A 137991-nucleotide genomic window follows, 5' to 3' on the forward strand; every position below is an offset into this window, starting at 1 on the left:
TTTATGATACACAGGGGTTTCTCAATATGAGCGCAGCCCCTCTAATCCACATGACAGGGGGCCCCATTATGAGTACACTGTCTCTGCTCAGGACACACAGAGGCTCCCCATTATATGAAGTACAGTGCCCCCACCCAAACACACACACCTCTACCCCCCCATGTTCCATCACTGTACTTACCTGTACACATATTCCATCACTGCACACATGTTACATTGCTGTACCCTCTCTACTGCACATGTTACATTGCTGTACTCCAGCTGCACACGTAAGTTTTCTGTACCTCTCTACTGCACACGTTACATTGCTGTACTCCAGCTTCACACATGTTACATTGCTGTACTCTCTCTACTACACACATTTTACATTGCTGTACTCCAGCTGTACACATGTTACATTGCTAGACTCTCTCTACTACACACGTTACATTGCTGTACTCTCTACTGCACACATGTTACATTGCTGTAAAAATAGCTTAGTATTGCAAAAGCTTTGAAATGATGATGCGACAAATTTCTGAATTATATTTCTGAGTCAGCTTGAATCAAAATGTGTGATTTATTTTCACACAAAAGTTACAAAAATGCTTTCAATAGTTGTACGTTCAAATACTGAATTAAGGCAGCTTAAAATATGATTAAAAATATGAGATAAAGTTTGTTTCAAAATAAAGTTCAAAACGTGCTTAAAAGATGGCTGCTGTTTCCTTTGTTCTGAGAGCAGTTGTATGTATGTTGCTTGCTGTATGTTGGAAGAAGTGTGTAAGAAATGGAGGAGCTGTGAAAGAGAGCTCCTCCAAAAAGCATCTCTCCTTATATCAAGTCTGTTTTCTTTGTCAAAATTCGCACCAAAAACCAAACACTCCCATTCCTCTCCCTTCTCCTCCCATCCAAGGGTGGGATTCAAGGATGTGTAAAATTTGACCATCATGTCTAATTAGCTCCGGACTCTTACACAGGAAGAGAGGGGGGTGGGAATCGACGCTTCACAGACTGAGTATACATATCATTTATCAAACATAAATATCCATGGGGCGTGGCCAGATGTGATCGTGGCGGGACATGTCTTCTTGGAGCTCCAGCTATCCTCCGGTAACTAATCCTGATTACAGCCAATTGACCGGCTCTCATCTGCACTGTTAGTGACACCACACTAGTGGAGTCAGCTAGGCACAGAGGGATGCCGTCCTCTGCGTCAAAAAAGCAGCAGGCACAGCAAATACAGCCGCCGCTAGATCAGAGACAACTCCGTTCCCAGGGAACCGCGGTGGCTAGCTCCGCCCACTCCATCTTGGTTCCCGTCTCCATTGTACAGCGCGCCAAACCTCCGAAAGTGAAGATGGTGCAGCAAGACAATACTATGCCACAGGGGCCAGAGGATTCCTCTCTCATACCGCAGGAGATTGAGGTGGACACAGCAGCCATAACAGGTCCGATCCTGAAAGCCATATGGGCATCAAAGTCGAAACTCATGGATCACATTGACCTCCTAGCGTCGGAATGCAATCTCATCCAGCATGATCTTGATAAGATCAGAGGCAGAATTACCACAGCGGAGGATCATATCTCGGAGGTGGAGGATGCCTCACATACCCAAGGCTCGCAACTGGCAGAACTTAGGATATGGTGAGATCCCTACAACACAGAGCGGATGACGCTGAGGACCGCCAGAGAAGAAATAATGTGAGGGTGGTAGGGTTGCCTGAGGGGGTTGAGGGGACTGCCACAACTAGATTTGCAGAGCAGTTTTTTAAATCTCTCGCTGCAGGCTTTAGGTGACCTCCCTCCCACATATGTCGCTGAAAGAGCGCACAGGGTTCCCACTGGAGCAAGGCCCGCAGGCGCCCCACCACGGCCATTACTGGTCAGGTTCCTTAATTACAGGGATTGCAACATGCTACTGGTGGAAGCACGGAAACATAAAGAGCTAAAGTTTAAGAATGCCCGTATTATGCTGTTCCCAGATTTCTAAGCGAAGACGCAGAGAAGACGTCTATCCTTCACAGATGTAAAAGAGAAGGCTCAGAGAGCGTGAGCTGAAATATAGCATGCTGTATCCCAGTCGTCTCCATGTGCAGTACAAAGACACTGTGAAATTCTTTGAAACCCCGCAAGATACTTGTGATTGGCTAGACCACAACCCGCAAGACACCAGGATCCCTCTGAGGGGGTTTTTGTGGTCTGTTTTATTGTTCTATGTTTTTTTCTCTTACTTTTTTCTGTTTCTCTGGACCATTTTTTCCTTTTCTTGTTTTGTTACCTACCCCTGGATGACCCCTTTTCTGTGTGTCCGGCGGACCGAGGTCTTTGTATCTACACTTTACTAGTTCCCTCCATACAACTAAGGAACTGCATCTGAGGAGTGCCTGCGCACGGTTGCTGGAGATGTTTGCTATTGGGTGCGCACTGCAACATGGTGAGTCGTTTAATTACCGTTATCTTCCGGGTATACGGCTGATTGGCTATACTTTTCCACTCATGGACTGAGCATGGAGTCTCGTGCAGAAGACACAAAATTTTCCAATGTCGAACTGTCGACACTTCAGGTTGAACTCTTTCAGGTTTTTTTTTACAGGGCTCAAGCTGCATACTGGACAATTTTTGGTTTTGTTTTTTTTGTTGGGTTAGTAGTTTCTGGTATAACAGCAGGGGAGAGGGGGATTTACCAAGGCCATATGCCATTTGCTAGTTGTAAACTAATGATACCTAGAGATTGCATGTCCTTGTGTGTGTTTTGTCCATCTGTTGCTTCATTACTACCAGGGGTAATCTGGTTGTCAGGTCTTTTCCACTATTATGATGGATAGCAGGATAAAGATATTGTCATGGAATGTTAGGGGTTAAACAACAAATTTAAGAGGGCAACAGTGTTCCAATACCTTAAACAGGTTAAGCCACATATCGTCTTCCTCCAGGAAACTCACCTGGAGGGAAGTAAAATTCTATCTCTACGCAAACCCTGGATTCAGAGGGCCTACCTCTGAATCCAGGGTTTGAATCCAGACCTACCTATTCCACATACACCAGAGGGGTCTCCATACTGATTAGCAAAGCATGGATGGAAGCAATATGGATGTATCCTATCATAAAATTTTGTTGGTGAACATATACTTACCCCCCCCCCTTTTCAGGTGAAATTACTGTATGATTTATTGGTAATATTGGCACCTTACCTGCAACTCCCTATGCATGGGGGATTATAATGCCACCTAAGACCCTGTGTTAGACTCATCCGACGTAGCTAGGCCAGCCTCAGTGTATTTGTGCTCATGGGCGATTTGGCATTTGGAAATGCTTCCATTTTAAAGAACTTCCATGAGTCATAGTACTTGGCTGGGGGAACCTCAGATCATAACCCGCTTCTCATCGCCCTGGCCTTCCCCTCAGGGGGTAAGAAGGGGGGGGTGGAGACTAGCTCCATGTTGGTTGCAAGAAGATCAAGTAACAGCTCAAGTTCAAAAGGCCATGGATACATTCTGGACAACTAATGTGGACTCGGTTGACCCACCCATAGCGTGGGATGCATTTAAGGCAGTGACAAGGGGCGAGTGTATATCTGCAATAAAGGCAGCCAGAAGAGAACACAATGAGGAGGGTGAGCTCCTACTAGCCAAAGAGCTGGAGAGTGCTAAAACTTACGCAGACTTTCCTTCGGAGGCTAACTATGTGTCCCTGCTAGAGAATAGGCGTTCAGTAGCATTGTATTTCACGAATTTAGCTCATACTGAGGTGAGGCAGAGGGCAGAAAATATTTTTGCTGAAGGGGACAAGAATGGCAAACTTTTGGCCAATCTGGCAGCTGACCAAAAAATACCAGTTAATATCCCGGTAGTGAGAAGAGGGGATGGAACTCTAGTCACTGATCCAGTTGGGGTTTTGGAGGAATTTGTACGTTTTTACACGTTCCTGTACTCACCTATCCCTTCTTATGATCCTATAGAGTTGGAGGAGCTATTACAGAGCCTTTCCATGCCAAGATTATCAGACACTGATGTTGCCCTTTTGGACGAAGGTATCTCTGTCCTAGAAATTGAGGCAGCCATACTTGCCTTCCCCCTCAGAAAGCTCCGGGTTCAGACGGATTTCCCATTGATTTTTATAAAGTATATATGTCACAATTGGCCCCCAGGCTAAACCTGCTTTTTGCACACTGTTGGGAACAGGGAGCCTTACCGGCCTCGATGATGGAAGCCTATATAGTGCTTCTTTTGAAGCCTGGCAAGGATCCACTGGAGTGCTCCTCGTATCGCTCTTTCACGTTACTCAATATGGATCTGAAGATCCTCACTAAGGTGCTGGCATCAAGGTTGGCCAGGGTTATCTCAGCCCTGGTGGACATTGACCAGACAGGGTTCATGCCCAACATGTCGACAGACACGAACCTAAGGAGATTATTCACGCATTTACAACTAGACATTGCAGAGTCTCGGTCATTGTCTCTATAGACATTGAAAAGGCCTTTGACTCTGTGGATTGGCAATACCTGAACAAGGTGCTGGAAGCCATGGGGTTCGGTCCTGGATTCCGTCGTTGGGTCACGTTCCTGTGCTCCAAGGACGACAATCTGGCTGGGAATCGCTGTTTCTGATTTCTTCACGATAGGACGGGGTACCAGGCAGGGGTGTCTGCTTTCCCCTGTTCTATTCGCCTTAATGATAGAACCCATGGCCAGGGCACTTAGACAATCTGAGGTGGTAGGAGCGATTCAGGTAGGGAACATTAAAGAGTGTTAAGCGCTATACGCCAATGACCTGCTCCTGTTCCTCAGAGATCCAGGGCCATCTCTTAGAGCAGCCCTACTGATCTTGGACAAGTTTGCCTCTTTCTCTGGCTTACGAGCGAATTGGAGCAAGTCATCAATCCTACCTCTGGGCCCTGAGGCACGAACCCTATTGGATGTCACACTGCCATTGCAGTGGGTCTCCTCAATTACCTTCCTCGGAGTTAAAATAACCGCCAATATTCAGGGCTACATGTCACTAAACCTCCTCCTGCTTGTGACTAGATTTAAACAAAAGACTCAGGCATGGCGGAGACTACCCCTCTCTTTATTGGGGTGGGTTAGCCTCATAAAAATAACCAACTGGAGAAAAAATCTTACGAGCCACAATAATCCAGTGCCAAAAAATAAAATATAGATATTAATACCCAGCAGCAGATGCAGACCACGTTTCATAACCGTGCAAATATGTGTAGAGAATTAAATGTATTGCGCTGAAGTAGATCAAATTAATATATAAACCACCTAAACGTGAGTATAAGTATAAATCAAAATTGTATCAAAAAATGATAAAACAAATTCATAAACCAACATGTGATATATTCATAAAAATCACATGAAAGTGTAATGTGCATAAAAAATATATATATGTGACAAATTCATGAAAATAACGTGACAAATACATTTAAAACCTACATAAAGTGCGATGTGCATGTACAGTTTCAACAAATCACAAAGTGCATGATCTAAATAGAAATAAAAAAGTGCCCAGTGATCAGCATAGATATAGTCATGTACATTTCTTATAAGGTATGAAGGAAAATTGGCAAAAAGTGCATATAATAATCAAGTTTGGTGTCATCCAGCATGCTCATTCAATGTCAGGTACTGCAAAAAACATGCTCCAGTGTGCTTCAGTGACCCCCCCAAAGTGATTGCGCTCACCTCAGAGCGTGTGACACAGTGACTAGCTGTGTCAAAACACGCTATGGAGCCACCCCCGGGCTCTATACTGATAGTTGGGTACCGATCTCCAGTCTGGATCAATGCAGCTCCATATCATAAACAAAAAGAAGGACTAGATAGTGTGATACCGTAAAAAATATATTTATTGATAAATAAACCCACTCCCCGCAATGGGGTACTCACATTTTACCGGTGCGTAAGTGCACCGCTCTGTACAAGCTTAAAAAAAAAACACCGGTCGGCGTGTGGTATGGTATGTGCTCTCATGATCAGGTTCCGTGCTGCTAACTCCGTCCTGGCCCCTTCCCTACGCGTGTTCGACACAGGGATTACGTGTCTTCATCAGGAGGATATGATTGGACGGATGCTCTACGGTTTACATATAGTAGTGGTGGCCATTTTGGCAAGGACCGCAGACATTCTAGCAATGGGCTACATCTTTCATCCACACGTCAGATGTCAATATCTACATGTGAAAGGCAGCTCATAGCAAGGCTTTATTAAAGGAGATGTCACATAGCCAAAGGCAAGTGACTAAAGGGCAAACAACCATGTTACATAGTTACATAGTTACATAGTAGGTGAGGTTGAAAAAAGACACAAGTCCATCAAGTCCAACCTATGTGTGTGATTATGTGTCAGTATTACATTACATATCCCTGTATATTGCGGTCATTCAGGTGATTATCTAATAGTTTCTTGAAGCTATCAATGCTCCCCGCTGAGACCACCGCCTGTGGAAGGGAATTCCACTTTCTTACCGCTCTTACAGTAAAGAACCCTCTACGTAGTTTAAGGTTAAACCTCTTTTCTTCTAATTGTAATGAGTGGCCACGAGTCTTATTAAACTCTCTTCTGCGAAAAAGTTTTATCCCTATTGTGGGGTCACCAGTACAGTATTTGTAAATTGAAATCATATCCCCTCTCAAGCGTCTCTTCTCCAGAGAGAATAAGTTCAGTGCTTGCAACCTTTCCTCAAAACTAAGATCCTCCAGACCCTTTATTAGCTTTGTTGCCCTTCTTTGTACTCGCTCCATTTCCAGTACGTCCCTCCTGAGGACTGGTGCCCAGAACTGGACAGCATACTCCAGGTGCGGCCGGACCAGAGTCTTGTAGAGCGGGAGAATTATCGTTTTATCTCTGCAGTTGATCCCCCTTTTAATGCATGCCAATATTCTGTTTGCTTTATTAGCAGCAGCTTGGCATTGCATGCCATTGCTGAGCCTATCATCCACTAGGACCCCCAGGTCCTTTTCCATCCTAGATTCCCCCAGAGGTTCTCCCCCCAGTGTATAGATTGCATTCATATTTTTGCCACCCAAATGCATTATTTTACATTTTTCTACATTGAACCTCATTTGCCATGTAGTCGCCCACCCCATTAATTTGTTTCATGTATATGAAAGAAATTTAAATACAGTAATCCAGGACGGAGCTTGGATGACCAATATACCATATCACACCTCAGTGGCGTGCATTACATAAAATACCTGTTATAACATAATCTAATGTAAATGTATAGCAATAAGAAAAAAAGCGAATGCCATATATTTTAATATATAATATTTTTTTATATATTTTTATTATATTTTTTTTTTTACATTGTTCGATTTAATATCCATGTGTTGTGATTGCTGGATATCATGTATAGGTTTTCTATGTCTGTTCAACCACTTAGGTAGAGGATATAGTAGTTTATATTATTGCAATAAACTATAATATTAGTCAGTATAGTTTATAGACATATGGCTATTTAGGATTAATATCGAGTCTTTTATAATTTATTTATTGGCATTCGCTTGTTTTCTTCTTATTGCTATACATTTACATTCGATTATTTTATAACAGGTATTTTATGTAATGCACGCCACTGAGGTGTGATATGGTATATTGGTCATCCAAGCTCCGTCCTGGATTATTTAAATTTCTTTCATATACATGGTTGTTGGCCCTTTAGTCACTTGCCTTTGGCTATGTGACATATCCTTTAATATAGCCTTGCATGTAGATATTGACATCTGACGTGTGGATGAAAGATGTAGCCCATTGCTAGAATGTCTGCGGTCCTTGCCAAAATGGCCGCCGCTACTATATTTAAACCGTAGAGCATCCGTCCAATCATATCTCCCTGATGAAGACACGTGATCCCTGTGTCGAACTCAGGGCTCCATAGCGTGTTTTGACACAGCTAGTCACTGTGTCACACGCTCTGAGGTGAGCGCAATCACTTTGGGGGGGGTCACTGAAGCACACTGGAGCATGTTTTTTGTAGCACCTGACATTGAATGAGCATGCTAGATGACACCAAACTTGATTATTATATGCACTTTTTGCCAATTTTCCTTCATACCTTATAAGAAATCTACATGACTATATCTATGCTGATCACTGGGCACTTTTTTATTTCTTTTTAGATCATGCACTTTGTGATTTGTTGAAACTGTCCATGCACATCGCACTTTATGTAGGTTTTAAATGTATTTGTCACATGTTATTTTTATGAATTTGTCACATATATATATTTTTTATGCACATTGCACTTTCTTGTGATTTTTATGAATATATCACATGTTAGTTTATGAATTTGTTTTATCATTTTTTGATACAATTTTGATTTATACTTATACTCACTTTTAGGTGGTTTATATATTAATTTGATCTACTTCAGCGCAACGCATTTAATTCTCTACTCATAAAAATGAAGTTTTTATCTGTAATATTGTACTTCCAGCTTCATTCTCCTCTATGGATCCCAAAAACTTCTTTTAAAACACTAAATGGCATAATAGGGTCTTTCATATGGTCCCCACAGTCACCTCGTATAGGTATCAAAGTTCTCCAGGAGCCATGGGGACGGGGGATTGGCATTACCTGACTGGCAGGAATACTATCTAGCAGGCCGATGGTGTTTGCTAGGCGTTGGCTGTTGGCGGATGACGGGGACTCTGCCACGGTTATGGAAGCGGCGCACTTGGGATCCTATGAGAGTTTGATACTGGCCCTCTACAGGGGTCCGAAATCTTGCCTGCCTTTAACGGACTTGATGAAAGCGACCATTAGGGCATGGGAAACTACCACCACTTTGATGTCCCCTAGTTATTTGGGAGTTACGCCCTCGGCCCCATCGCCCTTGGCCCCGTTATGGATGAACCCGATTCTCCCACTTTTCTACTCCCTCCCAGATCCCATGATATGGGCATGTGGGGATGTTAAGGTGTTGGGAGACATTACAAGAGAAGGAGAGCTTTGTACATTTGACCAGATGAAGGCCAGACATAATTTACCCAACTCCTTCTTCTTTCGCTATTTGCAGCTGCGTCACGCATTTCAGGCTCAGTTCAATGGCCAAAGAATTGAGTACCTGCCATCAGACTTAGAGACTCTCTTGACTGAAGAGGAATTAGTCAAACCACTGTCAACCATATACAGATCCATCTTCAAAAAAACTCCTCTGGGGCTATCCAAATGCAGGGAGCGGTGGGAGAGGGAAATTACTGATATGCAAGGGGAGGACTGGGAAGACATGTGGGATCACCCTTTTAAATATTTAGTGTCTGCCAGGGACCGGCTGATTCACTTTAAATTCTTCCATCGCATTTATTTTACACCTGCCAGGTTGTCCCCAGTCAATGCTGGAGATGCTCACACTCCCCAGCTGATTTGGAACATGTCTTCTGGAGTTGTTCGCAGATCCAAGTTTTCTGACCTGGTATTACTGGTTGCCTTTCAGAGGTACTCATCATCCCAGTCCCTATGACACCTAGATTCTGTCTAATAGGATTGGTGGAGGAGGTAGTTCCAACCCGGGTGCACAGCACGTTACTGAATATAGGGCTGTTTTATGGTAGGAAGGCTATACTGTTGAAATGGAAGAAACCAAATGCACCCACTCTGTTGTATTGGAAAGGACTGGTTAATTCGGTAATACATCTATACAGATCGACTTATAGGTCCAGAGGCTGTGAAAAAAAAGTTTAAAAAGGTCTGTCAGGCTTGGCTTGACTCTTCAGCTACGGTGAGCTCAACATGAAGTTGTGTATATATATATGCATATGAGGTTGGGCAGGACTTAGCGATTGTAAATTACTCTATTTAGTGAATAAACAAGATCCACCCCAAGAGGCACACAAAATCGTCCCCTATTGCATAGGCGTGTAGATACCGGTTACATAGGGGGCATGGTACGGATGTAACTAGTCCTAAGGTGCACATCTCTATGAATACATGACTATGGCAATTGGTAGGGTAGGGGTGTTGGGGGGGGAGGGGGAGTTAGATTGAACTATGTTAGTTCTTTTTTGATGGCCCTGCGTGGCCACTGCCAGGATGGCACGTTGCCTACCGGCTTTATGTTATAGATTGTATTGTATTGTACTGTGAAGAAAACTCAATAAACAGAATTTAAAAAAAACACAGATATCCATTACATAGAAATTCCTTCATGAAAATACAATCAGTTATATCATTCAAAAATAACCTGACAATTTCTTGAAATTGAGAACTCAAATGTCACCATCTGTAGATTGTTAGCTCAGAAAACTCACATTCGCACTATTTTTTACAGGGGGACTCCTCAGAGATATATTTTTTAAAACCAAATTAAATTTTGAATATTAAGAATATAACATTTCCCTCTGAAATATGAATAATTACCATATTTCATATCTAATCATCCATACGTCATTTATGTCACAAATACTCTGTCTTTTCCAGATGTATTTTCATTTGCAACTCCAAAACCCATTCTTCTTTTAAAGCGGAGGTTCACACAAAAATTGAACCTCCGCTTTTCGGAACCCTCCCCCCCTCCGGTGTCACATTTGGCACCTTTCAGGGGAGAGGGGGGTGCAGATACCTGTCTAAGACAGGCATTTGCACCAACTTCCGGCAGAGACTCCCACGGGAGTCTACGCCTCTTCCTATCCCCCCGCGCTGTCTGCCGGGACACACACGGGTCCCAGGAGATAGCGGGGACCAGTTAGGACGCGCAGCGACACTCGCGCATGTGCAGTAGGGAATCAGGAAGTAAAGCCGCAATGCTTCACTTCCTGATTCCCTCACAGAGAATGGCGGCGGCAGCTTCCGAGAACCGAGGGACGGTTCGGTCTCGGGTGCCAACATCGCTGGACCCTGGGACAGGTAAGTTTTCTTGCTTTAAAACTCAGCAGCTGCAGTATTTGTAGCTGCTGACTTAAAAAAAAAAAAAATTTGCGGGACTCCTGCTTTAAGCTTATTTTGCAATAAATCATCTCCTCTCCTGATTTCATTTCTAATTCGATAATATAATTTTTTCATTCTAAACATTAAACATAACACCAATTATTTCCTGAAAATTCTGACCATTGATGAGATGTTTCTTGTAAATGACCTTATTCATGTTTAAACAATATTTCTGCATTCTGAAGTTCCTTAGCTAAAGCTATCAATAAACCTTTATCCTTTTGAAGCACATACTCCAGCTGCACACACGTTACATTGCTGTACTCCAGCTGCACACACGTTACATTGCTGTACTCAAGCTGCACACGTTACATTGCTGTACTCAAGCTGCACACGTTACATTGCTGTACTCCAGCTGCACACACGTTACATTGATGTACTCCAGCTGCACACGTTATATTGCTGTACGCCAGCTGCACATGTTACACTGCCCTACTCTCTCTACTACACACGTTACATTCCTGTACCCTCTCTACTGCACACTTGTTACATTTCTGTACCCTCTCTAATGCACACGTTACCTGGCTGTACCCTAGCTGCACACGTTACATTGCTGTACCCTAGCTGCACACATGTTACATTGCTGTTTTCTCTCTACTGCACACATGTTACATTGCTGTACTCTCTCTACTGCACACATGTTACATTGCTGTACTCCAGCTGTACACGTTACATTGCTGTACTCTCTACTGCACACATGTTACATTGTTGTACTTTCTCTACTACACACATGTTACATTGCTGTACTCTCTACTGCACACATGTCACATTGCTGTACTCTCTCTACTGCACACATGTTACATTGCTGTACTCTCTCTACTGCACACATGTTACATTGCTGTACTCCAGCTGCACACATGTTACATTGTTGTACTCTCTCTACTGCACATTACATTGCTGTACTCTCTACTGCACACATGTTACATTGCTGTATTCTCTCTACTGCACACATGTTACATTGCTGTACTCTCTCTACTGCACACATGTTACATTGCTGTACTCTCTACTGCACACATGTTACATTGCTGTACTCCAGCTGCACACGATACATTGCTGTATTCTCTACTGCACATATTCAGTATTGATAGTAAACCGGGTTCAGTGTACAACTGTGACAAGAGGGGCACTGACTCTTCCCACCCTTGCTCCAGCACACATTTCATTCTCCAAGCTGCAAATTGTACTTCTCGCACAGCTTGGACTTGAAGAGAAGGCAGGTGCAGAGCTGAGTGACAGAGCAGCAGACCTTTTAGCTGCATTTAAGTAAAACAGCAGCCAGACCTTGTGATGGGAGGCAGAACTATGCAGATAGCAGTGTAGGAGAGTGTAACCACACCCCGAGTATGAAAGGGGTTAAAGTCGTTTAGGACATTCCATACCCAAACACAAAGGCAGCTACCGATCACTTCCATCAGCCGAACAAGGAACCCATACAAATAATTCTCCCCCAAATACGAGACGAGGCTCTGTCTTGAGGTTCAAGCAGGAATGAATCTTTATTCAAACACATGTTATACAGATTCCACTTTAAAACACTTCCCCCCCACCCTTGGAAAACAGGATGCGTTAAACTGTCCAATGACAATGGACACACAGGTCAGGTGTGTTTAACTTCTCATCAGTAAACCATCTTAACAGGGGGGCTGCTGGAGGAATCCCCCCCCCCCCTCTTTCCTCACAGCAAGACACTTAGACATCCCATATTATTTGAGGCAGACGGCCACAATAGACAATAGAATACAGTCACACCCCAAACAAGCACAGCAAATAGTACACATCATAATAAGACAGCACACATTATATATACATATATACAGCATTGAGTCTCACTAGCACAGATCATAGTGAGGTTTCCATTCACCCTGTGCCCCCATTAGTGACGCCCGTCACAATGACATATGCAGGGTCCCCAGAGTCTGTGTGTCTTGGGGGAAATGGACCTGAATCTAAAGTAACACCACCTCCAAGGTCCCCAGGCATACAGCTCACAACAAGCACCGTTCCCCCAAATGCCAGGGCCCATAATCGGTGGGCAAGAGGCTGGCAATCAGTCCCCTCCAAAAGCCTCTGTCCCGGCTAGGTCTGTCACATTTCTCTCCTTTCGGCAGGAGACTAACACAGGAGGAGACCCCAGACGGGTTGACTGCTCCGTCTAACTGTTGGGGAGGGAGGCCAACTGCCCTGGCTCCCTGGAACTCTGTAGTTGTTGCCGGTGCTGGGCAGAGGATGGTAGCACTCTGCCCAGTTGCCAGTGCTTCAGCTGGGTTGGTGTCATCATTCTGGGGTGCCGTCTGCTGTTGGAACTCCCTTTCACTGGTATTGTCTCCCAGGTGCATGAACCCTTGTTGGGGAGGGAAAATGGCTGCTTCTCCTCCCTGCATCTCTGAAATCCACTGAGAAGTGATTGCCACCTTCTCACCATGAGCCTCCGGAACTGCCACAGGTGTGGGGCAGAGGTCTTGGACCCTCTGTCCGGTGACCAGCACCTCAGCTGGGGAAGTTCCTTGCAACTCCACAGATACTGCTGTTGGTGCTGGCCAGAGCACACTGAAGTTTGGCCCTGATACAGCTCTTCTGCTGGAGGCTCATCAGGTTGTTCTTCCTCAGCAGAAAAGTCTATCAAATCCCCTGTCTCTGCAACTGGTGTCTGGGGATAGAAGTTCACAAGTTCATATCCGTGGAACCCAGAAGATGCTATCAGTGCTGGGCAGAGGTTAGCAGAACTCTGCCCTGTTTTCAGCACTTCAGCTTTGGGGATGGCAATCTCCAGATTTTTCACTGCTGATTCTTCAGCCAGGATTTCCGAGTTGTTAACTGGTATTTCCTGATAGTCCCAGCCTGCTGATGAGCAGAGTTTAGCAGCTGTCTGTAGGCCATCTCAAGCTCCCATTCCTGAACGGCCAGAAACTCCAAATCTTCCTGTGCCCAGTGCCCTTCCAAGACATTCAGTCTTCGCTCTCTGTGCTCCATTATTTCCTCCAAACGCCACTCCCAATCACTCCCAAAGTCAGGGTCCCTGGACAGCCTCCAATACAACAATCCCAAGCCATCATAGTCAAAGCCTTCCGTGGGGCTATCATCCACTGACCACGGGCACTCTTGGGCTACATATCACTGGAGGGCTCTGTAGCTCTCGTCCAACCGCATCTCTGCCCGGATCAGCCTGCTTAACTCAGCTGTCCACTCCTGCTTCAGTTGTTCCCCCAATAACTGCATTTGTACTTCATACTGCGACCAGTACCTTACATGGATGGAGGGGAGAACTTTTCTCTGGTGTCGCTGCTCATGGGCTAGCGCTTCCTTCCAGAGTTCGCATCAGATAGAATCAGACCATCCCACCAGGACCTGCTCTGATACTGGTCCTCTATGCTGTATCTGCCTCTCTCGCAACCTCCTTCTGAATTCCTCTTCCATGGAGGCTGGTATCTGTACCTCTCCTCTCCTTTCAGTTGTTGCTGCTGTGACTTCTGCTGCTGCAGCAACTCTTTGCTGTAGCCAATTTGCATCCACAGCCGCTATAACTAGGTCTATGATCTCCGCTGTAGGGTTAGGACCATAATGTGCCAGTCATATGTTAACAGCCCGATCAAAACTTGCCTCTTCAGGTGTCCTGTCTGTTACACTGGGCCTTTCAGTTATGTTGGGTCTTTTGGCTCTATCCATTTCGACTAGTTCTGCGATAATGTCCCTCTTCTTACGGTTGATGGCAGGCCCCGGTTCTCTAGTAAGTCCTTGAGGGAAGAGCGCTTTAGCCATTCATATTAGGGGTGCAACGGATCAAAAAACTCACGGTTTGGATCGTTCCTCGGATCAGCAGTCACGGTTCGGATCAACAAAAAAAATCTCCCCCACTGTAATATCCACGTCATCTCCCCCTGTAATATCCAGGTCATCTCCCCCACTGTAATATCCGCAATCTCCCCCACTGTAATGTCCGCAATCTCCCCCACTGTAATAATATATTAGCAGGGTATTGGCAGAGTATTGCAGAGTATTGGCAGGGTATTGGCAGGGTATTGGCAGAGTATTGGCAGGGTATTGCAGAGTATTGGCAGGGTATTGGCAGGGTATTGGCAGAGTATTGGCAGAGTATTGGCAGAGTATTGGCAGGGTATTGCAGAGTATTGGCAGAGTATTGGCAGGGTATTGGCAGGGTATTGGCAGAGTATTGGCAGAGTATTGGTGGGTATTGGCGGGTATTGGCAGAGTATTGGCAGAGTATTGCAGGGTATTGCAGGGTATTGGCAGAATATTGGCAGAGTATTGGCAGGGTATTGCAGAGTATGATAGAGTATTGGCAGGGTATTGGCAGGTATTGGCAGAGTATTGCAGAGTATTAGCAGGGTATTGCAGAGTATTGGCAGGGCATCGCAGAGTATTGGCAGGGCATCGCAGAGTATTGGCAGGGCATAGCAGAGTATTGGCAGGGCATAGCAGAGTATTGGCAGGGCATTGCAGAGTATTGGCAGGGCATTGCAGAGTATTGGCAGGGTATGGCAGAGTATTGGCACTGCTGCCATCTGATCTCTCCCCTCCACTGTACAGATCAGTACACAGAGGGGAGAGAGGAACCGGCGTCATGACATGACGCCGGTTTGTTTACAAGTGATCGCTCTGTCAATTGACGGAGCGATCACGTGGTAAATGGCCGCCGGGTGTACCAAGATGGCCGCCGCTCCGGAGCTAGGCCGAAGCCGCGGCCTTTCCTAAGGCTGAGGCGGCGGCGCGCTCCGCAGAGCGCATGTGTGCCGATCTGAACAGGCTGAACCATTCGGATCACGGATCGGTGATGATCCGTTGCACCCCTAACTCATACTGTGCTTCCATTGGCCTGTGTCCTCTAGTAGCTGTCCTTCTGGTTTGTGAGAATGATCCCGCTGCTTGCCACCAGTTGTAACAACACCCTGAGTATGAAAGGGGTTAAAGTCGTTTAGGAAGTTCCATACCCAAACACAAAGGCAGCTACCGACTACTTCCATCTGCCGAACAAGGAACCCATACAAATAATTCTCCTCCAAATACGAGACGAGGCTCTGTCTTGAGGTTCAAGCAGGAATGAATCTTTATTCAAACACATGTTATACAGATCCCACTTCAAAACACTTCCCCCCACCCTTGGAAAACAGGGCGGGTTAAACTGTCCAATGACAATGGACACACAGGTCAGGTGTGCTTAACTTCTCATCAGTAAACAGTCTTAACAGGGGGGCTGCTGGAGGAATCCCCCCTCCCTCTTTCCTCACAGCAAGACACTTAGACATCCCATATTATTTGAGGCAGACAGCCACAATAGACAATAGAATACAGTCACACCCCAAACTACCACAGCAAATACGGTAGTACACAAAATAATGAGACAGCACACATTATATATACATATATACAGCATAGGGTTGCCACCTTTTCTTCAAGCCGAACCCGAACATAGTTACATTGTAGGTGAGGTTGAAAAAAGACACAACTCCATCAAGTCCAACCTATGTGTGTGATTAAATGTCAGTATTATATTGTATATCCCTGTATGTTGCGGTCATTCAGGTGTTTATCTAATAGTTTCTTGAAACTATCAATGCCCCCCCGCTGAGACCACCACCTGTGGAAGGGAATTCCACATCCTTGCCGCTCTTACAGTAAAGAACCCTCTACGTAGTTTAAGGTTAAACCTCTTTTCTTCTAATTTTAATGAGTGGCCACGAGTCTTGTTAAACTCCCTTCCGTGAAAAAGTTTTATCCCTATTGTGGGGTCACCAGTACGGTATTTGTAGATTGAAATCATATCCCCTCTCAAGTGTCTCTTCTCCAGAGAGAATAAGTTCAGTGCTCGCAACCTTTCCTTATAACTAAGATCCTCCAGACCCTTTTTTAGCTTTGTTGCCCTTCTTTGTACTCGCTCCATTTCCAGTACATCCTTCCTGAAGATTGAAAACTTTAGCGGTGGCATTTTTTGGGGGGTATATACGCTATAAGATTGTAAGACCTGGGACACTTTTGGTGGCCTGAAAGAGAGTAGTAATGTGGCGCATAGCTTGCCGCAGCAAACAGTGCGCGTGGCTGAATTGTGAGTGTTCTGCACAAAATGCAGGGGTCAGATATGTCCTGGGGAGAGGGCTAGTGCTAGCAGGGGTGTGGGGAGAGTTAGCTATGTGCTGGGGGGCAGTGGCGGCTGGTGCTAAAACTAAAAACATCAATTGCAGCCTCACTGTGCCCCATAAAATGCAGCCACTGTGCCCCATCAAATGCAGCCACTGTGCCCCATCAAATGCAGCCACTGTGCCCCATCAAATGCAGCCACTGTGCCCCATCAAATGCAGCCACTGTGCCCCATCAAATGCAGCCACTGTGCCCCATCAAATGCAGCCTCTGTGCCCCATCAAATGCAGCCTCTGTGCCCATCATATGCAGCCTATGCCCATCATATGCAGCCTCTGTGCCCATCATATGCAGCCTGTGCCCATCATATGCAGCCTGTGTGCCCATCATATGCAGCCTCTGTGCCAATCATACAGCCTCAGTGCCCATCACATGCAGCCTGTGTCTATATGTGCTGGGGGCGCTTGGGGGGGTCAGATAAGTACTGGGGGGGGGGGGCGCTTTGTGAGAGAAGAGGGCCAGTGCAAGGGGGAGGGGTAGGGGGGTAGGATATGTGCTGGAGGGGTGCTTTGGGAAGGTAGAGAGATAGCACAAGGAGAGGTTGTCAGATTTAAAATCCAATCCACACTTCTAGCAAATCTTCCCCCTGCCAAAGCCCCTCCAACACATATCCTCCTAATCCCTCTATCACTTCACTTATTTTCTACCTTGTCCTCCTTTCCAGCCGCTCTCTCCCCCTCTCTCCTCCATCTACAGAGCATAATAAAAACTTTCTACAGACCTGATATCAGCGTGTCCCTCCTCCCCCCTCCTCCTCGTGTGTGTACAGAACGGCGAAGGAGGAGGAGGGGGAGGAGCTTTGATAAACTGACACTCTGCTCTGCTGAACCAAGCTGCTGTCAAGGAGAGGGGAGACATGTCACTCTCGGTGCACCCCGTGTGGATGATGTGTCCGGGTCGTGGGGTTAGAATTAAAGCCGAACACATCATTCAAAAAACGGACTGTCCGGGAGAAAACCGTACAGGTGGCAACCTTAGACGCAGCACACAGGGTAGTCAGGGGACGCAACACACAGGATGGTCAGGGGACACAGCACACAGGGTAGTCAGGGGACGCAACACACAGGATGGTCAGGGGACGTAGCTGTCAGAGTCTTGGATGTGAGGCCGGATTGCAGAGGGGGCGCCCCTTGCGGCTAAGTGCAGCGTAACCCTGGGAAGGAGACAGGGAGTACGGTGCCCAAAGGTGCACGGGTTGCCAGAGTGCTGTTTCTGAGTAGCTGATAGCAAGGAGCTGCTGGGGTGCGCTGGTAAGGTTCAAGGGCAACAGTGCAAGGAGAGATTCCAGGTATGGAGCCGTGGAGTAACCAGGAGCGGAGTCAGAGCCAGGCCAATGGTCATTCAGCACAGGAATCAGTCTGAGGTAAGGTACAGCAGGATAATCAGGAACGGAGAAGGTAGCCAAGCCAGGGGTCAAACATAAGAGGACGATCAAGGTACAGATGCAGAGCAGTAGAATAGTCAGGTCCAAGCCGGGGTCAATGCAGGTGGAACACCCGAGTAGTCAGGCAAGCCGAGTAGTAACAGGAAGCAGGTATCACGACAGGCACAAAGAACACAGGAAGCTGATGATAATCCAGCAACCAGCGTGTACCAGCAGCAGGCTTAAATAGGCAAAAGGGCGCCAATGATTACTGTGATGCGCGTGCATTAGCACGCACGTGTGCGCGCTCCTGCTGTTGCGCACCTGTGTGCGCCCGTCCTTGTGCGCCTACGTGCGCGCATGCACACAGAGATTCGCCTAGCACCACTATGATGGATACTGGCAGAATTACCCGTCCTACGGCTATCTTCCTGACAACAGCACACAGGGTAGTCAGGGGACGCAACACACAGGGTTAGTCAGGGGACGTAAAACACAGGATGGTCAGGGGACGCAACACACAGGATGGTCAGGGGACGCAACACACAGGATGGTCAGGGAACACAACACACAGGATGGTCAGGGGACGCAGCACACAGGGTAGTTAGGGGATGCAACACACAGGATGGTCAGGGCACGCAGCACACAGGGTAGTCAGGGGACGCAACACACAGGATGGTCAGGGGATGCAGCACACAAGATAGTTAGGGGACACAGCACACAGGATAGTCAGGGGACACAACATACAGGATAGTCGGGGCACGCAGCATACAGGATAGTCAGGGCACGCAGCACACAGGATAGTCAGGGGACGCAACACACAGGATAGTCAGGGGAAGCAGCACACAGGGTAGTCAGGGGACGCAACGCACAGGATAGTCAGAGGACGCAACACACAGGATGGTCAAGGGGTGCAGCACACAGGATGGTCAAGGGGTGCAGCACACAGGATAGTCAGGGGGTGCAGCACACGGGATAGTCAGGGGGCGCAGCACACGGGATAGTCAGGGGGCGCAGCACATGGGATAGTCAGGGGACGCAGCACACAGGGTAGTCAGGGGACGCGGCACACAGGATGGTCCATGAAGTCCGGTCGGTCGCTAATGCGCCAGCTCAAAAGCCTTGTGAGGTAGTGTGGAGCAGACTTGCCCAGTCACGGCATGCAGAAGGGGCGGCCTGATGTTACGCCGCGCTAGTTGGAACGCATTGGTGGAGTGCAGGGCCTACTCTTGCTAGACAGCCGACAAACAACACGAGGATGCTGTTTAGCCACTGGCACATCTAGAGCTCTGGTTAATCTGAGTCGGCTATATCTTGGCATATGCATTACTACATAACCGGTCTACGACACTCCACTATTGTGTGCTATATAACCCTGTGAGGCAATACACTCACTATATCATCATAGCTCTACATAATCTTTGCACAAGCCCTATCAATGGACATGCTAGTTGTAGAACACGGAACCACTGTTCATCAGAACATTAATCCTTATTTCATACTGGATTAGTGACCTTGAGCAGCACCAGTCCTTCCATAGTTGATTATGCATTTGTGTGTGTGGGGCCCTGGTTCTGGTGCCATATTGTGACAATGTTATCATTTTTTGTACGTGTTTTTACCTGGGTACATGGGGAGGATGATTCCACTTTTTTGGTGTCACTGTTACCACTAGTGGATAAATCATACTGTTTTTTCAATAAAGTTTTTCTATTTCTTATACACCGTGGCTGAATCTCCATTTTGCTATTTTTTTTGGAGACATCTTTGTCTTCCTATTGTTTTACACATATTGACTCTATATAGTGTTGGAGGTATCCTGTCCATACGGATGAATCGGTAATAACTAAATAAATAATCTACTATTTCCAGATATTGGAAAGTGGGTCCCATATCTGATTTTATTTTTATGTATTCAGGAGAAGATTTACAACCTACAAATCACTGAACTCTGCCTCACAGACTACATTTTAGGGCTTTTTAACACATACAAAATTGTGTGTTTTCCTGCACTGCACAAAATTGTTCTTTGTATTTGGTTTGAGAGCGTTTTGCAAAGCAAGCAACATTTTTTAAATAAACTTTGACTTGATATACAAGCGATGTCTTGATAAACAAGTAGCGTCATGTCACAACTGAGTATAAAAGAGAAGAGAGGTGCCTCTAATGCCGCGTACACACGATCGGAAATTCGGCCAGCAAAAGACCGATGAGAGCTTTTGGTCGCAAAATGCGACCGTGTGTATGCTCCATCGGACTTTTGCTGGCCGAATTTTAGCCAGCATAAGATTGAGAGCATGTTCTCTATTTTTCGGTCGGAAAAAGTTCCTATCTGAAAAAGCGATCGTCTGTATGCAATTCGGACGCGCAAAAAAATCACGCATGCTCGGAAACAATTTGACGCATGCTCGGAAGCATTGAACTTCATTTTCTCGGCTCGTCGTAGTGTTGTACGTCACCACGTTCTTGACGGTTGAAAGTTCAGAGAACTTTTGTGTGACCGTGTGTATGCAAGGCAAGCTTGAGCGGAATTCCGTTGGAAAAGCCATCATATCTTTTTCCGACCAAAATCCTGATCGTGTATATGCGGCATAAGTGTAGAAATATGGTTACATTTAATGAAGGTACAACATTTAGCAACACATTGCTACACTTAGAGGCGCCTCTCTTCTCTTTTATACTCTGTAGCTTCTGCTGGATTTTGCTTCTAATCCCCTTCTGGAGGCTTCCATTTGTGGATGGACATTTTATTGTTACACAACCTGGTCACATTGCTATAATCTTTTTGTATGGACTATAAACTGAAGGACTTATGAATAAACGGTTGTGGAACGAACCATTTGAGTTTACATTATTTTTTATGGGGAAATTTGCTTTGATATACAAGTGCTTTGGATTACAAGCATGTTTCTGGAACGAATTATGCTCGCAATCCAAGGTTTTAATGTGCCATGCTTTTTGGTGCAGCGCAATTTTAAAAATCATGCCTGCGCTGTTGTGCATGTTTCGCACGCATAGAGCAGCCCATTAAAAATGCAATTATTTTGAACATGCGAAAAAAAAATGCACATGCGCTCAGATGCACCTCCTGGGGCGAACGAGCCCTCAGACTGCTGTGCCCCAGGATTGTGTGCAATTCTAAAGGGTGCCTAGACTGAAAAAAGGTTGAACTTTAAGGCACAGCAAACCGAAGGGATAGTATTCAATATAGTAATACAATACATTTTATACAATATATAAATACATATACGTTGTGAAAAGGACATTAACAAAAACATATAAAAATCATCTATAATAAAATATAAATGATATGAGCCCCAATGCGTCCACCCGTTTCGTTATAAAAACTTCTTCAGGACACATTCAGGTTTCAATTATTGCAGAGAAAATGAGCGTCTTTGCTTCTTCTCAGGGGACCTGTATAATATTCAATTTAAAGCTCTATTAGTGTACTTACACACTTCCATCTGGGCCATTGAGCAGACATCTTATATGGGCTATTTTTTTAGCCCCCTTATGTTTTGTGGAGCTTTACCTTGGTGTGGATACTTATGCCTTTGGCTTGGTAGCAACTCTTGTGGTTCTCTCGCTAAGAATGCACCTATAGCTAGGATTTATATGACCACAGCTGACGGTTACTTACCTCCATTACAAGTCCCCTGCACCTACAGTGGAAATACACACCTTTATAATCAATTACTCAGGCTTACGGGAGCCTTTCTGCAAGATAGTGAGACCTTTCTCCTTTTCTCTGCAATAATTGAAACCTGAATGTGTCCCGAAGAAGTTTTTATAACGAAAAGCGTAGACGCATTGGGGCTCACATCATGTATATTTTTATATAGATGATTTTTATATGTTTTTATTAATGTCCTTTTCACAACGTATATGTATTTATATATTGCATAAAATGTATTATATTACTATATTGAATACTATCCCTTTGGTTTGCTGTGACTTAAAGTCCGACCGGGGGTTTCCTTGATAAACCCCTTCTTTTCTTTTAATAACCCAATAATACGGATGTAGCAATAAGAGTGTTTCTTTTTATTTTTTGTTCTGAAAAAAGGTTGAGAAATGCTCCTTTAAATATTCTTTGCTGACTGCAGTACAAGGAAGTTGCTGTAGATAGCAGAGACTGTCCTGATAAAATTAAAGTAAAAGCAAGTTAAGTCATCTCTCCCTGTCTGCCGTGAAACTCTCAGGGTGGGGTTCAGTCGATTCACATAGGGCCTCGATAGAAGGGTCTCAGCAAGATGTGTCCCGGAGAAAAGTCCCAGCGATGGACACCAATGATAGTTCTATTTCTAATCAGCTTTCCCGTCCTGTGCCATTCACAAACAGGTGAGTGTGTCTTGCATTGTCAAGGGAACTCTACAGAGCTGCCATATTCTTTGCAGTATTCCATGTTCTACAGTACATAACGGTAAGTTGGCATGACTTTATTAGCCTATCTTTGTGGGCATTTTGTGCGTCAGATCCCAGGAAGTACAGGCGCAACGTCCAGCCCTGCTGCCAACAGCCTGTCAAAATGTTTGACATACTGACATACGCAGCTGCTGGATGTGGTTGGACGCAGGACCGGTAGGCACTTGTGTTTAACTGCTTCAGCCCCGGAAGATTTTACCCCCTTCCTGACCAGACACTTTTTGCGATACGGCACTGCGTTGCTTTAACTGACAATTGCGCGGTCGTGGTACGTTGCACCCAAGCAAAATGACGTCCTTTTTTTTTCCACAAGTAGAGCTTTCTTTTGGTGGTATTTGATCACCTCTGCGTTTTTTTTCTGCGCTATAAACAAAAATAGAGCGACAATTTTCAAAAAAACGCATTCTTTTTTACTTTTTGTTATTGACTTGTTTAAATTTATAGATAGGCAACTCCTATCCTCATATTGATTAGTGGTTCCAAATTAATAATAACTACTGCAGTAGCGAATAGACACAAAAGATACGCTCAGCATCTTTCCAAATAACTGTTCTGCTTTATTATGATGCAATTGAAGGTTTTTATATACATGATTACGTAGGTATCACATTAACCACTTCGGCCCCGGAAGGATTTACCCCCTTCCTGACCAGAGCACTTTTTACAATTTGGCACTGCGTCGCTTTAACTGCTAATTGCGCGGTCATGCAATGCTGTACCCAAACAAAATTTGCGTCCTTTTCTTCCCACAAATGGAGCTTTCTTTTGATGGTATTTGATCACCTCTGCGGTTTTTATTTTTTGCGCTATAAACGGAAAAAGACCGAAAATTTTGGAAAAAAATTATGTTTTCTACTTTTTGTTATAAAAAAAATCCAATAAACTCAATTTTAGTCATACATTTAGGCCAAAATGTATTCGTCCACATGTCTTTGGTAAAAAAAATGTCAATAAGCGTATATTTATTGGTTTGCGCAAAAGTTATAGCGTCTACAAACTAGGGTACATTTTCTGGAATTTACACAGCTTTTAGTTTATGACTGCCTCAGCATCTCATTTCTTGAGGTGCTAAAATGGCAGGGCAGTACAAACCCCCCCCAAATGACCCCATTTTGGAAAGTAGACACCCCAAGGAAATTGCTGAGAGGCATGTTGAGCCCATTGAATATTAATTTTTTTTGTCCCAAGTGATTGAATAATGACAAAAAAAAAAATTACAAAAAGTTGTCACTAAATGATATATTGCTCACACAGGCCATGGGCATATGTGAAAATGCACCCCAAAATATATTCAGCTGCTTCTCCTGAGTACAGGGATACCACGTGTGTGGGACTTTTTGGGAGCCTAGCCGCGTACGGGGCCCCGAAAACCAATCACCGCCTTCAGGATTTCTAAGGGCGTACATTTTTGATTTCACTCCTTACTACCTATCACAGTTTTGAAGGCCATAAAATGCCCAGATGGCACAAAAAAACCCCAAATGACCCCATTTTGGAAAGTAGACACCCCAAGCTATTTGCTGAGAGGCATGTTGAGTCCATGGAATATTTTATATTTTGACACAAGTTGCAGGAAAGTGACAATTTTTTTTTTTTTTTTTGTACAAAGTTGTCACTAAATGATATATTGCTCACACAGGCCATGGGCATACGTGGAATTGCACCCCAAAATACATTTAGCTGCTTCTCCTGAGTACGGGGATACCACATGTGTGGGACTTTTTGGGAGCCTAGCCGCGTACGGGGCCCCGAAAACCAATCTCTGCCTTCAGGATTTCTAAGGGTGTAAATTTTTGATTTCACTCTTCACTGCCTATCACAGTTTCGGAGGCCATGGAATGCCCAGGTGGCACAACCCCCCCTCCAAATGACCCCATTTTGGAAAGTAGACACCCCAAGCTATTTGCTGAGAGGCATGATGAGTATTTTGCAGCTCTCATTTGCTTTTGAAAATGAAGAAAGACAAGAAAAAAACATTTTTTTTTTCTTTTTTTAATTTTCAAAACTTTGTGACAAAAAGTGAGGTCTGCAAAATACTCACTATACCTCTCAGCAAATAGCTTGGGGTGTCTACTTTCCAAAATGGGGTCATTTGGGGGAGTTTTGTGCCAGCTGGGCATTCCATGGCCTCCGAAACTGTGATAGGCAGTGAAGAGTGAAATCAAAAATTTACGCCCTTAGAAAGCCTGAAGGCGGTGCTTGGTTTTCGGGGTCCCGTACGCAGCTAGGCTCCCAAAATGTCCCACACATGTGGTATCGCCGTACTCAGGAGAAGCAACAGAATGTATTTTGGGGTGTAATTTCACATATTCCCATGGCATGTTTGAGCAATATAAAATATTTTTTTTGCAAGAAAATTACTTTATAATGACATTTAACATTATATATTTTTTTAAAGCAAATGCCCTATAGATTAAAATGGTGGGTGTTTCATTTTTTTTTTCACACAGTATTTGCGCAGCGATTTTTCAAATGCATTTTTTTGGGAAAAAACACACTTTTTAAAATTTAAATGCACTAAAACACACTATATTGCCCAAATTGTGCACAAACGTGCAGTGGCGACAAACTGAATACATTTTTAAAAGCCTTTAAAAGCCTTTACAGGTTACCACTTTAGATTTACAGAGGAGGTCTACTGCTAAACCTACTGCCCTCGATCTGACCTTCGCGGTGATACCTCACATGCATGGTGCAATTGCTGTTTACATTTGACGCCAGACCGACGCTTGCGTTCGCCTTAGCGCGAGAGCAGGGGGGGACAGGGGTGCTTTTTTTTTTTTTTTTCTTTATTATTTTTTTGCTTTTTTATCTTATTTTTAAACTGTTCCTTTCATTTTTTTTTTTTTTTTTTTATCATTTTTATTGTTATCTCAGGGAAAGTAAATATCCCCTATGATAGCAATAGGTAGTGACAGGTATTCTTTTTTGAAAAAATTGGAGTCTATTAGACTCTAGATCTCTCCTCTGCCCTCAAAGCATCTGACCACACCAAGATCGGTGTGATAAAATGCTTTCCCAATTTCCCAATGGCGCTGTTTACATCCGGCGAAATCTAAGTCATAAAATGCTCGTAGCTTCCGGTTTCTTAGGCCATAGAGATGTTTGGAGCCATTCTGGTCTCTGATCAGCTCTATGGTCAGCTGGCTGAATCACCGGCTGCATTCTCAGGTTCCCTGTTGAGACAGGAGAGCCAGAGAAAAACACGGAAGACGGTGGGGGGGGGGCATTCCCTCCCACTGCTTGTAAAAGCAGTCTAGAGGCTAATTAGCCGCTAGGATTGCTTTTACATGAAAGCCGACCGCTGGCTGAAAAGAATGATACCAAGATGATACCTAAACCTGCAGGCATCATTCTGGTATAACCACTCAAAGTCGTGAATGGCGTACCTGAAGACAAAAAAATGGTTAACAATAAAACACAGTAAACGGTAAAGTATAAAAAATTGCATACCTGAAAAGCAAACATGATAAAACATAATAACAATAAAACATTGCAGAATAGAATACAGTATAAAAAGAGCAGAACAATAGAGAGAATAGAGAGAGAGAGAACAATAAAACAACAACAATTTTTTTTTATTTTATATTTTTTTTGTGTTTTTTTTTTTTTACACTTTTTTTTGTAACTAACTTTTATAACTGTAACCGGTTCCAGGTTCGGGTCTCTCAAAATGCGATGGCATCTTGGGAGACCCTGTGAAAGTGTGTCCTAGTCTGTGCAATGCTGTACCCTGCGCTAATAACTAGTGCATGGTAGCGTTCAAAACATTCACCAATGCAAAGACCAGGATTGTCAGGACAGGAGGGACAATAATAGCGGGTGTCACGCCTATATCCGCGCTTGCTGTAGACACAACATCTTTTTTTGGGGGGTTCGTTGGGTAGGGGTACTCGGGAGGACATAAAGGATTGGCGAATGCAGCAGGAAGGGCACTATGGGCACGACAGCCTGTGTTTGTCTTTTTGGTGGCAGCGGGACACTACTTGTGCTTGCCACCTCACCAGCTTGAACTGCACTTATGGGACTCGCCACGTCCCCAAGTGTTACTGCAGTGCTGGTTTGACTACGACAGGGGTGTACTACGCCGCTGGTGCTTGCCAGTTCACCAAAACGCTACCAAAAAAACCGTTAGCGATCGCAGGGATCAGGCCTGACTCTACGAACGCTGCAGTTATGCGTTTAGTGTTTTGTAAATGACAGTGATCGATCGATACTGCACTTGGGTGGGGTGGGCCGGGCAGAGGGGCAAAACGCAGGTGCTAGTAGGTATCTGGGCTGATCCCGCTAACACTGCGTTTTTGGGAACCCTAAACTGCTGGGGACGCTAGTATAGATCTGATCGGATCAGATATCGATCCGTTCAGATACTATACCACTAAGGGAGGCGTATGGTGTGTGCGTGGGTGTTAGCGGTACTGGCGCTAATCTGACGCTGCCTGGGGCGACGCATATCACCGCCGGGCGATCAGGGGGCTAAACCTTTATTCGGTAATAAACGGCGGGTGCCCTGACACTATAAAAAATAAACGAACTAACCAGCGTCACCCGTAACGGTTATACGGTGATCACTGGTGAAAGGGTTAACTAGGGGCAATCAAGGGGTTAAAACCTTTATTAGGTAGTATATGGGGGTCCCTGTCGCTATAAAATGCTGACGGCGAACCTAAATATTTACCTCCCTAACTAGCGTCACCAGCGACACTAATACAGCGATCAGAAAAATGATTGCTTAGTGACACTGGCGACGGGGGGTGATCAAGGGGTTAAAACTTTATTAGGGGGGGTTAGGGGGGTACCCTAGACCTAAAGGGGGGCTAATACTAACTGCCCTACCACACTAAAAAAAAAATGTTTTTTTATATATTTTTTGGGGATATTTATTATAGCAAAATGTAAAAAATAATGCATTTTTTTCAAAATTGTCGCTTTTATTTTGTTTATAGCGCAAAAAATTAAAATCGCAGAGGCGATCAAATACCACCAACAGAAAGCTCTATTTGTGGGGAAAAAAGGACATCAATTTTGTTTGGGAGCAACGTTGCACGACCGCGCAATTGTCAGTTAAAGCGACGCAGTGCCGAATCGCAAAAAACGCTCTGGTCAGGAAGGGGGTAAAATCTTCTGGGGCTGAAGCGGTTAATGCATAGGATGCATTAGGGGGAAAAAACACGAAGATTTACAACCCCTTTAACCGGGCATTTTTACCCCCTTCCTGCCCAGGCCAATTTTCAGCTTTCAGCGCTGTCACTCTTTGAATGACAATTGCGCGGTCATGCTACACTGTACCCAAATTTTGATCATTTTTTTTCCACAAATAGAGCTTTCTTTTGGTGGTATTTGATCACCTCTGCGTTTTTTATTTTTTCTGCTATAAACAACAAAAAGACTGACAATTTTGAAAAAAACACAATATTTTTTACTTTTTGCTATAAAAAATATCCCAATTTAAAAAAAAAACAAATATTTTTTTTCCTCAGTTTAGGCCGATATGTATTCTTCTACATATTTTTGGTTAAAAAAATCACAATAAGCGTATATTGGGTAAATTGATTGGTTTGCGCAAAAGTTATAGCACCTACAAAATAGGGGATAAATTTATGCAACAACGGCGATCTGGGATTTTTGTCAGGACTGCGATATTGCGGTGGACAGATCGGACAGTTCTGACACTATTTTGGGACCGTTCACATTTATACAGCGATCAGTGCTATAAAAAAATGCACTGATTACTGTGTAAATGTCATGTCAATGGGGAAGGGGTTAACACTAGGGGGCGATCAAGGGGTTAAATGTGTTACCTAGGGAGTGATTCTAACTGTGGCGGGGAGAAGACTGACTGGGGGAGGAGACCGATCGGTGTCCCTCTGTACTGGGAACACACGATCGGTCTCCTCTCCCCTGTCAGGACGTGGACCTGTGTGTTTACACACACAGATCCACGTCCTGCTCTGTGACCAGCAATCGCGGGTGTCTGGCGGACATCGCGGCCGCCGGGTACGTGCATCGGCTCCGAAATGACTGATGCGGGGGGCGCACTAGTGCCCCCTAGCGGCCGGGAAGCTGGGGATGTCCTATGACGGCCGCGGAGGATAAGAGAGACACCTTTGCGGCCATCATTTGACTATACGAGGGATGGGAACAGGTTAAAGAGAAACGCACGGCTGCTGCCATTACCCCGGTATTTAGCGTCAAAGTACTGACATACGGGTACGGTGATTTGTGTGAAGTGGTTATAAGAGCAGAGGAGAGTTATTTCACCAAAACAGGAAACGGACACACCTAACTATTCCTGTCCTCCAGAAATAACTCCAAATGTATTGTAAGGCTTCATGTACACAGAACGATCGAAAACCTCTCCTGAACGCTGGAACTTGACAGCTAGCTTTAAAAACGTGCGCTTTGTCACTTTTATATGCTGTGTTTAGCGGCATTCTTGAGCGTTTGCGTTTAGAAGCATTTTTTTTTTTTACAGATCAGTTATACCCTCCCAAATGCCTACAGGAAGCAGGTACAAAGCTCCCTGGGATAAGCCGTTTCTCAGGCACCGATACCAAATCCAAATCTTGCAGCTGCAATGTTGATTTATAATTTTGCTCTAAAACCATACATCTTTGAAGCAGCATTGCAGCATTTTGGATACATGCTACAGATGCACCACTTTACAAGCAGAGTAACCCCTCCCCCTCCAAGGTAATAGCTTTAGGGCAAGTTTACTCTATAGAAACGCAGTCCAGATGCTTTTCTGCATGCGCATTTTTGATGCGTTCCTGTGCGTTTCTTTTTGCTTTTTACAGCGTTCCAGTACAGTCCAGTGCAGGAAAAATGCAGCATGTTCTACTTTATTTTCTGGAACTGGAAACGCACTGGAACTGCAAGCAATGGTGTGAACTATGGCATTGAAGGACATATAACCTGCTTTCCATGAGTTTTTGATGCAAATAAAACGCACTGGACTGCATGTGGTGTGAACTGGCCCTTAAGCAATTTTGCATATTTAAAGGCATTTCTCCTTGTTAAGTTTTTCGGGTTCTCCAAATTGTTGACATTTTATATATGTCCCTTAGGGTGGTACCTGGGCCCCCATACCCAATTTAAAGCGGAGTTCCACACAAAAATGGAACTTCCGCTTTTCGGAACCCTCCCCCCCTTCGGTGTCACATTTGGCACCTTTCAGGGGGGAGGGGGGTGCAGATACCTGTCTAAGACAGGTATTTGCACCCACTTCCGGCATAGACTCCCATGGGAGTCTATGCCTCTTCCCATCCCCACCGCGCCTCCTGGGAACACACAGCTCCCAGGAGAGAGCGGGGACCACTAGGGACGCGCAGCGTGACTCGCGCATGCGCAGTAGGGAACCGGGAAGTGAAGCCACAACGCTTCACTTCCTGATTCCCTCACCTAGGATGGCGGCGGCAGCTGCCGAGAACCGAGCGGGTTCTCGGCGTCCCCTGCCGACATCGCTGGACCCTGGGACAGGTAAGTGGCCATTTATTAAGGCCCCTTTCACACGGGACGGATCCGTGTTGATCCGCCCCATTTTTATCCGCTGCTCAGCGGGGATCGCTCTGCTTTCCCCAGCTGAGCAGGCAGATGACAGGGCGGGACCCGCACACTGTGCAGGGACCGCCCTGTCAGATCTCCGCTCTCCCCTATGGGGGATCGGAGGAACACGGACCGTCTGTCCGTGTTCCTCCGATCCGCTCTGCAGATGGATAGAAAAATAGGATTTTCTTCCGTCCGCAGAATCGGACGAGAGCGGAGGCAGACAACATCGGGTGTTAGCGGATGTACATCCGCTGACACCCGCTATCCCATAGGGATGCATGTATGTCCGTATTTCATCCAAAAACGGATGGATGAAATACGGACATACGGTCCGCACGTGTGAAAGGGGCCTAAAAGTCGGCAGCTGCAGTATTTGTAGCTGCTGGCTTTTAATATTTTCTTTTTTTTTTGGCGGTGTGGGTGAACCCCCGCTTTACGGCCAATAACTAGAAGATAAGCCAGCCAAGTGGGGACTAGCAAAATGAACAAGTCAGTCACCCATAGACTGCAATGGTATTTGTTGTATAACTTTTGTACATGTTAGGCTCTTTGTTTGCCCCCTCCCCTGGATCGGGGGGTGTTTGTCCCATCTCAAATTCTGTAGCATGCTGGATGATGTGGTTCATTTTGGACAGGGGGGTGGCTTATTTTGTGCTAGCTGCATTTGGGTTGTTCTGGGCATGCTCATGGACTTTGATTTTTTTTGTGCCTTTTGGTGTGTGAAATGCATTTGGGTTGGTCTGGGCATAATAATGGACTTTGATTTTTTTTTTGCTTTTTGTGTGTTTCTTGGATGTTTCTGGGCATGCTCAGAGAGTGTGTTTTTTGGGTTAGTAATTTAAGGACATCCTTAACAGGTGTACCCACTTTGAAGTTCTATCTCTACATTGTGTGAACTTGCATTTTGTAGGTTTCATGGACTGTCCATGTTTTTTCAATTGCCTCATTAGCACACAAACCTATGTTATATAAAGCTTGCAGATAGCATTCTTTACCTCGCCCTGAAAAGAGCCAAGATTGTGTGTGTGTTGTCTTTGCAAAACAGATGTGTTTTCAAGCAAGTTTGTTTTTTTGGGTGGGGGATATTTTTCCATGAAATATTTTTGTTGTTAATGTGTGTCATTTTTACATTGTTCACTTTGATTTAATTGTCTGTTCTGAATTATTTTGCTAAATCATTTTCAAGATGTTATGACTAATGTTTAAATCCTTAATAGATGTCTTTTTATCTCCTGTTAATTTCCAATGCAAAATGAGCAGACCTCAAAAACCATTTTATGTTAGTGTCCCAAATTAACATACATGTGTGTTTTCTTTTTCTGCTGTCCTTGCTCTTTTCCGGTTTTGTTGACCAATAATTTTTTTTTTTTTTTACAATTTTTTACATATATAACAAAACATATACACATCCAATCAATTAAAAGAACCCATTATTCAAACTCGGAATCCTCTTTCCGTTTCTATATTAGTCGTTACAAAATTACTTCATGGATGTGTATCCCATATACTTAACCAACCCTACCATAACCCATCCCCCCATCATACACAACCAAAGAAAGGAAAAAAAAAAAAAAAAAAGGGTCTATCCCTCCCTCCCTCCCAAAGGGTCCTGTCCTATTATGTTTCATCGGGTTCCTCAATCACTCTGGAGAGCTGTGAAGAGGCTCTAAACTCTCTCCATCTAAACCATATACTTAATATCTGTTTACTTAACCCTTCTTCTAACACTTTTCTCTCTTCCAGGGCACGCATCTCCCCCATCTCCCGCTCCCAATCTACCATGGAAGGCGCACTTGTGCTTTTCCAATTTCTTGCTATAATAGTTCGTGCTGCTGTCAAAAAGTATTTCAATAATCCTTTCTTTATATTTTTCAGTGATCCTGGGATCATAGATAACACAGCCACTTGTATGTCCGGATATACATCGGTCCCAGTCATAACACTATAAATCTCAAAAATTTTTTGCCAAAATGGTTGGATTTTAGAGCAATAAAACCAGATATGTGACAATGTGCCCTGAGCTTTAAGACATCTCCAGCATTCTTCCCCGTGAACGGGATTTATCCTATGCATATCCACAGGGCATTTATACCATCTGGCTAGGATTTTATAATTTCTTTCTTGGTGTTTAGTAGATAATGAAAGTTTATGAGTTACCATAATAGCCTTTTCCCATTTTTTCCTTGGGATATCTATCCCAAGCTCTGCCTCCCACTTCTTAATATATGGTAACTCCTGAATTTTATTTTCTGAATTCAAATATTTGTAAATTTTAGATAAGACATGGAGAGGTCTATGTTCTTGTATGAAAACTTTCTCTAGTGTTGTCAGGGGCCTATCCAGTTCAGATTCTTTTATCAGAGATGAGATATACCGTTGGAGTAATCCATATTGCATCCATTCCTTCTTATATTCTCCACCCATAGCTTCCAGTGGAAGGATTCTATTTCCCTCCATTGTTTCTACTATTCTGGTATCTTCACATCTTCTCCATTTAAGGAATGACTTGGCTTCTAGTGCCATTGGAAATTCTGGGTTACTAAATAATGGGGTCATTGGACCTCTATAAGTAGATCCCAACCCTCCCTTAATCATAATATCCCACACTTTCAAAGTTGATACGACTAAAGAGGGCATAGTGCCCTCCGGAGGTCTCTGCCCTCTTTTGATCCAAGGAAGTGATTTCAATTTAAGGCCAGTGATCTCTTCCTCTAGTTTTATCCATTGTTTACTATCCCTGTTGTGAAACCAATCTACTATTCTAGTTATAAATATTGCTTTAAGGTACATTATTATGTCTGGGAGGGCGAGACCACCATCTTTCTTGGTCTTATTCAGCACTATTCTGCTGATTCTGGGTGTCTTGCCCGCCCAGACAAACTGCCCAATCGCTCTACGTAGTTTTTTCAGGATCGTTGTTGCAGGAAAAATGGGAATTGTTTGTAGAATATATAATATTTTAGGGAGTATATCCATTTTTATGATGTTGATTCTACCTATCCAGGAAAATGTCCCTTTTTCATATTTTTGTAATGTGTTTATTATTTTTTGTACCATCGGGACATAATTATATTCCTGTAATTTGTTCAAATCTGTGGGGATATATGTACCAAGATATTTAATTGTATTAGCCTGCCATTTAAATGAGAAATCCTTTCTGAGCAGTTCCACCATAGCATTTGACAAATTAATATTCAATGCCTCAGATTTATTGTAATTTACCTTAAAATTACTCACTACCCCAAAACGTTTAAATTCTGATATCAAGTTTGGTAATGATATCAGGGGGTTTGTAATATATAGCAGTATATCATCGGCATACACCGACATCTTATACTCTACATCACCCACTTTAATTCCTTGTATGTCTTTATTTTCCCGGATCGCAATTAATAAGTGTTCCATCGCTAGTATATATAGTATTGGGGATAGTGGACATCCCTGTCGGGTTCCGTTTGTAATAGCAATTTCCTCCGATACGCCACCATTTGCCCGAATCTTAGCCGTTGGGTTCTGATATAGGGCCATTATTTTGTCCAACAATACAGGACCCACCCCCACTGTACCAATGTCTCTTTAAGGAAGCTCCATCCCACCCTATCAAATGCTTTCTCAGCATCTATTGCGAGTAAACAGGATGGGATGGAGCCTCTCTGTGCAAATTCCATCAGTGTGAGTGTTTTCAGTGTATTGTCTCTTGCCTCTCTTCCCTTTACGAAACCCACCTGATCTAGATGTATATATGCGGGCATCATGGGGGTGAGTCTATTCGCGATTATTTTCGAATATAATCTTAAATCAATATTTGTTAAGGATATTGGTCTATAATTGCCACATAAAGTGAGATCTTTCTCAGGTTTTGGTATGAGTGAGATGTATGCTTGTAAACTTTGTGGGAGAAGAGGCACCGATGTGGACACTACATTAAAAGTCCGTTTAATAATGGGAATGAGCTCTTCTTTAAATAATTTATAGAATCTTGGGGTAAAACCATCTGGACCTGGGCTCTTCCCTGGTACTAATGAATCAATTACCCTTTGTATTTCGCTTTCTGAAAATTCCTGTTCTAATTGCGTTACTTCTGATGATGTTAATATAGGAAGTGCAGTTTCTTTAATGTATTGATGGATATCTTGTTGCAAACCCACTGGGTTATCAATAGCCTTATGATTAGATATATTGTATAATTTTGTATAAAATGTCTGGAATTCTTTTAGAATCCCCTTTGGGTCATATCTCATATCCCCTACTTCTGTCTTAATCTTAACTATGGGCGAGGTCTTACATCGATTTTGTAGGGCTCTTGCCAGGAGTTTACCTGGCTTATTGCCCTGTTGGTAGTATAAGGAACGATTATTATCTCTTATACGTAGTGTATGCTCATTCAGCAGAGTTTGCAACTCTGTCTTCCTATCTGTTAATTCTAACAAAATATCGCGTGTTAAGCTTTGTTTATGTTGAGCTTCTATTTCCGGTATTTCCTTTAATAATTGAGTTATTCTATTGTTTTTGATTTTTTTCAGTCTGGCTCCATGTTTAATGAATAATCCTCGGATTACACATTTTAGTGCCTCCCATTGAATCGGTAAAGGAGTAGTGTCTCCAATATGATCCTGTGGGAAATTCATTATTGCCTTCCTTATTTCTAGTACACACGCCTCATCGTATAGCAGATTGTCATTAAGCTTCCAGTTTCCTCTAATATTTTCGCCTTTGAGTAAGTCAAGTGTCAGAAATATTGGCATATGGTCTGACCATATAGCACTACCTATTTCAGCTGATGAAGTGATTGTCACTCCCAGCTGATTGATCAGAAAGTAATCGATTCGATGATAAGACCCATGGACATTTGAACGGAATGTGAAATCCTTCACCCCTGGGTGTAGCGCTCGCCAGATGTCGACCAGTTGGTATTTTGCCATAAGTTCTTTAAATTTCTTCTTTTCTTTACTTGTCTGTGCAATCGAGGGTGCTGTGGTATCTACACTCTTATCCAACACAAAATTAAAATCCCCACCTATTATAGTTATCCCCTCTACCTTTTCCATGAGCTCACTCATCAATTGTGACCCTATTTTAAGCTGATTTTGATTGGGTAGGTATAGATTAATAAAAGTAAATTTTTTACCATATATACTAAGTTTAAGTAATATTGCTCTTCCATCCCTATTACACCATTTTTCAAGCACTTGATGTGGTATTGTCTTATGTATTGCAATAGATACACCTTTCGACTTGGAATAAGAATAAGAATCATGATACCATGTACTGTAATATCTATTTTGTAGATTGGGAACGTGATCCGTGCGGAAGTGCGTCTCCTGAAAAAAGACAATCCCTACCTTCTGTTTATGGAGAGAGTATAGAACCTGAGACCTCTTTGATGCTGAGTTAAGACCTCTAATGTTATAAGAACATATTTTCATTGCTCTTTAATACCAGGAGAGAGGGAAGAAGGGAGAAGAGAGGAAAAAAAAAAAAAAAAAAAAAAAACCCGCCCCCGCACTCACACACACAAAAACCCTAAACTATTGACTTATATAAAGTCTATCTTACAAACAATGTAAGTTCCCTCTACTGGGGGAAACAGACACTGACGACCAAAATCTGCCGCTCAGCCAGTGACCGCAATGATCGCACGCTGCATTCTAAATTCTGTTACCTTAAATCTTTAATCTCTTATTTTCTTTCTATCCCCTCTTCTTTCTTTACCATTGCTCCCCACAAAAAATGAACAAAAACAAAAGAGGGAAAAAAAAAAAAATTGGGGAGCATATGGATAGAAAGGGGATGGGGGAGACATCTCAGAGGTATAAATTCCCTCTCCTGTCCTATATAACATTTGCTTATAATTACTTTAACTCGGGAAGAGGTGTAGCGAGAGGGGAAGAGGAGGGAAAAAAAAAAAAAAAAAGAGGGAAAGGAGGATAACCCTCTCGGGTCCCAACACCTATCCTTGTACACATGCCTCTATTCACTCCGCTCTAATTGTTGCCTCTAAACTCTGAATCATAAATAATGAGGAAACACAGAGAGAAAAAAAAAAAAGACCTTTTTAAAACACATCCCCTCTTTACGCCCAAAGAAAATCATATGTTGTATTACTATATATTGTAACAATCTTGTTGTATGAGATAATTCGTGCATCAAATTATATGATAACAACCAAAAACCAACATCTAGCCTTCACTATTCCATACATCTTATCAGAAAAAAAAAAAAAAAAAAACCCACCTCCCATCTTTATGCCTATAGTAAATCCTAAATTGTATTACCCTATATTGGAAAACAAACTTATTAACATCCCCAATATCTATACCTAGTTATGTGATGAATTCGTGGATCAAGCTATATAATAACACCCATAAACCAAAATCCATTCCTCATTATTCCATATTTCCTAAAATTTTCAAAAAAAAAAAAAAAAAAAAAAAAAACCCTGCCCATCTTACACCCATAGTAAATCATACATTGTATTACCCTATAATGCAAAACAATCTTGTTAACATCCCTATTATCTATAACTTGTTTTGTGATATATTCCGTGCATCAGATTAAATAATAACTACCATCAACCAGAATCTATTCCTCATTATTCCATATTTCTTGTAATAAAAAAAAAAAAAAAAAAAAAAAAAAAAAAAAAACACCTCCCTGCTTTACACCCATATTAAATCATACTTTGTATTACCCTATATTGCAAAACCATCTTGTTAACATCCCTATAATCTATACCTAGTTTTGTGATATATTACGTGCATCAGCTTAAATAATAACAACCATAAACCAGGATCTATTCCTCATTATTCCATATTTCTTGTAAAAAAAAAAAAAAAAAAAAAGGAGGATTGGTCCTTATTATCATCCCCAGTGGCTAATCTTTGATGTGTAATATATTATGTGAATCTACTTAATAATGTATGAAACTAAGATCTGCTCCTCCCTAATCCGTGCTTATATCTTACAAATGTCTCTTACTCCCTAGTTTCATTCCCCCAACCATGTGCACATATCCAAACCTCAATGTAACCAGTAACCTATCCCCAGGATTGTGCCCTTTATAACATAATATAGCAAAAACCCTTCACCAGTGATATACCCTAAAAACAAAAAAAAACAAAAAAACAAAAAAAAAAAAAACAAAAAAAAAAAAAACCATCTACCTCATTTTATCATTTCCCTTATTGGTGTAAAACATTCTTTATCTAAACCATTTGTTATGCTAATGTTACAGTAGTAAGTCAGATCTAACTATTGCAAAAAATAAATAAATAAATAAATAAATAAATAAATAAATAAAAATAAATAATAATAATAATAATAATAAATATGGAGCCCCTTCTACCCCTTGCTTCACCATCTCTATCTACCCACTATCTTAATCACACCGAATTAATTAAGTCTTCCTCTTGTGAATAACTTCATATTATATACTAAAAATACCTCCCCCAGCCCCAGTTTATCTACAAGTGACTTATCAGGGCTTTCTGAGTCCTTTCATAAACGAAATAGGCCAGTCTGGTAATTCTACTATTGGTAACTTAAGAATTGCCAGAAACTGCGGTAGATCTTCCAGATCACTAAATACAGCCGTTAGTCCTTCTTTCTGTGCCTGTAATTGAAATGGAAATTTCCATCTATACTGTAAGTTATTTCTTCTTAGTTGTTCCACTAGGGGCTTTAATGCTCTTCTTCGGTCTAACGTAAATTTTGATAGATCTTGAAATAGCAGCAGTGGGTCTCCCTCATGCTGGATATTTTTATTCTGACGTGCTGCAAACATGATTCTATCCTTTATATGCGCGTAGTGCATTTTGCAAATAACATCCCGTGGTTTACTCGGATCTATTCCCCTTTTCCCCGCTACTCTATGAGCACGGTCAATCATTAGATCTTTTATTCCTATATCCTGGATTAATTCCTGAAAAATTTTCTGGAGTGTTGTAATCAGTTCTTTTGCGCTCACGTCTTCTTTTAACCCTCTAATTCTGATGTTAGATCTTCTATTTCTATTTTCTTGCTCATCCAGGCAATTAATTAGTTGATTTATTTGCTTTTCTTGACCTTGAGCACTATCCTTTATGTTAATTAGTTCTTGTTCTGTTTTTGAGATTCTGGTATCTAATATATCTGTTTTTTCTTGTGTGATTTTTATGGATATCTTCAATTCTTGTATCTCTACTTTATATGAATTTTCCAGTCTTTACACATATTGGTCCATGTCTGTCCTAGCTGGGAGAGATTGAATGTATTGTCTCAAATCCCAATTTTCTTTACCCCTTTCTCTTGGGTCACTCAGTGAGCCTGTTGTGTCTATTGGTGAGCTGTTTCTAGGGTGATCCATCTGCTCCTCCTCTGATGATCTAGATGCCCCCGAGACTTCCGCAATATTTGAAATTTCTTGTGATGTATGTAGAGCTTGAGTTACTCGGGGGGACTGCAGCTGCAATTGTTGAAAAATCTCTTTTATATCAGATGTTTGTGTAGTTTGTGCCCCTGTAGGGTTTTTTATTTTATCTTTCTTTTCCTTTTGAGATTGTGGGGTTTTGTTTCCTTTCTTGGGTGCCATGTTTCTGATAGACCTTATTTCTTCTCTCTCCCCTTTATTTTCTTCTTTCTTTTTCCTTCTCTCCTTCCCTCCTCCTCCTTCCCTTCCCTCTTCCTCCTCTCCTTCCCTCTTTATCCGCTTATTAACCTTTTAATGTCTTTTTTAGATGACCACACTATAAAGGGTAGTGTGTATCACCTTTTAACCTCCTAGATTGAGATTAGAGATGTTTAACACTTCTATTGGATGAACTCTATTATTAATAGTCACACTGTACAATATTATTTGTCCAGCTCTTATTCCAGTACTATAATCATTTGCACCAATCTCTTTACTTCATGCAGCATCCCTCTTTCAAAAAGAAACTAGCAATGTTATCTCAGTCCACAGTATGTGCTTTTTATGCAGTCTCTATGCCACTTTCAACGTTTCTTTATAAGACCATGTGTAACTTTCAATCATACCTATTCTCTGGCATCTTGGTCTCCTTACTTTTTCCCTGTAGCCCAGCAACTGTGAGTTATAGGAAGGTAGGTCTCCCGGTCCTCCTGATCACTGCTGTTTGAGACCCTCGTACCGCCGCCGGAGTGTGCGTCTCACGAGCGAGCCGCCCCTGCCGCCTGTATGAGCAGACACGCCGAGGCACTCGCCTGTCTCCGCGCTATCTCCTGGCTTCGTCTTCGGTCTCGCTCCCAGCACTCCACAGGTGACGTTTCTTCCCGGGGGTCACGATCTCCACCACCTCCTGCTTCAGCTACTTTTGCTCCTGCTTGATAAGTCGCTCCAATGTCGGGGATAGTATTCGGCTGTTTAGCTCAGGTGTCTAGGCATTTGAATCAGCCGCCCAGACCATCCTGAACTCCAGCGTCTCCAGTCAGTGCAGCGTGTCAGTCACTCCAACTCCCTAAGCGGCCATCTTGGGCGTCAGCTCCTCCCCCACCTCCCCGACCAATAATTTTTGATGCAAATTTAGATGTTTGTTTTTTGTTTTTCATTCAACAGATTTCACAACTGCAGCTTAAAGTGGGGTTCCATCCAAAAAAAAAAAAAAAAAAACTACATAAAAAATCCTAAAAAAACATACAAAAAAAATTTGGATTTTTTTTTTTTTTTTACTCACTTCTAAATGCCTGTTGCTAGGGGGTCCCTCGTAGTCTGCCTCTTCCAGTGCCTAGGCTGGTGACATCACTTCCCCCTTGGCACAGGAAGGGCTCAGCTCTGCTCCCTCCCTCCTGTCAATCATCTGGGACCCATTACATGTCTCAGGTGACTGAGCGGCCAATCACGGCGCTCAACGCCGCTCGCGCATGCGCAGTGGGTGCCAGGCCACTGAACGGAAGGGGAGACGAGCTGGGCTTCGATCCCCCGCATCGCTGGACCCTGGGACAGGTAAGTGTCCAATTAAAAGTCAGCAGCTGCAGTATTTGTAGCTGCTGACTTTTAATTTTTTTTTTTTTTTTTTGACTGGAACTCCTTTTAACTAAGCTGATTGGCATGTCAAAACAAAACAGGTGTGATTAGTCCAAGTTACTTTCCTGGTGCCTTAATGGTAGCATATGCATGGATTGTGTGTGTGTGTGCTGCCATGGATAGACACCAGGAAAGGAAAATTACAGAGCGGTATTCAATTTTCCTTTTTTACTGCAGTGGTTCTCTGCCTCAGTCCTCAAGTACCCCCGACAGGACATGTTTTGTGAATTTATCTTCTGTAGAATAGCTGTCCAAAATACCAAGCCATTGACTGTGATTTAAAGCATCTGTGCAAGATGAAGGAAAACCTGCAACCATGGCCTGTTGGGGGTACTTGAGGACAGGCTTGATAAGCACTGATTTAGAGCACTGCGCTTAACTCTAGCTCAAGGAAATCCTATTTTGATTGTGGGCATTTGAGGGAAACCAAGTGAGTGTTAAAACCCCTGCTTTTTTTTCAGGTTGGGCTTTGTGTCCCTTTTGGCTTCACTTCCTGTCACATAGCCAAACAGGAAGTGAGGGTCCAATATCTACCAATGTCTTTCTCGTGTACACACAGATCATACTAGTGTCCCCATTAAGCAAATTGCACTCCAGCACTTTGTTGTGTACACACCAAATGATTAGGCAGTTTGGGGTTTAGTAAAGGAAAATCCACTCTGCAGTACAAGTGTAGTCACTGAATCTGAGAGGAAGCACTGGTGATTTTAACATCCAATCATGTAGAAGAAAAGATGGTGTTTTTTTTTCTTTTCCTTGCATGTCCCCCTCAGATCTCCAGCAAGTGCACTTGTAGTGTAAAGTGGATTTGCCTTTAGTAAATAAACCCCAAAGTCCAAGATACCTAATAATTTGGGTTGTATACAGCAAAATGCTAGAGTGCAATTTACCTAATGGGGAAGCTATTTAGATTGATCTGTGTCCCCCCTAGGAAAGACTGTTTTACCCTCACTTCCTGTTTGGCTACGTGACAGGAAGTGAATACATTTGAAGGAGAAAGTGGCAACATTTGGGAGGTGTCTTCACCCTATCAGGGGTGCGGACATCCCCAAAAACTGACCAGCCTTCTAATCCCTCTGCACTCTATCCCCAAGCAAAAATAAGAAAGGATGTCATTTAGTTGAACTTTGCAAAGACACATTCTTAAGTACAACTGTGATGCATATCAATGGCCCATTTAGACCGTGTTTAATAGAAAACACCAGTTGCCTTTCACTAGAAATATTTGTTAGTCCAGTTCTGGAAATCTACATCTGCTTTACTATTAATTTCCATAAAAATTGGATTTCTGCAGCTAGATGCGCAACTGCTGAGTGCGCACAGGTATGCGCATATGTGGTTCTCGTAAAGCGGTGGCCAGCACACAGGAATGACATCACACCCCTACAGGAAGTTGCTTGTACTGCTGCTAAGTTCTATGAGGAAGAGATGCATAGTTGCCAACACTGTAAAAAGAAAATGTGGGACACTTTTGTGGCCGTACAATAATTAGGGGGTGGGGCATTCGTTTGTAGGCGTGGTCTAGGAAAAATATTTTAAAAAGTGAAAAGTGGGTGTGGTTTACATGACATAGTGGGCGTGGCTTAAATGGGCGTGGCTCAAGAGGGTGTGGTTAGAGTCTGAGATGAATGAGGGATGAAGGGGGAGAGGGGGAGAGGGAAATGATGGGACAGCAGCCCCAGATCCTACACAATAAAAATATGTGTATTCTAGAAAGTTTAACAATCAGCAGATAAAGATACTCCAAGCACCTGGTGTTAGCACTTCAATCATCCCGGCACCATGGTTGTTATGGTGTCAGGATGATTGAAGTGCATTATTTCTATTATTACATTGTAATATAAAATGAAATCATTCAACTCACCATAATGCAGAATCAGTGGGATCCTTGAGCGTGTCACTAGCCACGTCGCCTGCCACCAGCAGTCCGTCCTTGCGTCAGATGTCCCAGCAGAGTCCGTCCTTGCATCAGGTGTCCCAGCAGAGTTCGTCCTTGCATCAGGTGTCCCCAGCGGAGCCCCCCTTACATCAGATGTCCCCAGCGGAGCCCCCCCTCACACCAGGAGTCCCCGGCGGAGCCCCCCCTCACACCAGGAGTTCCTAGGCGGAGCCCCCCCTCACACCAGGAGTCCCCAGCGGAGCTCCCCCTCACATCAGGTGTCCCCGGCAGAGCCCCCCCTCACATCAGGAGTCCCTGGCAGAGCCCCCCCTCACATCAGGTGTCCCCAGTGGAGCCCCCCTCACATCAGGAGTCCCCAGCGGAGCCCCCCTCACATCAGGTGTCCCCGGCAGAGCCCCCTCCTCACACCAGGAGTCCCCGGCGGAGCCCCCCTCACACCAGGAGTTCCTAGGCGGAGCCCCCCCTCACACCAGGAGTCCCCGGTGGAGCCCCCCTCACATCAGGTGTCCCCAGCGGAGCTCGCCCTCACATCAGGTGTCCCCGGCAGAGCCCCTCCTCACATCAGGAGTCCCTGGCAGGGCCCCCCTCACATCAGGTGTCCCCAGTGGAGCCCCCCTCACATCAGGAGTCCCCAGCGGAGCCCCCCTCACATCAGGTGTCCCCGGCAGAGCCCCCCTCACATCAGGTGTCCCCGGCAGAGCCCCCCTCACATCAGGTGTCCCCGGCAGAGCCCCCCCTCACATCAGGTGTCCCCAGTGGAGCCCCCCCTCACATCAGGTGTCCCCAGTGGAGCCCCCCTCACATCAGGTGTCCCCAGTGGAGCCCCCCTCACATCAGGTGTCCCCAGTGGAGCCCCCCTTACATCAGGTGTCCCCAGTGGAGCCCCCCTTACATCAGATTCCCACAGCGGTGCGCCCCCCCCACCTCAGAGGTGTCCTAGTGTGTCTGCTGGCCGCATGGCTAGAATCCCCACCCCTTTCCATAACAGACTGGCAGCGGGGGGGGTAGGCGGGGCAAAGAGGAGCGGGGCGGAGGGTGGGCGGCGACGCAGGAGCTCCGTCTAGCCCCCCCAGCTGTCTTCCTGAACTTCTTTAAGATGGCGGCCGGCGGAGACAGTGTCTCCGCCGGCCGCGGACCTCTAGCGGTGGTGGCTGCTGGGAAAATCATGAAGAACCGGATTTCTCAGGACATTTCCCGGGACACCACAAATTCGGGAATGGAGTCTAAGTCCCGGGAATGTCCCGGGAAATCCGGGACAGTTGGCAACTATGGAGATGATCCTTATTTACAAATTAAGAAAAAAAAATTCATACATATTAGGGCCAATTTAGACAGGATCCAATTTACAGCATGTTTTTAGATTGTGGGAGGAAACCCACGCAGGCACAGGGAGAACATGCAGACTCCAGGCAGATGGTGTCACAGGCACCCTTTTTGCTGCTAGGTGAAAGTGCTAACCACTACACCACTGTGCTGCACAAATATGTAACTCTAGATGTAGGTTCTTGTGTCCACTTGTGAAAATACAAGTGGGTCATGTCTCTACATTCCAAATTTGGCACTTAAGAATGGTCATGCACTATGCAATCTGATTGGCCAATCTCTGTACAACTCAATATTTCGGAAAAATAGGTAATAGGAAGACGCACTTGAACAATTAATTCAAATTATAGGAAATCAAACAGGCTCTTGCACTAAATCTAATTTTTTTTGGAACTAACTGATTGCAGTGTATGGTCACCTTTAACCACTTCAGCCCCGGAAGGATTTACCCCCTTCCTGACCAGAGCACTTTTTACAATTTGGCACTGCGTCGCTTTAACTGCTAATTGCGCGGTCATGCAATGCTGTACCCAAACGAAATTTGCATCCTTTTCTTCCCACAAATAGAGCTTTCTTTTGATGGTATTTGATCACCTCTGCCGTTTTTATTTTTTGCGCTATAAAGGAAAAAGACAGAAAATTTTGAAAAAAAATGATATTTTCTACTTTTTGTTCTAAATAAAATCTAATAAACTCAATTTTAGTCATACATTTAGGCCAAAATGTATTCGGCCACATGTCTTTGGTAAAAAAAAATGTCAATAAGTGTATACTTATTGGTTTGTGCAAAAGTTATAGTGCCTACAAACTAGGGTACATTTTCTGGAATTTACACAGCCTTTAATTTATGACTGCCTATGTCATTTCTTGAGGTGCTAAAATGGCAGGGCAGTACAAAACCCCCACAAATGACCCCATTTTGGAAAGTAGACACCCCAAGGAAATTGCTGAGAGGCATGTTGAGCCCATTGAATATTCATTTTTTTTGTCCCAAGTGATTGAATAATGACAAAAAAAAAAATTACAAAAAGTTGTCACTAAATGATATATTGCTCACACAGGCCATGGGCATATGTGGAATTGCACCCCAAAATACATTTAGCTGCTTCTCCTGAGTATGGGGATACCACATGTGTGGGACTTTTTGGGAGCCTAGCCACGTACGGGGCCCCGAAAACCAATCACTGCCTTCAGGATTTCTAAGGGCGTAAATTTTTGATTTTACTCCTCACTACCTATCACAGTTTTGAAGGCCATAAAATGCCCAGATGGCATAAACCCCCCCAAAGGACCCCATTTTGGAAAGTAGACACCCCAAGCTATTTGCTTTGAGGCATGTTGTATTTTATATTTTGACACAAGTTGCGGGAAAGTGACAATTTTTTTTTTTTTTGCACAAAGTTGTCATTAAATGATATATTGCTCACACAGGCCATGGGCATATGTGGAATTGCACCCCAAAATACATTTAGCTGCTTCTCCTGAGTATGGGGATACCACATGTGTGGGACTTTTTAGGAGCCTAGCCGCGTACGGGGCGCCGAAAACCAATCACCGCCTTCAGGATTTCTAAGGGTGTAAATTTTTGATTTCACTCTTCACTGCCTATCACAGTTTCGGAGGCCATGGAATGCCCAGGTGGCACAACCCCCCCCAAATTACCCCATTTTGGAAAGTAGACACCCCAAGCTATTTGCTGAGAGGCATGGCGAGTATTTTGCAGCTCTCATTTGTTTTTGAAAATGAACAAAGACAAGAAAAATTTTTTTTTTTTTCTTTTTTCAATTTTCAAAACTTTGTGACAAAAAGTGAGGTCTGCAAAATACTCATATACCGCTCAGCAAATAGCTTGGGGTGTCTACTTTCCAAAATGAGGTCATTTGGGGGGGGGGGGGTTGCCACCTGGGCATTCCATGGCCTCCGAAACTGTGATAGGCAGTGAAGAGTGAAATCAAAAATTTACGCCCTTAGAAAGCCTGAAGGAGGTGCTTGGTTTTCGGGGTCCCGTGCGCGGCTAGGCTCCCAAAAAGTCTCACACATGTGGTATCCCCATACTCAGGAGAAGCAACAGAATATATTTAGGGGTGTAATTTCACATATTCCCATGGCATGTTTGAGCAATATATCATTTAGTGACAACTTTGTGCAAAAAAAAAAAAAAATTGTCTCTTTCCCGCAACTTGTGTCACAATATAAAATATTCCATGGACTCGACATGCCTCTCAGCAAATAGCTTGGGGTGTTTACTTTCCAAAATGGGGTCATTTGGGGGGGTTTTGAACTGTCCTGGCATTTTATGCACAACATTTAGAAGCTTATGTCACACATCACCCACTCTTCTAACCACTTGAAGACAAAGCCCTTTCTGACACTTTTTGATTACATGAAAAAATTATTTTTTTTTGCAAGAAAATTACTTTGAACCCCCACACATTATATATTTTTTTAAAGCAAATGCCCTACAGATTAAAATGGTGGGTGTTTCATTTTTTTTTTTCACACAGTATTTGCGAAGCGATTTTTCAAAGGCATTTTTTGGGGAAAAAACACACTTTTTTAAATTTTAATGCAATAAAACACACTATATTGCCCAAATATTTGATGAAATAAAAAAGATGATCTTAGGCTGAGTACATGGATACCAAACATGACATGCTTTAAAATTGCGCACAAACGTGCAGTGGCGACAAACTAAATACATTTTTAAAAACCTTTAAAAGCCTTTACAGGTTACCACTTTAGATTTACAGAGGAGGTCTACTGCTAAACTTACTGCCCTCGATCTGACCTTTGCGGTGATACCTCACATGCATGATGCAATTGCTGTTTACATTTGACGTCAGACCGACGCTTGCGTTCGCCTAAGCACGAAAGCAGGGGGGACAGGGGTGCTTTTTTTTTTTTTTTTTTCTTTATTATTTTTTTGCTTTTTTATCTTATTTTTAAACTGTTCCTTTCATTTTTTTTTTAAATCATTTTTATTGTTATTTCAGGGAATGTAAATATCCCCTATGATAGCAATAGGTAGTGACAGGTACTCTTTTTTGAAAAAATTTGGGTCTATTAGACCCCAGATTTCTCCTCTGCCCTCAAAGCATCTGACCACACCAAGATCGGTGTGATAAAATGCTTTCCCAATTTCCCAATGGCGCTGATTACATCCAGCGAAATCTAAGTCATAAAATGCTCATAGCTTCCGGTTTCTTAGGCCATAGAAATGTTTGGAGCCACTCTGGTCTCTGATCAGCTCTATGGTCAGCTGGCTGAATCACCGGCTGCATTCTCAGGTTCCCTGTTGAGACAGGAGAGCCAGAGAAAAACACGGAAGACGGTGGGGGGGGCATTCCCTCCCACTGCTTGTAAAAGCAGTCTAGAGGCTAATTAGCCGCTAGGATTGCTTTTACACGAAAGCCGACCGCTGGCTGAAAAGAATGATACCAAGATGATACCTAAACCTGCAGGCATCATTCTGGTATAACCATTCAAAGTCGTGAATGGCGTACCTGAAGACAAAAAAATGGTTAACAACAAAGCGCAGTAAACGGTAAAGTATAAAAAATTGCATACCTGAAAAGCAAACATGATAAAACATAATAACAATAAAACATTGCAGAATAGAATACAGTAAAAAAGAGCAAAACAATAGAGAGAATAGAGAGAGAGAGAACAATAAAACGACAACAATTTTTTTTTTTTTTTTTACACTTTTTTTTGTAACTGTAACTTTTATAACTGTAACCGGTTCCAGGTTCGGGTCTCTCAAAATGCGATGGCATCTTGGGAGACCCTGTGAAAGTGTGCCTAGTCTGTGCAATGCTGTACCCTACGCTAATACTCAACTAATGAATGGTAGCGTTCAAAACATTCACCAATACAAAGACCAGGATTGTCAGGACAGGAGGGACAATAATAGTGGGTGTCACGTCTATATCCGCGCTTGCTGCAGACACAACATCTTTTTTGGGGGGGTTCGCTGGGTAGGGGTACTCGGGAGGACATAAAGAAAATGCATCTCATGCAGCCGACTGCATTTGGTTGGGGATGTGAATGGGGGAAGTACGGGCGCTGCAGAAGTGTTGGGTTCCCAATTAGGATTGGCGAATGCAGCAGGAAGGGCATTATGGGCACGACGGGCCTGTGTTTGTCTTCTTGGTGGCAGCGGGACACTATTTGTGCTTGCCACCTCACCAGCTTGAACTGCACTTATGGGACTCGCCACGTCACCAAGTGTTACTGCAGTGCTGGTTTGAATACGACCGGGGTGTACTAGGCCGCTGGCGCTTGCCAGTTCACCAAAACGCTACCAAAAAAACTGTTAGCGATCGCAGGGATCAGGCCTGACTCTGCGAACGCTGCAGTTATGCGTTTAGTGTTTTGTAAGTGACAGTGATCGATCGATACTGCACTTGGGTGGGCTGGGCCGGGCCAGGCGGAGGGGCAAAACGCAGGTGCTAGCAGGTATCTGGGCTGATCCCGCTAACACTGCGTTTTTGGGAACCCTAAACTGCTGGGGACACCAGTATAGATCTGATCGGATCAGATATTGATCTGATCAGATACTATACCACTAAGGGAGGCGTATGGTGTGTGCGTGGGTGTTAGCGGTACTGGCGCTAATCTGACGGTGCTGGGGGCGACACATATCACCGCCGGGCGATCAGGGGGCTAAACCTTTATTCGGTAATAAACGGCGGGTGCCCTGACACTATAAAAAAATAAACGAACTAACCAGCGTCACCCGTAACGGTTATACGGTGATCAGTGGTGAAAGGGTTAACTAGGGGGCAATCAAGGGGTTAAAACATTTATTAGATAGTATATGGGGGTCCCTGTCGCTATAAAATGCTGACGGCGAACCTAAATATTTACGTCCCTAACTAGAGTCACCAGCGACACTAATACAGCGATCAGAAAAATGATCGCTTACTGACACTGGCGACAGGGGGTGATCAAGGGGTTAAAACTTTATTAGGGGGGGGTTAGGGGGGTACCCTAGACCTACAGGGGGCTAACACTAACTGCCCTACCACAGTAAGCCTCGGTTCACACCAGAGGTGGCACGACTTGCAGGTCGCCTCACCGAGGCAACCTGCACACGACTGCCGGGGCGACTTGCATAAAGACTTCTGTATAGAAGTCTATGCAAGTCGCCCCAAGTCGCCCCCAAAGTAGTACAGGAATCTTTTTCTAAGTCGGAGCGACTTGCGTTGCTCCGATTAGAACGGTTCCATTGTACTGAACGGGACGCTACTTGTCAGGCGACCTAGGTCGCCTGACAAGTCGTCCCAGTGTGAACCGAGCCTAACTGTCACAAACTGACACCATGCAGTAATCAGAAAAAAAAAAAAAAAAAACACTGCTTGGTGTCAGTGTGACGGGGGGGGGGGGAGGGGTGATTGGGGGTGATCGGGGAGCGATCGGGGGGGGGGGGGGGGATCGGGGGTGTAAAGTGTGCCTGGCATGTTCTACTGTGTGTGTGTGTGTGTGTTGGTGCACTCACATGTCTTCTCTCCTCGGCGCCGGAACGGAAACTGCCGAGCTGAGGAGAGAAGACATCACATCCTCTGCCTCTGTGTACTACACAGAGGCAGGGGATGATTGTCATTGGCTGGGAGCGATCGCGAGGGGGGGGCCACGATCGGATGGCTTCCCCCTTATCTCTGAACGCTTCCAGTCACAAGCCGACTGCCGCTGGCACCGGGGGGGGGTCCGATTGGACCAGGTACCAGGTACGTGATTTTGCCTGCCTGTGCCATTCTGTTCACGTATATAGGCGTTAGGCGGTCGGCAAGTGGTTAAAGATCAAGATCTGAAAATATGAATTTATTGGGTTTAGAAACACTTTTCTGTTTTTTGAAATATTTGTGTGAAAATCGAAAAAAAAAAAACATTTCAAAGATATTTTAGAAGTAATAGGAATGAGATTAGCATCAAAAGGGTTAATTAAGTGAGAACAACTACTAATTGCCTAACAAGACACATCCAATGAGATGGGCGTGCGCTATTATCAATGAGAAAACACCAGTTGCATTTGCATATTTATTATCGTGTTGCGCGTCTGCGTGCGCCGTTCCACATGCTCAATCAATTATTTATCCGGTGCACCAAATGAGGTAAGAACCGGCACAGAGCATTGTTGTTAGTAAATCAGCCCCAATGTGTCTCTCCTCTCCTGACAGAACCGGGATTTGTGTGTTTACACACACAGGTCCCCATTCTGTGAGTTCGCCAGCCATCCATCTTTCCATATGTCAAATGTCTCTGTATCAAAAAGCACCAGCGTCAGCACATCAGTGAACTCACTGTGCCATTTTTAAAATGTATTTATTCAATCCCCTGTACTAAGACCCCTTTCACACTGGGGCGGTTTGCAGGCGCCTGCAAACTGACCCGAAACAGCCGCTGCTGTGTCTCCAGTGTGAAAGCCTCGAGGGCTTTCACACTGGAGCGGTGCGCTAGCAGGACGGGAAAAAGGTCCTGCTAGCAGCATCTTCGGAGCGGTGAAGGAGCGGTGTATACACCGCTCCTGCCCATTGAAATCAAGGGAAGGGGTGGCAGCCACAGCTGGCGTGACAGCCAATAAAGTAAACATAAGATTTGATTGGACTGCTGCAAAAATGCATCAGTGGCAGCTACACTTGACTTATCTCAGACAACACCATAATCATACTTGGGCTACTTTCACACTGAAGCATTGCAGGTGCTGGCGGTAAAGCGCCGCTATATTTAGCGGCGCTTTACCGTCGTTTTAGCGGTGCTATTTGCCCGCTAGTGGGGCAGTTTTAACCCCCGCTAGTGGCTGAAAAAGAGTTAAAACCGCCCGCAAAGCGCCGCTGCAGGCGGGTTTGGAGCTCTGCCCCATTGTTTTCAATATGAAGGAGCGCTTTAGGAGCAGTAAATACACCGCTCCTACAGCGCAACAAAGATGCGGCTACAGTGCTCCAAAGATGCACGGCTCTAGTGTGAAAGCCCTCGGGGCTTTCACATTGGAGTGCATTGAGCAGCTCTTTCAGGGTGCTTTGCAGGCGCTATTTTTAGCACTTTAGCGCCTGCAAAGCGCAGCTCCTCAGTGTGAAAGGGGCCTTACCCAATGAGGTAGAGTAGGAGGACTGATGTCTGGTTGCAGAAAGTGCTGGAAGGAGAGTCTGGAGTCCAGGAGTTGACCCTGTGTGTCAGAGGTTGTGCTGGGACATGCACAGTTAATAAGAAGGAGCCTCCTGCCTCAAGTGACACAGAAACCCTGTCAGAGAATCTGAGGCATGTCACTTTGGGGAGGCTGTAATACTGAAATTACATAGTTACATAGTTACATAGTAGGTGAGGTTGAAAAAAGACACACGTCCATCAAGTCCAACCTATGTGTGTGATTATGTGTCAGTATTACATTGTATATCCCTGTATGTTGCGGTCATTCAGGTGATTATCTAATAGTTTCTTGAAGCTATCAATGCTCCCCGCTGAGACCACCGCCTGTGGAAGGGAATTCCACATCCTTACCGCTCTTACAGTAAAGAACCCTCTACGTAGTTTAAGGTTAAACCTCTTTTCTTCTAATTGTAATGAGTGGCCCCGAGTCTTATTAAACTCTCTTCTGCGAAAAAGTTTTATCCCTATTGTGGGGTCACCAGTACAGTATTTGTAAATTGAAATCATATCCCCTCTCAAGCGTCTCTTCTCCAGAGAGAATAAGTTCAACGCTCGCAACCTTTCCTCATAACTAAGATCCTCCAGACCCTTTATTAGCTTTGTTGCCCTTCTTTGTACTCGCTCCATTTCCAGTACATCCTTCCTGAGGACTGGTGCCCAGAACTGGACAGCATACTCCAGGTGCGGCCGGACCAGAGTCTTGTAGAGCGGGAGAATTATCGTTTTATCTCTGGAGTTGATCTCCCTTTTAATACATGCCAATATTCTGTTTGCCTTATTAGCAGCAGCTTGGCATTGCATGCCATTGCTGAGCCTATCATCTACTAGGACCCCCAGGTCCTTTATCATCCTAGATTCCCCCAGAGGTTCTCCCCCCAGTGTATAGATTGCATTCATATTTTTGCCACCCAAATGCATTATTTTACATTTTTCTACATTGAACCTCATTTGCCATGTAGTCGCCCACCCCATTAATTTGTTCAGGTCTTTTTGCAAGGTTTCCACATCCTGCGGAGAAGTTAAATGTGAAAATCCTTCGCGCTAAAGTGATTCAGAGGAATTAGAGTGACAATCACAAAGTGAAAAAATGAAAACTAAAAGTGAAAAAATTATATGATGACATCAAGGATGATTGCAGCGAAATCGGAAAGTGTACACATGGCACTCAAGAAAAAGAATAAGGATAAGAGGATTTCGCGCATATAGTCTATCATATAAATAAATAACTAAATAAATAAATACACATCTAATAATAATAATATGTGGGTGTATACCAATAACAAATCTTAAATAAAGTGCATCAATAAAGTACCCATGCTGGAAATTCATATATCCCAATACATAATCACATTAAAAATCAAATCAAACGCATGTGCAAAAATGCAGAAACATGTGCAGCAAAAGTGCCAAACTGCAAACAACGTAGTGTGGGGTGATTCCAATATATGGATATATCAGAAAAGAGTTCATAAATAACCATAAAAGTTCATAAGTATTGATGGTAAGCAAAGAGGAGGTGCTGCTGATTTGACAGCCTAGGTGGAAAAAATTCCCAGTCTATTTTACAGGTACCTGATATCTAACAGAGGTGAACGCTGCCTTATTAATACAGTGAAACATTGTTGCCAGTTGTTTCCATCCCTGAGGTGCCTGACAGTAAGCAGAGGGGAACGTTGCTGTTATCACAACAGAGAAAGATATACACTGATGCCTGTTATTTCCATCCTTGAGGTGAGAGTCTAGAGAGCCTGGTTGAGCCGCCAGTCGGTTAATGAAGATTATTATTATCATTATCATCGACACCCTTTTTTATTACCATCAATACTTATGAACTTTTATGGTTATTTATGAACTCTTTTCTGATATATCCATATATTGGAATCACCCCACACTACGTTGTTTGCAGTTTGGCACTTTTGCTGCACATGTTTCTGCGGAGAAGTTATTGCCCTGCTTAGCTTAGTATCGGCTGCAAATACAGAGATTGAACTGTTTATCCCATCCTCCAGATCGTTTGTAAACAAATTAAATAGGATTGGGCCCAGCACAGAACCCTGGGGAACCCCACTACCCACCCCTGACCATTCTGAGTACTCCCCATTTATCACCACCCTCTGAACACGCCCTTGTAGCCAGTTTTCAATCCAGGTACTCACCCTATGGTCCATGCCAACGGACCCTATTTTGTACAGTAAACGTTTATGGGGAACTGTGTCAAATGCTTTTGCAAAATCCAGATACACCACGTCTACGGGCCTTCCTTTATCTAGATGGCAACTCACCTCCTCATAGAAGGTTAATAGATTGGTTTGGCAAGAACGATTCTTCATGAATCCATGCTGATTACTGCTAATGATATCGTTCTTATTACTAAAATCTTGTATATAGTCCCTTATCATCCCCTCCAAGATTTTACATACTATTGATGTTAGGCTAACTGGTCTGTAATTCCCAGGGATGTTTTTTGGGCCCTTTTTAAATATTGGTGCTACATTGGCTTTTCTCCAATCAGCTGGTACCATTCCAGTCAATAGACTGTCTGTAAAAATTAGGAACAACGGTCTGGCAATCACCTGACTGAGTTCCCTAAGTACCCTCGGATGCAAGCCATCTGGTCCCGGTGATTTATTAATGTTAAGTTTCTCAAGTCTAATTTTAATTCCGTCCTCTGTTAACCATGGAGGTGCTTCCTGTGTTGTGTCATGAGGATAAACACTGCAGTTTTGGTTACTGAAGCCCCCCGATTCACTCGTGAAGACTGAGGAGAAGAATAAATTCAATACCTTTCCAATCTCCCCATCCTTTGTAACCAGATGTCCTTCCTCATTCTTTATGGGGCCAATATGGTCTGTCCTCCCTTTTTTACTGTTTACATACTTAAAGAATTTCTTTTGATTTGTTTTGCTCCCCTCCGCTATGTGTCTTTCATGTTCTATCTTAGCCGTCCTAATTGCACCCTTACATTTCTTATTGCATTCTTTATAAAGTCTGAATGCTGAGGATGATCCCTCAACCTCGTATTTTTTGAAGGCCTTCTCCTTTGCTTTTATATGCATTTTTACATTGGAGTTAAGCCATCCAGGATTTTTGTTCGCTCTTTTAAATTTATTACCCAATGGGATACATTGGCTAATGCCCTTATTTAATATGCTCTTAAAGCAAACCCATCTCTCCTCCGTATTCTTTGTTCCTAATATTTTATCCCAATTTATGCCTTTTAGCAAGGTTTGTAGTTTAGGGAAGTTGGCTCTTTTGAAATTCAGTGTCTTTGTATTCCCTTTATGTTTCCTATTTGTGTGATTTATACTGAAACTAATTGACCTGTGATCGCTGTTACCTAAATTGCCCCGTATTTCCATGTCACTGAAGAGGAGAGCTGGCTGGCATGCAGGCTGAGGCAGGGGTGCAAAGAGTTAATAGGTGCCTCCTGCAGTATGGAAACCTGATCTCTCACACAGGCAGTGAGAGGAGCTGAGTGATATACTGGAGGGGAATGAGAGCTGACAGGATACATCAGTTCCTGCCCTGTAGAGCACAGAGAACTCAGTCTCTCTCACAGCATCCAGAGAGTGAGATGCTGCAAGTGTCCAAGGCCTGAGGCAGGGGCGGATCTAGTGTCTAGTCTCGGGAGGGGCACTGCCAGAAAATAAGGTTCTCGTGGGCAATTTGTCGGGGCAATGGCTGGTGTTGGTGCTTCAATCATCCCACCACCATGATTGTTATGGTGTCAGGATGATTGAAGCGCATTATTTCTATTATTACATTGTAATATAAAATGAAATAGTTCAACTCACCATAATGCAGAATCAGTGGGAGCCCTGAGCGTGTCACTTGCCACTGTCGCCTGCCACCAGATGCAGATTGTCACTTGTCACGTCACCTGGCACCAGATGCGGATTGTCACTTGCCACCATTGTCTGCCACCAGATGCAGCTTGTCACTTGCCACGTCACCTGTGACCAGATGAGGCTTGTCAGTTGCCACGTTAATTGCCATGTTACTTGCCACCGGATGCGGACAGTCACTTGCCACATTGCCTGCCACCAGATGCAGCTTGTCACTTGCCATGTTAATTGCCACCAGATGCAGCTTGTCACTATCCTGGAACAACAGTGACAGTAGAGAAACGGGCTTCTCTCCCCAGTTTTTCAGCACATGTGAGGGCGGGCAGTGAGAGATGAGAGCCGGCTCACTGTACTGCCTTCAAGTTCACCGAGCGACCCGCTTACTGGCATGACTGCCCGCCCGCTCTTCTCAACCGCTAGCCCTTTTACTGGCCTGCTCGCCTGCTCAGCTCACTTGCCGGCCGCCTACTGAACTGCTCACCCACTTCTTTCACTTGCCGGCCGCCTACTGAACTTGCCTGCTCTGCTCACTACTGCTTGCCCACTCTGCTCACTTGCCGGCCGCCTACTGAACTGCTTGCCCGCTCTGCTCACTTGCCGGCCGCCTACTCATCTGCTCACGCACTCCTTTCACTTGCCGGCCGCCTACTGAACTGCTCGCCCACTCCTTTCACTTGCGGGCCGCCTACTGAACTGCTCACCCACTCCTTTCACTTGCCGGCCACCTACTGAACTGCTCACCTGCTCCTTTCACTTGCCGGCCGCCTACTGAACTGCTCTCCCACTCCTTTCACTTACCGGCCACCTACTGAACTGCTCACCCACTCCTGTCACTTTCCGGCCGCCTCCTGAACTGCTTGCCCACTCCTTTCACTTGCCAGTTACCTACCGAACTGCTCGCCCGCTCCTTTCACTTGCCGGCCACCTACTGAACTGCTCGCCCGCTCTGCTCACTTGCTGGCTGCCTACTGACCTGACTGCCTGACCGCTCACCTGCTGGCCACCCAGTTCGCTCACTATTTTCTCGGGGGGGGGGGAGCAATTGCCACGTTGCCCCCCCCCCCTAGATCCGCCCCTGGTCTGAGGTCCATTCACATGTGATGGCAGTGCTCTGCGAATCCTAGGATGGGGAAGGGGGTGTCCATTAATAGAGGCAGAGGCTGTATTAAAAGTCTTCACAGGTTGTGGGCAGAGGAGTGAGTGGTGAAAGTAGGAGAGGAGCCAGCGCCATCAGCGCCAGTAGCTGTGGTGAAGGGCCCCATCCCATGCAGGAATGAGCATAGGGGAAAGCCATTGGGTGTAGAGGAGAGACTCCTTCTGGTCAGAGCAGCAGTTTTCAGGGGATGTGATGGCTGAGGGACACACTCTGCTGTGGGTAGCAACAGGGGTCCATGAATGATAGGAGAGGTCAGGGCTATGTAAATGATCCTGCAAAGCAGAGGGCAGAGTGCGGATTGTAGGAGTGGAGCCAGCAAATTAATTGCCAGTGGCTCCAGTACTAATCAAATGTCTGACTGAAGTACTGAGGACCCTGCAGGAGCGAGGGATCAGTCAGTATGGTGGATCAGAGCACCTGTGAGGTTTTTGTAGTGAGGGGCCTGGGAACAGAGGAGGGATACTCACCTAACTCTTGTGACAGCTGAATCTCCTCAGAACAGTTGGATGTGCCTCAGAATAGCCTTTTTCTAGAGTTCAGGCTCCACCCAGTCACCTCAGGTCTTGTAGCCAATCCTAAGGGAGCTACTTAAAGCGGAGGTCCGCCGAAAAAAAAATATTAAAAGCCAGCAGCTACAAATACTGTAGCTGCTGACTTTTAATATATGGACACTTACCTGTCCAGGGAGCCCGCGATGTCAGCAGCCGAAGCCGATCTGTCCGTCGGCTCTCGGCTGCTGCCGCCGGCATCCTCGGTGAGGGAATCAGGAAGTGAAGCCGTGCGGCTTCACTTCCTGGTTCCCTAAATGCGCATGTCAGAGTCACTCTGCGCGTCCTCACTGGTCCCTGCTGTCTTCTGGGACCTGTGTGTCTCCCAGAAGATAGCGGGGGAGGACAGAGTAGGTGCCGGAAGTGGCGTAGGTCACCGTGATCACCGCAGTGATCTATGCCAGGAAGTGGGAGCAAATACCTGTGTTAGACAGGTATCTGCTCCCTCCTCCCCCCTGAAAGGTGCCAAATGTGACACTGGAGGGCGGGAGGATTCCAAAAAGTGGAAGTTCCATTTTTGGGTGGAACTCCACTTTAACTTCTCTTTTAGGTTCACACCCACAGTGATGCCATGCTTCCAGCAGTCAAGGCTCCCTTACCCCAAAGGCGGTTCAAGGGGCCTTCATTAGCAAACTGGTACTGACTAGTATTCCAATGTTCCTCTTCTCCATCAGTTTTTCTTTATCACTCGCTAATGTGACCCCCAAAGCTGGTGGAGAGGGGAAAGGGAGGGTCAAACAAGGATATCAAGGTGACTGATATCCTCCTTATCAACTGATGTTATTGGTTGTTAGGAGGTCGGCAGCTAGAAGGTCCTAATTGTGCACATTGAAAATCTGTGCCTGTGTGTAACTGAAAGGCAGGTTCCACCCGCAAGCTTGTATGCAATTTTAGGGCAATTTTTGCCAAGGCACCCCTGAAGAGATCTCAAGGCACCCCAGGGTGCCTGGGCACCCTGGTTGAAAAAGGCTGCTCTACATTCATTCAAATTGCTCAGTTTACACAGGATCGCTCAGCTCTGAAAATCAGGGGGCGGGGGTCTGAGGTCTCACACTGCAGATCTTAGTGAGAAGAGATCTGAGGCCTGGTTGGACGTAAGGGACACACACCCCTTCACACACTACACAGAGAACATGCACAGCTAAGGCTGTCAGTCACAGGCTGTGTGCTGGAGCTCCCTCCTCTATCACCTTTTATCTCTTGGTGTTTGAAAAACTTGTCAGAAGTGACCCATGCAGATAACATAAGAACAAGGCAGCAGCGAGAAAGACACTGGATAGAGACATGTACATAGTATAGAAGGATATGATGTGTTCATATTTTATGTATGAGGTTTACAACCACTTTAGTGGCAGCTGCTCCATTAGGGGCGCCATACCCCCTAATCCATGCGCCCGGCCACTAATCTACATGTAGGGCACCGGACGCATGGATTTCAATGTTTTTTTTCTTTCTTTGAAGCAGGTGATTATAGCCTGAGGCTCTAATTGGCTTGAAAAAGGGTAGAATCGGGGAACAGAGCACTGCGCCCTGAGCCCACCCAATTGTGTGACAATAGCGAATAAATATTCGCTATTGTCTTCCTGATTCTCCTCCCGGACAATCAGGAAGTGGGTCCTAAGACCCGATTGACCGAGAGGAGAAGCGACTATATTGACCAGGAGCAGAAGCAGGGGGGAAGCCACCGAGAAGGAGACGCAGGGGGAAGCCGCCGAAGCTGCCTGCGACCTGGATGGTATAAGAGTTGGGCTGGTGGGCAGACAGGCGAGCGATTGGGGGGGGGATTTTTTAAACCGAGTGACGGGGCGGGGTTGGGGGTTTGATCGATTGATTGACCGACCGAATGGTGGGGGGGGGGGAGCACCAGCCGCCACTGCTCTTTAATAAATTCCAAATGCAACATTCATGTCAATAGCTTTCTTTAGTATGTTAATGTTTGTCTGTGCTATCTTTCAGCATTGAAGATCATGGATAGTCCACCATACATTGAAGCGCTCCTGGGACAGAACGTGACAATCCCTTGTGTTCTTACTGACAAAGATCAACCAGAAAAGGATCTGGATCTGAATCTGGCTACGGATTCTGTGCGCTGGGATATGGTGTCATCGAATGGAAGAGAAGCTAAAGTATATCTGTTTTCAAATGGCCGCCATACACCATATAGACAAAATTCTAATGTTGAAGGGACAGGATTTAAAAGAGGCAACGCCAGTCTCACCCTGTACAATGTTCAGCAAGGCGATGAAGGAATGTACTTCTGTAATGTATTTGTTGCATGGAACAAACTCACAGCAACTCGCAATGTGGAGGTGTCAGGTAAGTGAGAATGCTAAATAAACCCTTTCATGACTAAGCCTATTTTTGAAATTTGGTGTTTACAATGTTAAGTGCAGTTCTCAACTGAATTGCCTCTAGTTTATATTGCTTTGCCAAATTTAGCTCTATTAGAAGTAAGACACAGAATCAGGAGTTTCTGTATATCAGATCCGAGCCTTAAAGGTCCCGTACTGTCAACTGAACTGTCGGCTCTTTGTTGGAGCTTTTTATAAGGCTGGTTACAGAAGCATCGGTTTCAGCAAATTTCCATATAAGGTAACAAGCAGTATAATTTCAACATATATCACGCTGGACACATCTGGAAAAACTTAAGCTAGTCTTGCAACATATGCTGACACGTACACATAATGCAGAGAAATGAAAAAGAACTTAAGTAGAACTCTAACCCATTATTTCCAACCTTATCAATTTCCCCCTTTGACATCATCCCCTCCACGATTCTGGGTCCTTGCAAACAAGTGAACAGCCGATACTTCAAAGAGTACTATCCCTGACCGCGGGTTGTCAGAGGAGGATAAGTCTTCTCTATTTACCCTCATCCCTCAAATCCATACCTGCATCTTATAAGCAAAGAGAATAGAAAAGGGGTGATGTCAAGTTACCCTTTTTGTCATTAGAGTTCCTAATACCTTTCTCTTTCCATTCTGTCTGCTCGTGCCTTAATCTTCCTATATAAGCAACAGTTTATCACGGTAAGCAGTACAAAAGCTAAAATTAGAATAAGTATCGGATTGAGCCGCATTGGGTGACCATCCAGCAAATACATCATACCAATGATGTGTTGTTTCATCTCTTATTTGAGAGGATAAATGTATTAATTTCCCTTTATCTATAACCGCAGATATTAGATTATTTTGAAGGGTATGTTCTTGTGTCTCTATGAGTTTTCGAAGTATTTCGGACTCATTTAAGATTTGCCGTAAGGGCTCTAATGATATTATAAAAGGAGTAGTATCAGTAAGATTATCTACCGTCCATTCTAGATTAAATATTCTATGTGCATCTGGTTCAAAAAGGAAAGTGTCATTTTTCCATTTAAGCATTTTAACATTCTTTACGCATCCTGAAAAAGGGGCCGTTTTATTTAAACTTTCCATAGTTTCCTGATCATTTGTGACTAAACAAATATGTTGTGGTCCTATCTCCATAAATCTGTTTCCTACACCTACTGGTAATCTCTGAAACTTACATATGTTAGATTGATGTTTCAATAAGCAAGGTTCATAGACTGGAGAACTTCTCCCACAGACTATTCCCTTATTAGTTTTAGCACATAAACTTAGATCATGAGTCATGTTTTGTGTATCTACATAGTGTCCATAAATCTCAGGATACCAAAATTCAGGTAGATCCTTTCCTATCAGGAGTGGCATCACTATTAACTTACACATTACCTGGACCTCCTCCACTTTGTATACATCAAACCTTCCAGCACACCATCTTTCCTCACATTCAACTTCTTTTCCTGGTACTTCAAACCATGTACTTTCTAAATTTAAACCCTTGAAATAGTTCATCCAAGTGCGATAATTCCCTAATCGTAGCTCATCTCGAGCTCTATTAATTTGAATGTGATAAGATAGTGTAGAAAAAGCACATTGAGTAATGTTTATGAACTCCTGATTTGCTTTCCACAACTCCAGACTGGCTAGTGCTGTGTGATTAACCATAATATTGAGATATTTAGTTAATTGTACCTGACTAATTTGTGTTTCGAATGTTGTAGGTAACCATTTGCTTGTGATTATTAAACTATCAGCTATGTGACTTCCTGCACGTTTCCACTTATTTTGTATCATTTCCATCTGTATCCCATTCATTATTCCCATTCCCTTACTGGTACAAAATACCATTCGTAGTAAGGATATTGCGTTATACTCTTATCCTGATTTACCCATCTAAGATCAGTACTATTTTCATGAACTGTTACATTAATACCGGGAGTCCATGTATAAACAAACATTTGAAAACATTCAAGCACTATTATCATAGTTAGAAGGATCTTCATTCTGTTTCTCTCGGTTCAAGACTCTTTTTGCAGTGTGATGCGTGGATCCAGGCTGCTTTTCCTTCCAATTTCACTGAAGTGGCTGTGGTCAAAAGCACTTGATAAGGACCTTCAAATCTAGGTTCCAATGTCTTTCTGGTGTGTTTCTTAACATATACATAATCTCCTGGTAGCAGTGTATGTGTACCTGCTATTGAGTTAGGGTCTGGAAGAGAAGAATACACACTTTTGTGGATCTTAGTTAGACGTTGTTGTAATTGTATTACATATGCAGTCAAACTATCACATTGCAATTGCATGACCAGTGTAGGAACTAATGTCCCCAACTTCCACTACCCACTCTTTATTTACTACTCCCCTTTCCCTTTCTTATCTATAATAATTAGATAACGCACACAGGAGTTGTTTTGGAGTAAAACCGGCCATAGCAGCCTCCTTTATTATAAAATATAAAACCAACTTTTAAATAACTTTAAATAACTCTTTTAATGAACATTTTGTACAACTATGTATAACTTTTAACTGACAGTTCTTACACCTCCCAATCTTTGGTCTTCTGATGGCACTCTTAACTTCATCTCCTCCATTTTAACAACTTCACCAAACACCATACACTGCGGTACATAATTTTACCATACCAGGCCACCAGCCGTATTTAAAAACAGCTCGGTGACAACACCCTTCCCGCAGTGTAACATCTGTCTTCCAGCCTCGCCTTCCGCTGTAAGAACAGAACACACCAGAGGGGCCCAGAATACTGAAAGCCCCCCACCATTTACCATCACCTCTTTGCATTTTTACCACCATCAGAGACCAAAGATGCCGCCACAGCCCGCAAGGATGACCCCTTAGCCTTAAGGGCACCTCCACACCCGCAATGCCCTCTCAATGCCATCTTGAAGCCCGAGAGCCCAAAGATCAATGCCTACTGCGGTAAGGTGCACCCCATCTCCCCTTAGATACATCCCCACATTAACCTCCAACTCCGTGTGCCTCACCACCAATCCCCCATTATTAACCACAAACTTTCCAATTGCCTTGTTTACTTTAATTCTCGCTTTGTTGATCCTAGGTACCGATCTAGCCATGCGCCATGACGTCCTTGCCACTATGTCAGACCAAACTATGATCATGCCCGGGAAGGCCACCCGAAGTGCCAAAAAATCGCACTTGACGGCCGACACCAGTTCCCTGGTAGATCGGACCCCCAGATCATTCCCTCCTGCATGTATCACTAAAACATCCGGGGGTCTATCGAGTCGAGTGTATCGTTCAAATTCCTGAACCACTCTACCCCACCCCATGCCTGGAAAGCCCAACCAGCGAATACATGCCTCCCTCCTGGAAATCCCCAGTTGCCTGCCTTCTAGTCTGACGTCCCCCCTTTTTGCACCCCAGAAAACATAGGAGTGCCCCAAGATCCAAACGAGGCGTGGTTGACCCCCATCTGCAAAGACATAACACAACAAAAGACAAATTGAAACATGTGAACTTCCCCTACCCCTGTCCTCAAATGCATGTAATCATAAAATATCTATGTATATTTTTTTTTTTTTTTTTTTTATATCGCATCTGATGACAATTGAGGGCGCACATAAGACTGGAACCTCCTGGATTCCCACCTCCCAATCCTCTTGATTGCTGCCTCATCCAACCCACACCTGGCAGCTTCAGTAGCCGCCCCGATACGGAAGGAGTGTGAGGCGAATTGCCTACTATCCAACCCTGCAGCCCCAATGCATTTTCTAAACACTGCAATGAATTGAAACCTAGATAAGAAAGTTCTATCTTCATGCACAAACAACGGCCCTTCCCCGACCGGGCGAATTAGCAGAAATTCCTCAACTACTTGAACCGGGCAAATTCCCGACCCAGGTAACCTGAACAGTTGCACTTTTACCCCTTTTCCGGCTTGGTCTGTTTTTGACCTGCCCAGTTTCAGCAACACCCTATCCCGTTTTACTTCCACATCCTGCATCTTCAAACCCCCTGCTACTTGTTTTGCTGGACTCACCAACTCGCCAACCCGAAACGCTCCAAAAAACGCGATAGAAAAAAACCGCCTTGAACAAAATCACTTCATAACCCGACTTACATACCCCACCTAACTTATTACACAATACCTGCAATAATGAAAAAGATACCGGCCTCCTCGAATCCTTCTTCGCATGGCTCTTCCTATAACCTTTTAAGGCCTGTTTTACCCAGAAATCCTTGGTAAAATCAGTCAGGCCCTGTAACTTGAATAAAAAGGCCAACCCCGCCAATTTCCGCTCAATTGCGGACACTGAACCACCCCCTTCCATGTGTCGTGACACAAAATACACTACCAACAACCTCAAGTCCTGTTCTCCCAGCCCGGCGTCCGCCAGCCGTGTAAACGTGGCCCATTCCGACCATACTTTTCTATATGCCGCCCATGTCGACCCACTCACCGATTTCCTGATCCATCCTGCGGCGATTCCAATACCGTCTCCCAAAGCCACCCCGGACAAGGAATCCCCTCTGTTTCCGCGGCGGGCGCCAGCTTCCTGAATCTGTCCCACTGGAACCGAGACAAGGAATCAGCCAAAGTATTATCTACGCCCGGGATATGCACAGCATATAGAAAAACATTAATTTGTAAGCACCTCAAAACCAGGTGACGCAACAATCGTATTACCGGCGGGGATGATGCCGATAGCCGATTGATGACCTGAACTACCCCCATATTGTCACAATTTAAACGTATTTTCAAGTTCCGCCATCTCTCCCCCCACAATTCTACTGCTAATACCACCGGGAATAATTCCAATAGCACCAGATTCCGAGTAAATCCCGACTCTACCCAAAAATCAGGCCATGCCTCCGCACTCCACTGCCCTTGGAAAAAAGCCCCATACCCCGTAGATCCCGCGGCGTCCGTCACCAAATCCATGTCACAGTTACTTACCGGTCCTTCCATCCACACCGAGCGCCCGTTGTAGCTTTCCAGGAACGTGTGCCACACCTTCAAGTCCTCCCTATGTTCCCTGGTAAGCCTGATAAAGTGAGTCGGAGACTGTATCCCCGCTGTGGCAGCTGACAACCGGCGGCAAAAAACTCTACCCATTGGAATAATGCGACACGCAAAATTCAACTTACCTAAAAGGGATTGTAATTGCCGCAGCTGCACTTTCCTCTGTCCCATCAAATCCCTGACATCCCTTTTTAACCCGTCCACCTTATCCCCTGGCAACCTGCACTCCATGTCTCTGGTATCTATTTCGATGCCCAAAAAACTCAACACTGTCGTCGGGCCCTCTGTTTTATCCGCTGCCAATGGTACCCCAAACTTACCCGCAATGTGTTCCAAGGTTGCCAACAGAATCGCACACCCCTTGGACTCACGAGGCCCCACGCAGAGAAAGTCATCCAGATAATGAATCACAGAATCCATCCCTGACACATCCCTAATCACCCATTCAAGAAATGAGCTAAACAGCTCAAACTTGGCGCAAGATATCGAGCAACCCATTGGCAGGCACTGATCGACGTAAATTTCCCCCTGCCAACAGCAACCCAACAGCCAAAAGCTGTCCGGATGTACTGGAAGCAAACGGAATGTTGCCTCAATGTCTGCTTTTGCCATGAGTGCCCCCTGACCGTAATGTCTCACCCATCCCACCGCTGCATCGAACGATGTGTACGACACTGAACAATCTTCAGGATTGATACCATCATTCACAGATGCCCCTTTTGGAAACGAAAGGTGGTGAATAAGGCGAAACCTGTTTGGTTCCTTTTTAGGCACCACTCCCAACGGTGACACTACTAAATTCTGTAACGGCTTAGTTGCGAAAGGCCCACTCATTCGCCCCAACGCAACCTCCTTGGCCAGTTTTTCCGAAACCACCCCAGGATTCTGCAGTGCAGACCGCAAGTTCTTGGCCATCGGAGGTATAGCTGTCAGAGAACATGGAATTCTGAAACCCACTGAAAAACCCTCCCCCAACTCCCTCGCTGCCTCTCTGTCCGGGTACCTATTTAAAAAAGGCCGCATCCTTAACTCCTTCACTGGCGTTATCCCTCTTCTGAGCAGGTTCTCCTGTCTTCTTTCCTCTTTTGAAGCAGCGTGACAAAGCGTGGTTCCCCCCACATCCTGAGCATTCATGTTTAAAACGACAGGATCCCCCAAACTTGCAGGATCCTTCGTTAAACTGCCAACACACCCCAAATTTTTTCCCGGCCGGGAGTCCAGAGGTAGACGATCCCCCGGCCCCCCCATGAAAAGGCTGGTTTGGTGCCCTGGCGGAAGACATCAAACGCATCCATAAGCTTATATCCTTATGGTCCCACCGAAGAGCCGGCCTCACCGCCCTGCGTTGCCTAAATTGCTCATCGTATCGAAGCCACGCAGTGCCCCCATACACCCTATGTGCCTCGCCTATGGCATCCATGTAGCAAAACAACGCAGAGCAATGCTCCGGGTTCTTTTCGCCAATTACACTCGCCATAATGGCGAACGCCTGTAACCAATTACTAAAGGTCCTAGGGATCAGACGATACCTTCGCTTCTCCTCATCCTCTTTTTTGGAATCGTCCGGCTTTACCCTATCCAAGTTGAACTTCTCTAACGGTAACAAGGAAAAAATTTCCACATACTCACCTTTTACTATTTTCTCCCGCACTTCTTGTTTTAAGTGTGCTCCCAGCGGGCCTTCATAGCAGACGTACACTTTGCATTTAGCCGCATCCGCTATCCTGACCACATCCTTCCTGACCGCCACTGCAGATTCCCCCGTGGCGGTGTTTTCCGCCACCCCTGCGTCTGAGTCGGCGACAGCCTCACCCCTTGTCCCCGTTGTTCCCCCAACACCCGACTGCTCCACCTGCCCTCCAACCCACGGCGCCACTATCGCTGGCGCCGTCTGGTTGGTTGCAAATCGTTGCACCAAATCCCTTAATCCTCCTAACAATTCCTGCAATGTTCCCCCTGTCCCAGCAGCGACAGGCTGAACGCCCGTCCCCCTTAAGCCAGGCGATCCCCCCGCCACGGCCCTTAGAGCTCCCCCAGGAGCCGTCGTGTCCCCCCCATCACCCCTATCTAACCAATTACCACCATCAACATTGATAACAGAATCAGTTAAAACATGTGACTCACCAGGCTGACTGGGTCTGCTTCCCATCGCCGCTGCACTGGATCCTCCGGAAGGCGCGATGTCCTGGCGCACGTCCTCATCCGAACCCGACAGCTCTCCTTCCGACCGAACTTCCGTGGCTTGGAGCATCGGCGTGAGTAACCTCCCAGGTGAAGCTTGCCTAGGGGCTGTGGATTCCCATCTTGTGGCTGTTCTCCCCCTTTCCTTGCGACCACCTGCTGCTGTGCTCTGCTGTCCCACACCGCTGTCTCCTCTGCTGGCCCCTGGACCTCTCCTTCTGTCTTCCACTGGCTCTCTTCCGATCCTGGCTGCATAGGGGCTGCCAGCAGCGTCTGGTAGCTGACCTCCAGCCGTGCCCCTGCTCCTCCCCCGTCGGATCTCCCCCCTAGCAGATGCCTGTGCTGCGGGGGGGACCGTTCTGCTGCTGTCCTGTCTTCTGGGTGGCGAAGCCCGGGCGCCATAACGGCCCGAAGCCCCGCCCCCCGCGCTCCGCCGTTGTGGAGGATTCCGCCCGGTCCCCCCAGGGGTGACGGCGGCCACCCGTTTTGCTGGTGGGGCCGACGGGTCCGTTCCCGGGCTCCTATGAGGGCGAGCTGATCTGGATGAGGGGCCTGGTGAAAAACGCTCAGGCGGCCTAGACCGCCTGGCGCGTGGCGTCGCTTCCCCCCCCGCGCCGGACCCCCCCGCTTCGTCTAGCAGTAACGGTGTTACCTGAGCCTGTAGCCATTCCTGTCCCCTCGTGGCCGCCGCCGTCCGCAGCCTTGCTAATAGCAAATCTATGTCTGCCATGCTGCTGGAAAATGCTTCTCTCCCCTTGTATCCAACTTCCCCTTTGTCTGTCTCCTCACACTGCTCCTGCTTAAACCCCGCCTATTCCTTTTATATCTCCCCACCCCTAAAGTTAACTTCAATCCCCTCCCTCTTACTTCCTTTCCATTTTAACCCTCCGTTGTCTCCTGTTCCACCTTGTCATGCCCAGCCCTTCATTACCATTCCATATTTCCATTACCATTCCGGGCTTCCCTTACTCTGTGGAAAGTATAGACCTAATCTAGGTGCATTCCCAAAAAGTATTTCATATGGGGACAATCCTGTTTTCCCTGTTGGAGTGTATCTTATGGAGAACAAAACCAAAGGCAGGCATTCTGGCCATGGCTTGTTTAACTCTTGCATGGCTTTTTGTATTTTCAACTTTATTGTCCCATTTACTCTTTCCACTGATCCTAAATACTGTGGATGGTAAAGGGTGTGGAAACTTTGTTGAACCCCTAACATGGTCATCACATTCTGCATGATTTCTCCTGTAAAGTGTGTCCCCCTATCTGATTCTATGGTTTCAGGAAGACCAAACCTAGGTATTAACTCAGTGATCAGTTTCTTGGCTGTGACTTTTGCTGTAGCTGATTTTACTGGATAGCTTTCGGGCCAACCTGAGAATAAATCGATACACACGAGGACAAATTCAAAGGGGACGGTTTTAGGCATTTGTATGTAGTCAATTTGCAGTCTCTGGAAGGGGTATTGGGCCCGAACCTGGTGTTTTCGTGGGGTTTTTACTCTCTATCCTGGGTTATTCAGGAGACAGATTTGGCAGGCTGCACAGTAGTTTTTTGCAGTACTACTGAATCCAGGGGCGAGCCATCCTTGGTTCACAATCCTATACATGGAAATGGAACTCACATGTGTGGGTAGCTGAACTGCCGCTGCCATTGCTGGGTACAGAGAGGCAGGTAGGCATACTTTGCCTCCTTCCCTCCATACATTGTCAAGGTCTGGTGCTGCTCCCATCCTGACCCACTTATCTTTCTCGCTCTCCCCTGCTTGCTCCTGTAATTTACTCAACTGCTGCCATGTTGGTTCTGGGATACTCACCTCTACCGCTGCTAAGGTCTCAGGGCTTCCTTCCCCTAGAGCTGCCTGTTTTGCAGTCAAATCTGCAAATGCATTTCCTTTTGCCTCAATTGTTTTTGCGCTCGTGTGTGCCGCTATCTTCATAATGGCCACTCGTTTAACCTTTTGAAGATTGTTCAGGACTCTCTTAATCCCTTCTCCATGTTTTACAGGTGTACCTGCTGCTGTCAGATAACCTCTAGCCCTCCATATGTGGCCATAATCGTGCGCTACACCATAAACGTAGGCAGAGTCAGTATAAATATTCCCTTCTCGTCCTTTTAAATATTCTAGGGCTTGTTCTAAAGCTTTTAATTCTGCTTCTTGTGCTGACATGTGGGCTGGTAAGGGCTGTGTTCCAATCACCTGTGTATCAGTCACTACAGCATACCCTGTGTGATATTTACCCTTGTCATCAGCAAACCTACTGCCATCTATGTACAAAGTGTGCTCAGCATTTAAGATTGGTGTATCTGTAACATGTGGGAATCCCATTGTCTCCTGTTCCATGAACTGAAAACAATCGTGCTCATCTATCTCTCTTTAAACAGAAGGGTGTCAGTTTCCTCATCTCCTTCCTTATTAGCGCTATTATTCCCCCTTGCCAAATCTGGTGACTGAAGAGGCAAAAAGGTGGCCAAATTTAAGGTTGTACAGCGCTGAAAAGTGACATTTGGAGGTAAAAGTAAAGTACACTGTAACCTTAATTGCCTAGCCATTGAAATGTGTTTGGGCTGAACTTGAGACAAGATTGCATGTATGTCATGTGTGGTGTGCACCACGTAAGCATATACGGTACAATTTTCAAACAATCGTATAATGGCTGCATCAAAGCGCTAGCGTGTGGTATCCATTGTCTACAATATGACACAATACCTAAAAACATACGCAATTGTTTGAAATTCCGTGGGGGTAACATTCCCTTTATCACTTGAACCCTCTCCTCAGTGAGATGTCTTGTACCCTGTGATATACAATCTCCCAAAAAGATAACTTTTTTCTGAAAAACTTGCTACTTTTTCTTATTAACCTTGCAACCTTTTTCTGCCAAAAATCGCAACAAATTAAGGGTGGTATGCAGGCTTTCAGTCTTTCACTTATCTGTGGAATTGATCCTTCCATAAACTGTCTATTGAAGGCTCGGATCGTGACTGGGAGAGCCAAATCCAATCCCTCATCTGCCATCAAACTTTTCATAGATAAGTAAAATTCTGATACAGTCTGTCCTGGCATTTGTTTCATGGGTGATATTGACCCCTCTCCTGTTGTTTTGCCTGACAGAAAGCTTCTAATCTAGCAATAAAAGGGGCCCTTGAGTCTATGTGTCTGACATGTCCTGCCTCTAGATTGCCATCCCCCTCAGCTCAGTCTGCAGGTCAGTCATAAACTGGTTAAACAGGGTCAGAGTCATTTTATGTCTGCATAAATCCTCCCCATCCTGCCAGGTTGCTTCATGTGTATTCATTAACTGTGTCACAAATCTACAGAAAGCAGCTGGCTTTGCTATAATGCGTGTATCAGTGCGTACGGGAGCTACAGTTTCTGAATTAGGTCTTTTGTGCTCCACAAACCTGACAAACCCATCCTCTCCCCTCAAGTACAGGATATAACCCTGGCTTATGCGAATTTTGCTCTATGTCAGTGTATGGGGGTGGGATGGTTGAACTAAGATTATTTAAAATTTCAACATTTTTTTTTCTTCTGTCTTTCATATCCCAACCATCACAATCTGGATTATATTTCCACCCCTCTTCTTTCGCTCTATTTGAGACCTTAATTAAGCATTGAACCTGACGCATCCATTGCTTCTCTAACACCTCTCCTTGTCTGTCCCTTTTTATTTCACTCCATACATCCGGGTCTAAACCCGCTGCTCCTTTCACCTTAAATTTACGAAGGACATCCTTTAAGTCCTATGCTTCATCTTTCCCATAGATGTTCTTAATTATCTGTGGCACCGTATAACGCGCCACAATTCCCTGACGGGGTTTCGTGTTCTGCTGGCCCATTCTGACAGTCCGTGCCTAGGTAGCATGTGGGACACTTAGTGTACAGTACAAAACACAAAAAAAGCTACACTAGTTCCTCGTTGCCTTCCTCCTAGGGTGCCAGAATACTAAAAACCTCTCCGGATGAGATTTCTGAAATCGAATTACTTTATATGCTAGCCAACTGACAAATATTATGACCAGACTGACGGCTAAAACATATACAAGCATTCCTTTAAGTGACCAGGTATCCGACTAGATCTCCGGGCTTATGGAGACCTTATTCCCCCCCGTATCTGGGATCCCTCTCATGCACTCTTATCCCTGCTTTATGGAGCAGACAGGGCTTATACTTTCAACCCGTCTATGGTTTATGAGTTAGATGTGAGGTTAAGCATAAGCGTCAGACCCCCCAAGCTCATCATGTGAGGTAAGGGCGCATTCCGTTGCTTAGTTCGGCAATCCCCTTCTAACTCATACCATCCTTGACAAGGCTCATTCACTTTCTCAACAAGACAGACAAGACAACAAACAACAAATAATTCCAGCAATATAAACCAAAATATGCAGTAATTCTAGACTCACCACTACAGAGGCTGGTGTTTTAAAACCAGGAGAACCGTAACTGACAGAACGGATATGCACGAATCAGGGGAGCACAGAATATAAGAAAAATAAAGCTTTTTCTTACCTGCGCAGGTTTTCAATCTGTGGTTCCCGGAATGCCTGTCCTTTTGTTCCGTCAGTCATTTTCATCCACCTCTTGTAGTATCATCGGTAAGTCCCTGCTTCCGGGCGCCAGAAATGTTAGGTGCAGTTCTCAACTGAATTGCCTCTAGTTTATATTGCTTTGCCAAATTTAGCTCTATTAGAAGTAAGACACAGAATCAGGAGTTTCTGTATATCAGATCCGAGCCTTAAAGGTCCCGTACTGTCAACTGAACTGTCGGCTCTTTATTGGAGCTTTTTATAAGGCTGGTTACAGAAGCATCGGTTTCAGCAAATTTCCATATAAGGTAACAAGCAGTATAATTTCAACATATATCACGCTGGACACATCTGGAAAAACTTAAGCTAGTCTTGCAACATATGCTGACACGTACACATAATGCAGAGGAATGAAAAACAACTTAAGTAGAACTCTAACCCATTATTTCCAACCTTATCAACAAGTTAAAATTTGTATTTTTTGCTAGGAAATTACTTAGAGCCCCCAAACATTATATATATATTTTTAGCAGAAAATCTAGAGAATAAAATGGCGATTGTTGCAATATTTTATGTCACACGGTATTTGTGCAGCTGTGTTTTAAACTCAACTTTTTGGGAAAAGGGACACTATCATGAATTAAAAAAAAAACAAACAGTAAAGTTACCCCAATTTTTTTGTATAATGTGAAAGATGATGTTATGCCGAGTAAATAGATACCAAACATGTCACGCTTTATAAATGCACGCACTCGTGGAATGGCGACAAACTACGGTACCTAAAAATCTCCATAGACGACGCTTTAAATTTTTTTTACGGTTTCCAGATTAGAGTTACAGAGGAGGTCTAGTGCTAGAATTATTGCTCTCGCTCTGACGATCGCGGCGATACCTCACATGTGTGATTTGAACACCGTTTACATATGCAGGCGCGACTTCCGTATGTGTTTTCTTTGCTGCGCGAGCTCGTGGGGACGGGGGCGCTTTAAAAAAAATTTTTTTCTTATTTATTTTATTTATTTTTATATTAACCCCCCTGGCGGTATTCACGAGTCTGGCTCGGGGTGGATTTTCAATACCAAAAGCGGTATCCCCGAGCCAGACTCGGGATCGCATCACAGGATCCATGTAGAGGTTACTTACCTTGTCCCCTGGATCCTGCGATGTCTCCCCGCTGTAATCTGCGAGCCGCCGTGTCTCGCTCGATTCCCAGTGCCGAGCTCCGTTCCCTGCGAGTGTTGCAACGCACGGGGACAGAGTTCGGCGCCAAATTCAAAAAGTGAAACACACAGTATAGATACAGTATATTGTAATCTTACAGATTACAGTACTGTATCAAATAATTACACATCCCCTTTGTCCCTAGTGGTCTGTCCAGTGTCCTGCATGCAGTTTTATATTATGAAAACTGTTCTTTCTGCCTGGAAACTGAAAATTGTCCATAGCAACCAAAACTGTCCCTTTACATCAAAAGTGGCTTTAGACCAGCTAGAAAACAGCGATAATAAATTAGAATCACTCGCAGAATTGAGCGATAGTGATTTGTGGGGAAATCCGTCACCAAACACTAAAAGTAACGAAAGCGACAATTCTGCAACTGAGAAAATGTCAGTGTTTTTGATTTGATTACGTTATTGAATATTTTTTATTATTATTATATTATTATTTGGTATAATTATTTATAATTATCTATTATATTATAATTTTTTATTTCGTTTTTCAAACTTTATCATACCCGGGATGTCTACTAGACTCTTGTTTGGACAGATTTAGGTGAATTATTCCTAAGAATTACAGGCCTACAATATAAAACGCCAAATTTCTGTGCAAAATAATTGTACCGCTTTCAGCACCTAAAATCTGAAATAATCATACCGCCAGGGAGGTTAATAAATTGTGTTTAAAAAAATGTTTTTTTGATCACTTTTATTGCTGTCACAAGGAATGTAAACATCCCTTGTGACAGTAATAGGTGGTGACAGGTACTCTTTATGGAGGGATCTGGGGTCTTTGCACTTCAAAGTATTCAGATCGCCGTTTTCGGCGATTCTGAATACTGTATATTTTTTTAAAACCGGCGCCATTGGCAGCCGAGTAAACGGGAAGTGATGTCATGACGTCGCTTCCGTGTTTACTATTAAGAGGCTGGAACGAAGCCACTCACTGCTTCGTTCCAGTCCGTCCCCAGCTTCTGGAGGCGGCCGATTGGCCATCAGGCCTCCCGATGGGACGGAAGGCCCGGTAAGAGCGGCGGGAGGGGTGGATGTCCCCTCCCGCTCCTCCGGTATAACAGCTGAGCGGCTTTTAGCCGCATCAGTTGTTATACCAGGAAAGCCGATCGCCGGCTCTAAAAAACAGTACCAGGATGATGCCTGCAGCTGCGGGCATCATCCCTTGTTACTTCCATCTGATTACAGGCATACTAGGATTCCTTGACCAATTCTCTCAGCAGTGACAATGCTTCCATCAGAGAAGAGCAGAATAGCAGATTGACCAGCTGGAGACGGTCAATCTGCTATTCTGCTCTGCTCTGATGGAAGCATTGTCACTGCTGAGAGAATTGATCAAGGAATCCTAGTATGCCTGTAATCAGATGGAAGTAACAAGGTCTGATATATGACAGTCCATAACCTAGGACCCCCCTGCACAGGAGACACCACAAGCGCTGTCTGTTCTATGCTGTAACCTCAGTATAGTGAGGTAAGGGGCCATTATCTACCACTAGAGGATTGTTGCATGGAGAAGATCCTGTTATACACTTCACATTCACCACTCTTCTGAACAAATGATATTTAAACCCAGCTGCCACCTGCACATCTTAAATGTCTGTCATCACTAATGAAGCATTGAAGTTGTTTTGTTGCTGCACAAAGTCACCTTTAGTGAACTGCATTATTGTCTCTTTAAGTTTGAGCACCCCCTACTGGCGCTGGACTCCATACTGCATGATGCACAGTTTTTAACATCACTTTGGACATTCAATGTAACATTGTATTATTTGGCATTTTTGTTTTTATGTTTTTTAGTTTTAGCTATTTATTTATTTATATGAATCACAGTTGATTGGACTATAACAATTCCCGGATATTAATTTATAGCACTTTGTACTGGCACTAATTGTCTTAGCGGCAATCACTACCTTTATGAAAAAGAAAAAAACATTTTTTATTGTAGACTTCACTATATTTTTTCTTTTTATATTCAAGTTGGGATACATATATGTATATTCTGTTTTGGTGGGCTTCACTTTTTATTTTTTTTTATGCACATACTGTTTCCCCGTCCACATAGTGCTTTATTCCTCATTGTGGTCAAGATCACCACTTTATGCCTCAGTGAAGGCAAGAGCTAAGCCCCCTACCCCGGAATATTCAATACACCTATTGATTGTAGTTTATTGCAGGATCAGCGCAGCACCATCCCCCCTGTTGTCAGTTGATTTCTTTGCTAGGGGCCAGGCTGGACCCTATTCGGTGCAGACTGCTTTTCCCAATCTAAAATCACCTTTACCACCACTGCTTGTTAGCGCAGGAATAATATACCCTAACTTGTACTGACTCTGCCTCCTGAAACTCCTCTCAGCACCTCTGTAGTTTAGAAGGCGGGCTCTGTAAAATGTATGACAGTGCAGTGCCTACTCACAGAGCATAGTGACTACAGGTCACAGAATTCAGGGAAGTAAATATGTGGGGATGTGATGAGAGGACTCTGTGATGATGGGAGAACTGTGATGTGATGGGGAGAGTATGTTGGGGTAATATGATCTGATTGTGGGCTCATGTATGATGTATAGGAGGATTCTGATGTGATGGGGGGGACTCTGAAGTGAAGGAGAGACTCTGATGTGATAAGGGTACCTCTGGGAACCTCTAATATAGAGGGTAGCTTCTGACGTGATGGGAGGACCTCTGATATAGAAGGTGGCTTTTGGTGTGATGGGGGACCTCTGATGTAAAGCAGGGCTTCTGGTGAGATGGGGATCTCTGATGTAAAGCAGGGCTTCTGGTGAGTTGGGGATCTCTGATGTAAAGCAGGGCTTCTGGTGTGATGGGAGGACCGCTGATATAGAGGGTGGCCTCTGGCGTGATGGGGGACCTCTGATGTAAAGGAGGACTTCTTTTTTTAACAAACAGGTGTGCTTTATTGTATCACAAGGAAGAAGGTTACAGAATACCTCTTGACATAATTCAGAACATTACATGACAGATAAGCATGAGCAATCGCATAGCAGTGTCATACATGTGTAGGAGGTGAAACATCAGTATATATTAATATTTTAGACAAAATGATCACAGAGAAAAGTATCTCATGTATCCGGGGACTACCCCTCCCTCCCCCCCACATAATACATAAATCCATTGTGGTTCCCTAAGATGAGAGCCAAGGTGTCCACACTTTCTCAAATTTCCATGGACAACCTCGATTGATATATGTGATTCTGTACATAGGTATAGCTGCCTCAATCTGTGCCTCCCAGGCCGACACGGTCGGGGGTCTGTCCACTTCATCAGTATCTCCTTCTTGGCATAATAAAGTAGAAAGGAAACAAGCAGTTTTAAATGATAGGCTCTTTGTTCATTGTCATGAATCCCGAGAAGGGCCAACTCCGGAGTGATTGGTATGGATATTTGCAACCTGGAATTTATCTCTGCAAATATTGCACACCAATATGTTGCTATCAATGGGCATTCCCAGAACATGTGGAAAAAGGTTCCAATTTGACACTTACATCTGTTACACATAGGGTCTCTGTCAGGGAATATGCGATGGAGTCTCTGTGGGGTGTAGTAAGTCCTATGTATAAATTTGACCTGGATTAATTTATCCTTGGATGCAATCACCAGTTTAGGGCCATTATCTAGACATTCCTCCCAATCCTCTCTGTCTAATGATGGAATGTCGGTGTGCCAACTGTCCCATAGTTTTGCTATTTTAGGAGTGTCCTTACCCAGGAGTACAGCATACAAGGTGGAAAGGGGCTTAGAGACATCTCCAGACGCCAATAGCTCCTCAATGGGATCTGCCTGAAGCAAAGGTGTCTGAGGAAACTGAGCCCGTGCCGCATGTCTTAGTTGAAAACAACTAAACCTCATCCCTCTGGGCAGCTGGAATTTAGTCATTATTTCCGTGATAGAGAGCAATTCCCCTCTGGGCATAATTTGTTCTATAGTTGTAATGCCGAACCTGGCCCAAAGCTGTGGGTCAGGCACAGTCCGGAAGTGTTTAAGAGCTGGATTTCCCCATAGCGGGTTCGCTGGCGATAACTGACCCGGAGAGAGGAATCTACGTCTTGCAGCCACCCACACCCTCCACGTTGCCCGAGTGGGTTCGGGAACTCGCGTATATGCACCCGGACCTCGATAGGGAAAGTTACGTACATCAGTAAGGGAGCCCAAATAGTTTGCCTCAAGGCAGACTGCCGCATTCATTTTAGAACCTTGAAACCACCAGTAAACCGACACCAACATAGCCGCCCAGTAGTAGACCTGAAAGTTGGGGAGGGCTAATCCTCCAAAACAGGCAGGCAGCCACAGAGTGGAGTGCGCCAATCTGGGGTTCCCACCCCTCCAAATAAAGGTTCCCACCAGACCACCAACCTCCCTAAAAAACGAAGCAGGGACCCATACCGGGGAATTTCTAAAAACATAATTGAATTTAGGAAGTATCATCATCTTAAGGAGGTTGATGTGTCCCAATAGATTTAAGGGCAAGTCAGCCCAGGCCAAACACTTCGCACGCAACGTACTCACGATAGGGCTCAAATTTTTAATTATAAAGTCTGATGGGTTTTTCGTGATCACTATCCCTAAATATTTAAACTCCGTCACCCACTGTAGTGGGGAGGATGATGGCCCAGAGGCAGCTGCGACGTCCAGAGGGAACAGTACTGATTTGGTCCAGTTGATCTTTATACCAGATAACCCCCCAAAGTTGTCAAAGATTCTCAAGGCCGCAAGGAGAGACGGGCCCGCATCATTCAGGTATAGAAGCGCGTCGTCCGCGTACAGAGACAGCCGCTCTTCCAACAGACCCACCCGCAAGCCCAGGACATCCGGAGCACTCCTGACTGAGATTGCCAGTGGCTCCAATGCCAGAGCGAACAGGCCGGGGGAGAGCAGGCAGCCCTGTCTCGTGCCGCGGAATAGATCAAAGGGCTCCGAGACCCAATTATTTGTACGGACCCTAGCTTTGGGGGCCTGATACAACAATCGAATGCCATGTATAAACTTAGGGCCAAACCCAAATCTCTGTAATACCAGCCACAAATAGTTCCACTCCACAGAGTCAAACGCCTTTTCGGCGTCGAGAGAGGCTACAACTCTGGTCCCTACATTGTCATGTGGAATGGTAAGATTAAGAAAGAGACGCCTCAGATTGATATCGGTTCCCTTGCCAGGCATAAATCCGGTCTGATCTATACCGATCAGGTCTTCTATGACGTGAGATAAGCGGATAGCCAGAACTTTCGCAAAGATCTTGGCGTCTACATTAAGTAGCGATATCGGCCTGTACGAGGCATACTCTAGCGGATCCTTACCCGGCTTGGGAATCAGTACAATTACTGCCTCGTTCATGGACTCTGGTAAAGATTCTAGGGCCATAAAATTAGATAATAGCGAGGTTAATTTAGGAGCTAGAATTTCGCTGAAGTTGGAATAGACTTCAGATGGTAGGCCATCTGCCCCAGGAGCCTTCCCCCCCTTGAGATGTCCCATAGCGACCTGAATCTCCTCTAGCGAGATATCCTTCTCCAATTCTTCCCTGGCTTCCGCTGTTAAGTTAGGGATGGATAGTGACTCTAGAAACCTGGCCAGGTCTGAGTCAGACGCCTCAGACCTGGAGGAGTAAACCTCTCGAAAGTATTCCCGAAAACGAGTGTTAATATTTTGGGGGGATGTGAGTAACTGGCCGGAACTGTCCCTGATGGAACCAATAGGGGTAGCTGGGATATTACCCTTAGCCAACCATGCAAGGAGTTTCCCATTTTTCCCCCCATGTTCGAACACTCTTTGGGCCGAAAAGAGTAGCGCTTTATCCGTTTGTGCCATCCTAGCTGTGGAGAGTCTGCATAGAGCCCGTTTCCACTCCCTATATCGGTCATCTCCCGGGTTAGCGACAAAGTCAGCCTCCAGAATAGCCGCCCGTCTCTCAAGTTCCTCCAATTCATGAGCGGAGTCACGTTTAAGGCGAGCAATACTGGTCATAAACTCCCCTCTAGCCCAAGCCTTAAAGGTGTCCCACAGCACGGTCGGTGGGGCAGAATCCACATTATCCGTCCAAAAATTGCAAATGGCTGCTGTGAGGGGTTCCTGTAGTCGCTCGTCATCAGCCCAGAACTTGGACAGCCTCCAAAGCCGGGGGCCCGGGGAGGCAGTCAAAGTCAACGTCAGGCAGAGGGGCGTGTGGTCAGAGATTCCCCTGGGAAGCACAGAAATGTCTTTAACAAATTGTAAGGCAGGGCATGAGGCATATATCAGATCAATTCGAGATAGAGTTTTATGAGAAGCAGAGTGGCAAGTAAATACCTTTGAGGTCGGGTATATGTGTCTCCAGACATCAGTGAGGGCATAAAGATCAGCCCACTATCTGAGGTCCGGAGTGTCACGAGCCGACTGGTGCAACCTATCTTGTTCCACCGAGGGGGCCATGTTAAAATCTCCCAGTAAATAAACAAAAGTTGTATCATATTGTACCACAGTTTGCATGATTTCATGAAGAATACTACCGTTAGCTGGAGGGGGAATATACAATCCGACTAATACCACAGTTTTGTCGTATATGTTAGCATATAAAATTATGTATCTACCCTCCTTGTCTGTTTTGACTTCCAGAAGCCTAAACGGCACTGTCTTGTGTACTAAGATGCTGACCCCACGGGCATACGTGGAAAATGTGGAGTGGTAATGTAGGCCGACCCAAGTCTTATTAAGGCAAATGGTTTTGATACCCTGCAGATGTGTCTCCTGGAGGATACAGATCTGCGGTTGATGCTTTTGTAGGAACTTGAACACTAGGGATCTTTTCACTGCAGTATTAAGGCCTCGCACGTTCCATGAGATTACTTTAAGTTCAGCCATTAGGTGGTAGAATTGATAGGGGTACACGGATCACCCAGCCCGATGGATCAGCATCCGCACACTCAATTACATAAATTGTCATGCACACTCCAATATCTAGAAACCTTCCCCGTGTCGACACTCCAAAGCACATAGAAAAGAAAACAAAAAAAAAAACAAAAAGAAAAACCCCCAAGAACATTCCCCCCTCCCCGCATCCCCCACCCCAACCAAGGAATGCTTTGTTCCCCAAGCATTAACACCCAATAAAAGGGAGCGTGTACCAAACATGTGTCATATCTAAAGCACCTGAAACAACAAAATAGTGTTAACAAAAACAAACCCAGCATTAAACCCCGCCCCCCACCCCGCATTCCCCACCCCAACCTAGAAATGCCTTGTTCCCCAAACATCAACAAAGAAAAATAAAACCCCAAGTTCAGGGAGCGTGAACCAGTGGGTGTAGACCCTTAGTGGAGAGGATTGTCCATGTAAGGTGACGAGAGACTCCGCCGCCATTAAGAGTTAGGAGAAAAATAGTGTTCCAACCAACAAAGGTTATTTCAAACCTTCTCATTTCGGACCATTGTGGGTGAGCAGATGTGTGGATTAAACTAGCAGCACATGCAGAATAGAAAAAATAGAAAATAAAAAAAATAAAAAATAAAATAGAATATGTTCTCTGTTCAGGATAAATGAGGAAGACCATTCTGTAGCCCAGGAAGACAGGGTATGTCAAACTCTAGGCAGTCAATCTGGCAAAGTGCTGTCTCCTGCGGTTAGCAATTGACTGTCTCCCAGAGTGGAATTCCAGCCTTGGCATTCATAATAAAGGGTGCATATCTCTTGCAAGTGAAAGAAGAGGGAGAAGTGAACCTGCAATACGTGTAATGGTCACTAGAGTCCGCCAGTGGCCCTCCTTCAGGGATTAAGGTCATCACTGAAATCTGAGCTTCCAAGAGAGCCAAACAGGACATTGCTGCAGTAAATCAGTATATCATAGTTAATCTTCATCTCTAAAAATCCCAACATCTCAGGAACATCTTGTAAAGAACAAAAAAGGTTATCCCACAGTAGATTCAAACAGTGGCAAGCTTGAGAGTAGATATCACCTGGCATAGCCAGGGGCACAACACTTATATTGTATACCGACAGGGAATACAAAAGGCACAACGGGTGCAAGGTTAAGTCCCCTGTTGAGATTTAAACAATCAGCGGCCAATATTCAGAGCAGAAGTACAGAAGAGCATGTTGCAGCGTTTAACGATTAGGGGGCAATGATTCCAGCCATGTGTTAGCATCCCTGGGGGAAGTAAAAAATCTGGTGGTTTCCCCGTCTTGGACCCTCAATCGTGCTGGAAACAGAACACTGTATCGAATGCCCTTAAGACGCATGGCAGCCTTCACCTGGTCAAAGGAGCGTCTGAGCTTTTGAGTTTCAACAGAGTAGTCAGGGAAGATAAGTAGCTTGTTATTTTGATGGCGTATTTCTCCCTGCACTCTAGCAGCCCGTAGCACCTCATCCCTGTCACGAAAGTTCAGAAACTTTAGGATAAATGTGCGTGGCGGTGCTCTAGGAGGGCCCGGCTTGGGAGGGATCCGGTGAGCCCGCTCCACCGCATAGAAAGGTGAAAATTGAGCCCCTGGTAGGAGGGAACGTAGTAGGCCTTCAATAAACTCCGTCGGACATTTCCCCTCAGCTCCCTCCGCCAGACCTACAATACGGAGGTTGTTCCTCCTATTACGGTTTTCCGCATCTTCGGATTTATATTCCAGTGCTCTAATTTTGGTTTGCAGGGCCCTTAAGTCTGTTCCATGAGACTCTACAGTGTCCTCCACTTGCCCCAGGCGCTGTTCCACAACAGAAAGTCTGCCCCTAATTTTATCCATGTCCAGCCTTATTAGACCAACATCTAATTGCACAGCATCTACCTTGGAGGTAAGGGTAGTAAGGGAGGTTTGGCAGTTTCCTATAGCAGCCAGGACATCAGCCAGGCCTGGCTGCGTAGAAGGGGACTGCTCTGGCTGTTCTGTCTGGGACGCCATGTCGCTACTGGCGCGCTTCCCGGACCCCACGCGACCTACACAGGCCGCCTCTGTCTCCACCAGTTCGGGGGGAAATTTCAACTGCTTACCCCTTCCTCTGGCTGGCCGTGATGATCGGCGGTGCATGTGAAGAATCCGTCGGCTTAAAGACCTGCTGCTGATGCTGCTTAAGGAATCCTCCACAAGTGAGTGCCAGGGGTGGAGGTGATCCTAGGTGCAGCAAAATGGCCGCTGCTCCAGAGACCAGGACGGGGCCCCAGACCCTCCAACCAGCAGCTACAGGGTGCAGAAATGCTGTGGCAGTGCCCACAGGTAGTCCGGTGGTCAGGGCAGGTAACCAGGGGCCTCCAGGGAGCAAGCTGTGGCAGGGAAATGAGTAGAAGCTGCCGCCGCGTGTAGCAAGATGGCCGCCGCTCCAGGCAGCAGGTCGGGGCCTCAGTCCTTCCAGCAAGCTGCTACAGGGCTTAAAGTTGCTGTGGCAGTGTCCACAGGTGGTCCGGTGGCCAGGGCAGCTAATCAGGGGTCTCTGGGGAGCAGGATGTGGCCAGAAATTGTGTCAGGGCCGCCGCCGGGTGCAGCAAGATGGCCGTCGCTCCATGGACTAGGCCGAAGCCGCGGTCTGTCCTACAGGCAGTCCCCGGGCGGGGAGATCCGGCGATCGCGGCCACGGATGGCGCTCCAAAAGGCTAGATTACCTCGATGGCCAGTCAGGGAACAGAACAGGCTTGCTGATCACTGCAGTCAGGTTAGGATCGCCCGGATTTCAGCAGGATTGTGTTGCAAAGGTATGGGCAAGCGGAGCTCTTCCTAAACACGTCCTACCCCATCACTCTCCAGGCCACGCCCCCCAAAGGAGGACTTCTGGTGTATTGGGAGGACCTCTAATGTAGTTGGGAGCTTCTGGTCTGATGGGAGAACCTCTGATATAGAGATATATAGAGTGGCTTCTGGTGTGATGGGGGACCTCTGATGCAAAGGATGGCTTCTGGTGCGATGGGAGGATCTCTAATATAGTGGGGAGCTTCTAGTGTGATGGGAGAACCTCTGCTTTAGAGGGTAGCTTCTAGTGTGATGGGGGGCCTCTCGTGTTAAGAAGAGCTTCGGTGTGATGGGAGGATCTCTGATATAGAGGGTGGCTTCTGGTGTGATGGAGGGCCTCTGATGTAAAGGAGGGCTTCTGGTGCAATGGGAGGACCTCTGATGTAAAGGAGGGCTTTTGGTGTGATGGGAGGACCACTGATATAGAGGGTGGCTTCTGGTGTGATGAGGGACCTCTGATGTAAAGAGGGCTTCTGGTGTGATTGGAGGACCTCTAATATAGAGGGTGACTTCTGGTGTGATGAGATGACCTCTGATGTAAAGGAGGGCTTCTGGTGTGATGGGAGGACCACAGATATAGAGGGTGGCTTCTGGTGTGATGAGGGACCTCTGATGTAAAGAGGGCTTCTGGTGTGATTGGAGGACCTCTAATATAGAGGGTGGCTTCTGGTGTGATGAGATGACCTCTGATGTAAAGGAGGGCTTCTGGTGTGATGGGAGGACCACAGATATAGAGGTTGGCTTCTGGTATGTTTGGAGGACCTGTAATATAGAGGGTGGCTTCTGGTGTGATGAGGGACCTTTGATGTAAAGGAGGGCTTCTGGTATGATTAGAGGACCACTGATATAGAGGGTAGCTTCTGGTGTGATGGGGGACCTCTGATGTAAAGGAGGGCTTCTAGTTTGATCCGAGGACCACTGATATAGAGGGTGGCTTCTGGTGTGAGGGTGGACCTCTGATGTAAAGGAGGGCTTCTAATGTGATGGGGGACCTCTGATGTAAAGGAGGGCTTCTGGTGCAAGGGAGGATCTCTGATGTAAAGGAGGACTTCTGGTGTGATGGGAGGACCACTGAAAGAGGGTGGCTTCTGGTGTGATGAGGGACCTCTGATGTAAATTAGGGCTTCTGGTATGATTGGATGACCTCTAATATAGAAGGTGGCTTTTGGTGTGAAGAGAGGACCTCTGATGTAAAGGAGGGCTTCTGGTGTGACGAGGGACCTCTGATGTAAAGGAGGGCTTCTGTTATGATTGGAGGACCTCTAATATAGAGGGTGGCTTTTGGCATTATGAGGGACCTCTGATGTAAAGGAGGGCTTCTGTTATGATTGGAGGACCTCTAATATAGAGGGTGGCTTCTGGGGTGAAGGGGAAACTCTGATGTGAAGATAATATCATTAAAGTGATTGTGTGCATTGTCCCAGGCTCAGGTTTTCTACTGTCCCAGCTAGATGTAGAAAAGTAAATGTGTAAAGGCTCAAAAAAGCCAAATGTTTTGTGCATTAGATGAGGAAAGGAATTCCCCTTACCTAGATGGGAGCCAAGACCCACAGCCATGAGGGAGAGGAAGAGGTTCCATTCTAGAGAGAAATTACTTTTTTTTTTTAACTTACAATTTGGATGGTTTGGTTTCTGGTTCTGTGCCTTTTATGATTTTGCTTGCATTCATTACACTACTTATGATGCATGTGTGCAATGAGTATGGCTCATTTTGGTTGTTTGATTTTCCCAGCGATGCCAATTGTCACCTTGTCTCATTATGAAGTCACAATTGCACTTGGCAACCAGCAATCTGTTACATGTTACGTACAAAAGTTCTATCCAGAATCTGTGAAAATTAGATGGGAGAAGCGCAGTGCATCCTCTGAGATCTCAGCCTTGGATAGAGAGACCTACAACAGCGTGCCGACAAAGACCAATGATGGGACATTTAATGTGACCAGCCTGATGTCTGTGAAACCATCGAGCGTACAGGAAGATGGAGACCAATATTTCTGCATTGTCAGTCACAGATCCTTGAAGAATGACCACTCTGAGAGTTTTACTGTTAAAGTGAAAGGTAACTGACTGTACGTCAATATAATGTTAAAAGAAAAACTGAGTACCGTAGTCATTGTGAACATTTCTCTGCACAATCACGATTGATGGTCTGTTTTGTCATTACAGAGCCACCTCCAACAAGTCATCTTCCTTCAATAATAACATTTTCTGTAATTATCGCTGTGATTATACTCATTGCACCATTAGTTTTGTATTTCCTGAGATGTAAGTACTATTCCTATTTGTTTAAAGTTAAGTTATAATGGTTTTGGTCAGTTTTACTTTATTATTAAATGTTATATCAGCCTGGCCCATTTAAACCAGCCTGGTCAGCTGCAGTGCTTTAAAGAGGAAGTAAACCCTGATGGGATTTTCCTTCCTTTCTTCTGCTCTGCAAAATAAAGGCATAATGTGCTGGTATGCATTGCACATTATGTGACACTTACCTGCAAACTAAGCCCGCGCTGTCCCCGCTGCAGGCCACATCCATGTTCGCCCATCTTTCTTCCGGGGCTGCGGACTCAGGCTCTGTGACTGGCCGAAGCCGCGGGACTTCAGTCCCGCACATGCCACCGGTCATGACACATGCTCCTAAAGAAACGGCACAGGCGGCCGTTCCTTCAGAGTGCATTTGCCGATTACATCATCGGTGCAGTATACAGTAAATATCTCCTAAATGGCGCATGTTTAGGAGATGTTTACAGTACCTATAGGTAAGCCTTATTATAGTCTTACCTATAGGTACAAATTACACGGGGAAGTTTACACCCTCTTTAATTGCACATGTGTTACCATGTTTTGCATTACAGTTGCCCATTCATTTGAATGGATTGCTCAATGCACCACAATGGACCACAAACCATGCATGCAGACTTTTCAGCCTTGCACGACACATAGGGGTTGATTTATTAAAGGCAAATAAACTGTGCACTTTGCAGTTGCTCCAGAGCTTAGTAAATGTGGTAAAGCTTCACTTTGCGAAGAATACCCAATCACATGCAATGAAAATAAAAAAGTCTGCATTTTTGTTTGCACCTGATTGGATGATGGAAGTCAGCAGAGCTTTTCCTCATATACTAGGCTCTGGAGAAACTACACTATGTAACGTGCACAGTCTATTTGCCTTTAGTAAATCAACCCCATAGTGTGTGGGGTTGCCATTAATTTGCAACAAGCTAATGTGAATGGGTTTTTCAGGTTTTTTATAATGATTTAATTTTTTTTTGTTCAGGCCTGCTTGACAACTATGGGGTTTATTTAATAATGGCAAATAGACTGTGCACTTTGCAAGTGCAGTTGCTCCAAAGCTTACTTAGTAAATGAGGTAAAGCTTCACTTTGCAAAGAATACCCAATCACGTGCAAGGGAAATTAAAAAAACAACATTTTTGCTTGCACATGATTGGATGATGGAAGTCAGCAGAGCTTCTGCTCATTCACTAAGCTCTGGAGCAACTGCACTTGCAGAGTGTTTATTTGCCTTTAGTAAATCAACCTTTGTGTTCCCATAATCCACACATTGCCACAAGGCATAGTAATGCACTATTATGCAACTCTAGACAAACGGCTAAAAGCAGAGGAAATACAGTACATATAAGGGTCCTTGATTGTATTTCTGTCCATCCAGTCCCGAGATTCACACAGACGGCTCTGTCTATCAATACAGACCTGACTTTTCTCTGCTGCAGTTTAGTCACACCTACATCATAGTTGCCAACAGTCCCGATTTTCCCGGGACAATCCCGATTTTGGGACCCTTGTCCCGATTTAATTTTGTCCCGGGTGTTTTCCCGAATTTTTGGGGTTTGTCCCGAGAAAATCGTGAGTATTTTTGTAAAAAACGGCAACGGCTCCACAAAAATGGCCGCCGTTGCCTCCACGAGTCAGTCACAAAGTTCCCCTTGTGTTCAGTGCAGGGGAGAGGGGCAGCCAATCCGCTTCTCTCTTCAGTGTTCAAATAGAAAATTCTATTGTACACTGAAGCCTATTGGCTGGAGGGATTGGCAACCCCTCCCCGCTCTACACTGAACACAAGGAAGACGTGATCAGCCTCCACTGCCATCACCCTCCGCCCCCGTGTGTCCAACGGAGCTCTGAGGAATAGTGGGAGTGACGGGAGGGAAGAAGGGAGGCTTTCATCTGGCTGTTCAGGAGTTGTCTGACACTGTGAGTAGTGGCCTGTCAGTGTAGTGGGGGAGAAGAGAGATAGGGGGAGGGGGTGTACTCAGTGTATGGGAGGCTTGGAGCTTTCCCTGCAGTACACTTCTCAAAGGCTGAGGTCCAGCATGGATGGACTGGGGCTCCGCTGGCTGGGGACATTGATAGTCCTGGCTCCCCTCTTGCACACCATGTCACCACCATACCTGCACCCCTCTCCCCCCGTGTCACCACCATACCTGATTCCCCCCTCCCCCCTGTGTCACCAACATACCTGCACCCCCCTCCCCCCTGTGTCACCACCATACCTGCACCCCCCTCTCCCCCCCTGTGTCACCACCATACCTGCACCCCCCTCTCCCCCCCTGTGTCACCACCATACCTGCCCCGCCCTCTCCCCCCCGTGTCACCACCATACCTGCACCCCCCTCTCCCCCCCGTGTCACCACCATACCTGCACCCCCCTCTCCCCCCCTGTGTCACCACCATACCTGCACCCCCCTCTCCCCCCCTGTGTCACCACCATACCTGCACCCCCCTCTCCCCCCCCCTGTGTCACCACCATACCTGCACCGCCCTCTCCCCCCCGTGTCACCACCATACCTGCACCCCCCTCTCCCCCCCTGTGTCACCACCATACCTGCACCCCCCTCTCCCCCCCTGTGTCACCACCATACCTGCACCCCCCTCTCCCCCCCTGTGTCACCACCATACCTGCACCCTCCTCTCCCCCCCTGTGTCACCACCATACCTGCACCCCCCTCTCCCCCCCTGTGTCACCACCATACCTGCACCCCCCTCTCCCCCCCTGTGTCACCACCATACCTGCACCCCCCTCTCCCCCCCTGTGTCACCACCATACCTGCACCCCCCTGTGTCACCACCATACCTGCACCCCCCTGTGTCACCACCATACCTGCACCCCCCTCTCCCCCCTGTGTCACCAACATACCTGCACCCCCCTCTCCCCCCTGTGTCACCAACATACCTGCACCCCCTTCTCCCCCCTCTGCTGGGGGCACCTTATGTAAGGACAGACTCTGCTGGGGGAACCTGATGGCATCTGGTGGCAGGTGACGTGGCAGATGACACGCTCAGGGGTCCCACTGATTCTGCATTATGGTGAGTTGAATGATTTCATTATTTATATTACAATGTAATAATAGTAATAATGCGCTTCAATCATCCTGACATTATAACAACCATGGTGCCGGGATGATTGAAGTGCTAACACCAGGTGTTTGGAGTATCTTTATCTGCTGATTATTAAACTCTGGAATACACATTGCTATTATGGTGTAGGATCTGGGTCTGCTGTCCCTCCATCCCTCTACCCCCCTTTCCCTCTGCATCCCTCATTCATCTCAGACTCTAACCACACCCCATTTAGCCACGCCCATGTAAGCCACGCCCACTATTTCACGTAAACCACGCCCATTTTTTGCGCGGTGCGCTTCGCGCGCCGCATTTTTCCTTTTTCCTATGCCCCGCCTACTATCGCATGCCCCGCCCCCTAATTATAGCCTGACTCCGCCTACAGCCAAAAAAAGTGTCCCGAATTTTTTTTTCCCAATGTTGGCAACTATGCTACATCATCTTTCCTCCTATCAGCATGCTCCTTAATGTAGTGATATAGTGGTGGGATGATTATTATTATAATTCAAGTTATTCTCGCAACAATTCGGTTCATCCAGAGAGATGCATTTATTTAGACTTCAGAACAGCCAACAGAGATACAGACAAGGTATATGACAGGATAGCTGGAATATTCATGCAACACTCAAGGCCTCAAGCACCTTCAGAGAACCCAGTTTCTCCTGTCACAAGTTAGCCAAAAAGAACCTTCCCTAATATACACATTGTTCCTAATGGGTAACAAGGACCAGCTATTCGATTGGCCAGTTTTATTAGGCCTTTGATCTGCTTTTGTCCTTCTGGGTGACAGATAATGCCTCTTGGCCGTGGACAGCTACAGTCATAAAAAAACATCCTGAAATTTCTCCAACTTGCATTTTTTTACTACTAATTAGACGAACAGGTAATCATTTGAAGAAATAGAATGTTATTTACCATAAACAATAACTACTTACCATCCCTTTTGATGTTCAGTTATCTTGCATTCATTGTCTTTACGTTTTCTTCCTCTTACTAGACAAATTTACATTTTACAATCTTCTTTAGGTAACTGCTTTGGCCAATTTGATATGTAAAATGCAACTTGTCTGCCAGCTGTGTTAAGCCTAGTCCACACCTATGTTCACATTAAAAAAAAAACTGTGTGTATGTACAGTTGTGCTCATAAGTTTACATACCCTGGCAGAATGTATGATTTCTTGGCCATTTTTCAGAGAATATGAATAATAACACAAAAACATTTCTTTCACTCATGGTTAGTGTTTGGGTGAAGCCATTTATTATCAATCAACTGTGTTTACTCTTTTTATATCATAATCACAACAGAAATGACCCTGATCAAAAGTTTACATACCCCAGTTCTTAATACCGCGTATTGCCCCTTTAACATCAATGACAACTTGAAATCTTTTGTGGTATTTGTGGATGAGGCTCTTTATCTTCTCAGATGGTAAAGCTGCCCATTCCTCTTGGCAAAAAGAGTGGCTCAATGATATTGAGGTCAGGAGACTGTGATGGCCACTCCAGAACCTTCACTTTATTCTGCTGTAGCCAATGACAGGTCCACTTGGCCTTGTGTTTTGGATCATTGTCATGTTGGAATGTCCAAGTACGTCCCATGCGCAGCTTCCTGGCTGATGAATGCAAATGTTCCTCCAGTATTTTTTGATAACATACTGCATTCATCTTGCCAACAATTTTGACCAAATTTCCTGTGCCTTTGTAGGTCACACATCCCCAAAACATCAGCGATCCACCTCCGTACCTTTCATCATAGGCCTTGTTGACTCCTCTCCAAATGTAGTGTTTAGGGTTGTGGCCAAAAAGCTAAATTTTGGTCTCATCTCTCCAAATGACTTTGTGCAAGAAGGTTTGAGGCTTGTCTCTGTGCTGTTTGGCGTATTGTAAGGGGGATACTTTGTGGTATTTGCATAGTAATGGCTTTCTTCTGGCGACTCGACCATGCAGCCCATCTTTCTTCAAGTGCCTCCTTATTGTGCATCTTGAAACAGCCTCACCACATGTTTTCAGAGAGTCCTGTATTTCATCTGAAGTTATTGGTGGGTTTTTCTTTGCATCCCAAACAATTTTCCTGGCAGTTGTGGCTGAAATTTTAGTTGGTCTACCTGACCATGGTTTGGTTTCAACAGAACCCCTCATTTTCCACTTCTTGATTAGAGTTTGAACACTGCTGATTGGCATTCTCAATTCCTTGGATATCTTTTTATCCCTTTCCTGTTTTATACAGTTCAACTACCTTTTCCTGCAGATCTTTTGACAATTCGTTTGCTTTCCCCATGACTCAGAATTCAGAAACCTCAGTGCAGCACTGGATGAAAGATGCAAGGGTCTGTCAGGAGTCCAGAAACTCATTGACCTTTTATACACACACACTTATTACAAGCAAACAGATCACAGGTGAGGATGGTTACCTTTAATAGCCATTCAAACCCCTTTGTGTCAACTTGTGTGCATGTTATCAGGCCAAAATCACCAGGGTATGTAAACTTTTGATCAGGGTCATTTGGGTAGTTTCTGTTGCCATTATGATTTAAAAAGAGTAAACACAGTTCATTGATAATAGATGGCTTCACCCAAACACTAACCATGGGTGAAAGAAATGTTTTTGCGTTATCATTCATATTCTCTGAAAAATGGCCAAGAAATTATAAATTCTGCCAGGGTATGTAAACTTATGAGCACAACTGTATATAGATATAGAATATCCTACATAAATTGGCCAAAATTTAGACCCCTTTCACACTGGGGCATTTTTCAGGCGATTTAGTGCTAAAAATAGCGCCTGAAAAATGTCTCATCTGCAGTCCCAGTGTGAAAGCCCAAGCTTTCACACTGGGGCGGTGTGCCTGCGGTACATTAGAAAAAGTCCTGCAAGCAGCATCTTTGGGGTGGTTTACGAGTGGTGTATACAGCATTGGAATGCATTGGCAGCGCTGCCGAAGTGCCTGCAAAGCACTTCGGCAGCGGCACTACATGGGCCCTTTTAACCCCTTTTTAACCCCTTCTAGAGGGGTTAAAGTGCTGCTATGACAGCGGTGAAGCGCCGCTAAAACTTTACCAATACCGCCCTCACTGCCCCAGTGTGAAAGGGCTCTAAAAGAGGAACTGCAGTCTGCTCACATAATTTGTAATAAAAACATCTTTGCCATTCTGAAGCTTCCCTCCAACCACTTTGCTTATTATTTTATATATACTGTGATTCTGTACTTACCAATTATGCTGCAGAAATCTCCCTCCACTGAGTCTGGCTGCAACCATTTGAACTGTGGGCAGCTGAACCTGCTGCCTGTTTACTTCCTGGATTTACACAGACACACAGAGGCACACCTCCAGCTCTGCAGCTCTCATTGGCCCTCTTATAACTCACCCCCACCCTTACTGGCAAACAAGAAACAGGAAGTGGGCTATATAAGGTATTTACTGGCAGAAAAAAATGTTTTACTATCCAAAGTTAAAACAACAACAAGGGCAGAAGATTTAATAGCTGGAAAGTTGAAAAAAAGGACTAAAGGTCCGCTTTAATAGCACATGAGTAATACAGCACAACTAATTAGCTCCCACTGCTGCTTTTCCTTCTCCGAGTCTGGGCTCTGTTGAAAGAGGCTGATTCTAGGTCAAACCCAGGGACATGCAGTCAGGGTAGGCAGGTGAGGCAGAACATAAAAAAATAAAATAATACGAAGAAAACGACCGACTTCGAGGGACACTGGTCAAAATTTGTGGCTTCTATCATCAATGGCTCCGGAGATACGCGGCTCCTTGCGCAGCCTGTCAGAAGCTACATACCGAGCAGCCACTTTAAATGCAAGCTGGCACACTCTGCAGCAGACTGAGAGGATGAGCTCACAGTGCCTCTGACAACTTGTCAGAGGCACTGAGCTCAATGAAAAGCTTGGAGTCTTGGACCAATGGTAAAGTACAATGGTACCAAGCTGTCCAATAAAAAGGCTGCATTGGAGGCACGCCTCTCACTGCAGTGTCATAGAAGAAGGTGTATCTAAAAGACAAATACTCCCTTCCAGCCCAGGTCTCTTAACTACAAAAAAAAACATGGGTTTATGTGTATAAGATTTACCCACAATCCCATGTTTTTCACACACAGTTAAGAGGGAGAATGGGAATCTGCTGCCTGCTGAAAAGGTACTGTTATATTCAAGCTAAATCATATATTATTATGCTATATTTTATAATTTAATAATTTATTATTTATTTATTTACTGTGAAATTACTGGTTGGAAGTTATAACTTCAAACTTCAGTAATTTGTCCGTTAAGCCACCTGTATGAGTACAATTTTTGAAATTATAGTAAATTACCTTAAAAACAATATATAATAATTATTTGTATATTACTTGTGGTAAATAACCCCTTACCACCCAGGCCAATTCTGACACTTCTCTCCCACATGTAAAAATCATAATTTTTTTTGCTAGAAAATTACTCAGAACCCCAAACATTATAAATATATATATATATATATATATATATATATATATATATATATATATATTGTTTTAGCAGACACCCTAGGGCAGGCATGTCCAAAGTCCGGCCTGCATTCCGGTTTCAAACGGCCCGCCTGGTAATTTGGACATATATATCTTTTGTGGCCCCCAATGAATCTCCGAGCGCCAGGGCCACAAAAGATATATATTTTGGCTGCCTCGGAGGGGACAGGGAGGGGACGGGACGAGGGCCGTACATACAGGAGTATTTCCTGTTTACTCAGCGGCCTCTGTAATGGGTAGTCCCGTCTCCTGCGCTGCCATTGGATGACTGTTCTGTCCATCATAAGAGGTGGGACTTTGTATAAAATAGGCCACTGAGAAAACAGGAGTTTCTCCTGTATGTAATCTGTTGGCGCTTGTCCCGCCCCCTCCCTGTCCTCTCCAAGGCTGCAGATGGGCTTCGATCAGGCTGCACTGATGGCAATGGTGAGTCTGCATTCATGGCAATGGTGGGGGGGCTTCATTCATGGCAATGGGGGTGCTGCATGCATGGCAATAGTGGGGCTGCATTCATGGCAATGGTGGGTGTGCTGCATTCATGGCAATGGAAGGGGGGCTGCATTCATGGCAATGGTAGGGGGGGCTGCGTTCATGGCAATGGTGGGGGTGCTGCGTTCATGACAATAGTGGGGGTGCTGCAGTCATGGAAATGGGGGTGCTGCATTCAAGGCAATGGTGGGGGGGCTGCATTCATGGCAATGATGGGGGGGCTGCATTAATGGCAAAGGTGGGTGTGCTACATTCATGGCAATGGAAGGGGGGCTGCATTCACGGCAATGGTGGGGGGGTGCATTCATGGAAATGGTGGGGGTGCTGCGTTCATGGCAATGGTGGGGGTGCTACATTCATGGCGATGGTGAGGCTGCAGATGGGCACTGATTAGGCTGCATTGATGGACACTGACCCTTATTTTGCTTCACAGTGAAGGTGCGTGTTATACGCCGATAAATATGGTATATCCAAATAACACGCTTAAGCTCATCCTTAAGCCTCGTACACACGATCGGACTTTCCGACAAAAACTGTGGAATTTTGTCCGAAGGGTGTTGTCTCAAACTTGTCTTGCATACACATGGTGACACAAATGTTGGCCAACAATTACGAACGTAGTGATGTACCACGTGGTTTTTCAGCACTTTAGCGCCACCCTTTGGGCTCCTTCTGCTAATTTCGTGTTAGTAGAAGTTTGGTGAGTGTTGATTTGCGCTTTTCTTTATCGCTTTTCATTTAGTTTCTGAACGGCCGTTCGTCAAACAGACATGTTGCAGAATCAGAGGAGATAACGTGTTATTTATTATTGGCCTTGGAGTTATTGCTTTTACCTTATTTTTTTGGTTGAATAATAATGATTTGATTTGGTACATTTTTCTATATTTTTGGATGCACAGAATGCACTTTTTGGTTAAGTTCTATTGGCAGATAGCATGTCTAATTTTATTTTTATTTTTTTAATGCACAATAAAAAAAATTGTGTAGAATAATACTTGTCTATGTGTTTTACTTCAAATGACAGTTTGGGAGTAGGAAGTTACATTTTAAAAAATACAATGTACAATTAACAAGGGACACCAACATATTTGTATCTTTGAGATTAAAAACTACGGGATAATAGTGTTGTGGTAACTTGCACAAATAAAAAAAAAAACATATTATTATTCTTGATATCACTAGAAAAAAAAAGCCTTTGAAAATTTGTTTGCAAAAACTCCATCAGTATCACCAGCAAAGCAGCTTCATTATTATCCCATTAAAGAAGAAGAGAATTGTGCGCTGCATTTCCAGATTTCATAATTTGCCGCGTCACGAATGTTAATTCTCCATTACGATTGCTAATTTACAAGACCGCTTCTGCTTCCAAGCATGCGTATTTGTACTTTGGACTTTTGTCCTACAGACTTGTACACACATTTGTAGTCAGAGTCCTCCTAGACCGACAATACTAACTTATCAAGACCTGCGGTGTGCCTTGGCCTGATTGGTCGGTATACCTGAAAAGAGGGCATACCCTGTATGGATGAAACTATGTGAGTATAACTGAACAAGTATGACTGAAATGAGTGTGGGAACCGGGAGGGTGGGAGCCCAGAACTCGAGCCGACGCTGACCCCGGCCGTGGAGGAGGGCTATATAGCCCCGGCCTGCGGCCAGCCTACCGAAATGTAGTCAGAGTCCTCCTAGACAGACAATAACTTACCAAGACCTGTGGTGTGCCTTGGCCTGATTGGTCGGTATACCTGAAAAGAGGGCAAAAGACACATGAGTAGGTGTGAAAACAGAAAGTTTAATGGAAATGAGATAACAAAGATCAATCCAACAAAGAGGCGAATGCCATAATGACCTCCGAATGCGGTTCAGGAATGTACCTGATAAAACAGGAGGACCTCCATCGTCCCATATGCTTAATGATGAAAGGAGGCACCTCCTGTTTAGAAGCGGCAGATGCCGCCCCGATCCTAAAAGAATGGCCAGAAAATAGTTTTGGATTCAAGCCTAATTTTGCAATCAGGATCCTAACATGTGTCATGAACTGTTTGGAAGTTAGAGGATCTGAGGGAAATGGCAACAAAGGGCTGTCCGGCGGTGAAGTGGCCAGAAAACTAGAAAGTGAGTCAAGTACCTTGAGCGGACACCACCTGCTGTTGGTACTGTAGAACTTGACCACGTAACCCTGACCCACCTATCTAGTTTTGTTATTGTTAAGCTGCAGGGCGAAATGGTCCAGGCTCCTGCTGAGACTGCCCTTGGACAGGAAAGGTGCCTGATGATTGACCCGCGAAACCTCCCCTGGTCTGAGGAAGCCAAAGAAACTTAAGTACACAGCTGCCTTAAGCACCAGACTGGGACCTATACCAAAAGGGGATGATGACAGCAAATCCGAAATATCCCGGACCATCTGACCGGTAATAGGCAGTCTGGAAGCCTGCGCTTGACCCTGTGACTTCAGAATACCCCTTAACAAGGCCTTGAGAGGGTGAGCAGCAAAAGTGGACGGACTAGAAGGGTCTTGGAGGGTCTTGAAATGCTGTACACCTGAAAGATAAAACCTGATGGTACTAGCAGACAAAGCCAACTCACTGTGGCAATAGGCCGCAAATTCCATTACAGATTTGATGTCCCACGGACAGCTAGAAGGATGAAGCCTCAAAAATTTCTGAAATTTCATCCAACCCGTGGAGTACGCTTTGAACGTGTTGCTGGATAAAGATACGTTGGCCAAACCAATCGCCTACGTCCAGAACCTTGTCAGTCCATGGTGAGCAGGAAAAATGGAGGAACCGACTTGCCCACCCGCTCTGCTTCCGGGTGCTCCAAGAAAAAACAATCAAATTTGAAACGAGACAATGCATCGGCCGCCCAATTGAAATTCCCACTGATAAATTCCCCCTGGAAATGGAACCTGTGAGTCAAACCTAACCAAGTCAACCTGCGCAAGAAAGACATGATGACCAGGGACCCTGACCTGCCTTTGTTGATAATGTTGGCAGTGGCCAGATTGTCCGTGAAAAAAATGACTGAACTTCCTGCCCAGACTGGCCCCCAAGTGACAGCTGCCGCCACAATTGGGTAGACTTCAAATAATGCTGAAGTCTGCGCAAATTTAGGCAAAAGGAAAACTTCCCTGGCCCAATGGCTAGCCAGCCATTCAACCCCACACATGGCCGCAAACCCCCCCTGACGCGGCTGCATCAGTGAACACCCTGGGCGATGTGCTGGAAGGCTGAGGAATGAGCAACGAAATGCCATTCCAGTCCCGCAGGAACTGGTTCCACATGACCAAGTCAGCGCGTGCGTCTGCTTGCAAGCTGACACATGCGTCAACATCCTGAAAAAGGGGAAAAAGGGCCAACAATCTGGAGACAAATGCCCTACTTTGTGGAATGATCGTCCTCATCGCATGATTTAGCATGCCCAAGAGTGACTGCAACTCCCTCTTTGAGCAGACTGGGGACCGGACGAGTGCGTGGATTGTCAGACGAATTCTGTCCAACTTCTCCTTGGGTAAACTTGCAATCATACGATCAAAATCCAACATGATACCTAAAAAAACTGATATTGGCAGGACCTTCCACCTTGTGAACCACCAGTGGCACATTCAATTCGGCAAACAGATCTGTGAGACACTGCAAATCCCTTGGTGGCCGGCCAGACTCCTCGACAAGCAAAAAATCGTCAAGGTAGTGTACCACCCCAAGACAACCTTTGCAGTGACCCAAGATCCAATGGAGAGCCTGGGAGAAAATGTCAAACAAACAGGGACTGCTCTTTGACCCAAAGGTTAATTTGGTGGCAAAGTAGTAATGACCCCGCCATATGAAGCCGTGCCAAAGCGCAGGACTAATAGGCAATAACTTGAATGCATCGGCAATGTCAGCTTTGGACAACCAAGCCCCCTTACCCAACTGAAGAATGAGCTGAATGCCTGAATCCACTAAAGAATATTTCAATGAAAATTCCTCAGAGGGGATCAGTGAATTAAGACTCGGAACGTGCAAAAAATGAGGTGCGGACAAATCATAAATGAGACAATGTTTATTAGAAAATTTACCACACACAACCCCAATAGGGCTGACCCTCCACATACCGAAAGGTGATGACTTGAATGGCCCAATTACAAACCCTTTAGCCACCTCTATTGCCAACAATTCGTCTACTAGCGAAGCATGGTGGTCTGCAGACAAAAGATTCCTACATTCAAAGGTCTCGGTAGGCAACGTGATCAACCCTGTGTGGAACCCAAACGTGAAACCATCTAACAGGAATTGCCTGACACCAGAGAATGGGTGACCCTCTAGATAAGCCCCTAACGCGGAAACATCAACTCGGCTTAGTCATGCTGAACTATAGGGTTTAACCAAACAGGAAGACTTGGGATGAGCCCGAAAACAATTGGAACACACATGCAGGAGCCTACACTTATTATAATTGCAGCCAGAATGGTTAAAATTGTTGCATACCTGCGATTTGCGTAAGAAATGGATGGTCCTACCCAACTTGTCCACGTGCCTGGAAGGTCCATTGGAGGACACACCGGCCCCCTGCTTACTAACCCCTGATGGACCCAGGGCCTCAAAAACCGTACACCAACCAGAGGTATGCGCAGAGGACTGGCAGGTGCTGCATACCAGGGACTTCTGGTTGGCAAAGTGCCTACAGAAAAGTTCCATATCGACATTGCTCCAACACATGACCACCTGGAACTGAGCCCAAGTGGCCGCCACTTTGGCCGAGAAAGACTGGTGATAATCGTAAAAAATACACCCTCCGCACTTGTGCGCCAGATCCACCACTTTGTGCAGATACAAATCTAACTCCACCCTCCTGTCTGGACTGACCGCACAAATGATATCATGGAAGATGCAGAATGCGAGCAGGAATTCCGCCACACTAAGGTTGCGGTTGAGCCTGGGATCTTTGGTCTTCGGCACAACCGACATTTCACTGCAAGCATAGGACTTATTTTCCGTGATATCTTGTGAAGCTATCAGCAGGGAAGCCAAATTCAGCCAAATTGTCTTTCTTTAAGTTAGCAGGAATGAAATGAGCCGGCGATACAGACGGGAATGTTGCTAAAGGCGATGGAGCTGCCACAGGCAAGGAAACAGCAACATTACCTGTGGGAGCACTGGGAAGGACTGGAGCTAGGGGTGCAGGTGACACCTGAGCTCTGGCCGCATGTGCTTCCACCACCTCAATTCTGTCCTGCATCTGAGACATGGAAGTGGAAAGTGTATTCAACAAAGCATGGATCTGCGTAAGCGAATTGTGCACCGACACCTGACTCAAACTGGTAGAAGGGAGTGGCTGCACAGAACTAGGGAACAATAACCTAAAATGTTCCGCCTTCCTGGCCGTAGCTGGAAAAGAAATGCCCCTACGGCGAAGCTCCACCGTGAGCCTGGGCACAGTCCAACTCCTTAATGATGGGGTGCTGCCGTGCTCCAAACCCCCAGTAAGGGATGGAGGAATAAACGCAAACTCATCGCTTTCTGACACGTGTGACATGGTTGAATCTAAGACGGAAAACAACAAGAAACACTTTGAGAAAAGATACGTACCGACCATCTAACCCTCCCCCCCGATGATCAGACCTAAAGAAACGTGGGTGCAGTAATGTGCCAAACAGCGTGTGAATGAAACCTGATGCGCAACCACTCTACATGTATGTACTGAGTGAGCCCGAGCAACCTCTGGCACCAAGACAGGCAATTAACAACGAACACCAAGGGCTACGAATACCCACACAGAGTGGTGGGTACAGAAATGAGAGTAGGAAGTGAAAGTGCAACGTATGATGTATGAATGTCAGCCAAGAACCTGTATTGACACGTACAAGTGAATTCTGGCCCATAAGGATCTAAAGTCGTGATAGATCCTGACTAAACCTGTGACCCAAAAATGCCAAACACACACCTGCCGGTTTAGCGTAAAAGCTGGGCCAACACGAACGAATCACCCGCAAGGTGATGCACCTAAACAGAAAAATGACAGAGAAAAACCAAACTAAACCACTTACTTTGCAAAAGGAATGTGTCCAATCAAAACCCCTGACAAGTCGAATGCTCTGACCCCCCCCTCCCCTTTTTTACCCCTACCAAACCCTGAACACACCTGATGCTTTCTGAGAAACGCAAGGATCCCTGTGAACAAAACACCTGTACAGGAACAGAACCTGAAAATAAACACGAGAGATGACATGTCAAAACCAAGGAAACCCACACATGCACCCACACATACCGTGGCAACCCCCCCCCCCCCCCCTCCGAGCAGTGCGTGGCCCAGAAGGAGAGAGTAGCGCTGGACTGTACCCCTGAGCGGAGCCTGCCCATGCCTGCAGACCCACACACAGAACACTGTGACAGAGAGCGATCCCTGCTGTGTGTCCCCCCTGCCCCACCCCTCCATGCCTCGTCCGAACCCCCAGTAAGCCAGGTGCCAGACACATAGAGAAGGGTGCCCCAACCCCCTGAGCACAGGCTCCTACTGGCCGTTCTGATGACCCCCCCAGCTCTGCCCAGCTCTGCCCAGCTCTGCCGCCACCCAGCACAACCTTGCCCGCTTTACACCTGCACCTCCATCTTGCGATCATGAACGCCCAGCAACATACCCCTCCGACCGCCCAGCTATGCCCCACCGCCCGCTGTGGATGTACAGACCGTCCCTCCCCCTTCCTCGGCCAGCCAACCGACCGTGGCAAACGATCATGCAACATTGCCCCGACACCCCCGAGCCATTAAAGAGCCCCCCACCTACCTTCCGCCCACCAGACCAGACTGAATCCACAAGGTGCCGCGGTGCACGGAGATGCCCTGAAAGAAAATCCGGAACTGAATCCACCAGAAATGACGTTGACTAGCCCGGAACTCGAGCCGACATGACTCCGGCCGTGGAGGAGGGCTATATAGCCCCGGACTCCTCCCACAAATCCAGGCTGGCCCGCAGCCAGCCTTCCAACTTGTCTGCGGAAAATTTGAGAACCTGCTAGCCAACATTTGTTGGCGGAAAGTCTGACAACAAATGTCCAATGGAGCATATACACGGTAGGATTGTCCGCCAACAACCTCACATCTAACATTTCCCGTTGGAAAATCCGATCATGTGTATGCAGCATTAGACTCTTCACCACACACAGCCACAAAGGCAAGAGAATTCTTGTTGGGCAATGTAGTAGTGCTCAGACGAACACATTTAGACTGAATTTTAATGGTTCAAACAATGTCACGCACGTTCACTTCATCAAATCTGGCCCTCTTTGAAAAAATTTTGGACACCCTTGTCCTAGGGGATAAAATGGTGGTCATTGCAACTTTTTATATTGCACTGTATTTACTCAGCAATTTTTCAAACGCATTATTTTTGGAAAGAAAGTTTCATAAAAAAAAAAACACACTAAAGTTAGCCCAACTTTTGTTGGATAATGTGAAATATGATCTTACCCTGAGTAAATAGATACCTAACATGTCACTCTTTAAAATTGCGCACACTTGTGGAATGGTTCCAAACTTCAGTACTTAAAAATCTCCATAGGTGACGCTGTACATTTTTTTACAGATTACATGTTTAGAGTTACAGAGGAGGTCTAGTGCTAGAATTATTGTTCTCACTCTAACGATCGCGGCGAATGTAACCTGTTTGTATCTGGCTCTGATACTAGCGAGTGCCTCACCAGCCACTCACCTCGCTGCACGTCCCTGAGGGACAGTACATATGTATGCATTTAACCACTTCCCATCCCGTGTATAGTAATATGACGGCTGCAAGGTGGCTCTCTCATCCTCATCCTCAAACCAGAGAGATGGTTGTGTGTGAAAATCCCAGTAGATCAGCAGTTGTTGAAATACTCAGAAAAGCCCGTCTGGCACCAACAACCATACCACGTTCAAAGTCACTTATATCCCCTTTCTTCCCCATCTTGATGCTCAGTTTGAACTTGAAAAAGTCATCTTCACCATGTCTAGATGCCTCAATGCATTGAGCTGCTGGCTTACGATTGGCTGATTAGCAATTTGTGTAACCGAGCAATTGAACAGGTGAACCTAATAAAGTGTCCAGTGACTGTATGATAAAGCGATGAAACCAGTGATTGAGTTCAGCTTTGACCCTGTTACTACATTGTTGATACTGAAACAAGTCCAGCCTGTAAAACCAGATGCCGTATACATAACTTAGTGCCCTGAAATACCACCGACATCTCAGCTGCGTAGCCTCCTCAGCACCGCACAGCCTACTGTCAAGTTTTCTCTCATGTGTGCACCCAGCAGTCTTTATTGAATCCTATAAAGAGTTTGTAGCATTGTCCTTCCAAGTTTTGAAAGTCTTTTTAATTTAGACTTAAGCCTCGTACACACGATCGGATTTTCCAATGGGAATTGTGTGAAGACAGGTCATTGGCAAAATTTCCTCGGACAAATGTTGGATGGCAGGTTTTAAAATTCTCCACGGACAAAATGTCTGTTGTCGGATTTTCCGATCGTGTGTACACAAGTCAGTTGGACAAAAGTCCAAAGTACAAACACGCATGTTCGGAAGCAAGGACGAGCCGGAAGCGGTCGGTCTTGTAATCTAGCGTTCGTAATGGAGAATTAACATTTGTGACACGGCAAATTATGAAATCTCCAAATGCAGCGCACAATTCTCTTCTTCTTTAATGGGATAATAATGAAGCTGCTTTACTGGGGATCCTGATGGAGTTATTGCAAACGAGTTTTCAAAGGCTTTTTTTTCTAGTTATATCAAGAATAAAATTATTATGCTTTTTTTTTTAAATTGGGCAATCAAGAATAATAATATGTTTTTTTTTTTATTTGTGCAAGTTACCACAACACCATTATCCTGTAGTTTTTAAGATCAAAGATACAACTATGTTGGTGTCCCTTGTCAATTTTACATTGTGTTTGTTTAAATGTAACTGCCGACTCCCAAACTGTCATTTGACATAAAACACATAGCCAAGTATTATTCTACACAATTTTTTTATTGTGCCTTAAAAAAAGAAAACAAATAAAATTAGACATGCTATCTGCCAATAGAACTTAACCAAAAAGTGCATTCTATGCATCCAAAAATATAGAAAATATACCAAATCAAATCATTATTATTCAACCAAAAAATAAAATAAAAGCCTCATGCATGTGCCCTGCTTCTTAATATAGGGGGTCAGCAATGCCAAGATTTGGTGAAAGCAGGGGTCCGTCCAGGGGCGTAACTAGAAATCACAGGGCCCCATAGCAAAATGTTGTATGGGGCCCCCCCCATCCCCCCAAAAAAATGAACTATGCCATTGAACAACAGATTACCACACCCATGTGGCACAGTACCCAGGCAACAGCGCATATTAATTTTGAACAACAAAGTATGCAGTATACTGTATGCAGTAGAGCTGGGCAATTTTCTCCAAAAAAAAAACTCGATTCACCATTCGAATCAAGTTTTTTTTTTTTTTTTTTTGATGGACACCGCGCCGGTCCTGAGGAGCTGTTCCCCCACAGGAGCTGCGGGCAGGAGTTTTTAGGCGAGGCCGCGGCTTCGGCCTAGTCCGCGGCGTCCGGCCTCGCGGCCTCACCCAAAAACTCCTACCCACAGCTCCTCAGGACCGGAGTGGTGTCAGCGTCGGTCCTGGTGAAAAAAAACCAAAAAATCGATTTTTTCCCCAGCCTTAGTATGTAGCCCCTGAAAGACATACATGCATACCCCCATCAGTACAGACACCCCCTACCTCAGTGCAGACCCCCCAGCAGTACAGACACCCCTCAGTACAGATACTCCCCTTAGTACAGACCCCCCCTAGTGCAGGCCCCCCGAGAATTACAGACCCCCCCTCAGTGCAGGACCCAACCCCCCCAGCAGTACAGACATCCCCCCAGTGCAGACCACCCCCCTCAGTACAGACCCCCCCTCAGTGCAGACCCCCCTCCCCAGCAGAACAGACACCCCCCACCTCAGTGCAGACCCCCCCAGCAGAACAGACACCCCCCACCTCAGTGAAGACCCCCCCAGCAGTACAGACACCCCCCCTCAGTGCAGACCCCCCCAGCAGTACAGACACCCCCCCTCAGTGCAGGACCCCCCCAGCAGTACAGACACCCCCCCAGTGCAGACCACCCCCCAGCATTGCAGACATCCCCCCCTCCTCAGTGCGGGACCCACCAGCAGTATAGACACACACCCCCTTACATACCTCGGAACAGCGCTGACAGTCTCCACTCCAGATACACACAGCGGTGTCCCTCAAGGCTCGAGTGCAGGCTCCTCCTCCTCTGTGGATGTAAACAGAGAGGAGGAGAGGCGGCTTCGGTCCGTGCCGCTGAGGGACAGCGAGCGGTGTTGGTGGTGTGGCTGCCGCTACGCTACCCAAGGGTGTCACCCGGTGCGGCCCGCACCCATCTGGCAATGCCACTCATGCGGGCCCCAACTCGGCTGCGGGCCCCATAGCGACCGCGTGTGTCGCTATGGCGGTAGTTCCGCCACTGGGTCCGTCATCCGGAGATAATTCCGAAAATCATGCGGATTATTCTCCTGGAGCTCCCGCAGCAAAGGCATATGACATAATTGGTCACGATTAATAAAGCAACCAATTGTTGTTCCAAAAAATCCTCCTCCTCCTGTTCCTGGACTGGACTTTGGTCAAAGCAATAACTCCAAGGCCAATAATAACATGTTATCTCCTCCGATTTCGCAACAGGGCTGGTTGACGAACGGCCGTTCAGAAACTAACTGAAAAGTGCGAAATGAAAAGCGCAAACTGAAAAGTCACTACGTTTTTATTTGTTGGCCGACAATTCCTTGCCGTGTGTATGCAAGACAAGTTTGGGCCAACGCCCTTCGGACAAAAGTCCACGGTTTTGTTGGCCAACAATCCGATCGTGTGTACGAGGCTTTAGGCACCTATGTATAAAGCAGTCACTGTGCAGTTGTCTAAGCATTCGCACGGGCACCACAAATGTTTGCCATATTGTTTGTAATGCAATTATCATCTATGATCGTCAGCTCTGTCTAGTGGCCATAATGTGATATTTTTCTGAAACTCTTCAGATAAAAAAAAAATATTGTATTATTGCCACTACAAAGGGATGACGATTATAGGAGATAGTCATATTACAAACAATATAACAGACATTTGTGGTGCCCATTCACAGACATCCACTACAGAGAACACTATATACATAAACCCCTACGTTTCTTCAGTATGCTGGAAATTTTGTCTTTGACTATTCATAACATTGCATTATTTTTATCGCCTGAGTCATGTAGAAAGTTCCAGTTGGATGAATAGATAAAGAAAAGACAGACAGATCTAGAATCACCCAAACCATGCTGCCTGAGAAACATAGGCTTGGCTGGCAGATACAATGGATAGTACCCCTGGTCTGCACATTTGCATCACATCCAATGGTGATGTAACCTTGTTTACATCACCATTGGATAAATGCATTCTGATGCTGAAATGGGTTTTTCATACATATTTGTAAATCTACTTCTAATATATCTTTGATGATTTATAAGCAAGATTATGCCTATGTACAGTACACATGCCCTTGTAACCCTAAAAGACAAATAACATAAGCACATTGTGCTAAAGAACAAGAAAAGAAAAGTTGACCCCATGGAACCCATCATTCTCGATGAGAGATCTGTAAAGACCCCATGGAACCTATCCTGTAGTGATTTGGCTCTTTGATGCCAGCAGTCCCATTCCCAGGAGTATAAAGGGGTAGGGGTAATATACTATATATACTTTGTGTGACATGCACCTAGCCTTATTGCTTTCTGCAGCATTTTTTAGTGTCCAACCTAACCTGTAGCATGTCCATAGTCTCTGTCCATTATTTCTTCTGGTATGTTTGCAGTCTCAGGCTGTCCTTTCTAGTGTAGCGCTACCCCCTTAGGAGCCGTTGAGTTTTGGGTCCTCCTATAGTCTGCATAGCCAGGCAACACGCATTTTCCAACTTGCATCCAAAGTCAGTAACCAGTCTGTGGGCTTGTTTTTTGTTGTTTTATTGAGGGTAAACAACTTGGATAGGGTATATGGGATGCCCATCTCGACTTGAAACAAACTGTTCCTAGTTCTGCACAAAAAAATACATAAAGATGGATCCTTGACTTTCTACTCCCTCTGGAGTGGCTTCTGCCTCTCAACAGTTCAGTAACACAGTCTCTGTAAGGAGTACTTGGTCCCCTTTAAATGAACCTCTTCAGACCCCAGCTAGAAACTTCCAGCCCACCTGGCTGCCTTGAAGCGTATCCCAAAGCAAGGGATTCCAGAACAGGCTTGAAGAAATTTCCCAGAGAGAACTGGTTGGGCACGGCACGTAGCAGCCCACTCCCTTGTGGGCCCTGGGGGTGCAGAGGTATTCACACTGTCCTTGTCCTGCAGCTGAAGGTGAAACTGCTTTCAGGCCTTTCGCTGAGCTAGTTCCTTTCCTGGCTCACAGGTTGTCTTTCCCTGGTGGGCTGCAGGGTGGTGGCGTTCCTCCTTCAGCTTTCTTCTGTCTTTCAGCCTCCAGCCTAGAGGCAGAACTCCACTTCTCCCCTTCCAGGACACACACAGCAGCACTTCAACACTCCATCTTCCACCCGACTCCCCTGCTGACCAGACTCCTCGAAATGTATGGGCTGGTTTAGCCATCCTGCCAGGTCTCCTGCCTGGGGATTGGCCAGATTTCCATAAATATTCAGATCAGAACCTTTTGGCCATTGCCCACTAGCTTCTAGAAACTTCTCCTGACCTACAGCACCCTCCAGCCTGACCTATACTAAACCCTCTGACTCTCACCCAGGCTTCTAACAAGTCTCTATCTACACTACCCAACTATGTTCACAAGAGGGTACTACATCAGCATTACATATATTGAACATTATGTATGTGACCCTTTGGTGGTATCATGGGCTGCAGTTGAGACCCCCCAGAACCAATGGTCATAGCTTTTGCGCTTTAGACTTACAGTTCTTACTTAGGCTCTTACTAAATTCTCATTTTTTCCTCCTGTAGTATCACCGAAGATTTTGGACATTGCTGGAATAGATAATCTTATTCATGGGAAGAGCACCAATCTATCCTGGATGGTGTCAGGCTTTAAACCAAGAAACATTGAGATAAATGCCTATCTGGAGAGAGGTTATCAACGGCGAAAAATTGGTTCCTGGAAATACCCGACACCACAAGACCAGAATAATGATGATGTAAATCACCCAGAGAGAGGGGAAGGAATCGAGCTCCTTGGGCAGGAAGAAAGAATACAACCTTTAAAACCAAATTTTTCTTTCTTTTCCTCTAATTGTCTTTGTTCTATAAGTATAACTCCGGACAAAAGGAAAGATAAAGGGGCTGAACTTGTCATAGAAGTAAAACACGCTTCTCTGAAAACTCTTCTCACTAAACGCCAGGAACTGAACATCAAAGGAGGTAAGTTACAGAGATATATAACTGTATAAAAAATTGAAAAAGATTGCATGCATGTATATGTTAGGACACTCAGTGATAGGAAATCACTCCCAATAGGGACATATAGAAAAACAACTCCACATTTGGAAGAAGGGTTAGAACTTACATTAGGACAAGATTTTCCTTTTTTACGGTCTGTATCTTCTTTTCCCAAAGACAACTCCCCCCTATTTTTTTTACCCTTGGCTGCTTGGAAGTAAAAGTGAAATTGCAAATAAACCAAAAGACTCCCCCCCCCCCCCCCATTTGAAATCAATTTTTTTTCCCTTTGCAGCCTGAAATGAAGACAGACACAGTTTTTGTTTTATCCAGCAGTATTTACTAGTTCAACTTATGTAGCAAGGTCCCAGGCCTCCTTCGGTCTAATGAGAACCTCCAGGGCCAAAGACAGCTGGCATCCTTCTGTAGTGGGTTGTGAGGCATGGTGGGTGCAGAGTAGTTAAAATTATTGAGCGCCAGACACTTCTTGAATGCAAAAGAAAGTTTATTCTACTTAACAAACTTTTTGAGGGAGAGATGGTTAGGGCCAGGAAACCCTTAGATAGTTGCAAGATTAATTGGCAGACTCCGATACTTCAATAAGAGGACAGCCATGCAGAGAAAGGCATCCAGCAAGACTCCACATCTGCATGTGCAGGAATGCTGTCTCCTATGGCAACAGTCTTTAGCAGTTCCTAACACAAAGTGTAATGCCCCGTACACACGGTTGGATTTTCAGATGGAAAATGTCCGATCAGAGCGCGTTGTCGGAAATTCCGACCGTGTGTGGGCTCCATCGGACATTTTCCATCGGATTTTCCGATACACAAAGTTGGAGAGCAGGAGATAAAATTTTCCGACAACAAAATCCGTTGTCGGAAATTCCGATCGTGTGTACACAAATCCGACGGACAAAGTGCCAGGCATGCTCAGATTAAATAAAGAGATGAAAGCTATTGGCCACTGCCCCGTTTATAGTCCCGACGTACATGTTTTACGTCACCGCGTTTAAAACGATCGGATTTTCCAACAACTTTGTGTGACCGTGTGTATGCAAGACAAGTTTGAGCCAACATCCGTCGGAAAAAATCCTAGGATTTTTTTGTCGGAATGTCCGAACAAAGTCCGACCGTGTGTACGCCCTATAACAGTTCTTTCACTTTCACTACAATTGCTCCTTGTAGTTATTCAGCCCACTGAGCTCCTGCTGCTTACTGAACACAGGAGGTCATCTGCTTGGCATGGGCACCATTCACAGAACAGTTTGCATTTTCTCAATTAATTCAATGTGTTCCTTGAGATGAAGTTTGTGATATCACCACCCCACCTGTCCACCTCGTCCAAACAGAGGACGCTTTGCATTCATTAAGAAAAATACAAAGCATTCTCTGAATGGCAGCCATGCTGAGTGAGCGATCCCATGTGGTCACTATGCAGCAGAGGACCTGCTTGCCACTGAACCTGGAGGACAGAACCTGGAATTCACTGTAGTGGTGGGGTGATTGCTACAGTGATTCTCCACTTCCAAAGCAGTCCCTCAGGTCTGACCAGTGGTGACTTGTGCTAAATGGCAAACTAACACCAGCCACCTCCCCCCTCTGGACAGATGATCACTGCAAGCAAACCCCCCACCCCCTCCCCCCCGTGGGAGACGAACAGTGAACATTCGCAGCAAAAAAAAAAAAACCCCGTAGGCGGGAGATAAACGGCGGATGGGGGAAGGCGGCGATCGCCACAAACACCCCCCCCCCCACAGGAGATAAACAGCAGACGGCAAGCACCGGACCCCCCCCTCCCCGGACTGCGGCAGAGACTAACCTTTAGGAGGCAGGGGGAATAAAAAGCCAGCCCATTCTCCTCTTCTTTCTCCTCTGGGCTGAACAAGAATTGTCCTGAGACACGATTGGGGGTCCTAAGACTCCCTGGCCAATCAGGTCTCAGGAGCTGATCCCTGATTGGCCAGGAGGAGAATCAGGAAGACAAAAGCAAATACTCATTCGCTATTGTCACACAAGTGCACTGCACCCACAGTCCACCCTTTTTTGAAGCCTATTAGAGCCTCTGGTGCTTCTAAAAAAAAAAAAAAAACCCATTGGAATCCATGCATCCAGCTCCCCACATGTAGATTAAGGGGCCGGACGCATGAATAGGGGGGTGGTGCCACTGCGCCCTGCATTACGGGCTGCCACTAGGTCTGGCACATGCATACTTATAATACTCCATACAGAATCAATGTAATTATGCAATACAATCCTTATCTAGAATTCAGCTTTAAAATGAGTATAATGACCCCGTTATGGTCACTTTATCCTCCAGAGAACATCATTTCCTCCCGTAGTCTTAACTATGGAATTAAGTGCTAAATTCCTGCAATGCACTGGGAGCTTCATTTGTTGTACACATTCATCAGTGCAGTTTTTGGTCACAAACACAGTGGGGTTGATTTATTAAAGGCAAATAGACTGTGCATTTTGCAAGTGCAGTTACTACAGAGCTTAGTAAATGAAGTAAAGCTTTACTTTGCAAAGAATACCCAATCACATGCAAGAAAAATAAAAAAAAAAAGAATTTTTGCTTGCACATGATTGGATGATGGAAGTCAGCAGAGCTTCTGCTCATTTACTAAGATTTGGAGCAACTGATTTCCCAGAGTGCAACTGCACTTTGGAAAGTGCAAAGTCTATTTACTTTTAGTAATCAACCCCAATATGAGAGGGTCCTGAGCACTGTGGAAGAATATGATATGCTCTTGGCTGAAATTCTTGAATATTTATAAGACAGTTTCAGATAACTGGCGTTGCTTTATTGTGCATTGTATCTTAGAAGTTTCTTTTCTTCCTTTTTTAGATTATTTCGCAGCTCACATTACGGCCCCGCAATATCTAAAACACGGGGAAGAGGTGACTATGACTTGTGATATCACTAAATGTGATCCGGAACCTTTACTGATTACTTGGCTGAAAGAGAAACAAGTTATATATAAAGATGGAAAGAGACAAGACACAAAATATGAACCTACAGAAACCAGAGATGTATCACACGAGGGTAATGTGCTCAAGTCATCCAGCTCTTTGACGTTTAGGGCGAAGGTTAAAGAGGATCACCGCGTGAAGTACACCTGCAAGGTCACCTACACTGCAATAGGAAAAATGTTAAAGCCCTGCCATGAGACATTAATTACAGGTAAGTCAGTAAATATCTATTTATGAAGACCTTTTGTTAAACACAGGCACTGTGCCCCATCAAACGCAGCCACTGTGCCATATCAAATGCTGCCAGTGTTCCCCCTGCCAGCCTGCCATCTGTACTTAACTGTCTCGGTGGGACAGCTCCTCGATGTGTTCTCCTGTCCTCTCTTCCTGTCCTCTGCTATGATTGGACGGAGCCTGTCGTTTCAGCCAATCAGGTGACGGTTAACAGATCCGAGCACCTGATTGGCAGAGAGGCGGTTTAGTGTTAGGAAAGTGAATAGTACCTCACTTTTCTAACACAGCTGAGTGACCTGCGAGCGCCCAGCATGGCACTCGCAAGTCACCTTTTTTGACGCCTATTAGAACCTATGGCTCTAATCAGGTGCTTCAAAGACACCCCCCGCCGCTGCAATTCAGGCGCCCTGCGCCCGAAAAGGGGCCGGGCGCCTAAATAGGGGGTGGCAGCGACGGCGATAGATTCATGCAATTCATGAATCTATCTATTGGTGCTAGACGGGGGTGGCAGGAGAGAGGGGGGGGGGCGCCCGTACGCTAATAATGCACAAGCCGCCACTGGTGTAAGAACTTCTGTCTGCACACAAGAGGGGTCTTGTAAATTCAAAAGGATCCTTGGTTGGCATACATTGTAACTTGTCTTGGATTTTTTTTCTTTTAAGTGTATCCTAGGTCAAAACTTTTTAAATTAGTTTTTGATAAGGTACAGGAGGGTTGGAATCTCTGTTTTCCTTTTTTTTTTGGATGGCTGGGGAATTTCACTACCTTTATTTGTCCTGGTTATCATTGTCTCTGTTGAGGTGATGGGAAATACAAAATTTTAAAATGGTCATCAAGAAAGAACTAGAGAGGGGGATTTCCTAACACTTCCTGTTGTGTTTACAGGAAATCTTCTCAATGAATAGGCACCGCACAGAGTGATTAGGGTGTTCCCAGGCACATCTAGCACACCCCCTGCGCACACCTATGGTTTTTGCTTTGGATATATTTTACAATTATATCAGTACTTGTAGAACAGATGGGAGCAAACACAATACTCAAAGTTGTATTATTTCTTCAAAGCCAACAGTCCCTAGATGGATGCTAACAAAGCGGGGGTTCCTATGTTTTCTCTGCACCATGTATGAGACTGTAGAAAAATACCATTAAATGTGCTAGTTCAGCTTCAGTATCCTCAGCTCTGTTGTCACTCAGAAAACATCATGGGTTAGGTCTTCCATAGATCAGCAGCTCCCTTTCCAGCTCAGAGGATATAGCCCTCAAGGTCTAGGCTTACGCCCATGATCCCACCAATCAAGACCCTTCTTAACGGTTGCAAACAAGGGATTAACTTTAAATAAGGTAACCAATATTAAAGTTCTGACACAGTGCTATGGATAACTCAATAGGTACTTTAAGGTCATATGACAAAGGAAACTCCAGAGCAACGGCAAAATCAAAAAGAGCATAAATTGTAAACTCACACAGATTTAATCACACTCCAGGAAACACATCTCCACAGTTCACAAATAGTCAAAAACTGACTGATAGGTTATCACAGTTAGAGTGTAGTTCTGAGCAGAGCCAATTATTATTACTACAGGTATGGTATAAGCATACTTACAGCTTACCTGTGGGATCCCTGTGTAAGCTGGAAATCACTGTAGTCGGCACCACTACTCTGGTGATCTTCAGTAGCTTCCGGATCCCGTGCTGAGTGGCTGCCCTGCTCTATTGTGAATGCAGGAGATTGCTCGCTTGTCACAGCCACTATTCAAAGAAGGCTTTGCATGTTCTCAGTGAATGAAAAACATTCTCTGATTGTATGAGAAGGCGAGGGTGACACAACTGCTCGCCTCGCCACCTTAGTCAATTGGAGAACACTTTGCATCAATTGAGCATGGCGCATGTGCGAAGCGAACCACTTCCTGTGTTCACTTTTCAGTAGGACAGCTGCTCAGCACGGGACCCAGAAGCTAGTGGAGATCACTGTAGATGCGGTGTCTACTACAGTGATTTCCAGCTAATATAGGGATCCCACAGAGATAGGCATATGCATTGTTACAGTAATCCAAGCTGGACTAATGTAACTATGTAAAGATATGTATACTTGGAATTTTTCTTTAATGCCATTCTGTAATCTATATGCTGCAACTTTCCTCACACCAGTGGGCGATGTGTAAAAACAGCAAAGCACAGAGTACCTACTAGAAACCCTTCCAAATTTTCTGTTTTATATTTGCAGCTCAGCCTGTTGTGGAACAGATCACCTGTGAAAATGTTGGTCAGCAGATGAAGCTTTCCTGCAGAGTCCACTCCTTCCACCCAAAGGCTATAGAGATTAAATGGTTCAAGGAGAAAGATGAGTTACCTACAACGGACTCTAAATTAGATATTGATGATGACGGTCTGTACAGCACTTCTTCCATTCTGATGTATGTCCTAGAGATGGAGGACAATGGAAAAACATTGAGGTGTCAAGTTGACCACCAGAGTCTCCCAAATGCAGAAATTCGTGAATGGAAATTGGAAGAGCAGAGTAAGTAGAGCAGGACAGGAGTGGCATGGGAAGGGGGTGGCAGGGCAAATTTCATGTTATTGGGACTTTAATGTTGCCACTCCATTCAGAGTGTAGGGTCCCTCAGAAAGCCAGAAATTCTAGCTGTGGGGGAACATATGACTTCCTTCCTCTACTCACAATATACAGTCCTCTGGCTTGAGCAGTCAATCACCATGTCCAAACATTGTTAGAAAGTGGCGGGGAAAAGGTTATCATTAAACTTCTGTAATTATCATGTATCTGGTTAGAGGTGAAAAATAATGAGAGGGCTTCCCTTACATTGCTGGTCTAAAAGTACCTAAAATGGAGAACAGGGGGTAAAAGGGCACAGGGTGGCACAAGTGTTGAATTTCCCATCTGCAGATGATGAATTCTGGTAGAAGCTCTGGTGTAGCTTGATTGTGAGATGCTCAGAATGATTAGGATGTCACTGAAGAGCAGAGTGGTCACTACAGAGGTACAGACTGGCACAACAGCTGGCAGAAACACACAGAAAGCTGAAAGCAAAGTCTAAAACAAAGGTTGGCAACTGTCAAGACAGACAGCAAGCAGGATAGCAACTAGTCATGACCCGAAGACTGGCTGAGGTGACAGCAGGGAATCAGCAGAGACAAGCCAAAGTCAGGAGCTAGCTGGGTCAGCAACAGAAAGGCAAGGTAAAAGTAGGTCCAAGTGCAGTCCTTTTCCTGCATGTTGAAGCGTACACATGAGTATGCCATCTTCTGTTGCGATTCTGACAGTAAGCGTGGTAAACGAGTGTATGAAAATCTGTATGTGGTGGGCTGACCTATAACGAAAGCCTTTCACGTTGCTCCTAATGTTACTTATTATGTCAGCTAAGACATAGTAACCAAATTTAGGTTTGAAACTTTGATCTGCAGAAGGCAGTGTGCCTCTGATTAATACTGTAGTTTACAGATACAATTACAGTAATAAAAAATTTAATTAACTAAAAAAATTTTTTTTTTCATTTAAACAGTGTACTAAATAAATGCCTTCTATGTCCTTTAGAAAAAAAATACAATTATTTAGGAACAAAAGGTTAATCTCTTTAGATTTCACAGACAGGCCATACACAAGTGGATGAGGTGGCTTCTCGACACTCTCCTGCTTTAATTGAAAAATCAAAGGAGATTAATACTTTACCAGCCCAGGTACCACTAGCAGGCTTCAGTCCTCCTTATGCGACAGTGTCTAGAAGGAGTACTAACAGTTTCAAAAAGATTTCACAACACCAAATTCATGTATCACGTCCTGTTCCAGCCTCTTTCCTGGCTGAGCCAGGTATATACTCACTTAGGTATAGGCCACAGACAGGCAGATAAACACAGACAGCTCCACATCTGTGAAATAGCTTTTGCCCAGCTCTGGATATTCTACTGTCCTCTCTCTCCCTAGGCTCAACCCTCTAGGGAAAAGGGTGTAGAGGGGCCCTTGCAAAAAGTTGCCCACTAAAGGAGACATACTTCTCCAGCAGGCAGTGACTCTATTGCCTCTGGCAGAATCTTTACCCACTGTGAGCTGTGGTTCCTTCCACTGGCCCATACATATCTGCTGTGCACTGTAGTGATGTAGTAACCAGAGGGAGGAACCAAAGTGTATGGCAAGGAATGCAGGTATCTTGACATATCCAAAAGTCTCTACCTGAAGCATACAGGGGTTGATCTACTAAATAGGATGTTTACAATGTGAGGTAATTTTGCTCAGAGCTTAGTGAATGTGGTGAAATTTCATTTAGCAAAGAATACCCAATTATGTGCAAGGAGAATTTAAAAAAATAGCATTTTGCACATGATTGGATAATAGCAATCAGCAAAGCTTCACCTCATCCAACTTCCCTTGCAAAGAGAACAGCCTATTTACCTGTAGTAACTCAACCCCAGAGAATTACACCCTTTAAACTCAAGCTCCTCTGGTTGGTCATTGGGAGCAAAGAAAATAACCACTACTTCCCTGTATCCCATAGGTGTGTGCACATGGTGTGCAGCACAGATTCCCCCTATTGCCCTGGTGCCCCCCCTTCCCCCCACAGCGCTGCCAGCTTCTCTCGTAGGGTGTATGCCCACCAGAAGGGCAAAGACTGCTTAGAGGAGGAATTTTACTCTTGATCCTGCCTGTCACTCTCCAGCCTGTATACACAGTGGAGGGTGCAGGGTGCATATCAGACCACTGCTGCAACAAGTCAGGATATTGCCCTAGAGCAGGCATCACTAAATGGCAGACCACGGTCCAGGTCCAGGCCGAGTCACTGTCCCATCCAGACTGCCACAGTTGTACCACTTAGGAGGTGGTTCTTCCCCACTAGCCATCACTGCTGTCATTCTCACAGCAGAGCAGACAGCGGGAGGCAGGACAATTCTGGACAGAGGGCAGAAGCTGTCCAAGTTAACTTTTCAAGGTAACAAGTAGGTGATTTGATGCCAGGGTGCAGGAAACAATCTCCAGCTTGTTAACATGAAAAGTTGTGCAGCTCCCACCTTCCATCCAGATCTGCTCTGCCTTCCACCCCCTGTGTACCTGTGTAAGGTAGAACAGTGAAGAGAGGGAGGTGATGTGAAGGGGGGGCTGAGGACACTATTGTGAAGGATGTAGGGGGGGGTGTGTGGGAAGGGGGCTGAGGACACTACTGTGAAGGATGGGGGGATAATATGAAGGGGGGCTGAAGACATTACTGTGAAAGGGAGGGGTGATGTGAAGGGGGCTGGAAACAGTATTGTGAAGGGGAGTGTTAACAGAAGGGGGGCTGAGAACACTGCAGTGAAGGAAGGGGGGGGAGTGAGGTGAAGGGGGGCTGAGGACACTTTATTGAAAGAGGGCCGAGGACACTGTAGTGAAAGGGGGACTGTAATGTGCAGGGACAACTGAGGACACTGATGTAAGTACGGTATTGCGATATAAGAGGAAAGTAGAGGCGGTGAAGAGATGAGCCATCGGGCAAACATGTGATTTGGACCTCTGCTAGAAAAAAATTTTTACTGACCGTGCCTCCATTCATTTTAATTCAATGCTCGTGCTCTAGAGGGAGGCTGATGTGTGCTTTCATGTAATACCAGTCGCACCATTACAGGGGTTAACTCCAGAGCCTTTGCCCTCAGTTCCTCTATGACTGAAAACCAGTAGTAAGAATGCAGTTCTGGACATTTCTATTTGATGGTTTAAAGAAGTAGCTAGGGAACATGAAAATTATTAATGAGTGACCCACGCAGAACAAAAGTGGCTTGATGGATGTGAGACAATAAAAGGCTGTGGATGTTTTGATTACTTTAAATGTGTCCAGTCCATTGCAGAGACAGTAAATGGGGATGTGACTGAGTACTAACTTTACTGCCATAAGGAAACAAGGATTTGGATGAACTTTGTTAAGAGAAATGTGCAGTAGCATTGAAGCCCAGAGAGAGGAGAGAAGAGAGAATACAACAGACTTGATGCTTTTATAGCCCAAGATGAGGAGCAAATGTTTATGCTCATCTGAAGCCAGAGACCAGCAACATGAAGAAAAAGATGGTGATGAAGGCAGATAGGGCTGGTGCCAGTACTCTAGCATTAAGTTCAACTGAGAGGTGTCCAATTTGTCTGAACAATCCGGTTGGTGGATGCACCAAGATCCATGTCGTGGCAAGAAAACAAAAAGAAAACTGCAGCTGCAACCTGTGCCAGTGGTGCTGTACAAAAGGGAAGATATGCTTTAGAACAGATGTTATGAAGAAATTTGGTAATTAAATCTTGAAAAGAGCAAGGACAAAACATTTGTCGTCAGCAAGACTGAGCAAGTATGAAGCAATCCTGCTTGAATTAGGAGAAATAGAAATGAAAATATGTACTACAATCAATCCTGCCAGCTTCTTCCTAGAGAGAGAAGAAGAGGAGGGTGACTACATCTACTTAAAACATATGGAAGAAGAAATGCAGCAAATCTCCCAGTAAAGGACACTCCTCTTGAAAATTCTGATCTGATCCTGTTTGCAGAGGGTTCACGCCTGTACAAAGATGGAGTACCCAAGAATGGCATATTTGGTGATAACATTGGAGGAAGTGATTGAAACCCAGCTACTCCCTTCATCACTTTCAGAGCAGGTTGCCAAAGTGGTAGCACTCACCAGAGTCTGCGAGGCCACAAAGAATCAAACATCCAACATCTACACAGGGCTGGAGCAAGGATTTCTGACACCCTAGGCAAAACCTAATTTTTCTGCCCCCCACCCCCACCCTTTGCCCTGCCCATGTATATAGTGGCAGTATATATGCTCATCCTCAGGTCACAGAGGAGATTCCCAATTATAAAGCACAATAAGTCCTAGTTCTCAGGTCACAAAATGTGCCCCTCATTACAAGGTGTATAAAACCTCCATCCCCAGGTCATATAGGGGGTCCCCCATTATAAGATGTACTGAGGTCCCCATCCTGAGGACACACAGGTGGTGCCCATTATAAGTATAGTGCCCCCCATCCTTTAGGATACACAGGGGATTTCTCAATATGAGCGCAGCCCCTCTAATCCACATGACAGGGGGCCCCCATTATGAGTACACTGTCTCTGCTCAGGACACACAGAGGCGCCCCATTATATGAAGTACAGTCCACACACACACACACACCTCTACCCCCATGTTCCATCACTGTTCTCGTTACATTGCTGTACTCTCTACTGCACGTCACACGTTACATTGCTGTACTCCAGCTGCACACATGTTACATTGCTGTACTCTCTAATGCACACATGTTACATTGCTGTACTCTCTACTGCACATTGCTGTACTATGTAAATATAGCTTAGTATTGCAAAAGCTTTGAAATAATGACTGTGAGACAAATTTCTGAATTATATTTCTGAGTCAGCTTGAATCAAAATGTGTGATTTATTTTCACACAAATGTTACAAAAATGTTTTCAATAGTTGTACGTTCAAATACAAAATAAAGGCAGCTTAAAATATGATTAAAAATATGAGATAAAGTTTGTTTGTTTCAAAATAAAATTCAAAACATGTGCTTAAAAGATGGCTGCTGTGTCCTTTGTTCTGAGAGCAGTTGTCTGTATGTTGCTTGCTGTACGTTGGAAGAAGTGTGTAAGAAATGGAAGAGCTGTGAAAGAGAGCTTCTCCAAAGAGCATCTCTCCTTATATTAGACATGTGCATTCGTTTTTGTCCGAATGCATTTTCGTCCGAATTTCAGGTATTTTCGTTAATGTTTTAACAAACGATAACGAAAGTGCAGAGTCCGAAAAACGAAAGATCCGACATAAACAAATGCTTTATTTTCGTTTTCGTTGCTACAACAGTTCGATATAGATAGGAGATTCAACATGATGATGACAATAACAATCAGTGTCCATCAAACCTGTGGTCGAATGTGCCTAACCTTAGCTCTATTAGTCCAAGATTATTCTACATAGAGAGAAAAGATTCGACGTAGAGAGAAAAGATTCGACGTAGGGGAGAAAGGATTCGACATAGGGGAGAAAAGATAAATAAAAATAATGATGATGATGATGAATGTTATTGGCTGATTGTAACCAAAGAGGTGGAGCAGTAAAATAGCTAGAACTAAGTACACACGTACTTTGGCTTATGGTGTCTGTTGAAAGTTCTAAGAAGATTCGACGGAGCAGGTAAACTATACGGCATTGTACAGTTTAGCTGCTCCGTCGAATCTTCTTTGAACATTCGACAGACACCATAAGCCTTCAATGACAGATTCGACCTTAATTTGGATTTTCGGACGAATGCAATTTTTAACGAAAAACGAAATAAATAAAAACGAATTTCTGGAGTAACTAAATAAATTTATTTTTCAGACGAAAACGAAATTCCGAAACGAAATATTTCAGTGTGCACATGTCTACCTTATATCAAGTCTGTTTTCTTTGTCAAAATTCGCACCAAAAACCAAACACTCCCATTCCTCTCCCTCCTCCTCCCATCCAAGGGTGGGAGTCAAGGGTGTTTAAAATTTGACCATCATGTCTAATTAGCTCCGTACTCTTACACAGGAAGAGAAGGGGATGGGAATTGACCCTTCACAGGCTGAGTATACATATCATTTCTCATGAAAATACAATCAGTTATATCAATCAAAAATAATCTGACAACTTCTTGAAATTGAGAACTCAGTTTCAATGTCACCATCTGTAGATTATTAGCTCAGAAAACTCACATTCACACTATTTTTTACAGGGGAACTCCTCAGAGATCTATTTTTTAAAACCAAATTCAATTTTGAATATTAAAAATATAACATTCCCCTCTGAAATATGAATAATTACCATATTTCATATCTAATCATCCATACGTCATTCCTGTCACAAATACTCTGTCTTTGATCTAATATTTACAGATGTATTTTCATTTGTAACTGAGTTTGCAACTGCAAAACCCAGTCTTCTTTTAACCACTTGCCGACCGGGCCATAGCCAAAATGGCAACAGCGCAGTCAGCTTATTCTGGGTGGACGTCCATGGGACGTCCTTCCAGAACATTGCTCCCGCGCGCCCCCTGGAACATCCGTGATTACAGTAAATAGCTGCTGATAGCGGCCGTTTACCACGTGATCGTTCTGTCAAATGACGGAGCAATCACTTGTAAACAAACCGGCGTCACGTCATGACGCCGGTTCCTCCCTCCCCTCTCTGTACCGATTGGTACAGTGCGAGGGGAGAGGGGGAGAAATTGCAGCAGCGCTGTGGGCTGGATGTTTAGTGCCAATAATCTGGAATACTCTGCAACACTGTGCAGTACTCTGCAATACTCTGCAATACTCTGCCAATACTCTGCCAATACTCTGCCAATACGCTGCAATAAATTTTAACAGAAACTATTTATTTATTTATTTTTTTTTTTTTTATTGAATTTTCAGTCTTTTTTGATTTATAGCGCAAAGAAAAAAAACCCAGCAGTGATTAAATACCACCAAAAGAAAGCTCTATTTGTGTGGAAAAAAAGAACAAAAATTTCATATGGGTACAGTGTTGCATGACTGCACGGAAATTCAACTATCTGAGATATATTGTATTGTGTGGGAAGAGCACTTATATTTTTCATAAGCATATTTGTTAAATTTGTTCTCAACCCATTAACACTTATTGCTACAATGTCTCCTTCTATACAATACAAGCCTTGATTTAGGTTTTCTGTATTTGTAAAAGAAGATAAAAAAGTTTTAACCCTTTCTGTATCTGACATGATCTGAAAACAAACCTTCTTTTTATCTACAAGAGTAATTAATTCAGAATTTTCATTGTAAAAGTGGAGTTCCACCCACTTTTACAACTCTTCAGCATCCCTCACTAAACTGTGCACTGTAAACGAATTGGATATTTAAATTTTTTTTTCTCAGCACCTACTGTATATCTGCTGTATTCATTTTTCACTTCCTCCTCCCTGGCCGTGGCTTATCGCATCGTTTCCTGTTTGCAATGCCTTCTGGGAAGGGGCGGCAACTTCCTCTGATACTGCCATTGCTATGGAAACCTGACCTGAAACCTATTACACTGCTTGTGCTGTACTGAGCATGTGCGAGATCTGCAAGGATGAGATCCAGGAAGAAATACAGTCTGGCTTCAGATGCCCACACTTAAGATGGCCACGGCCTGCTGTAAGTTTATAAAATAACAAACTACTGCTATAAACTAACAAAACAGACCTTAGTTTACAGACTAACTTTACTAGAATACATTAAGCTTGTGTATTATAGGGGTATTTTTATTTAAAAAGTATAATTTCGGCCAGAACACCACTTTAAATGCAAAATCTGTATACTGTAATTTATAGTATAATAATTGTGTATTGCTGACAGGTAATCCCAAGACAGTCATTGGAACCAATATTTGTTCTTTCCCTGCTATTGGAATCATAGAAGAGCTATAATATACATCCTGATTGCATCCTATCCATTTATTTACCCATAAATCTGTATGATATAGCATATACATATTCTCTGGGTAAATTCTGTAAAATGCCAAGTGGAGTTATTCCACTCTGAAATGCTTGCGCAATTATTTTAAAATTCCAAACCATCTTTCAATACCAAATTCCATATTAACCAAATGTCCTTGACATTGTGGAAACCTTGTAGAAATGTTCCATTCTGAAACATTAAAGTTCCACAATATAATAATAAACTTTCCCTCTCTCAAAAGAGTTATGGATTGGAAACGGTCAATCTGAAATAGTTACCTAGTAGTTACATAGTAGGTGAGGTTGAAAAAAGACACAAGTCCATCAAGTCCAACCTATGTGTGTGATTATGTGTCAGTATTACATTATATTTCCCTGTATGTTGCGGTCATTCAGGTGATTATCTAATAGTTTCTTGAAGCTATCAATGCTCCCCGCTGAGACCACCGCCTGTGGAAGGGAATTCCACATCCTTGCCGCTCTTACAGTAAAGAACCCTCTACGTAGTTTAAGGTTAAACCTCTTTTCTTCTAAATTTAATGAGTGGCCACGAGTCTTGTTAAACTCTCTTCTGCGAAAAAGTTTTATCCCTATTGTGGGGTCACCAGTACGGTATTTGTATATTGAAATCATATCCCCTCTCAAGCGTCTCTTCTCCAGAGAGAATAAGTTCAGTGCTCGCAACCTTTCCTCATAACTAAGATCCTCCAGACCCTTTATTAGCTTTGTTGCCCTTCTTTGTACTCGCTCCATTTCCAGTACATCCTTCCTGAGGACTGGTGCCCAGAACTGGACAGCATACTCCAGGTGCGGCCGGACCGGAGCCTTGTAGAGTGGGAGAATTATCATTTTATCTCTGGAGTTGATCCCCTTTTTAATGCATGACAATATTCTGTTTGCTTTGTTAGCAGCAGCTTGGCATTGCATGCCATTGCTGAGCCTATCATCTACTAGGACCCCCAGGTCCTTTTCCATCCTAGATTCCTCCAGAGGTTCTCCCCCCAGTGTATAAATTGCATTCATATTTTTGCCACCCAAATGCATTATTTTGCATTTTTCTACATTGAACCTCATTTGCCATGTAGTCGCCCACCCCATTAATTTGTTCAGGTCTTTTTGCAAGGTTTCCACATCCTGCGTAGAAGTTATTGCCCTTGCTTAGCTTAGTATCGTCTGCAAATACAGAGATTGAATTGTTTATCCCATCCTCCAGATCGTTTATGAACAAATTAAATAGGATTGATCCCAGCACAGAACCCTGGGGAACCCCGCTACCCACCCCTGACCATTCTGAGTACTCCCCATTTATCACCACCCTCTGAACTCGCCCTTGTAGTCAGTTTTCAATCCATGTACTCACCCTATGGTCCATGCCAACGGACCTTATTTTGTACAGTAAACGTTTATGGGGGACTGTGTCAAATGCTTTTGCAAAATCCAGATACACCACGTCTACGGGCCTTCCTTTATCTAGATGGCAACTCACCTCCTCATAGAAGGTTAATAGATTGGTTTGGCAAGAACGATTCTTCATGAATCCATGCTGATTACTGCTAATGATACCGTTCTTATTACTAAAATCTTGTATATAGTCCCTTGTATATCATCCCCTCCAAGAGTTTACATACTATTGATGTTAGGCTAACTGGTCTGTAATTCTCAGGGATGTATTTTGGGCCCTTTTTAAATATTGGTGCTACATTGGCTTTTCTTCAATCAGCTGGTACCATTCCAGTCAGTAGACTGTCTGTAAAAATTAGGAACAACGGTCTGGCAATCACTTGACTGAGTTCCCTAAGTACCCTCGGATGAAAGCCATCTGGTCACGGTGATTTATTAATGTTAAGTTTCTCAAGTCTAATTTTAATTCTGTCCTCTGTTAACCATGGAGGTGCTTCTTGTGTTGTGTCATGAGGATAAACACTGCAGTTTTGGTTACTGAAGCCTCCCGATTCACTTGTGAAGACTGAGGAGAAGAATAAATTCAATACCTTCGCCATCTCCCCATCCTTTGTAACCAGATGTCCTTCCTCATTCTTTATGGGGCCAATATGGTCTGTCCTCCCTTTTTTACTGTTTACATACTTAAAGAATTTCTTGGGATTTTTTTTGCTCTCCTCCGCTATGTGTCTTTCATGTTCTATCTTAGCTGTCCTAATTGCACCCTTACATTTCTTGTTGCATTCTTTATAAAGTCTGAATGCTGAGGATGATCCCTCAACCTTGTATTTTTTGAAGGCCTTCTCCTTTGCTTTTATATGCATTTTTACATTGGAGTTAAGCCATCCAGGACTTTTGTTCGCTCTTTTAAATGTATTACCCAATGGGATACATTGGCTAATGCCCTTATTTAATATGCTCTTAAAGCAAACCCATCTCTCCTCCGTATTCTTTGTTCCTAATATTTTATCCCAATTTATGCCTTTTAGCAAGGTTTGTAGTTTAGGGAAGTTGGCTCTTTTGAAATTCAGTGTCTTTGTATTCCCTTTATGTTTCCTATTTGTGTGATTTATACTGAAACTAATTGACCTGTGATCGCTGTTACCTAAATTGCCCCGTATTTCCACATCCGTGATCAGTTCTGTATTGTTGGTAATCAGTAGATCCAGTAATGTTTTATTTCTAGTTGGTGCGTCTACCATCTGACCCATAAAATTGTCCTGCAAGACATTAAGGAACTGGCGAGCCTTAAATGAATGCGCGGTTCCCTCCGCCCAGTCTATGTCTGGATAATTAAAATCCCCCATTATGATAACACTTCCCATCCTTGCTGCTAATCCAGATTGTGATAGGAGATCTGTCTCCACTTCCTCCCTCAGATTAGGGGGCCTATAGCATACTCCCAGTATTATTTTCCCCTTAGCTTCATCCCTTTGGAGCTCTACCCATAAGGATTCCACCTCCTCTCTAGCTCTCTCAGTGATGTCATCTCTCACATTCACTTGTACATTATTCTTGATATATAGGCATACCCCTCCCCCTTTTTTACCCTCTCTATCCTTGCGGTATAGGGTATACCCTTGAATGTTTGCCAGCCAATCATGAGAGCTGTTGAACCAGGTCTCTGAAATTCCCACAAAATCCAAATCCTCCTCGTACAACAGTATCTCTAGTTCACCCATCTTGTCCGCCATGCTCCTGGCATTGGTGAACATGCCACATAGTTTAGACCGGTCGCATATTGTCCTCGTATTGGGTGTTTCGAGATTGCAACTAGGACTTGCTACTATACTCACCTTGTGTTTTTGTGCTTTGGTTAACCTACCACTAATGCCCCCAATACTACCCTCTGGAATATCTTCCGCGCTGGCTAGTTCTGCCTCTGGACCCTCCCCCCCCATCGCCTAGTTTAAAAACCCCCTCTAACTTTTTGGCCATCTTCATTCCGAGCAGATCTGCACCCTCCTCATTTAGGTGCAGTCCGTCCCTTCTATAGTACCTGTTACCGACTGAGAAGTCGGCCCAGTCCTCCAGGAACCCAAACCCCTGCTTACTACACCAGCTCTTCAGCCACTTGTTTAAAGTTCCACAATATAATAATAAACTTTCCCTCTCTCAAAAGAGTTCTGGATTGGAAACGGTCAATATGAAATGGATTAGCAAGTACGCTTTCCTTATTAATACATGGAGTTTTCCTTGGAGACACTACAACAACACTTGCCTTAGCACATTTCACCGGATAATTTCCTATTGATATGCAACATTCATATATACCCGTATCATTCAAAGATACACTTATTTACTGATGAACAAATGTATCATTGATCCAATTCACACTACCAAAAATCCCTTTATGAATTATAATAGTAGAACTGTGAAGACAGCTTCCCAAAAATTCACTATTCCTATCAGTTATCAATGAATTTTGAGGTAAATATATTTCTGTATTGCATATCATATGCAAACTATCTTTGTCTTCAATGATTTTTAAAGATTGTGGAGACACATTTATTTCTGGAACAATCATATCTACCACATAAATACTAATTTTAACCCTTATTTAAGCTATTTTCCGTATTACTTTAAAATCCCATGTTCTTACAATGTCCCCTTTTTCAACTCCTATTATATTTAAATGTTCTGGATCTAATATTTTTACGAAACTCTGAAAAAGATAATAAAAGGGATAAAGTGTTTTTCCAGATCTTGACATATTATTATCAACATCTGCAGACCAAATTGTTGAATAACATTACCTTTTACAAATATTGACCAGAAACTCCTTCCCAATATATTACATTCAAAAGTTCCGGTTCTGTTGTTTAGTCTATAAGATCCTTGCATTTTAACAAAATTTGTTTTGGATTCTATTTTAACTTTTGATTTCAATATTATTACTATGAATGAAATACAATTGCATACAGCAATCATATCCCTGTCCTACGCATATATATCCATACAAATCTTCAGCTGTATTAATATCAACATATCTAAAATCATGATTTTTGTCATTTGCATTAATATCAATATCTTTATCATTTTTGTCCTTTGTATTGATATCAGTGTTTTTATCATTTTTTTCATCTATATTAATTGATATCAATGTCTACATCTCTTTTGTTTCTGAATAATGTAATGTTTTTGTTGTGTAAATCTTCAATCCTGTTAACCTCTGCATAGCTGGAATAGTTTGATATATTTTACCACAGATAAAATTGTCACTAGAGAAAAGATGAATCCTGGGATGATGATAAGTCTTCTCTCTTTAAAACTTTTCTTACGTTGTGCTGTCATCTTTTCTTCTTTTTGGAATCCACGATTTCTCCAGGTTAGATTTTTATAATTCATTCCTGAAAAAAGAAACGCAGCATCATTATCTCGGTATATAAAATTTGCATTGATCAGTGTGTACCCACATTTTTTGTTATCTATGTGCATTTTTCACTGAATTGAGAGGTCTTTGGACCTGTACCATTACACCTTGAACATCCAAGATGTCAAATGAACCTTCCCAATTACTTTGCCACGGTCCACTTTTCCTAAAACTTTTTATCATAAGTTGACCTCCTTTCTCAAACTTAGAAATGTGTGGAGGGACCATTTTTTGCATACAGTAGCTGCTTGTGGCAAAATACTGTTCAGATTGTCCTGTAACATCTGCAACCATTCTGACTTCTCTATTGCCTCTCTTTGTGACGTAGACAATAGAGTAGAAAACTTTGTAGCAGAAGAAACTGTGCTTCTTACACTCATTAAAATGAATGGAACAACATCAACCCAAGTATTTCCTCTGTCTAACAACATTTTTGCAATTCTGGATTTGATAGTTCTATTCATTCTTCCCACAATATCTGACTGTGGATGATATGGTACATGAAATCTCTGTTCTATTCCCAAGATTTTACACATCGCCTGCATGGTTTTACCTGTAACATTGGATCCTCTGTCACTACTGAGGTTTGCTGGTATACCCCAAACTGGAAAAACATGACTAATCAAAACCCTAGTAGTTGTTAAAGCATCATCTTTGCGTACTGGAAGAATCTCGATCCACTTTTAAAAAATGTCAACTAAAACAAATGCAAATCTGAATCCATTTTTCCCTGATGGTAATGGCCCTATATAATCTATTTGTATAGAAGACCAAGGTCCATCTGCTGGAGGAATTCTTTGTAAAGGAGGTTTCTGACCCTTTGGTCTAGGATTCACTTGTGCACAAATTAGACAAGATTTAATTACACTGTCTACTGTCTCTTCCACTTTGTCCCAATATAATTTCTCTTTAAGAATTTCAAGCAATTTTTGCTTACCAATGTGACCTAAACTGTCATGATTGAATTTAGTGAATTCCACCTGCAGGTGTTGTGGTATAACAGGACGCAGAAACCCATCTAAGTCATGACACAAGATCCAGTTTTCACAAACAAAAGAAGATCTTAAGAGAAGAAGAAAAAAGTGACGCTTCTTCTGTTCCTCTGCAAATGATGAAATCTGTGTGTCTGTTTTCTTCACAGCATTAATTGAAACCAATTCAGGTTGAATCACTAATTGTCTATACAAAGCTGCTTCCTTAGCTAATGTGTCTGCTTTTCTATTGCCTACAGCTAACTCACTATTGTCTTAAACAAAATGTATTCAACTGTTAATTGAGTACAAAGCTGCTAATTAACCCCTCTTTCAGTTGGACTAAACCTCTCAATTTATCCACCTGAACAAAACAAAAATAAAAAACATAATAATCATAACAAGGAAAAAATTTAAAACAAAAATAATAATTCAGAGGATTATCCTTGAAAATACTACAAATATATCAAGGTCCTCCTAAAAATATATCAAGGTCCTCTATAATATTCCAAACATAAAAGCCAAATCTCTGAAACTCACATCAAAACCTTATTCATAGCAAAGAAACATTAACCAGAAAATTCTTACCATCCATGCAGTTCATTAAGGACTACTAACATTGTTTACCCCAGTGCTATATTCTACACAGTGATGCCTTTGCTGTCTTAATTGACTATTTTCAGTTTGCAATCTCTGCATTTGGGTCTTAAAAGGGAAATAGGTTTGATTATTATGGCCTCTATACTTCAAATTACTACACCATCTCACACAATAAACTTCATAACGTCTTGGTATAGTTTTTGGATAATACAACCTCTTTGGATATCATTATTAGCCATCAAACAAAACCTGGCTATGTGACCCTCTTGTTTGCAAACAAAACATCTGAGAGCTGGTCTTCCTGCATAAACCTTTCACTGAGCATATGGCAATGAAAACTTACATTTCTGTTTAACATTACTATTATTGGAATCAACAGACTACACGCTTTCATTGTCTCACTGTTTCAACTCCTGAATCAATGTCATGCGCATTTACCACACTTTCATTTATCAGATCTCCAACATTGATTCCCACCATAGCAACAACATAAACACCCTCATCTGACTTTCCTACATGTTCAAGAGCCCCATCTGTGCTAAGCACTGAGCAAGTGCAAGAGACTGAACTTCCTTTAATTCCTTTCTAAGCAAATTTATAATATTCTCATTTTCAACCTCTTTCTGAGTCAAAAAGGCAATACAACTTTCTCTTTGTTTAAACCATTCCAATAATTCATTCATTTTCTGTTCCAATTCACATTTCTCAGTCAATAATTGTTAATATATAAATTCTCATGTGTTTGTGCATTTTCTGATACATTTTGACTTCCTGACTTATTCACTACACAAATCATATGTTCTAACTTCATTACATTACGCAATTTCTTTTTTGTTTTAGCTAATGAGAATCTAGCCTTATCAATTTCAGTATTTGCCTGTAGGCATTGCTCATACATAGATTTCCACAAAAAAGTATCTGATACATGATTGGCTAAACCTTCAAACTCCAAATTACTTTCATTTGCTAAAAAATCAACACAATCCATGGCTTTCTACCCACCGAATATGAAACTGTTTCCATTCTGCGCTGAACTCAATTAACCGTCTGTCAAGACTTCGCATTTCCACTTGAAATTCTCAGGTCTTCACAATCATCAATGGATCGATTCCTATGCCCTGTACACACGGTCGGACATTGATCGAACATTCCAACAACAAAATCCATGGATTTTTTCAGGCGGATGTTGGTTCAAACTTGTCTTGCATAAACACGGTCACACAAAGTTGTCGGAAAATCTGATCGTTCTGAATAGCTTTCATCTCTAAATTTATTCTGAGCATGCGTGGCACTTTGTGCGTCGGATTTGTGTTCACACGATCGGAATTTCCGACAACGGATTTTGTTGTCGGAAAATTTTATATCCTGCTCTCAAACTTTGTGTGTCGGAAATTCCTATGCAAAATGTGTGATGGAGCCCACACACGGTCGGAATATCTGACAACCAGGTCCTATCACACATTTTTCGTTGGAAAATCCGACCATGTGTACAGGGAATTACTCTAGGTCCGTTCAATATTTGCAAAGTTAATTTCTGTTCATCACTTTCTCCCCTCTGATCAAAGGAAGGAAGGGGAAAAAAAACTTCCGCCAAGTTGAGTATGGCTGGCTGAGCCAAATGTAAAAATAGTTTAGTATTGCAAAAGCTTTGAAATGATGATTGTGCGATAAATTTTGAAATGTATTTCTGAGTCAGCTTGAATCAAAATGTGTGATTTATTTTCACACAAAAAGTTACAAAAATGCTTTCAATAGTTGTACATTCAAATACAAAATTAAGGCAGCTTAAAATATGATTAAAAATATGAGATAAAGTTCGTTTGTTTAAAAAAAAAGTTCAAAACATGTACTTAAAAGATGGCGGCTGTTTCCTTTGTTCTGAGAGCAGTTATCTGTATGTTGGAAGAAGTGTGTAAGAAATGGAAGAGCTGTGAAAGAGAGCTTCTCCAAAGAGCATCTCTCCTTATATCAAGTCTGTTTTCTTTGTCAAAATATGCGCCCAAAACCAAACACTCTCATTCCTCTCCCTTCTCCTCCCATCCAAGGGTGGGAGTCAAAGGTGTGTAAAATTTGGCCATCATGTCTAATTAGCTCCAGACTCTTACACGGGAAGAGAGGGGGATGGGAATCGACCCTTCACAGGCTGAGTATACATATAATTTTTTAAACATAGATATCCATTACATAGAAATTCCTTCATGAAAATACAATCAGTTATATCAATCAAAAATAATCTGACAACTTCTTGAAATTGAGGACTCAAATATCACCATCTGTAGATTATTAGCTCAGAAAACTCATATTCACACTATTTTTTACAGGGGAACTCGTCAGAGATATATTTTTAAAACCAAATTAAATTTTGAATATTAAGAATATAACATTCCCCTCTGAAATATGAATAATTACCATATTTCATATCTAATCATCCATACGTCATTCATATTACAAATACTCTGTGTTTGATCTAATATTTCCAGGTTTATTTTCATTTGTAACAATTATTAAAAACGCCAAATATATTTGAGTTTGCAACTCCAAAACCCATTCTTCTTTTAAGCTTATTTTGCAATAAATCATCTCCTCTCCTGATTTCATTTCTAATTCGATAATAAAACTTTTTCATTCTAAACATTAAACATAACACCAATTATTTCCTGAAAATTCTGTCCATTGATGAGATATTTCTTGTAAATGACATCATAGCATCTTATAACATTGTTTTCATTGAGTAGTATTGTTGTATATTTTAGTAGATGACCACAATAGCTTTTTTTTATTATAGACATTACTATGTGACCACTTCTCAGCCCCCAACTCCCCCCAGCTTACATCACCCCCAGACCACTTCTTACCCCCCAGCTGAGGGACATCATTCCCTGGTCACCCCACAGACACTGCAAGTAATCACTCCCCATACTGCCCCCCCATACCCTCCACACTCCTCTCCTTTACATACTACCTCCATCATACCCTCCGCACTCCTATCCTTTACATACTGCCCCATCATACCCTCCGCACTCCTCTCCTGTACGTACTGCCCCCATCATACCCTCCACACTCCTCTCCCGTATATACTGTCACCATCATACCCTCCACACTCCTCTCCTTTACATACTGCCCCCATTATACCCTCCACACTCCTCTCCCGTATATACTGCCACCATCATACCCTCCACACTCCTCTCCTTTACATACTGCCCCATCATACCCTCCACACTCCTCTCCCATACATACTGCCCCCCATCATACCCTCCGCACTCCTCTCCTGTATGTACTACCCCCATCATACCCTCCGCACTTCTCTCCCATACGTACTACCCCCATCATACCCTCCGCACTCCTTTCCCGTACATACTACCCCCGTCATACACTCCGCACTCCTCTCCCGTATATACTGTTCACAATCATACCCTCCGCATTCCTCTCCCGTACATACTACCCCCATCATACCCTCCGCACTCCTCTCCCGTAATACTACCCCCATCATACCCTCCACACTCCTCTCCCGTATATACTGTTAACAATCATACCCTCCGCACTCCTCTCCCGTACATACTACCCCCATCAAACCCCTCTGCTCTCCTCTCCCGTACATACTACCCCATCATACCCTCAGCACTCCTCTCCTGTATGTACTGCCCCTTCATATTCTCCGCACTCCTCTCCCGTACGTACTACCCCCATCATACCCTCCGCACTTCTCTCCCGTACATGCTACCCCCATTATACCCTCCGCACTCCTCTCCTGTACATGCTACCCCTATCATACCCTCCGCACTCCTCTCCCGTACATACTACCCCCATCATACCCTCCGCACTCCTCTCCCATACATACTGCCCCCATCATACCCTCTGCACTCCCCTCCCGTACATACTGCCCCCATCATACCCTCTGCACTCCTCTCCCGTATATACTGCCCCCCATCATACCCTCCGCACTCCTCTCCCGTACATAGTGCCCCCATCATACCCTCCGCACTCCTCTCCCGTACATACTGCCCCCCATCATACCCTCCGCACTCCTCTCCCATACATACTACCCCCATCATACCCTCTGCACTCCTCTCCTGTACATACTGCCCCCATCATACCCTCCAGAAATGTTATTTAATCACAAAACTATATGTATAGTGTATACGACATAAAAAAGTGCCATTCATTGCATTGTACAGAGGTAATGAATTTAATGTACTACAAAAAAAATAAAATTTTACCATGCACTGCTAAAGTGTTTGGGTTTGGCTTGAAGAAAAGGTGGCAAACCTATTCCCTACTGTGCATGCATGACTCGCGCTGTGCGATCCCACAGGTCCCTGCTGTCTTCTGGGTCATGTGTGTCTCCCAGAAGACAGCGGGTGGGGGCAGAGGAGGGGCCGGATATGGCGTAGATATCTGCAGGTACTGCGGCTATCTATGCCCAGAAGTGGTAGCAAATACCTGGATTAGACAGGCATCTGCCCCCCCCGAAAGGTGCCAAATGTGACACCGGGGGGGGGATTCTGAAAATCGGAAGTTCCATTTTTGGGTGGAACTCCACTTTAACCACTTCCGGACTGCCGCACGCCAATGTACATCCCTACTTTGGGGATGGATATCGTTGTTATGGCAGCAGCTAGCTAGTATCCCCGTGTTCGGCCAGCAATCCGGTACAAGATAAAAGTGGTCTCTGCAGCGGATTCGCAAGATCACTTTTATCAGCGGTGGGAGAGGGGCCCCCCTCCTGCCGCGATCTGGTGCCCTCCGTCGCTTACCGGAGCCGTCGGCAGCGGCGGAGGCGATCGCGTCTGTCCCCTGGGCTGACATGGAGACGAGTGAGGGGAAGATGGCCCCCACCCGTCTCCATACCATTGCAGGGTGGAAGCGACGTCAAAACGTCACCGCCCATAGCTCTTAAAGGGCCATTTTATTTTTTTAAATGACAAAATGTATTTTTTTTTTATTACATTTTAGTGTAAATATGAGATCTGAGCTCTTTTTGACCCCAGATCTCATATTTAACCACTTCAATACCGGGCACTTTCACCCCCTTCCTTCCCACACCAATTTCCAGCTTTCAGCGCTCTCACAATTTCAATGACAATTGCGCGGTCATACAATGCTGTACCCAAATGAAATATTTATCATTTTGTTCACACAAATAGAGCTTTCTTTTGGTGGTATTTATTTGCGACTTTGTTTTTTATTTTTTGCGATATGAGCGAAAAAAGAGCGGAAATTTGGGAAAAAAAAACAATATTTTCTTCTTTCTATTTTAATAAAAATCCAATAAAATCGAATTTTGTCATAAATTTAAGCCAAAATGTATTCTGCTACATGTTTTTGTTTAAAAAAATCCCGTTAAGTGTATAATAATTGGTTCGTGTGATCACGGACACATGTGCGCAAATGATCATGTACAGATGTGCGCAGGTGATCACGGACATATGTGTGCAGATAATTATTGGCACATGTGATTTTACTGGGACATATGGGGGGGACAGGTGTTTTTACTATGTGGGGACATGTGTTTTGGGGACATGTATTTTGGGGACGTGTTTTGGAGACATTGTGTGTTTACTTTGTGTTTTTTTTACATTGTGGGGACACTAGACTGGTGATCAGTGAGTAAAAAGCTGTAAAAACAGCTCATACTCACTGATCACCAGCCGGCTGCAGCGATCCGACGTTCCTGAATGTCCACTCAGAAGGAGAGATAGCCCACCCGGCCGTTTATGTGCAGTGGTCGGGTGGGAAGTGGATAAGAGGTCCTGTCATGCTTTTTTTTATTACAAGGGATGTTTTAAAACAGTGTAAAAATAAAAAGTAACAGGTAAAATAAATAAGAAAAAATAAATAAATTTTTAAACGTGCCCTGTCCCGCCGAGCTCGCGTGCAGAGGTGAACGCATACGTGAGTAGCGCCCGCATATGAAAATGATGTTCAAACCACACATGTGAGGTATCGCCGTGATCGGTCAAGCGAGAGCAATAATTCTAGCCCCAGAGAATAAAGCAGATCCGCGCTGTAGCCGTCAATCAGCTATAGCGCGGATCTGAAGGAATTAAAGTGGTATTAAACCCAAAAATAAAATGTAAAATGTTTCTACTTACCAATCATTAGATGTGATTGCTGCGTTAGTTTCCTTTTTTAGGATTTTTTTTTTGACCTGATGACCCGGCCAGTAACATACGTCCTCTTTTAAGCCTCGTACACACACTTAGATTTTCGGACGTCCATGCGTCCGATATTTGTGGCATGCTAGTCTCATGTCGACAGTGAAGAGGTTACTCACAATACGAAAATTTTCGTACGTCAGAATACAACTTCAGAATTGACGTAATGTGTTGAATAGTTTTGTATGTATTCTTACATTTCTGAAAATGCGTTGTTTTGCTCTTACGATTTTTTTCAGATGAAAACCGTACTAATAAAACGAAAATCCGACGTTGAGTTCACATCCGACAAATATTTTATAGTCTGCACATCCAGCTTTTGTCTGCTGAAAAAGCAAAATCGGCTGTCAAAAGCACCGTACTGATGATCCGAAAATCGGCAGACAGCTCGTCGTACGAATTTTTCCCATCTGATTTTCATATCATGTGTACGGGCGTTTAGACCCCATACACAATATTAGATTTTCTGCAGATTTTTGTCTTCAGATTTACTAAAACCGTGTACTGCAAGGGCCTGCCTGATTGCATACAAATTGAAACTCTTAAGGTTTGACCTCATATTATATAGTTCTAGTAAATGTGAAGACAAAAATCTGCAGATAATCTAATAGTGTGTATGGGGCTTAACACTCTCCTCCAACTAGACTGACAATGCTGCTGTCCAAGGGTGTCTCCATTGCTCCTCCATCCACAGTGGTGACACCCTAAAGGCCAACAATTGTCTGATGGAGCATACAAACGGTCGGATTTTCCGCCAACAGCCTGCCATCACACAATTCCCATTGGAAAATAAGATTGTGTGTACGAGGCTTTAGGGTTTATGAAGGATAATACTAATAAAGCAGCTGTAGGACTTGATCAGATTTCACTGTAACAAGAATTTTATTTATCAAAAACTAAACAATACCGCCCTCTAGAGTTTCACTACAGACTTGCTTTTCTTCACCTTTTCAGAAAAAATAATAAATGCACTTTTTTTTTTGTTGCAGGTAAAGGTGCATTTATTATTTTTTGTTTTGGGAGCCTATAAAGCATTGCACCAGAGACCAGCAGATCACCGATGACATGCAGGTCTCCTGCAGATCTGTCAGTGGGTCTGATGTACAAGGAAGCCGATACATGCTGACAGGAAGAATGAACGAACTACCACAGTGCTCACAGCTCTGTAGTAGTTAATTGAAAACTACAAGTCGACAGCCGCAAAGGCTGCTGGACCTTGTAGTTTTTCCATTCACAGAGCGATATGAATGAGTGACGTTCTTCCATAGCTCCCAACTGTCCCGGATTTCGAGGGACTGTCCCTGATTTGGACATATGTCCCTCTGTCCCTCTTTCCCCCTAATTTGTCCCTCATTTTGGTCTGATCTATATAGTTGTATATAAAATGCACTTTTTATCTTTCAAAAAGTGTTTCCCAGTGCTAAACCTTTTTTCCAAATTCTAAATGGCTGCATTTGTACATTTTAAAAGCCAATATAAAGGAATAGTTGTGGTAAAAAAAAAGCCCTTGTGAATTTAATTAACCATTTTCTTGGGTTAATTCACCTTTAGGGGGTGTGGCAGGGGGCGTGTCCTATGCCTACATACGTTTGCTGGTAGGTGTCCCTCGTTCCCATCTCAAAATGTTGGGAGGTATGCGTTCTTCTACACCCGCTAGCTGTCAAAATGTAAAACATGGCCACTCTAGGCTCTGCCCTCCCGGCCACGTCACTCATTCACAGTGCTCTAATAGTGGGTGTAGAAGAACCCCCGCTGGCTGGCTCAGCAGGGATCGGGGCCGGTGCATTTATAACATGCCAGGGATTTTTTTTTTCTCTCAAAATAGGTGCAGGAATTCCCTCCCTCTGGGTCTCCCCTCCTCTCTGCCCCCTACCCAGCTCTGGGCACTGTTCCTTGGTTCCACCCCCTACCCACCTCCCAGGACTTCCCCCTTTAGAGAATACAGAGCCAAGTTTTGTGGCACTAAGTAATTTGTATGGAATTTGTTAATAATAAGCAAAGCAGTAAAATAGAATGCCCCACCTACCCAGAAAAATAGATCCCACCCCCACAAACAATAAACCCCCCCCCCCCCGCCCCAGCAACAATAGACCCCTCGCAAAAAGACAACAACCCAATAGATCCACCACATCAAACATACAACCTGAGAGAATTTGTCTGCCAGATACAACAGATCCCCCAGCAGTCAACCAACAATGGGGTGGTGGTACAAAAGGTAATAGATGCGGGGAATGATTTGATGCGGGTGGTTCTGGTACAGTTCTTACTGTAGGTGTGTGTGGGATAGGCTTCCCAGAATAAGTGAGTTTTCGGGATCTCCTAAATGTGGACAGGTTAGGGGCTGATAGTATATACCGGGGCAGGGAGTTCCAGAGGATGGGAGAGGCTCTGGAAAAGTCCAGAAGGCGAGCATGAGAGGAGGTAACAAGGGAACTAGAGAGCAGGAGGTCCTGGGAGGAGCGGAGGGGACAATTTGGGCGATATCTGCAGATGAGGTTGGTGATGTAGCTGGGGGAGATGTTGTGGATGGCCTTGTATGTTGTGGTTAGCATTTTGAATTTTATACGGTGGGATAGGGGAAGCCAGTGAAGGGATTGGCAGAGAGGGGCAGCAGTCACGAATTGGTTAGTGAGGTGTATTATTATTATTAGTCTAGCACCAGCATTCATAATAGACTGAAGGGGGATAGCCTGTGTAAGGGTAGGCCATTAAGGAGAGAGTTGCAGTAGTCATGGCGGGAAATAATCAAGGAGTGAACAAGTTGCTTTGTGGTGTCATTAGTCAGGAAGAAGAAAAAGTGAAAAAACTGCGCATCAAAGAAGATAATGATAATAAGTGCTGCAGAGTCCTATATGTGACACAAACACACAAACGTAAAATTAGAAAATTGATGACTCGCGCTTAAAACAAACTACAATGTGTATAACTGAAAAGTGTTCCCAACTTAATTGAGAACAAAATGCAGGGAAACATATATGCACATAATAAACCAAAAACAGGTGCAAGGTTTGAAAAGTGATCCAACCTCCCCTTGGGCAAATATGAAAAAATCAATAATAATATATCAAAACATTGGTGCAAAAAACATAAACGTGAAAAGCTGCAATATGTGATGCAAGCAAAATAGATAAATTAAAAATAATGAAAAAGGAAGTCCATATACATGAACACCAAAAAGTGATATAACAATCCAAGATTGTCCAATTGTGTGAAATCCCAGGTGTATGGGTCCACCACCATAGATAAAGTGCCTGGCCGCTTAGCAGAACCCCATGACCCCCCGTTACAGAGGGTCTAAATGGGCTTTGAAATCCTGCTATTCCGGACCATCAAGGATTCAAGGTGGAAGCTGGAATAGGACATCAGAAACTGTGGTGCAGATGGATGGATCCACAGGGAAAAAGGCTCATCCCTCAGCGAAGTATTATCATCATAAAGGGAAAAACAGAAGAGGGCTCCGATAGAGTAAAATCAGATGATATTTATTAAAAAGTACAGCAAACACTCACATATAATTTGGAAAAAACGTCCTCTGAAGAAAGACAGTCTGTGACACCGGCCGGATGTTCACAGACAGCTCGTCCTGCTGGAGTTGCAACGACAGTGGGAGGTGACGCGATGAGCCCGCTCAACCCTACGCTGCGTTTCGCAAGAGAATTGCGTCTTCCAGGGGCACGGAAGACGCAATTCTCTTGCTATTGAAGCCCTCTTCTGTTTTTCCCTATTGTTGCATTTTGTTGCCTGCCTACATGAACTTTAATGACATCCCAGTCTTAGTCCGTAGGGTTCAATATTGAGTTGGCCCGCCCTTTGCAGCTATAACAACTCAACTCAACTCTTCTGGGAAGGCCGTCCACAAGGTTTAGGAGTGTGTCTGTGGGAATGTTTGACCATTCTTCCAGAAGCGCATTTGTAAGGTCAGGCACTAATGTTGGACGGGAAGGCCTGGCTCACGGTCTCTGCTCTAATTCATCCCAAAGGTGTTCTATCAGGTTGAGGTCAGGTCTCTGTGTTCCTCCACCCCAAACTCACTCATCCATATCTTTATAGACCTTGCTTTGTGCACAGGTCCAAATCATTTGGTGGAGGGGGATTATGATGGGGGGTTGGGCTTGGCCCCTTAGTTCCAGTGAAGGGAACTCTTAAGGCGTCAGCAATCCAAGACATTTTGGACAATTTCATGCTCCCAACTTTGTGGGAACAGTTTGGGGATGGCCCCTTCCTGTTCCAACATGACTGCAAACCAGCGCACAAAGAAAGGTCCATAAAGACATGGATGAGCAAGTTTGGGGTGGAGGAACTTGACTGGCCTGCACAGAGTCCTGACCTCAACCCAATAGAACACCTTTGGGATGAATTAGAGCAGAGACTGTGAGCCAGCCAGGCCTTCTTGTCCAACATCAGTGCCTGACCTCAAATGCGCTTCTGGAAGAATGGTCAAACATTCCCATAGACACACTCCTAAACCTTGTGGACGGCCTTCCCGGAAGAGCTGAAGCTGGTATAGCTGAAAAAGGGTGGGCCAACTCAATATTGAACCCTACTGACTGAGACTCCATTAAAGTTCATGTGCGTGTAAAGGCAGGTGTGCCAATACTTTTGGCAATATAGTGTATATGTATCACACAGAAGGGCTTCAGATTAGATGTCATACTGACAGGTTTCCAAAGCAGACTTGATTGTTCTCCATCTTACTTTAGTGCAGGGTTTCTCATCTAGGGTTCCTCCAGAGGTTGCTAGTTTGCCCAAAAGAAGCTCCTGCTTCTTTTTGAGCAACAAGCTTCGCCCGCTGCGATTTTGCCACGATTACAGCAGGATTTATCGTGTGACAACCGTGGCAAAATTGCACTGCGATTGGAGTGCCATTAGAAATAATGGCATCGCAAACGCGTCCTGCATTTTGCTGCGATTCTGCAACGCTCAGGTGTGAATGGAGCCTAATCTAGTGATCAATGCTAATACTGTACACTGTCACTGTACTAATCACACTGGGTGAGAAGATGTTAACATCAAGGGGCAATCAAAAGGTTTACTGTGTGCCTAACAAGTGTGATATGTGCTGCTTTTACTAAGAGATCTGGCTGTTTTTTTTTCTCCCTGCTTTGCAGGGAGAAGAAACAGCCAGATCCCTGTACTGTGAACAGAGCCCCTGTGGTGTTTGTAAACACAGGACTTTGTGCTGTGATTGGACACAGCAGATCATCAGGTTTCAGCCATAAATCATTGGTCGGGACCTGCTGACAAAATCCCTTTGTGTTCAACCTCAGCGCGGGACAGCAGTGAGCGTGTGCACCCCAAACCCGGAAGCAGGCTGACCACGTTTATTTACATTGCTAAGCCTGCAGCTGCCCACCCACTCACAGTGACTCTACTGTGACCGGACAGCAAGTGGTTAAACAAGTCTTCTTCTCCATCTCCATGACATGGGGTTAGGGAGATTAGTAGTTTCCAGAAGGATGATAACATTGTTGGTGATTTCGGTTCATCTCCTAGGAAGTGACAAGGACACATTTCTGACAAGATCAACAGGAATTTTTTGCACTTGCTGAAAAAAAAATGCAGCAGTTCAAAATGTAAAATCTGTTTTGTGAGGGCTCACACTTTTAACCCCTTGCCGCCCGCCATATAGCAGAATGATGGCGGCAAAGTGGTTTCAATATCCTGACTGGGTGTCATAGGACGTCCTTAGGATATTAGGCCGCTGCGGCCCCCGGGGATCGTTGTTGTGGTGTGTCAGTCTGACACCCTGCAACACCGATCTAGGTAAAGAGTCTCTGACGGAGACTCTTTACCTCGTGATCAGCCGTGTCCAATCACGGCTGATCACGATGTAAATAGGAAGAGCCGGTGATCGGCTTTTCCTCACTCGCGTCTGACAGACGCGAGTACGAGTAGAGCCGATTGGCTGCTCTCCTGACGGGGTGGTCTGTGCTTAATGTTTATCAACACAGCCCCCCCCTCGGATCCCGCCCAGGACCACCAGGATGGCCATCCACACTAGACCAACAGGTATGCCCCCCCTAGACCCCCAGGGAAATACCAATCTGTGCTCAGGCAGCTGCCAATCAATGCCCAGGCAGCTGCCAATCAGTTCCCACTCACAATGCCTGCCAGTGCCACCAGGGATGCCTATCAGTGCCGCGTTTCAGTTCCACCTATCAATGCTCATCAGTGCCACCCATAAGAACCCATCTTTGCAGCCTTTCAGTGCCCACCAGTGCCACCCATGAGTGCCCATCAGTGCTGCATATCAGTGCCCATCAGTGCCCGCTTATTGGTGCCACCTCATCGGTGCCGCCTTATCAGTGCCCATTAGTGAAAGAGAAAACATACTTATTTACAAAATTTTATAACAGAAACAAAAGCAAAACTTTTATTTTTTTCGAAATTTTTGGTCTTTTTTTATTTGTTTAGCAAAAAAATAAAAACCGCAGAGGTGATCAAATACCACCAAAAGAAAGCTCTATTTGTGGGAACAAAATGATAAAAATTTAGTTTGGGTACAGTGATGGATGACCGCGCAATTGTCCTTCAAACTGCGACAGCATTGAAAGCTGAAAATTTGGTCTGAGCAGGAAGGTGTATAAGTGCCTGGTATTGAAGTGGTTAAACATAAGGAATGTCCAGAAACCTGGAGCAGCCACGGATAAGACTGCACAGCTTTATGAAAACACAACATAGAGAGAAAATGAGATCATCGTTGGTATAACAACTGGGGCTTCTTCACCCAGTCTA

General features: G+C 44.5%; 2 protein-coding genes across 2 annotated transcripts in view; one reads left to right on the forward strand and one right to left on the reverse strand.

Moving 5' to 3' along the window:
* Nucleotides 1-22616: 22616 nt before the first annotated feature.
* LOC141111890 (uncharacterized) lies at nt 22617-115808 on the forward strand. Its single transcript, XM_073604101.1, has 7 exons — nt 22617-22763; nt 58288-58647; nt 83037-83363; nt 83471-83569; nt 104649-105062; nt 107928-108263; nt 110511-115808. The coding sequence occupies exons 1-7, from the start codon at nt 22676-22678 to the stop codon at nt 110810-110812; spliced, it is 1926 nt and encodes a 641-aa protein (XP_073460202.1). The 5' UTR covers nt 22617-22675; the 3' UTR covers nt 110813-115808.
* Nucleotides 115809-137627: 21819 nt separating this feature from the next.
* The window catches only part of LOC141111893 (CD276 antigen-like), a 32730-nt gene continuing 32366 nt past the window's right edge, over nt 137628-137991 (reverse strand). The window contains exon 6 of the mRNA XM_073604104.1: nt 137628-137991. This exon is cut by the window's right edge and continues 1126 nt beyond it. The gene's annotated coding sequence lies outside the window, so the exon portion shown is untranslated.

This window comes from Aquarana catesbeiana, linkage group LG11 (genome assembly GCF_042186555.1).
Source record: "Aquarana catesbeiana isolate 2022-GZ linkage group LG11, ASM4218655v1, whole genome shotgun sequence".
NCBI classification, from domain to species: domain Eukaryota; kingdom Metazoa; phylum Chordata; class Amphibia; order Anura; family Ranidae; genus Aquarana; species Aquarana catesbeiana.

Coding starts and splice junctions, on each gene's coding strand:
- LOC141111890 (XM_073604101.1), top strand. CDS start 22,676: ATGTGTCCCGGAGAAAAGTCCCAGCGATGGACACCAATGATAGTTCTA. Junction 22,764..58,287: donor CCTGTGCCATTCACAAACAG/GTGAGTGTGTCT, acceptor GCTATCTTTCAG/CATTGAAGATCATGGATAGT. Junction 108,264..110,510: donor CCATGAGACATTAATTACAG/GTAAGTCAGTAA, acceptor TTATATTTGCAG/CTCAGCCTGTTGTGGAACAG.